Below are 144179 nucleotides of genomic sequence, written 5' to 3'. Positions count from 1 at the left end.
CCTGTCTAATCCTGAGAAGAAAAAAAATATCTTCTCCATTTTTTTCAAGTGTAAATTTTAAACCACACCTAAACTTTATTTTTCCAAGAAAAAGTTTCCTCATTTTCCAGCCAGCCCTATGGAACACTACGGTATCAAAAAAAAAAAAATAAACCAAAAATAGAAAGTCATATATGTATTCAGTACATTATTTTATAAGCAGATATCAATTTGGTATGTAGATCCAGCTACAGACCATACGATTAAACTCCTGTCTCACCATGCTGATGACCACCTAAACTTCTGGAGAAAAAAGAGCTTAAGAAGTCTTAAAAGTTTGCTAGAAAGGCTCTTTGTGGTACAGGCCACAAAAAGGAACACCAAGAATTGTTTTGATTTTCCAATTGGATTTCTGTGGCATCTATCTTTGTATATGCATATATATGAAAGCTTAGGAAGCATTCTCAAAAGGTTAACACTTGAGAGATCTAGGTTTCCATTCTGAGCTGTTTTGCTCACTGGTTTCCTTATTGTGAATCGGGATGCTGGTGTTTATCACATCGCACACACACAAAGGGTATGATATAAATATGTGTTTATGATTACAAGTTTCTTACATAAAGCAAGTACACAAATACAAGATAGTTACTGTCATCTTAACCATATTAGGCCAAAGATACATTTCATCTACCATAATCACAAAACTAGTGATTGCTATGAGTTTGACAAAGCATATGTGCACTGATTTCATGGCTTTACTTGAGTGTTTTATACCATAACAGAGAGAAAAAATAGGTCTTTTTAAAAACCAAGAAAAGCAGTTCTGCCCAAAAAACTTTGGCTAGAAAATAGATATAATAACAAATTAGCATAGTCTAAAACTCAAATATAAGGCTTTACACCACCAGACAAGACTTCCGAGACTGAATTTGTGGCCTGCCGTGTCAGAGGACACAGAGTAGGATTCAGTTGGCCATTAAGGGGCCCCCCACTTGTTCAACATATCCTTGGGGGCCTATGGGGTCTAGAGAAGACCTATTCCTTTCTGAAGCTGAAGGTGGACATGAGACAACTTACCCAACAGAATCTCAAATGGCAGTAAACATTCACGTTTGTGGCATTAGGCCATACTTGCCTTTGGAGCCTTTACTCTCAGTTCTCTGCTTTAGCCTCTTAATCCTTATTTCACCCATAAAACCACAAATGATGTATTTCTTGATTTCCTGTTAAAGACAGGACCTTACTGTCACAGCTACCAAAGGGAAGAGGAGAGGAGAAGGGAAAGCTGGCAGGATAGAAAGAAGGAAAGGTACAACAGAGCTTAGAAAACCTCCGTTGACCCCCAGGGTTATCTCCCACTTCTTCCAGATTGCACTGAGCACTCCCAACTATGCTCACCTGAGCCTAGTTCTCAACAGTTGTAGGGAGCAGAACAGAAGAGAGTTCATGTGCAAGTATAGGCGCAAACACGAAAGGAAAGAAGTCATTTGTCTCAGAGTCAGAATAGCCCTTGATAACATTGAGTACAACTATGTTGCACCAGTAGTGCAACAAATATAATAGCAAAAATATCAGATACTTCTCATTTACCAGAACCTAACGATTTAATAAAACAATAGAAAAATAACAGTGGCCCCTGCAAATCTATGTATTCATTATGGATTAATGAAAGTTTAATAATAGATTTGCTGAATTAAACTCAACCATCAAGTGCCAAAGCCTATCCTGGCCTGGCCAGGGTTGTCAGCTTTACTTGGTCTTCTATTTTCTTTGGCACAAATTGCTGTTTCCTTCACTTCTATCTGGAATTACTTTGCACATGAGGAGCTACAAATGGAACTCAGCAAAATAAATCAATTAGATGGCAGCATAAAAATAAATCTTTGTCATCTTAATATTTAATTAGATTTGCAACTTAACATGTGAAGCTACGTAAGAATCATTACCTTGCAGTGATCAGGGGCAGGTCATCAGTAGGTAATTAGTTGCACTGTTTGCATCAAGGATTCTGGTTTTTATGCTCCTGGAGTACAAGTATCAATAGCATTAACGCTTCAGAGATTCATTCTCAAGACTTCAGGTATTTTTTTTCAAAATAGATATGTAAAGTAAACACAATAATTTTCTAGAGTTGTTCATTTATTTCATCATGAGTGACTACAAATAAGGTAAGTCTTCAGAGTTCAGTGCAAAAATACCTCAGCTTGTTCTGGAGCCATCCATGAATACGGCCACATCTGGCTCATTCAACATCCCAGCTAGTGCCACTGTGCACAGTTCAGGATTAACATAGCCCTCGTTCTTCCAGACCCTGCCTCATGTCTATCCACAACACTGTGCTGTACTGAATGGAAATACAATTATGTTCACACTACCCTTGATGTTCTCTTAACCTCATTCTCATTGCATTACTCTGGGTAAGTACCCACAAACTGAACAATAAAAAATTTAAAATCGTAAAATCATAGAAACATTTAGGAAAACACCCTTAAGATCATCAAGTCCAACCATTAACCTATCACTGCCAACTCCACCACTAGACCATGTCCCTAAACGCCACATCTACACATCTTTTAAATACCTCCAGGGAAGGTCACTCAACCACTTCCCTGGGCAGCCTATTCCAATTCATGATAATCCTTTCCATGAAGAAATTTTTTCTAATATTCAATCTAAACCTCTCCTAGCACAACTTTAGCCCATTTCCTTTCATCTTGTTACTTGGGAGAAGAGACCAACCCCCACCTCGCTACAAGCTCCTTTCAGGTAGCTGTAGAGAGCGATAAGGTCTCCCCTCAGCCTCCTTTTCTCCAGACAAATCCAGTTCCCTGAGCCACTCGTCATAGGACTTGTGCTCTAGACCCTTAATCAGCTTTGTTGCTCTTCTTTGGGCACCTTAATGTCTTTCTTGTAGTGAGGGGCCCAAAACCACAGTATTCAAAGCGCAGCCTCACCAGTGCTGAGTACAGGGGGACAATCACTTCCCTAGTCCTGCTGGCCACACTATTCCTGATACAGGCCAGGATACTGTTGGCCTTCTTGGCCACACGGGCACACTGCTAGCTCATATTCAGCTAGCCGTAGACCAATACCCCCAGGTCCTCTTCCACCTAGGCAGCTTTCCAGCCACTCTTCCCCAGGCCTGTAGCACTGCATGGGGTTGTTGTGACCCAAGTGCAGGCCCTGGCACTCGGCCTTGTTGAACCTCATGTTGGCCTCAACCCATTGATCCAGCCTGTCCAGATCCCTCTGTAGAGCCTTCCTTCCCTCAAGCAGGTTGACACTCTGACCCAACTTGGTGTTGTCTGCAAACTTACTGAGGGTGCACTGGATCCCCTCATCCAGATCATCGATAAAGATTGGCCCAGAACTGGCCCAATACTGAGCCCTGGGAAACGACACTTGTGACCAGCTACCAACTGCATTTAACTCCATTCAGCACCACTCGTTGGGCTTGGCTGTCTAGACAGTTTTTTACCCAGCAAAGAGTACACCCATCCAAGCCATGAGCAGCCAGTTTCTCCAGGAAAATGCTGTGGGAAACAGTGTCAAAGGCTTTACTAAAGTCCAGGCAAACAACATCCACAGCCTTTCCCTCACCCACTAAGCAGGTCACCTTGTCATAGAAGGAGAGGGGTTGGATTTGTATTTTCTGTTCTTCATCAAATGACAGGTTCTAGCCTCTCCAGCTTCATACAGTCACTGTACTCATTTTTCAGGTAACACAATTGTGCATTATATTCATTGTATCCACATTCACACACTCTTTGATGTAGTATCTCAGGATCCAAAATTACACAGGCGTACCAGCAAATAGGCCGCAACTTGAATCTAAATACCTAAATGCAGCCACATAGCAAGGGACATGAAATCACACTCTGACAGCCCCCTTGTCCTTAAGAATAAGGCATTTAGGCCTTGAACAGATACTGGATTTTACTCACCTGAGGTGTATACAGTACCTCAAAGTAGCAAGCCAAGTATTTCAAGAATTTATTCCACTCAGTAGGGCAGGACAAATTTAAGCCTAATAAAGTCAACAAACACAAAACTGAGTCTTTTGCCTAGTTAGTTCTTTTCTGAACTAACATTCAGTGTTCCCTCACAAGACTTCTAACAAAGGGATGACTTAACAAACAGCAATACTGAAAAGGATAAAATTCAAAGCTGTCACAAATAAGCCAATTACTATAAAATATCACACAACAAGCTAATGTTATGCACAAATAAATAAGGAATCACCTTCAGTCCACAAGCATGCTCATCAGAAAACGCGCAACAGCCATGTTACGGGCGAGTTCAAATGAAGGTTTACATCTGTCCTGTAAAACCATGTTCTTTAGTACCATCCAAATGCATGAACCACAAAAAGACTGATGTAATTGCAGTGATGCTACATCCAAATTTTATTTCCTCCTAGGAGACCTTTATCTGTTACTGATGATCTGTTGAGAAAATGTGCCATTGCCAGCATGATAGTTTTATCAGAGGGAAGGACACAAAGGGACATGCAATACTGCAGAGCCTTCCATTAAGTGATAAGAAAATAACAGAAGTTTCAAGGATTTTCTGAGAAGGATGAACAAATGGGAATTCTGATGCAAACACTATGTGAATTGACAAATGCACTAGACAGAAATGTCCTCAGCTCACCCCTCGTCATATTAGGTACTCTGGTTTGACAAGTAAGAAAGTCTGCTGGAGAAACAGCTGGACTGTTCTTACTGCATCTGAGTCTCGCTTCTTTATCATAAGACTCAGACACCAGGTTCAGTTACCACAGTTCAGTGAAACAGTGCCTCAGCTGAGCCACAGGAACGGGCCGGGAACAACTTTCAAACTCTATCTGGTAACAGCTAAAATGCGTGCACTAGAACATCTTTCATCAGCTAAAATGTGTGCACTTGAACACCTTTCATCACAGTTTGAGAGCATTTTTCACTTTGCATTTGCAGTGGGCTAGGAGCACTCCCCAAAATGGTTGTCATCATTCAGCTGATGCATTATGCAAGCAACAGTAACTCCATCCATCTTGATCCCTGGAAGCTCTAGGACACGGACTACCAGTCAACCGTTTGCAAAAACCCCAGCAAACTATAATTACTGAACTTGAAGGATATAGGAAAAGAAGGGGAAAACAGAGGAAAGCTCAATGTGTGTCTAAAGCAAGCATAGGACAAGCAAAAAAAAAAGTGTCTTCAGACCACTTAGCTCTTGTACAGCAACACCCCAAGGTGATTCCCACTTCCACATCTCAGATTAAGTGTGCCAAACTAGCGGCAATACCTTTGAGCTTTGAGTACAGAAAGGTGCTTGCTCTAAAGAGAAAACAGAGTTAAGAGATTAGAGAGAGTGGGGAGAACCAAGTCTTCTAGTGCTCACTCCCAGTCCCATCAGTGACCTGCTGCGCAATCTTTGCTCACACTTGGGAAAAATTGAGAAATAATACAAATTGCATGTCTGTAAGTGGTGTGAGTCAGCCTATTTGCAGCTGGATAAACCCCAAATCATACCATCAGTTATACGATGCTGGAATTTGTGATGATTTAACCGGGGGGAGAGGGCAAAAGAGGGCCAAGATCTGGTCCCAGTGAAGCCATTAGGACAAGATTTTAATCCTGAATCTTGTGAAAGACAAATAGATTCTACACTGAAAGAGCAGAAGGGAGGGTATGATTAAAAAAACAACGCACCAACAAAAACTAAACCAAAACAAAAACAAACAAACAAACAAAAAAAACCCAAAACAAAATGTCACAGAAATGGTATTTAGTGTTAAATTAATCTTCGTTTATTAGCTGACCTCTAAGATATTTGGGTGTTGTAGGCTGCATAACTTCTTTCATTTTGTATAAGGCACCTGTCATTTTGACCTAGTGCTTGCAATTCAGCAGTTTCCCTCATTTTTAAGGCAGAAACACTGATAAATACAAATATTTGTTTTCCTTTGAAAATAAGTACTGAAAAGCTGGTGTAAAGAAGACATCACTTTTTGAAAATTCTCAAAATTTTTCCCAGAACACGAATCTTCTTAATATAAATGGTTTCAATCAACTCTGCTTTCAATCATTCAACCATTTCCAGAGGCAAAAATTACCGCACTTCACATCAAGTTCAGTTGGCTCCCTGGCTGCAGCAGAAGTGCCACTCTCTGAGCATATCAAAAACCCAAACTGTCTGAAATGAATAACAACAACAAAGAACAGTTGTTAGTTCATTGTTTATTGGGGGTTTTTCTCTTTCAAAGGTGAGGAGGGGAGGGATTCAGAAAGCATCCTGGGCATCACAAGGGATCATTATGGGAGTAGAAAGAACATACTAATGCAGAAGTGATGCTGTTCCCATAGCTATGCTCCCTCCATCCCTAGAGTGTTTTCCCCCATCTTTTCTCCCTACCACCACCCTACATCTCTTCCAGCCTCCTCGAGAAGGTGTGCTCATGGGGTGGGAAGCTGTGTGGGTAGAACTATCAGGAGGGGAATGGGCACAGAGCACCAGCAGGTTCAGCTGACTGAAGTACAGCAATAGGGAGCCAGGAAGCAGGCTGCATCTGTGCACACAGGTGGCCGGGTGATGGCCTGTCTCTCTCCAAGGAAGCTGGCAAAAGGAAGGAAATGATCCTGGATGAGCCTCAGTGGCTACAAAGATAATGATGTTTGAGGAGGTGGAGGCACAAAAGCTTCAAAGTGATAACCACAGGTTTATTTTTGGCTTCCCTTTTAACTGCTCTGTTCCTGTCTACAACTCTGTTGCTCATCCTCCTCCCTTCTGCTGAAGCATAAAATAGGGGACATATCTTTACTGAGACATGGTGTGGCTACTCAGCTTCCAAACCAAATCACAAGGCAGATGAACCTCAGATCTGTTTGTTCCCTTTGACACAGATGCCTTTTAACCTACTAGTGTTTTATTAAAAAAAGCGTAGAAGGGCATATTGAGCATGGAAGGATCCTGTGCTTGAAATTCACACCTCAGGTTATTTCACTGCATGGAAAAAATACGACTTAGGAAGGAAAGGGAGTGAACTGTTTGCAAGTAGTTGGAATTTAAATGCAGAATTAAGAGAAGTGATAGTATTTACAACTAACCAGAGCACATGAAGCAAACCAGTCTGCAGTACTTTTCACGTCTTCCATCACATTAGCCTAAGATCTTTTGATTTTTAGCTCTGCCTCCAACTCAAGGTCATAACCATTTACATCCAGACAAGTTTGATGTCTCTGTTTTTGCTAAGATTTTTACTAAGTTGTTAAATTTCCCTGCAGGATTTGTGACAATTAAGTACAAATTTTCAACAAGGTCCTAGTTCAGACATCACTGCCGTAACAAGTAAGATGTCTGCACGTCCAAAAGGCCCCTTTAGAACTTCTGGCTATTAAAATCACTGGCTACAGAGGTATTCTTACAACTCAACAACACTAACTACAACAGTTCTGCAGAATATTCTTTGACACATTCCTACCATAATAAGTATTATAAATATGGCATTTATGCTTCCTGGCATTGTCTTCTAAAGCATATCACAATTAGTCCAGAGTTTCTGCATTACAAACACCAGAACACTGAAATTTCTTAGCTGCCAAGAATGGAGACTGAGATGGACAACAGCAAAATAGAGAATAAAAAGAAAAATACTTGGCCCAGAGGTAAAGTTAAAGTAAGTCTTTTGTGCATTAGATACATGATTTGAATGAAACAAAAAAAGAGCCCTTAGACAGGATTATAATGGTCTTGGTGTACTAAACATTGGTCCTTCTAGGGAGACTGTCCTCTAATCACTATGCATGTAGGCACAAACTGTAAATGCTTCAATAATGAACTAAGAAATTAACTGAGAAAATCCTTCATCTGATGTTTCTTTCTTTTTCACCATTGTTTTCTTACAAGTTTACAATCTTTTCTTACAAGATTATAACGTTGCTAGTATTTTGCTGTAATGAATGTCATTAAAATGCTGGTTTGAAACCATTTAGCTGTACTATCACCATCTTGCAATTATTCTGCTTAATCCTTACTATGTTAACTAACCACAGCTGTTTCCCTTGGCTCTTCAGTGATTCCTTCTGAACTTGTGTTCCTCTTTGGAGGAGCTGAACCCTTCCTGGAAGACAGTGCAGAATTTCCATTTATCATGTTTCTCTCCAAGAAACTGTAGCTGTTGATAAGTATCAGAGAACTTGACTGCTTTCGAACACCACATGTTTCTGCTCTCTGCTCTGAAATGGTGTGTTTTTCTAAACCAAAACTTTGTTTCATCAAGGATAATTTCAATTCAAAACCATGATCTAAGCTAACAAAGATCGCACTGCAAAGATAAGTATTCTATACCTTCTCATAGCATCTTTGAGGTCAGGATCTCAGACCTTAGAACATTTAAGCTTACTTAAACCTGCCCCTTCTATGAGGGAAACAACATCTTAAAGCTGAAGTGAAGAGAGAAAACATTTATTGTTCAGGGGATACCTGCAGCTTGAAAGGAAACTCAGTAAGACTGACAATTCTGAAAAAAATCTCTTTTTAAATGTGTATTCCTGAACTTGCAGTATTTAGCAAGACACTTTCATTCCCAAGGCAATCCTTTGTTTTGATCAAACACGCTGGTTTCAGCTCAGGAACAGTCAATGTTTCTTAAGAAAAGGAATTATTAAGAATTATTTAAAGAAATGCATCACTAGCACTCTCACTTGTTTGCCTCACTCTTTGGTTGATTAGAGGTAGAAAAGGGGTTCTTCAGACTGAAAACGGAAAAAACAGATAAAAACATATTAAAGAATTACTTGCAGTCACCCACATCAATAGCCCAGTGGCTTTTTTCCCACATCACCTTAGACTCTCAACATGCGTATAAATTTATATAACCCCACAAAAAGGTATATAAATTACAGGTGAAGTAATTTTTTAACTCAGCAGCTTAAGCTAAGCATTAATGAGCCTTATCCTCACCTGCAGTTAAGTCTCTCATTAGCTATCTCCAAGGAAATAGAAGTACTCGGTTTATTGTGAATTGTTGGTGATACTTGTTATCAAATTGATTGAAGGGAGTTGGGCGCTGATGAACTCATCCCAGAATGGCAAAAGAACAAAAATTATATCGTTCTTTCCCTTTAAATAAAAGTCAATTAGAAGAAGAAAACAAAATATCTATATCATCGATTTGAGAAAGGGAGAAGAGCATGAAGTATAAGCTAGTGTTATTCTCACTTGTCATGGCAGAAATGATTACTAAAGCACAGTGATTTTATTTTTCTAGAGCTAGAATACAGTGGGAACACAAGTCTCAATGATTTACAATAGGGCATATATTCTTAAATTTTGACTGAAAATCCATCATTCAGTTCATAAGCACTGGCAGAAAACGGGATAAAGGCAACATATGCTCATAAAACAGTATCGTGACACACTAGTATATTTTCCAAAGGACGTAGGAAATTGCACTAAATAAAGTATATCTTGGCTTTCGTCAGTTATGAATCTTAACAGTCACGCATGGAGAAATACAGTTCAGTGAAATTGTCGTAGATTACATCGACTCGTTCAAGCAGACACGGGAAAACAGAACATATATCTGTTTGTTTATAAGGCCTAAAGTTATCACCCAGAAAATAGGAAGGAACTATTTCCTGGTAATCAGCACAGGACTCGATTGCTTCAGCTGACAGCTGCAGGTGGCATTAGAGAGTTTAGGAACTGAGGTAAAGGTGTGGTTCTTCAGTGTGGATTTTTATTAGACTAAAACTAGTGTAAAGGGATGTCAGATCTTTAGTGCAAACAGCAGTTGCAGCTGCTGTCTGCATACGTGATTAACCAGGCTGTTAAATGAATCTGCAGTTTGAAAAGAGCTCTCGGAAAATCCTGTCTCTGATGAAAGATTAAGATAAGGTGATGCCTTGACACTAGAGTAAAAGACTGTGTGCGGAGTCAGCTGGCCATACCTACTCGGTTTTACTAGGGGAAATCTGGGCTAACTTCACAGAGTTTTGTAAAGTCACACTGGCAAAACCAAGAGCCACTGGCTGCCGACCTATGAGATAGAGGGCACGTGTTAAGAAGGGAAGCAATCTATTATTTTTATCAATCCCTGGCAACCGCAAACCATGGGCTTCAACTGATAACAAAGACTAGCTTAAAATTACACTTCAACAATAGAAACAAATAGTAAATAGTGAGAATTCTCTCTCCTTTGCCAATGTTAATGATGGATTTGGTTTTTATCTACAGGTAATGATACTGTGGTGGGGGTTCACTGAGGAAGTAATTTTCAGCTTTCTCTAATCCAAATGCTTCTTAAAGATTGGTTCTCAAAATGGTTCTCAAGGCCTCTGTCTCTTGAGGATCTCTCAGCAGGTATTTCTTTATGTACCAGGTCTCAGGTCTTTACTGCTCCTGGAAAAGTAATTTGCAGTTCTGTGATGAGTAGCCCCAAAATTGTATTATTTTATATATAATTAAGTCTAATCAGTAGGTCTCACTTGATACAAAACCTGAAGTTCTGTCTTTTGTCTGTGTACCTGCACAGTGCCTGGAGGCCTTAGGACAAAAACATTTGTTTGAAGTTGTCTTCAGTATTTGAAGTATCTGTCAATAGATGTTGAAACATTTTTTTCATTGCTTTTTCCTGTGCAAGCATGAAGAACATTCAAATAAACCCAGACCTGGAAATTCAAAACAAACAAAACCAGACAGTTTTTACACATAATGTGTAAGTTATGAAACTCCTTGACACAGGATAGTGACTGCTAAAATTGTATATAGATTTAAGGAGACACTGACAAGTACATCGAAAAGAATTACATGGGGGAGATGGGTATTAAACACACAGAAATCATTTCTACTTCAGGAAGTTCCTGTGACACAAACAATTGTTAGTTGGGACTTTTCTCAGAGCAATTGTGATTGTATGATTCTTCTAACCTTATCTTCTTTCCTAGGCATTTGCTTCAGGTCGTTGTTCAAAGTGAGAGTGATCTAATACAGCCTCTCTTCTGTGATGCTCATTGGTTTGTTTTCACATGCAAAGTATAAAATGGGCTTTAAAACAACAAATACTGGAACAGATGCTTATGTCATGGCCTGGTTCCTCCCCCTCCCTAAGACTTATCAGTTCTGTAGATCATCCGAGATACCCTCTAAGCCCAACTGCTTTTCAGTTTCTAGGCTTTTCTTTCCTTAGAAGGAGCTAAGTGGGAGGTCAAGCCCTGGTTCTGCCTTGGTTGTCTATAAATGTTTACCAAGATATGGCTTATCTCTGACTATTCTTCTCTTCTTGTTTGCTTTTCTTACGGCCCAGTGTTTAACTAAACAAATAGCCCAACAGTCATCCCAACGGTCATGTCAACATAATGTATTCATTAACTATTTTAGCAGCTCCTCATCCATCACTGTGGATACTAGAGCTTGACCTGGACGTGGAAGCCATTGTCTTTAAGGACAAGCATCTGTTTGATTTAATGTTCATTCAACTGAGTTAGCTTGAAGTGGTGATAAGCACAGCTGGGCTTATTTAAATGTGGAAGAATATAATGTAAAACACACTTCAAATACATAGATTCAGGTCTTCATTTTTAACAAGAAGGGTAATTAACTACTGAAACAGGCTAACAAAGGAAGTAAGGGATTGTCTGTTTCCTGGAAACTTTATGCCAAGGTAGATGGGTATAGTTTACTCAAATATGTTATTCAGCGAGATCCAAGTGTGACTTGGAGGAAAGGGATGAAGGGGGTAAGAAAATCGAAGCTTTGTATCATACTGCAGGTGATGTTAGAATGATCCTTTCTGGCCTATGAAAGTCACCCTGATTTGAAAGCCATGTTCTAGTGGAGCATTCATCCCTCTAGTGATTCCACGTTAAACACGATGACTTGGATCCTTCATAACACTTGTTAAATCTCCCATCAGATTACATAAATTAGTAAAACCAAATGTGAAATAAGAGGGAAGATATGATTGCCTTTCTGTAGATTTCCATTTTACTTTTACTTTTCTCCTTCACAGTTCTTTTTATCTCCTGTTAAATAACTGATCTGATAATGGATTAATCATTTACAAAGTAGTGTCTGGTCCACCTTTTATACATAACTCCAAAGATTTTTCTTTTTCAGCTGCTATAATGATGTTTTAAAATATTTTCCAGTGATTTGACATTTACTTGCCCTGAAGATCTTAATTCAAACACTTCAGTGTTTATGCATTTTCAAGCACCAGCTGTAACCACACTTGATCTCAGAAACAATACATCTTATTATAAATGTATTTTTCACAACAAAATCCCCCTTCATTACCTGTCAAGTTTAATAAAATAACTGCAATGCTGGAGATAATTCCTCCTGTAATGACAGGAGGTTTCCAACTGTTTATATTTTCCCTGCATTGGGGAGTTGTCTGTAATTGCTGTTGTCAAATGCAGTTTTGAAACACGATGAAAAGCCACATTTTCTTATTTTTACTGTAAGCAATTTTGCAGCTGCAACACTCTTCAATACTTGCTCTTTAACTTTTGCATGAGGAGGCAGATCATCCTCCCTCGGCAAAGGGAGTGCTCCAGGTAAAGCAGAACTAGAACTAACACTGCAGTGGGTTGGTGGGGTGCAGGGCGACAGCTCCATATCCCAGGGGCTGGTGTCATCCAGGCACCCAGGACTCAGGGAAAGAGGCAAGACACGTGCCAACTCACAGAAAAAATGTGAAGAGTAAGAGATAAAAATCACAGGGGGTAAAAAAACTTTTATCTCTAGTTTCAAACAGGGAAGCACTTTGTCTTTTCTTACCCTCTTTGCTTACCTTTTCCTTCCCACGTGCGTTTCAAATACAACTTACATCCATAAGGTGCATGGAAGATCGTACAACTCGGCAATTCTTTGCCTGGTGGATGAATTAATCTCAAAGGATTGCCTGTATACCAGTTTGCAGAATTAATAGCTCAGCTGCAGGAAAACAGGAGCAGCGTGTTTTACAATAGGAGGAAGCTTGTTACTGAACAGAGAATAAAATATTTTTCTACTCCCTCTGTAAACTGCTGAGGTCAAGTCAAAGACTTCAGTCCTTGCTACTGTCATGGCAGAACCTTTTATAAACTCTGAATTCACCTTCAAATACAGGTGACTACTTTTGGTTGGATTGTCTTAACTGGATTTTTTATGCAAAAACAAAACAACTACCTCCACGCCTCTCTTTCCTGCCTTATAGCAGAACATCACACATAGACCGCAAATATTCTCAGGTAACTTTCGCCTTTAAGTCACAATGTGTATACTCCATCTCAAAATGTATAACCCCCTCGAGAAGAAGTAACAGATCACAATAACTATTTTATATCCCAGAATTTCAGAAGTCGAATCTTTGCTGGCGATAGTACGTAAGTAGACAGAAGGTGCTGTAGGCTTCCCTCATGCTCCACCTTTACAACAGATCAGATTTAGCACATAGCTACTTCAGTCTCTGAACCTGCAGGACTGAGCCAGAATCCATTTGGCGTTTTTCACATTCAGACTTTTCCTACTGTTTAGCCATCAGACAGCAAAACTAGTATGATTCAGAGTTTTCCTGGTCAATGGTAAAGAAGTTTTAATATGCTACTCAACCCCTTCCAACCTACCTCTGCATGAAATGCAGAGAAAATGGCACCATACACAGTAATAAATGGTGCATAATGGAAATAAAGGCATAAATTAGGTTTTAATAGCAGGTTATGAGATTTAATAATATATCACTAAAATTAAAGATTATTTTTCCTTTTGAAGAGAAGGGTTACTTGTATGGTTACAGTTCTAGAAACCAAAAAGGAAATAAAATTCAGACACTTATCAAAGCACGGTATCCAAAGGAATCCCAACCTAAAGATTATTTTCTTACTTTCCTCTGTTAAATATACCATATATTTTTCTAAAACAAAGAAAATACAAATATTCCACAGTCTCCATAGCTGAAAATACTTAATTAGAGTAGGCTTTGAAGTGCAATCTAATTCAATGGCAGATATTGCAAAACATTCATATATTGAAAAAGATATTTATACCTATGCTATAATGTTGTACAGCTAATAAATGTGGTTTATTTCTGTATTTTATTAAATCTTAAACATTATATTTAATACCTCATGTATAAATTTATTGTGTTTATTTTCTTATATAAGACACATTTGGTATTATATATTTATTATAAAACATATTTATATTGTATTAAATTCATTATTATCAGTATACTTAAATTCATATTCTTTATGAAACCAAAGTAATGGCAAAACTATCAAGGATAAAACGTACAATAGAATAAATTGCCACAACACATTTGGAAGGAAATCATGTGAAAACTTTTATCAAGAGCAGTGCATAGTGTGGGTGGACAAAGGAATCCAGATCTGACAGAGAGGAAGAAAATACCCGGGGCCAGATGCTCAGCCGGGGTAAACCAGCAGAGCTGCATTGAAGGAATGGACCCACCACAGACTGTGTTGCCTCACAGGTTGTGTAAGGTAGGCATCAGATTAAGTAGGGCCAACTAAGCGTCAGGCAAATTAAATAAATTACCACAAAGATGCATGAAGGATAAGCAATAGAAGAGTAAAGGTGAAGAACAAAATGGAGGTTGGTGAGGAAGAGGAAGAGAGAAAATCACCTAGGGAGAATGAAGAAGGGTTGAGTAATTAACTCAATAAAAAGGGGGAAAACATGTCATGGGAAGCACGAGGACAGACATACAGGAGAGCAACATGGAGGGAGTCGCATGCTCGGAGATGTGGTATGCCATCCAGGTCCACTAAACTCAGCTGAATTTGGAGCCTGTTCAGCATCGAGCAGGAATCTTCAGCATTTTCAAGTATAATATAACTGTCAGAGAAATGGAAAGAGTAACTAGAGATAGACCTGGAGAGACTAGGCCAAAGAGATTAAATAATAAAGACGCAAACAAAGTACAGTGGGAAAGAGGGGAGAAAGAGACAACAGGTTGACAAGAACAAAAGAAAATTACAGCTAGGGAAATGATAACCAGAAAGCACAAAGTGGGAGGGTGGGGGGAGTCTGCAGATATAGATAAATATATATAATTTTGTGGTGAAAATTGAAAAAAAAAAGGGGAATATAAGGAAACAAGCTACACAGAATAGGACAGAAAACCAGTGTGAAGCAAAGTGCTGGTGAGTAAAAAAAGGAAATGTATAAAGATGGGTGGAGGCCTGGAGGAAAGCCCAGTTGGTCAGGAGCTGCAAAAGAAGAGAACGAGAATGGAAATTTAAAGAAGAGTTAGCACAATAAAGACGTAAGACTACAGAGAGAAGCATGGGACAGATCAGTGAAAATATTTATTTCCTTCAGAGATGAAGCTGTGCTGTGTAGATTTATCAGTCTGAAAATATTTTTTGGGAAAAGCATTTTTCCTCTGTACAGCCAAGAGGGGAACAGCTTGGCACAGCAAGAGAAGTGGAGCAGCGCTGTCAAACTGGCCATTCATCCATACACTTAACAGCAACAACCATTTTCTGACCACCAGCTCCTTGTCAGCCTTCTCTCTCCTTGTGAGCCTGACCTATATTTTTTAACCCCACTGCAATAAATTCAATCCTGACCAAAGCTCGTAGGCATGTGCATTGACATGCTGTGGTTTGATTTGTTTGCTGGAAAGGCAGCGTTTCGGATCTGTTGGCTCAAACAGCGCTCTCCATCGAAGTGAGCAACTCCCCCTTTTGTGCCATGGCTGGTTCCCCTCTCACACCGGCCAGTGGAGACTGGGATGAGGTGATCCTCAACTGGTGTGTCACCAGAGCTTCAGTGCCACTGGCTGCGGGGGACACGCACACCAGAGTCACCAGGCACAGCGTCTGCAGGCTGTGGAAACACAAAGCCCCCCGCCAGAAACGCAGCCTCCTGCGGAGGGTAACGCAGCCCTGTTGTGCTGACGCCAATCTCTCAGGGTGTCCCAGCACCGGCACGAGTCAGCCACGGCCACAGTCCCTCAGGGGTGTCCCTGCCCTGATATGGGTGACCCATAGCCATAGTCCCTCAGAGGTACCCCTCAGCAGCACCAATCCTGTTTCCTAAATACATCTGCTGAGAGGCCCCATGGGCTCCTCCAACTGCCCAAAGTTCTGATGCACACCGAGGTGCTCCTGCTGGTGCCAGAGCCATTGGAAAGTGGCTGTGGCCAGCACAGGGTGGTCCATGGCCTCCTCCTGCACCCGTAGCCCCCGCAGCCTCCTACTGCCCACACCCAGCTACTTGTGGCCAGCACAACCCCGGTCAAATGGCTGAATTGAAGAGCAAAAGAAAAATCGCACTTTTCTCAAGGGAGGGGTCAAGCAAAGCGACACAAGTCAGGGCAGTCTCAGGAGCCAGCGCTCCCCGTTCTCCCATGGTCGCCCAGCTCCTGCTGTGTTTCCAGAGGGACTCTCCATAGCCTGTGCTCCAAGTCCCCTGAGAAGCTCAGGCTCATTCAGCGATCCCAGCTGACGCCCCATGGCCTCAGGAGAGGTTGCTATGAGGACTTGTTAATGTTTTCTGACAATCTCGAAACCTCAAAATTAGTTACATATTATTAGTATTTATTCTTGAACTAGGACAGAAACTATTTTGTCATGGGTGATGTACAATACTCCGAAGCTGCCAGCGTCACACATGATGTCAACTTCTTGGCAAGAGGGAAGAGTTTCGAAGTAGACTCTGAAATGACAATTTTTATTTTAATAATTCATCACAGTTTTATTCATGGTCAAGAATGCCTTTTTTAAATGATGACATTGTTGGGATAATTAAAACAACGTAAAATAAGTGGGATGAATAAATGTGTTTTTCTAATGAAAATCAGCATTGAACAAGGAGTATTCTTTTGTGACTGGGTTTTTGCATACAGCACGGGTGTTTATAGCAGTACAGATGGGTTGTGATTCGACCTTAATTTAAGTTTCTGGCTGGATTGTACTCTGTATCAACGGGAATTATAATTTTAATACCAGTCCTGTATTTAATTCCAAAACTGTTGGAGTTGTGTATTTGTTTACATATTTTGCTCCAAGATAAAATCTCAATGACAGTAAATAAACAGTGCCATGAAATCGCTATTTATTTGTCAGTACTAACAGAATTTGTTTGGACTGAACTGATTTTTCCAAAAGGGTTTTTAAGGGGTTTGTGGGTTGGTTTTATTTTGTTTTCTGTTGGGGTTTTTTGCAAGCATTTTAACTTTATTACCGTGTCGCTGAAAATGCTGTCTTTGCACTGAATACTGCTCTCTCTTGTTGTGCCCATCTGCATAATAGACTTTTAGTTAGCAAATACGCTTTGAAAGTAAGGGTTCCAAGTACTGATACTTGCTTATAATCTTACCTTTTGGGGAAATATTCATGGGGCAGGGCATCCTGTGGAAATTTTCTTTTCTCCTTCTGGAAAACACACCAGTTTAATAGTTATACTCTACTATTTTTTTCTGCTATTTTTATAGCCTGATTATCGCATATAGATACCTTATGGGGATATATACCAGGAAGAAGGAAAACCTGCTTTACCTGTAACGACATTACTGGTACAAGGACAATTGGGTATGACTGAGCTATGGAAGCTGGAAATAAGTTTAGGTTAGAAATTTTAACCATTGGAGAACTGAGGTTCTGCTCTAGCTTTGCAATGGACAATGGGGGGGGGGCGAAAACCAAACTTATTTTAAGACACAGACTGACAGACAAGTTTGACAAGCAGAAGAGGTGTCTTGGAGGAGGAGGAGGCATGACTTTACATGATGGATGAAACGGGTTTTTTCCATGGTAGTAGTTTACAATTTAAAGCACAACATGCTGTAAAAAGGGCGAGGACTGTTCTTAGTATGAACTAGGAGGGTCTATCTTCAAGCCCTTTGACCTTTGATCTCCACACTGAAACGAGGACTTGGAGATGACCTTGAAATAGACATTTTAAAAGCACTGGTTCAAAAACTTGTGAAAAGGAGGGGGAAACAGAGATGTTTCAGGGAAGACATGAAATGCAAGTTAAAAAACTGGAAAAGCAGCAAAAAGTATGTGATAAAATGGTACCTTCTTAGTGATAAAACCTGCTGTTAACTGTGTCCACTTTGCAGTTTGTCTTAGGTGAGGACGGGAAACATTTGTTGAAATTCTCGTACTAAGGATAAGCAGGGGGACCTGCTCTGAAACTGGGGGTCTCCTTATAGAACTCCAAATCCAGAAGACCAAAAAGACCAGGCTTTTCGCAAATCAGCTGTGGCACAAAGCTGAGAGGAGGCTTCTCAGATACCTTGCAAAGCAGGAGAAATATAGTCAAGTTTTTAGGATGCATTTTTTATTCCAGAAAGTGAAGTAAGCAACTAATAGGATGCTCTTTTACACTTGGTAGAAGTGCATACCAACCATTAAATGGTGAGCATGAATTAGCAATTATAGCAAGACTAAACAATAACAAAGAAGGTTAACATTTCTCAGGAAAAGAGGAAAAGAAAACACAAACATGGGCATTTAAGGAAGCATATTTCAGTAACTTCATAGTGTATGTTATATTTTCCCTGGAAATTAACATAGGAAAAAGAGGAGTTCAAAAAGCTGACAATTTCTTAAACAGTCTATGCTAAGGATATCAACTATTGCAATGAGGAAGAAGAAAGAAAATGCATCAAAATCTCTCTAGGCAGATTAAAAGCTCTCAAAATACTGGGAAGCATCCGAATAAGGCCAAACTACTACCAGTGCTAACTAATAGCTTAAGGATATAGGCCCAATTCACAGAATAAAACGTCTCTTGTTCTTGTTAGTTATGTCAAAGGTTATCAGACAATAGTGTTGGCTGAAATATGAAGCAGAGACTACTCATTCATCATCCTCTGTTGCGCTGCTTCTGTTATAGGTCTGGAGAAAAGTTTTTCAGAAATCATACCTCCTTATCCTCCTTACATACACTGCCTCAGCCAGACTCCAGAGACTAAAGGAAAAATAAAAATTATCACATATAAAACCTCCCTGTTTCAAACATGGCTGTCAAGGTTCACGTTCAAACAGAGGTACTACCATTCACAAAACTGTCTAGTGTTTTCTTAAAGCTACTTGAGCAGACAGTGTGGAGTCATTGCCACTTGAGAAAATTATGCAAATGTCTTACCCAAACACTGCTGACCATAAACCATGTACTTGTACTGAGCTCCTTTCGATGAAGCACAGTGACTACACTTCATCAGCAAAAATTCAAGTGTAGGCATGTAAACCCCGTAAACATTCGGCATGGCTGGGCTAGAAAGGAAAATTCCACCATTTGCACTCATCTGAAATTTAGCTGTCTCCCATGTAGCACAAAGAAGAACTAGACAGTTGCTAAAATAATACATGTAGGTACTTACTGGTCTTTTCTCCAGCTTGAGGAAGGAGTCAGCTATTGTTCCCAAATAGCTGACTAGATTTTTATTATTTTTTTTAAATCTATCCTGTGTTCAATATTTCACAGAAGTGAAAAGTCTTAGTGTACAAACTACAGAAATAAGCATTTGCGCTTCTGCTGAGCTTTCCACCTGGTGATGTTTTGGAACAGTGGCAGCCTGATTGAAAAACTATTACCAAGTATTTTAAAATACTTCTTCAGAAGTTTCATTGAACGTAATCAGGCTACTTCCATTAATAAGCTCAGTGAAAAAGAGATTTACAACTGGTACCCAGTAAATTACCTGGCAAAGGTTCAATCTCACTTTGAGATTGTCTGAATAGGCACCTCAAAAGATAGAACAGAAAATGTTAGTGCAACTATAAAAGAAAGAAAAGTTTCCACAAATTCTGGAAAGCGAAACCTGCTTTTGGATAAATCTCCAATCCACCAGACTGATCACTGCCACACCGTGCTCTCTCAGATACGCCCATTGAATGCAATCAGTTTAAGGAATTTTATATGTGAAAATGACCTGTTTCCCAACATTTCCTGTGTACATTTCTCTCACATGAGCCACATTATATGGAATAATATGGACATCAACTGTGGGCCTGATTCAGAGGTCCTAACTGCCCACAGTTTTACTGAGTTAGGTGGGAGGTGGGAGATACAAGTTCTCAGTAGCCTTGAGAATTAGACTGATACGTTCTCACAGGCAGTCACAAAAAGACCATTGTGTTACGGATGAAGTATTTATGATATTAAATGTATCTCTGTCATTTAAGGTCTGGAGAACTGGCATTCTCTTTTGCAGATTACTGCATGAAACTTTCAGTTATATTTATAAGTAATGGAAATTGGAGCACAAAGTGTTGAAGATAGGTAAAGTTAGAAATATGCATGTATTTTCCTCATGGAAAGATAGGAAATACCAAAAGTATCTGTCATATCAATTACAACTAATGCCAAGCTGCTATTATTACCAAGAACCATGCTTCAGAGCATATAAAGCTTGATAAATTCCTTGCTTTCTTAAGCTCAGCAAGCAATTCCTTTAAATTAAACTGTTTTGGCAGGCAGAGTACAAAGCACTGTAAATACAATTTGTGGCAGCACTGCTATAACATGCAACATTAAAATAGATAATTATATCATGAAAAAATAGGTTTTGTCCCTTACCTTCTCTTAAAGGGACACCAATCCCCTCCCAGTTTCCCTATTCCTATACCCAAAGCTGAGACTCCACAAGCTCTGGTAAAATGCTTAAAATAACACAGCATACTGGGTATGTTTTTCCCATTTGTGACACTAGTTATTAACACAACACCGTCGTAACATTACCGTATTACTGTGTTACTGAATATATCTCATTTACTTTTGTTAAGCACCTTCAGACTGCCAAATACCCAGCACTATAGAAGTACAACATATAATCGCAACACAGTAACATTAGACAATGTCAGCCTCCTGCTCCAAAATCCAGTTCTGTGGTTGAATGTCAACAAGATGCAACATTACAGAAAGTGCCCACAGCCAGCAGGAGCCTGGGGAACGGCAGGTTATAGGGCAAACAGCCCAGATTAGAACCCGTCCTGTACAAACAAACACAAGATGAAGGACTGCAGTGTAGCAGAACAAAACTACTTTTGAGGCAAGGTCCTGTGGTGAGATTAATTATAATACATGCAAAAACACAAAATTTGTTAATACCTAATAAATCACTAATGGAGGTAAGCAGGGAAATTACTTACTGCTATCTTGAATTAGCATTTTAAACTGTGGCTGAAATATCTCATTAAACAGAATAATTATTGAATGAGCCAATGAACCACGTAATAATAATGTTTTTTTCCTTGCATGTTGAAGCCCCAACAAAGAGGTGTTCAGATAAGCTCTCACACACAGTAAGCAAAAGTCTCTGCCATTCGTCAGCAGACTACAGCCTGCGATTGCTTCTCTCCCTCAACAGTGTTGCACACATTGCAGTGTAGCACAGTCAGGTGTGGATTTATTTAAAAAACAAACAAACAAACAACGAACAAACAAAGCATAAACCTTAAGGTTATCAGCCTGCTAACGTAACTTACCATTTCAGGCCCTCTTTCTGAGTCTCCATTGCTATCTTCCCCATCCCTTTTCTCTCCTGTAACATCATGGTGCTGAAGCCCATCAGTGTGAAGTGTTCGCCTGAAGCCTGCACTTCAGAACTAATTCTTGCTTTTACCACCCGTCTTATGGAGAAAGCTCTCTTGGTGTTCTTTTATGCAAGATAATCTTCTGTAAGACCAAAAGACCTTTTACAGTTTGGAAGACCAAGGATAGGTTTCCAGTCTTTCTCCAAGACAGTTAGTCAGAGAAGAGGAGATATCTCCAGGCTTTAAACAATAATACCTCTTTACTTAATGATGTATGAAGGAAACTCCATCGTTGATCTGCCTGCCGTCTTGTCTCTATTGCCCCTGCTCTGAAGACATTGTCTTTGGGCTGCCTTGAGAATTTCAAACATAAACTTATAACACTGGCTTTAAAATGGTGACCGTCCTTTTTTCTTCCCGTGTCTTTAAAAGCAAGGTATGAAAATGCCTTTCTTCATAAATGCATCTTCAAGCCATTCTCTAAACAAATATAAGCACAAGATAGAAGCTTTTTCCTGATTCCAGGTCTCAATATGTAGGCATTAGCCAAAGCTTCCCTGGACTGACAACTGATAAAACCATCGGCAATACAGTCTCTGTAAACACCCAGGTACCCTCTCATTCCAACTTAGACAGAGATGTTAGGGGCTGGTTGGACATCTACGTGTGCAACCAGCTTGAGGGATTTCTGACTTTAAGACCTGCCACTTCTTGTGTTGGGTTCGAAGCTTGGTTTGCTTCTCCTCCCACATGTCATACAAGGCTGGTGGATTACAATGAACTTCGTTCAATTGCTGCTGGACGTCCACCTCCGCGTGCTGCTATGGATGTGGAACTGCAGTCTCAGATTATGTTGATGGTGTTGCTGTTCTGCCAGCCATTTTGGGGAATGTTGGCATCTTTTCCTCTGCACAAAAGGATCCTGAGAATTTCTTGTAACACGCAAGAATGGGCAGAACTCTTATCCAATATGATATTCCAAAGAAAATTGACTAAGCACAGTTATTTTTACCTTTTTTCAACATATATATTCATAAAAGAGAAATCTGTTATCTTTTTATTTGCTGGAGCTTCCTTGTATCGCGGTTACAATTTGCTGTTAACAACAGAAAAATGAAGTCAGCTATAGCTTTTTGGTTCTCTTTCAAATCCAAAGAATAAAAAATTTATGATGCTGTTCTGGATTCAGTCCTAAACATACATTCTTGGACTTGTTTTAAAAGAATTCTTTATTCCAAAAATAACTCCATATTCCAAAATTTTTGATTCAGTACGTGCTGCCCATATTAAAAGCTTAAACAGCTTTTAGAAGCTTAAGCTCTGCATATATCCTTTGTTTCAGAAAGGTATTGTGCAGCTTTCATTGTTTCTGTAACAAATAGGTTGATTAAAACAAAACTTTCCAAGGCAAAATCCTAAAATATGATTCATGGCATAACGAGTTTAAAATCAAATTCAGATCCTACGTAAGTAGATGCACCGCTAAAATTTTTGTAACAATGACTCATACCAGATCTGAATCTGAATCTGGCTCTTTGTTAGAAACTGATATCTTGATACCTCCATTACTGCAACATCAGCCAATTTTGTTTCCTCTGTAACTTTTAGTAGCTTCTGCCTCTGTGTTTTAGTGCTGTCTAAGATTCAGCACAATGGAAGGGTGCACAACTTCGTAAGGCATCAGATTTGGACAAAGAGCATCTGGCCTCATCTGGTACAGACTTCCTGTGAGATCTTTGTCTCTGGAGCTATTTCTATTAAAAGATCCGAAAATTTAAGCCATAGGTCCTTCTACTTTTACTGCCTCTGGCTCCGCAGCACAATCCAGACCTCTAGTTTGGTGTTTAGGCTTGTGACAAGGTGCCTGGGGAGAGTTACGCAGTTCAGAACATATGCTTTCACAGTACCTTTCTGAACAGCCGTCCAACTTAAACATCTGTATTAGGAAGCTGGCTTCACCATGCATTCAAAAAAGACAGATATTCCTGCATAGCGTTTCCCTCCACTGCTTTCAGTTAAGAAGTTGAAGTGAGATAGAAGAAATACATCCTGTGAAGTGGCAATCCAAAAGCCTCTCTCCACCCACAGAAAAGCCACCCAGAACTGGACTAGAAGAAATGGTGATGGAGCTTCTCTGGACACTTTCTTCGTTGGTTCACTTGGGCTCTAGAGCCTGGAATTCGCTCCCCCTTACCAAACCTGTTACACACTTAAATATATTCTTTCCAAGAGGTCAGCATTTGCTAACTGCTGGCTTTTAAACATAGCTGTCATAGGAGATTGTATGGCAGGTCCTGTTCTCCATAAAGTTGATGAGTGACAGGCAGTCTCGTCACTCCACCTGTTCAAACTACCTTTGGTCAAAGGAAATGCCTCCGATTTCTGCAAAGATGGATATGTTTTGTGCTGATAAAGAGGGAGCCTGACTCCACGACCTACTGCATAGGGCACAAAGGGGGAGTTTTCCTCTCTACTTCTGAGTTTTACAAACTTCAATACAAAGTTGGGGAGAAGGACTTCATTTTCTGTAAGGTGAATGCCTCAGCCACCAGGTGGCTCCTCACACCTCGTCTGGCCCCACGAATGCTCTATTTTCTGCTGCGCAGGGAAACACAGGCACCACCTGCTAAAACACTTGAAATTAAATAATCTTTCTGAAACTAGCCCTAAACTAGCCCTAAACGAGCAATTTTCAGGATGACAACCGTTGCTCAACAGCTAAAGCTTTTTGTCCAGTCCAAATGCAATAGCATTCACCTTCTGATCTGATGATCAGCTAACAAGAAACACTAAATACATTAATGTATATTCTCAAGTCCCTACATTCATGATGTTACCAACGTTATCAAATACTACTATAGTGCTATCAAAGTAAATAAGGACAGACAGCAGCAAATGCCCTCAGAAGTTGTGGCTGCCCCATCCCTGGAGGTGTTCAAGGCCAGGCTGGATGGGGCTTTGAGCAGCCTGGTCTAGTGGGAGGTGTCCCTGCCCATGGCAGGGGAGCTGGAATGAGATGATCTTTAAGGTCCCTTCCAACCTGAACCATTCTATGATTCTATGAAATGATGTTCCATGTACAAAGAGTGAAGGGGAACACATCCCCACACAAAATATGCCGGTGACACAAGCAGTCTGACCCATTCCCTCTCCATGTGCTCCCCTGTTCTGCCTGAAAAGCCATTTTCTTTAGAGAAGCTGTTTGTTTGGTTCTTTAGCTGTAGCCAGGCGTGTGAAGAACCTCTCCTTCACTCCCTTCCAGGATGCTGGTGAGGACTATACCTCCCTTTAGGGGAGGTTTTAGCAGGATTTAGACAATGCCTTCAGTTCTACAAAGGATCTCAAAAATTGCACATAACAAAGCACTGAGTATGAACCATAAAGGACAATTATCATTGTGTTAATTTGAAATAAATCAACCAGATTTTCACCATTTTAGCTTTAGAGATTGATTTTATACATATAGATAATATAGTAATATACATCATTGTCAATTAGCCATTTTTAGCAAAGAAATATGGAAGGGATAAATAGGAACATTATATAGAATACATATAAAGGAGATTAATATATATTTTAAAAGAATATTAGTATTGATTTATACTATTATACATTAGTTTACACAGTACACTTTTATACAATTATTTATGAGTATTTTAAACTGTAGTAAAAATAAATGCTGATGTAAAGCTAAGATGGAAATAGCTAGGACTTCAACTCTGCAAATTCCAACAGATATTTCCCACAACACTAAGCTTATCCACAGCTTAACTATTTTATGGTGCAACATTTTTAACTTCACATTAAATAAAGCACCATGATTGTAACTTCGAAGGAAAAACAGAAATAAAAATGCTACTGAAGTACTGTATGAGTGAGTTAACAGTATTGCAAGAACTCTGGCTTCTGGAATTTCCTGAGTTTTGAGTGCCTGACTTTTTGACTTGGTACTGCACCAAAATTAAAAATTTCTTTTTAAAGAAAGGAAGGAGGGGAAAAAACATATTTTGTTTGGGATTTTTCTACACGCTCCTGAGTTCCTTAGCACATCTTATAAATTGCCTAAGCACCACCTTACACCTCTTTGTTTAACATCAGCTAAACAGAGAGATAAACTTAATAAGGAGACCTCCATGAAGAATGATCTGTCACATGCCTTATTGCAGAGCACGGAGTGCCCCAGTTACCTAGATCCACTACTTTTTACCTACTTTCTGCCTACTGCTGCCTCTAATCCTCACGAATTAGAGCATGCCAATCTGCTCTCTAAACCTTAGTAGCTCCTTGCTCTCATAAAATTAAGACTTAGTTAAGAAATGCCTTTAAAAAGGTCATACACAAAAGCGGACATATGGCTGTGTGAATCTGGACAAGATATTTATACTTGCCGTGCTTACCTTCCCATTCACTCTTACTCTTCTTGTCTGTTTGGACACAAGCTTTTCACAGCAGGGTCTCTCTGATTAACACTAACAATCAAAGCCTCCTCAAAGCTGGTCCACAGACCATAGGTGTCATAATCTCCTGAAACTCAAGCTTTACCAGCTGTCTATCTGATCCTAGCCGCTCAGCTGACCTTAGAAATACTGAGAGGAAGCGCGTGCAAGCCTCAGTGGTGTTGCCTCTTCCTCTGCTTTGCTTAAAAGAAGCTCCAATGCAGACTGTAACAGCGCAAGACACACACACATGCACACACACACACAAAAGAAAAGCTTATGGCCAAACGCTGGTCAGGGCACACTATTTGGTCTCATTAATGAGAACATCAGTGCGAACACAGCTTACCTCCTTGCCATGCACCTTACAGAAAGGAGTCCCAGCAGAAGCCCTTTTTTTTTTTTTTTTGTTATGGATTAATTGAAAACACAAAACCTGCTTGCCCTCCGTCTTTAAATGGGTTTTTAACATTATTAAATGGCTTCTGTCGAGCCTCATGCATATACAACTCAGACAATCAAAGAAAACTATCATTGTAACTGCTGTTTCCAGGTGCAAGACAATCTGTTGAACACCTTCTAAACTGAAATACCAGAGGCTTCTCTCCTTGAACAGCATCAGGCTCCTTACAGCAATACCGTGTGATCCTCAAGTGTGCTTTGTTTTACTGACACAGAAGACAAAAACCAGTCTAGAAAGTGGTCTTAGAATCAATGTTTATTGTGCAGGTCCCACATACAAAGATATGATATGAAATATATTTGATGTGTGATATGAGAGCAAATAGTAAATGAAAAACAGAAGATTCCTTGTGTTTCCAATCTAAACAGTGTCCAGAGGCACCAGAGCAAAGAAAATAAGCCAGGTTGAAAAGAAACTTTACAAGCACCACACAAAAGCTATCCTGCACAAAGAGCCATACACAGCATATGTGCTTCTAAATCTCATCCTATTTTGAGGAATTTAATCATGGATAAGCCTTTTGCTGCCACCTGTACAGAAAGTGATGTGGCACAGAGTACTTCAGGGCAGTGAAAATAAGTAGGTTATCACATAGTTGAACCAACAGACATGAATTAAACTAGGGATCCAAACTTTCCCGCAGTAAAAGTTTTATCCATGTTCATTCCTGCAGATGACAAGTTTAATTGCTTGTCAGTGACATTCGTTTTAATGTCAAATATTACTTCAACTTTGCCCTCTTATTTATCCAGCGTAGAAACTATACACAGGCATAAATGATAGGGACCAGAGAACCAACCCGTGGCAGACTAAATCAGTCGTTTCAAGAGCTCTTGAGACACTGCTAGTCTGATGAGGATGCTCACATTCAACTTACACCGAGATCACAAACGTTTTGTTTGTTAAAACTAGTGTTTTCCTGAACATCTCAAGGCATGCCAAAGTGTAGCCCTGGAGGACCACTGACATCTGGTGGTCATTTCAGTCCTTCCCAACACTACCTGCAGCTCCTGGCAGGCAACGAGCACTAGCTGAAGTGCAGAGACCAGTGAGGCTTGGGAGGAACGAAAAGTGCTTCATCAATAATTGGCACACAGGGCTGATAGTGCAACTAAACTGGCACGTCTCTGGGAAAATAAGTGTTCTTATCTAGAACTAACACATTTAAAAAAAAAAAAAGAAGGAAAAAGTAAAATATTAATTAATTTAAAAGACAGCTAAGTCATATATATTGAAATTTACCATGACTTGACCAGATTATATTTTACAGATGGCCTGTCAGAAATACATGCCAGGGATGCATTAAGTTACAGGCCTTACTCTATGTTTATTAACTTAGTGGAATTTATTGGCTACAAGTAAATGCAGATGAACTGCAATATACAAACAACAAACTCAGTTAAAGCTGCCAACACATTAATAGTATTGTTGGATTAAACTTACTCTAGAGATAATAAAGCTTTTCTAAATAGAGCACATTTAATTCAACAAGTTCTTGAGAACAACTGGGTCATGAAATAGAATTACATAAAAACGTCTTTTTGACAAATAAAAAAAGCATTGTTTCCTAGGTAAGATGTTTCTTATTACTGAAAAGGAGCAATGAGATTTAGGTCTTCTTTTGCTAGACGACTATCACAATATTAAGTTATAAGCAGGAGTATTCAACAATTTTATCCATTTTGGTATCTGCTACACGGTGAGACTGCCAAGACAAAACCAGCCTCAGCTCTCTGCACCAAACTTGAGAGCGGATCTTCTTGGTGCTCACAGCAATTGGGCAGAGACCACAGCCACCAGCACTGGATCTAAAATGTACTTAGGCCTGATTGAACTGGTTGTTGATAGGCAAACATTTAAAGCTATGTTTCGCTTGTTGTCTACAGCTTGTAAACAAAATTCTGAGGCTTTCAGACATTCATGAAGAATACAAAAATGTTTCTAAACTGTCACGAGAGTTTTCAGCCCTTCCCGAGTACTTCCTTGCTGCAAAATCATTCAAAGTCTACGTTCAGGTAAATGTGCATTTCTCATTGAAACAGGAGCCCAGTTCAAACCTAATAAAACTCTTTGCTGAGTAGTGGGAAGTCATCAAGGTGTTTTTCTATACCTTTCCTACAAGCTACAAGAGTCCAGCTTTGCAAAAAAATCTGCAGTACAAATGACCTGTCCCCAAACTGACCTATATTTTTCACCTACCACCAATATGACACCTCTCCACAAGTGAACAAATTGCTAAATTACTCTTTCACCTTCAATCTAGGCTACCCGACCAGATTGAAAGATAGTGAAAGTATTTTAAATTACTTCTACAAAATGCATTGTTGTGCATACATTTTCCCCTTGGCTGTGGCACATTGTGGGCAAACGTTTAACAGAGGCACATGCAATTGCTAACATAGCCAAGCAGCGTGCAAAACATCGCCAGCGCTGAGAGTGGAAACAAGGGTACACGGGACACTAATATGGAGACAACGGTATCAAGCCACCCCAATGAAAGCAGGAAATGTGCACCAAAATAGTTTGGTTTGACTTGGCCAGGGCTTGTGCCTGAGCTGGGTACCTGGCTGGGCCAAAGGCTACCCAAAAGGCTCACAAAAGACAAGTGTCAGGTCTTTCACTCCCATTTGTATTTCAGCAGAAGTCTAGCTCTGGAGAATTTCACTCACGTGGCCCATATATCACTGATGTTCATACGTGTTTCAGGTCTCTTCATGTATTACGGCATGAACGTACAGTGACAGAAGTGGCACCACAAGACTACTTTCTAACACATTCCTAGAGGTCGAACTGCAAATCCGTAGGCATTAATCAGTACAGAGACACTCACTCCTGTACACCACGGGCATAGAGCCTATGTTCCTTTTAAATCCTACTCTGAGCATTTAAAATAAGTGCTATTTTCAATATTTCAACACTGCTGACTTCTGCACAGTAATGCATTTCACCCACAGTGAAGAGCTATCACATTGCTGCACATCTATTAAATAAAAGCATTATAAGTAGGTCAGCTACTGGGTAAAGGAGACAATAACCACTTTTTAACAAAGCATTATCACAGCCCTTATAGCTCCTCGTCTGAAAACAAAGTCTCTTCTTTCCTTTGTTGTCCCCCCAACATATTGTTTTTCACAAATATCTCGGCATTGCCAATCCAATTATAGAACAGCAGGAGACAATTACTGTGTGATAATGTTCTAATTCACAGACATAACCTTTCTTCTACTTTTATATTTTACGGAGGATATTTTCCAGGGGGGTAGAATTGCCCTCCACTCACCACCAGGGACAGACGGCTCTAAAAAAAGTTGTGCCTGGTTCTAATTGATAAAATCACGTTGGCAAACCTCTTACGAAGACACATGAAAGCAAGATAACCCATTCCCGCCAGCACGCTGACCAGCAGGGTGGTGCCAAGAACCCTGGGTGCCCTCTTCTTGGCCACGCGGAACGCCGTTGGCAGAACGGCCGAGATTAATATATTGTTGACATGTCCTAAAACTTTGTAAAATGCTTTTCTCTTCAGGACACGCTCATAATAGGCTTCCAAGTTGGGCCGCTTTCCGTTTCCCCAGTTTCTTCTTGCTAATCCCAGAAACTTCAGGCGATGTAATGTGACGGCAAGTGATACATCTGCCAGACTGAAGAAATCGCCACAGAGCCAAGGCTGATTTTCATCTTCTAAGCAGAGATAAAACATAAAGAATTAGGAGCTAACAGAATACAAGCATGCGTAGAAGCCTCCATGGACTAATATTTAATTTAGTGCTATTTCAAAATGTGGTCTATTAATAAACACCACCGACACTTCAGCTAAGATATGACTTTAATCAATGAACAGTTTACCCTGTCCTTTCTCCGCACGATATTGTAAAGTCTTAGGCTCAGCAGCCTGGCCTACATTTGTTAAGGAAAAAAAGAGCCACGTTTCAGGTCCATCGATTAAAATTCACAGTAAACACTTATTTTCCTCAACTACATATCTCAAATCTGGATAAAATTAAACAGTAGTGGAAAGGAGGAAGGCAGCTTAGCTTTTACTGAAAAGCTACCACTTGCCTGAAGAATTTAGCGTCTTGCCTGGGTCACTCAGCTCTATGGCATTCATTCAAGAACTGCTAATTTGCTGGAGAATTTCAAGTCAAAAAGAAAGGGCTGAGGTGACTGACCTGCAGCAAACACACCAGCTCAGCAAGACAACAGCTTGTCTACCCATCTTTCCTTTGTGCCTGCTAGACCCCAAAGCATGGGGTTTTTACACTGAGAAATTTGAGAAGTGATGGATATTTACCCTGCCCACCACTAGTCAGGAGCACAGATGGAGACCCCAGGTCCCCTCTCCAGTGAAAGGGAAGAGGTGAATCTTCCCGGGATGGCTGAGAGTAGGCACTGCCAGGCAGCATCACACCTCTAACTTCAGTGACCTGAACCACCACCACCAACTGAAAGGGCTGACCTGTACTGACTACACCAAAAGCTTTTGAAACCCAGGATATGAAATTTGTTAGTTAGCACAGCTGCCAGCATGAGTACTCTGCTGAGATCTCAAACAGGACTATGCAGTTCACTCCTCATTTGCAACCTTTTGCAAATGTTCTTCCCGCACAAGAGGCACACAAAACCGCTGGCGTGAACGTTCAGCAGGACCTCTGTGGAAACAGAGAAATTCTGAAATGTCCTTTTCAACTCATTTGCCACCAGAGGAAAGCAATAGTTTGGCACACCGCTGGTTCCAGTCCATTTTGACAGTTACGCGGGTCTGGTAGAAAGGCCTCTGCAGAGAACGAGCGTATCCTATGTTGCTGAAAGGATACATGGGGATTCATCCAGTGCATTAAGATGATGGAAAGAAAGACTTGTGTGAAAGAAAGATGCCTGCTGTGGCAGCAGCAGCAAGTGAATGAGGAATCTGAGCAGTAGCAAGAGAAGCAGAAGCTCAAAGGTTGACCAGCACCTGCAGGAGCATTGGTCACAAACCTCAAAAATGTGAATACCTCAGACAAAATTCCAAGAGGCATGCAATAGTCCCAAGTTTTATGAAATCCTGTGATCCTGGTGGTTTTCATAAGCTCATCAATATTGTACCAGTTGACTCCTTGAAAAGGCTATTTAGCAGAGAAAGCAAAGGGGCTGCTAGAAATGGTGACAGGCTTAGTTTGCTGAACAAAATCCTACCACCCTTTGTGAGTTAAAACATTTTCTGTGACTCTTTCATTGTTGAGTCAGTAGAAAATTTAATCTAGATCTTCAATTGCTGGTTCAAATCTACTGTCTTGATAGTAACTGGTAATTACTACAATAGCTATTTATAGAGCCAAATGCAGAGTTATTGATCTGAGCAGACTGATGCTTCATGCATTGACTGATGCTTCATGCAGCTCCCAGTGAAGTCAGAGGAAGGATTCCTATTAGCACTACCGCGAGTTGGACCAGCCTCTGAATAAGCATAAGACTAATCCCATTTAAACAAAATTCAACTTTCATTTCAGTGGATGGCAGATCAACACTACTGCTTTCCAAGAGGGTGGGGGAGGGAGGTTTCTTAACGATTAGAGCACTTACCCAGATTGCTAATTCTGCATATACCACAAATATCAGCATAGTATTTAAGCAAGATTGTAATAAATCTGTGCTAAACATTAAGGTCATGATCATTATAGTGATCTCAGGCCTTCAACTACAACATCGAGAATAACATTCTGTAGTTTTTTCTTACTTTGTTGATAAAATACTGCAGAATTGTGCAGCTAATTATACTCACTATGCTTAAAATGCGAGTATAGTGCTCTCAAAAGACAGTGAGAACTCACTGAGAGCAGTAGTAAAGTAAACTAGTATTCAAAACAGTATTGATCCCTTCTGTGATGTTAGATCAGTATATGCTAAAAGTATCAATTAGGATACATTAAATCCAGTCCTATAATGGTGCTATCAATAAGTTTACTCACTCTCCCCAAACATAATCAACAGGATTTAGCAAGATTAATTCCTTACCTGGCGTCTCCTCATTTCGCCGCTGCAGTTCAGTCTCAACCTGGTCCAAAACTTTTTCCAGTTCATCCAATATTTTCTTTAGGTATTTTATATTATCATGATCCAGCAGCTTAGACTAAATATACATACAGGTTAGTGTTTTAATCATTGCACAGAGATTATATCAAAGAAACTTCTACTTAGATACTACAGGGCTTACTCATGAAATGTGGTTATTTTCACCACATAGTCAGCTGGATACCATTTGGACACTGGCGACTATTCAGATAACAAAAGTAAAACATTAGAGATGCTAGATTTCGAGGTTTGCCTCACCCTGCAGGGTGCTCAACATCCCAACACCAACACTGCTGCGTACTTACCTTTGAAGTCAGTGGGACCAGTCCAATACTCCAGCACACATTTGAAGTGTGTAGCTGATATGGGGGACAGACTGCTTCGTGCCTTGCAGGGTTAAACCACTGCATGACATTACTGGTAATGACAGGTGAAACAAATGTTTACATCATGACAGACAAAATCTGACACTAACAAGCTCATAATAAAGACAGGGGGGAATACAAAGGGTTTTCTTACTTTAAGGCGCTTCTGTTTTGCTATATAGGCATCCTGAAGGTCTGGATTTTCTTCCGCAAGTTTTTTCAACTCTGATTCTGTGTTACTTATTTGGCCTGATAAAAAAAAAAAAAAAAAGGAATGACGTTAGATATCCAAGCATACCCGTAATGCAATCCACAGGAACTGATCAATAAATTGTGCACAAATATCACACCAAAGAAATGGAAAGCGGTACTTCAATGAAGCATCACCACCAAGTTGGGATTCAAAAACAACATGTTTTGGAAAACTTAACTGCTGTGTAAAGTGACCCCACCACACTTTCTGCTCATCTGTTTGCAATGAACTCTATAAAGAGGTGATCTCACAGGCAAGAACGAGGAATTCTTGTTAACATTTTTCTCTTATTCAGATAAAACCATTTTGCTGCCAAAAATGGTGCTGAATCCATGAAATTCTACTGCAAATACGTTAGGTCTCTGATGTTTTTGTAGCTCAGTTCCTGGGTTCCTAACACGCTTTTCATGCTGTGAAAGTGCAGATAGGCCCATACTGAGATTTTCTGTAGGTCGCTGTAGGTCACATGCATAATTCCACAGCAAAAGCCTAAATACCACTGAATATGGAACCAAGGTGTTTTCTGTTAGCTAAAATGTGACACCAAAGTCTGTGATCCCTTTTGGAAATGTTCATTACAGACTATAGGGATGTTCTAGAAAAACATTCATTACGTGACTTAAAGAAGGAATGATGTGAAAAATTTAAGATAGTTTTAGTGATTTCTACTACATGTGTATAGCCTTTTCTCTCCTTCAAAATGCGGCTTTGCTTGAAAATGCCATTCATACAGACCTAGAATACCAAAAGACAGTGAATAATAAGTTATTTTCTAAAATAAATATTTCTAGTAATAAACCGAGAACAAAATAATAATTATAGGGCATGAATCACCTCTCAACTCTACTTGATAATTAAGTTAAGTTCCAATTAAGTCTTATAAATTAAAGTGATAAAAAATTCTTGCTAGAGAATAATGAACTCACTGTTTTATATATTCTTTGTTTCAACCTGACATGACTGTGGAAGCCATCTTTCAACATAGCATATGAAGAAATTGAAGGATGTAATCACACAATTAAAATCTTATATATGCAATTAATTACTTAATTGGATTTGGTATGCATAAACATAATACATAACTGGCTGGTGGTTTATTATATCTAGCACTTTGAAAAACATCAGCTTTTCAAAGCTGAAAACTAAACCACCCAGGAGAAGTTAGAACAAGCAAAAGAATTGTTTAGGAACATCCATGAGCTATTCAAAAAATGCATCCAATCAAGAAAGCAGGCGATGCTTTTAAGTATAAAAAGATAAGAAAACATCCCAATTTAGACAAGTAGCAATTTTAGCTCTACCAATATGAATGTGTGCATGTAAACTGACAACAATTAATACCAACTATAAGCCAGAGGGGAAGAACGCATCCAGTCAGCAGAACACAAGGCAATGTTGTAAAGCAAACCATAATAAAAGCACTGACTGTTACCACGTGGAAACAGAAGAACTATCAATAATGCCTACGAGTAAAGTACAATTATTCAATAAAAAGTTATCATCCACATTTGGGGGAAAAAAACCCAAACAACCAGATTGTACAATGATATAAGATAATAATTCATGTTATTTCAGTAAAAAAAAAAGAATGCTTATTCCTCTTACTGAAATTACCCATTCTAAATCTCTCCAGATACTTTTTATAGAGAATTTATTTTTAAATAGCCATTGATCATTAGACCAGCAACACTGACTTCTAAATACTTTGCAATGCCCAAGAAGTTTCCAGCAGACAGAAAGAAAACTAATTCTGTGTTGATGTTTTATAAAGGGTAACTCATGCAACTGTAAGGAAAACTAACTGCCTGACTTCACTTCTGACAAAGTTAACGGCGTGGCTCATGAGAGAACTGACTTGCCAAAAATTCTGAGGAGGAGAATAACACAGTTAGTTTGTTGGAAATAGAACTTCTCAAACTAAGACAGTATCATCTTTTATGATATTATGAATCTGGCAATAGTATAGTTGTATTACGTCTCAAAGTCTCTGCAGTATTTGACTGTTCTACGGAGCATTCTAAAATACACCCAAAAACATCAACACAATATAAAGCACTGACATTGACAAAAAGTATCAGAGATCTCAGAACATAACTGTAAACAGGGAATCGTCGTCCATCTGTGTTCTTGGGATTTGATCCTTGTCCTAGAACTATTTATTCATAATACTTAGAAAGAAACATAAAAGCACTTATTAAAATTTGCCATGGTACAAAGACTAGAAGACCAAATCAGGAAAAAACATGGCACTGATACCCAGGGGTCCAGACTGGTTGATAAACTAGGCCTAAGCAACCAATTGATGTTTTAACACAGTCCAACGTGCAAATATAAATTGAAGCAAAAGATATAGTCCAGAAAAGATACAGGCCACAATTCTTGGAGAGAGGGCTGTAAGTTTGGAAGCAGTTCTGGAAAGCTAGACTGAGGTCATGACCCACGACCGACTGAACAAGGATTCCCAGTACAGTTCTGTGGCTGAATGTAATGCTGGAGTCCTTGAACATACATACAGTAAAAAAAAAAAAAGCCAAGAATAAAGAATTAAATATTTATCTCCCTATCTGGTACCAAGGTGAACAGAGTCTGCTGTCCAGTTCTGGCATCCAAACCTGGGGCGGGGGGGCGAAGGAAAAAAAAAAAAAAAATTATTTGCCAAGGATTTTTCTGAGTATCACTGAATGTTGTTTGAACTAGGTATTTCTTGTAAACTACTGGATTTGAAACAGGAGTTCAGTTCAGGAGGTTCTCTGTTATAATGGGGACTGGGCAACACAATCTACAGTTATTTCCTCTGCCCTTAACATATTTTTTCATGGGAAACTGGTACGTATATAAAAGTCCATGAGGCAAAATATTGATCACAAGGAAGTCAGAGGATATTTCACCATTGATTCTACCAGATCACTGGTTAATCCTTTGTTGTGATTTGATAACGTTGTGTTATTTACACCCAGGATTTTGTTTAAATGGTAATTTAACGACTTCCATCGGTCAGATGAACCCAAGCTACGTGACTTCTTCATACATTTATTTTTTTCTCCCTACCCCTGGCACCAAGTTGATGCTAGTACATTCCTCAGACTAAAAGGGCTGAATGATTCTCTTGTAATATGTTAGATAAACAGACTCTGTTTCGTTAAGGCTCATCTGCATTTGCACCATTTTGAGAGGAAAGCAATTGCTTTCATTTAATAGTTAAACTTACTACAAGTTTACAATCACAAAAAAATGGGTCTTCAGTCTGGTGGTTTGCTGTGAGCAATAATGGTGCTATTCCCTAGAAATTGCTTTATAAGCATAAACAGCAAGATCAGAAATTAAAATATTCGCAGCTGTCACAGCTGCCATTTTCTGTTACGCGCAAGAAGCACATTTTCAATCATTAGGAAAATTAATTCCACAGGCACCTCCAGAATGACACTTCCTCTTTCCCGTTTTCAAATCATAACAGACTACAAAATCAATGAAAAGCATACACACAAACGATCAGGGACTGCAACTAAAATTGGAAATCGGTGCTCAATATATTCTGCTTAAGGGGCACTGAAGACACAAGATGAATGCAACGCAATATCTTATTAACTGACAGGCATTCGGAGCTACACCAGTACATACTACGAATCCTGCTGGTGGCATAGGCTGGAATCATGGAGTCCACTGTTAACTCAGGGTGCAGGATGCAGCCATGTGTGTAGGCATCCATAGGCAAGGAGTCTAAAAGCTCTCTATAGTGTTGCACCCTCAGGTAATACATGCTCCCTTCTTCTGGCATTAATCTCGGTACTCCCTCTGCAATACAAAGTTAAAAAACACAGTCAAGAAAAGAAGAACCATGTAATTGATCCGGAGCAGTATTTCCAAAGTTACTTTGGTTATGTCCAGCTGGCACAGCTGGCGCAGCCACAGCTAAGAAAGTTTTGCTATTTCCCACTGGAACTCAACAGCTCAGCAAAACGTGTATGTACATACTGCATTTTAAAATGATTGAATAATTCCAGTTCCTATGCAGCAACCCATGTAAACAAGGCTTTAAGAGGCCTTCAAATCAGAGAAGCGGATTCTGCATCTCTTGTGTACTTCTAGGGGTACTTCATGGCACACAACCCTTTAGACCCCTCGCAGCTGAGGCTGCAATCAGCCGTTAGGGCTGAAACATTACTACAGCTGTAATGCTGTAAAACTTACAGTACAGGAATCCTAAAACAGCTGAAACATTACTACAGCTGTAATGCTGTAAAACTTACAGTACGGGAATCCTACTCAAAGCATGGTGAGAAGTATTCCTGCACACCACTGAGTTTTACCCTGCCCTCCATCTGCTTGGGCCCTGACTCTTCATTTGACGAACATGCCAGCGTTGAATACATACTATGTTCCTCTAACAGTGAGGTTTTCTCCATGGCTTAGAGATCATAGCACTAAACCCCTGACATATAAGACGCTGCCTCTTCACACCTAAAAAAAATGTAACTCAAAAATTGAGGCAATCTACCTTCCGGCAATACAGACACAAGGAATTATAAAAGTCTGCATGGGATCACTTCTGAGTTTTTTCTTCCCACTTTTTTTTCCTCTTCACTCCATTTTGGCTCCAAAAACAATTAACTCGTTCCACTTCCTTCCCCCAGCCCCTGAGATTATTCTAGAATTAAGGAGTAATGTGCGTCTTTCTTTTTTTCTCCCCGAGGGGCAGGAGCTGCCTGACAGCAGCAGAAGTTGTGCTGCTCTCTCTTCAACACATGATTTTTCGTGCCAGGCTCCCCACAGGGTTAGCAACAGCCCAGCGCTGCCATTGCTGACTTCTCCATCCTTCCTGAAGGAGGAAGGAGGACAGCGGTGGGGTGTTACCTACAGCTGCTAGTAAAGGTGCTGGAAGGCCTTCAGTTCATTTTAAAAGAGCATGTTTTTACCCCATACCACCAACTATTAGGAGAGCCTGTTTATATTTGAGATTATAAATGTTTTCTGGTCCTGAACGAAGAAACACGCAGCAATACGGAGCTGACCCCAACACTGCTGCACGCTATGGGTATGCGGGGAAGGATTTCAGGCCAAAACACCGACAGGATTACCATCTACAAACGTTGCTTCAAGGTAATCGATAATCTGCGTTGCCTCACAGATGATGTTTTCCCCGTGGATCAGGACCGGTACCTCCCCGGAGGAATTCAAGCGCATGAACCAGGGCTCGTTGTGCTCGCTCAGCGGCAGGTTTACATCGTGCTCTTCACACGCCAGGGCTTTTTCAGCTATTGCCAGGCGCACCTGCAATGGCATCATCGGGGTCACCCCAGGAGAACCATTCCACGGACATCTCTCTCTCCCCGGTGCGTGGAGCCCGCCCCGGCTGCCGGCCCCCGGCCCGGCCCTGCCGCGGCTGCTTCCCCCTGCCCAGGCCGGCCGGCAGCGCGGGAGGGGGCGATCCGGGGCCTGCGGGCCGCCTCCCCCTGCCGCCCCACCCCCAAAACCCTCACCTTCTGCGAGGAGAAGGACTGGGTCCAGTGGTACAGCACCAGCGGCGCCATCCCCGCCACGGCCCGGCGCGATGCGCTGCGCTGCGCCGGGCGGGGCAGTCAGGCTGCGCGGGCGCGCAACCGCGGCCGTGCCCGTGCCCGCGGCGGCCCTGCTCTTGGAAATGAAAAGGAGGAGATGCCCGGGCTGGGGGGAGGGAGAGGAGGACGGATACCCTCTCTTGTTCCCCCGCAGTGCTCGGAGGATGGCCCTTCCGAAAGGGAAACCGCCTACAGCATCCCCCGAGGGAAGCGCAGAAAGATGGATGCGCAGGTAAAAAGGTCACATGGCAGGATTTCCCCCCCCTTCCCCTCCCCCCCCTTTTTTTTTTCCTTAAACAAGTACTTCCACAATGAATTTCAGGGACACTGGCATCATGCTTTTGGGGAAAAAGAGTGATAAATGTTGATATGAGTGATAAACATCCTGAGACATCCTGAATTGGACCCTGTGAGCAGAAATACTCCATTGCCACATGCGCTTCACTTGTAGCAAGAAAATACGTAAAGCTGCAGAATAATACACATTTCTTTTTGCCTCCAGATGTATTCTTTCAATCCCAAGATACAAGGCTTCTCAATTATTATTTTTTTTATGGACAAAATTAGAAAAAATGAGCAATTTTGCAGGTTTTGGTTTGTTTTGGTTTTGTTTTTTTTTGTATGTGGAGTAGGGTCCTGAAAAGCATCTGATAACACACACTGGCTTCCATCATCAGAAAATGCTTCCACTGGAGATAGTTCAGAAGATGCAGTTGCTGATAATACATGCCTTATTCATTAGACAATATCTACCTGTCTGCTGCATCAGGGAGATGAGCAAACTAAAAACCGTGGTGAGATTACAGAGTCCAGAATATTCTCTTCACCCTGCGTGCTCGATCTGCAATAAAGGCGACTACTTCAGGTGAACCTGATAACCCACTCCGACATGCAACTTCTATATACCAGATGAATCCCACCAAAATTCTGAAGACCTGAACCCAGTACGTCAAGAGCTACAACCCAACAACAAGTATATTTGATTTTAAGAGAAATTTTGACTAATGTTAAGCAAGGGAATGGATTTAAATCACTGAAAGAGACAAGGGAATGGACAAATCTTCCAAATCAAAAGGGAAAAAACAAAGAGCCTTTCCAGCCCTGCACTGTTCATGTGAGCGGGCACAAGGGCAGCCCCATGCCTTCCCCAGAGACTACTCCCAGCTCAAGTCACAGACTGAAATAACCTCTTCAGGCATGATGAGAGGCTTCTCACAAATCCCAGCTGGTAGTAGTCAGTGTGTTACTGACAGTTAATCCTACATTTTGGGGAATTTAATCTAATTGTAATTCTTTGAAAAGTTGAAGAATGTGTTTAGAATTGATAACAAGAATGCAGTCCATGGAATGAGATAAATACATTACGACTGGACTTACTTCCCTCCAAGATTTATGTCTAAGGTAAGAGGGCTGGAATACCCTCTCATGCGCAAGGGCTTTAACCTATGGCTCGCTGACACTCGGGTATTCTCTCCTGGGTTGCTCTACAGTTCCTCACAGCTAGATCTTACAATATCTCAAGGCAAAGAACTGACCATTGGATACCTCAGACATTATTTTTTTTTTAACTTACCTGCAGTAGACACTGTTTCAAGATTTGGGGTCTTTTCTTCATTTTGCCTTTGAATCAAAATGTCATTTTGTGAGATACCAGACAGACCACTGCTCCATTTCAGCTCTCCTGTTCAACTAATTAATTTAATATCAAACATGGACTTCTGAGTTTGAATTATGTTTTATTACCTGTTTTAGATGCCTAGAAAGGCAATGAAAGGTATCTATCTTTTAACACAATAAAGAAAAAAGGACCAGTGAGAACAGTATTTCCTATTCCAGACCTTTTCAATAGCAAAACAGCTGTAATCATACTCCAGTCTTCCTTCTGCCTTTAATCTTGCCATCACTATTGCTATGAAATACCACCAGTATGGCCATGTTTACCACCCTGGTTTGCCGGACCACCGTTCAGCTGCGGCTGGCCCCCCCTCCGCGATCCCGGCCGGCAGCTGTTCCCACCAGTGACCACACGAGGCCTCCCTTTTCCGAAAATACGAGTCAAAGTACCTTCTCCCTCCAGAGATGCTGAAGAAGAAAAGGGGCGAAGCCTTTGTCTTCAGGACGAGCACCTATCCATCCACCTATGTTTGCTCCCAAGCCCCTCCAGCTTCTCGTAAACGAAGAAAAGCAATCAAAAGGGACCGGTTATGAAAAAGCTCACAGCATCCTGGAAAACCTTATTCCACATGCGTTTACACAAAGTTTTACCCAACTGAAATGAATGTTAGTCTCCATAAAGGTACTTTTTAATGTGTAAATGTCATGAATACAAAATCATCACAAAGCAAAAAGCCACACAACTGCACGTCTGACCACCATCCTGGGACATTAGTGTTGCAAGCAGACCACTAGCACTGTGGGATACATCACTTTTCTTAATCACAGAATACCAGAATGATAGGGGTTGGAAGGGACCTCTGGAGACCATCGAGTCCAACCCCCCTGCCAGAGCAGGGTCACCTACAGCAGGCTGCACAGGAACGCGTCCAGGCGGGTTTTGAATGTCTCCAGAGACGGAGACTCCACCACCTCTCTGGGCAGCCTGTAAAGCAGTTCCTCCTCGTGTTTAGATGGAATGTTCACGTTTGTGCCCATTACCTCTTGTCCTGTCACAGGGCACCACTGAAAAGAGCCTGGTCCTGTCCTCCTGACACCCACCCTTTAAGTATTTATAAGCATTGATAAGATCCCCCCTCAGTCGTCTTTTTTCCAGGCTAAAAAGACCAAAGTCCCTCAGCCTCTCTTCATAAGGAGATAAGTTCTTGTCCCCTACTGATATTCTTGCCCTGTTTCTCTATATGGCCTCCCTTGGGCCTTTTTTAGCATTCCATACATGTTTACCAAAAATATATATATATGTACACCCCTCTACAATTTTTTTTATGCACACATTTTTTACATCATGGAAAGAAAATAACATTTACAGGTATTACCAATAGATAAACAGTACCAAAATGAACTTAATAAGCTGATGTATAAATTCAGTCAAAGATCTGGAAATTGGTATTCTGGTTGTTTTCTTCCTTACTTCACCGCTCATTCCATGGTACTGTCAGGAAACATTTAGGCCAGATGTGTCATAGAAGTTATTGTTGCCAGTAAAAAAATGACAATTTCTTTCTTATCAGATCAACTTTTTGTGCATATTGAAAACCAAGTTTGATTAGATTACAAGGGAAAAATAAATCTTTTGCTTTTTTCTATGCAGTTAGAGCTGTTATAGATGAAAATTAGCTGGATTCTGTGTATGCATCATTAACAGACGCATTGGTTCAGTTCCAAGTGCAGAACTGGCCTAATTGACAGTGGTGCAGGGGTTAACACTGCTGGGGAAAGTCAGACAGGTTCTATTCCAGACCTTCTGTTATCAATAGTTATTGGCTAAATTCCAGTTGCAGACGCTGCACTACTGGTGATGACATGAGTCAGAAAAACCCACAGCATTGAATTCAGACACACAGGTGAGATTTAATACTGACACAAGAACTGTCTTTAATATGACTGATGAATTAGATATGCAGCTCTTAAGAAACAGTGAGAGCAAAGTTATATCTTGACAGTCACAGTTGAGACAATCTATGCCTTAATTTAACTGTATATAAAACCATGGAGGGATGCCAGCCTAAGTAATTCTAGATCGCTGATGCATATTCTCAAGAAATATAATTACTGAGTTACCATTTGACATCCAACAAAATCCACCTATTAATAGAACTTATTTAGTCACTTTCAAAGTTACTTAACATATCATACTGGCTTTTCTTCAGGGACCTCATCACAAAATTCTGCCTAAGTTTTTCCTAAATACCATAGTCCAACCTGTTCCATGCAGAAGGAGTTTCATATGTCAATACTTCAGGAATACTGTTTAATAATTATTTTTTCTATATAAAATTATTCTAAGTAGTTTTATAGTAAGCCTATTTCAAAATAATAGTGATTGCATACATTTCTAGTTCTTGAGATATCAGAAAAATATTCATTGTTCTAATGCTATATAAACTTCAACAGTTTTGATGACTGGAATAAATTTTCCTGAAATATCAGGCTTTTTAATCAAGCATGGAAATACTTTTAATATATTTACATAAGGTGCAAAAAAGGCAATTTCTTAGCTATAAATAAACCTTAAAATCTAGGTATTATCGTTACGGCTTTATCCAGTTTATCACTCCTCAAGCTTTTATACAAATAGCACCTTCAAATTACAAAATCTAACATATCAGCCAAATTCAAAAGATCTAAAACATTTTTTTGTGTACTTGCCCATGTTTGTTGTCTCTGTGCATATGTGTAATACGCTGGCTATGGAACTTGATCATTACTGAGCTATCATGAACAATTCTCTACCATCCCATGCTCATCTTTCCTCACATTATCAAATATGTAACTCACACCAGTAAAAAGTCTATTTAAAAGTTCTCCTGTGCTATGTACCTCTGTGCGCAACATCCAGGTGTTGATTTTTATACTGGTTTTAATCTAAAAGTGATGACATTTGTTGAGCAAAGATTGCCATCAGGTTATATGCTTGCACAGCAATGTCTAGCACGTTGGGTTTGACTCCCCATTAAAATTCACATATTACCACAGCACAAGAAATGAATGTAAAAAATAATATATTCTACCTATTGCCTGTGGCCAAAAACAGCATGCAACTTTGAGCTAGTAAAACAGATTATTTATATCCTGAAGATCCAGTAACTGGGATGACAACCAAGCACAGAAAGCCTTAAGGGAATCTAAGGGGTTAAATACAATTTTGTAGAATGTCCTTTGAAGTCTCATGCATTATTTCCTTTAACTGGAAAATAATTTAAAAATATCTTTCCTGAAAAATTATATAAACCAGATTCTTTTCATCCCTGAAACAAGCCCAAAGTTTAAACATTTTCAAAAATTTCTAAAAATCTTAGTTACATGTTTTATTGAAAATGTTGTGAAAACTTTTATAAGTTTTGTAATTTTTGTATTTTAAATGAGTTTAAACTAAACATTTGATCTATTTTCAACCAACTGCTCACAAAAATAGTTTTAAAATACTTGAAATGGTTATTTTGTACTTCCAAACATTTTCATTGACAAGTGAAAAAAATAGGTGCCACTGAGGAAGAGCCATTACTTTTAACAATATTAATCATTAAGACAACACAAAAACATAGTTCTCATTTAAACAAGGAAATTTGCATTTCTTCAGCCTTAATTCTGCTGTTTGCTCATCACCTTTGTGCAAACCTGGACTAAAAACCAAACAGTAACAGGCAAAATGTTTCAATTAGCCTCCTTGAAATCTCACTTCGTGAGACAGTCAGACATCCATGTTAGATAGAAGTCCAAAAAAAAGTGCTTTCAAAAGCTTGGGTCACCCCCTGTGTCAGAGCATGCTGCACCAGCACAGCAACGCAGAGGAAGGCTGTTCTGCTCCAAGCAAGAGCAACCCTGCGCCATCATCTGTGGGCTTCACACCACCATCAGGGCCGGCTGGGTAACCCAGCTCATGATTGCTTGTGGAGGAACAGGGGCCGTAAGCATGGGTGGAATATTTTCTTCTACCGAGTAACATTTTTTTTTTCCCCCCAATCTAAATCCCATAAATTATGCACCAGTATATCAGTGTCTTTTCAAATTATAGTACGGCAGAAACAAAAAGGAAACTGTAGTGGTCAATTATGATATATCAATGTACTGTATTTACTGCATTTTGAAAGCTGGAGAAATTTTCATTAAGTTCCACTTCTCACTACATCTGTATCAGACAACCGGAATTTTTATTCCTGCTGTTTCCCAGTGGAGGGCCCTCCACATGCATGACTTCCAGCACCAGCTCTCATTTCTGCGCTTGACGAAGGACGTCTCAGAGTTCCCATTACACAACTTCCACTCTCCCCGGCCAGACATCAGGATACTATTTGGTTAGTCCTTCTGGCAGATTTAAATTTCTTCTCCTGGTTCTCTTTAACGAAACTGCTACTCTGTATTTGTTTGATAATTGCCCTTTGAGTTTTTCAGTCCCTTGGCAAGTGTTGATGAAAAAGAAGAAGAATCGGACTGTTAGTTGATACCAATTAGTAAGCCTCAGACTTGAGTCCTGATCCAAACTGATTCCCCCTTAATTTAAATTATTCTTTTAGTCTGTAGATAAGTCTTACTTCTTGAACATAGTTTAAGTGTTTGAGAGTTTAGTAATCAATATTCCTGTTTTAGGTGTATGGAGTAGCAAGAGACAGTCAGCTCTCTTGCTTTGTAGACAAAGGTATTTTGTGGCACCCAGGTATTTCCAGTGAAGTTAACTCCAACGTGAGTAATGATAATTTAAGAAATTGGGATTCTTTGACTTGATTGTTATAAACTATCTATGCCACTCAAAACCTTAAATTCTCAATGCTTGAAATGAAAGAGCAGCAGAATGTAAAACAGCTGGACAAATTAATTATCGAATAGCACATGAACACAATATTCACTTAACTCCTCTTATAAGCAAGACCTTCATTTATGAAAGTATAAATAGGATAAGATACAGTTTTGGGCAGCAATAGATCTGGGCACTGAATCGCTGTCTATGTTCTTTTGGCACTAACTGAAACACGCTGGCATGATTTTTTCTCAACTGCATAACGTCACTCACAAATAGAGAACAAATACCAGAGCTCCTGCTCTGAAAACACACTCCCCCCGTCACAATTAGCTCAATGAGATTTTCTTAAGAAAAATAGTAGTAGTATATTAGCGCCAGCTGAAGGCAGTAATACTTGCTATTTAGCATTTACCAAGTTATCTGGCAAAAAAAAATAATTAAAAAACAGGCGATCCAGAGAAAGGGATGAATTTAAATCCCGTGTGTGTAACTGATACAAATGAAAGTATGAAGTTGTCTCCATGCCCTGTGCAAGTGCAGGGGGGAAGCGAGTGCAGCAGGCGATGGTATGTGTCTGAAATAACAAACCCTTTCCACTAACACCCTGGCTAATGCAGCGGCTGGGGAGGCAAAGCCAGAGGAGAGAAGCTGCAGAAGCTGAAGCGAGCTTTGCAAATTTTACAGAGACGTATAAACTGGTGGGCGGGGGCGGGGGGAGGCAGGGGGGAGGTGGTGGAGGAAGACGCAATGCCTCAGTTCGATTCCTGTAGTATGCTATCCAGTCCAGTGGCCAGAACACACAGGCAGAATTTGACTTGTGTGTCACAGTCCTTACAGAAAAATACAAATGTTAAAAAGACAGAGAAGCTGTATTAATAGAAGAGTCAATATGAACAGAGTTTAGGGACAAGGAAGTAAGAACATCCTTTTGGCCCAAAGGGGATAATCTATCTTTTCAAGATGAAGAATTTAACAGGGTTTTTTTCTTGACCTTGAATAATTAAAATTTTCCCTCTAACATGCTAGATAGGCCACTGCCACAGACCTTCAGGGCAATCTTTCTTTATTTCAATACATTGCACAAAGTAAGAAATAACTGGAAAAAGTTTTTAATCTCAGCCTCTTTCTGACTTCATTTTATAATACATTTTAATTCCAATTTTGACATTGTGTACGAGCTAAGAAGGCTGAACAAAGAGATCTTTTTCAGTCCACCTTTCCTCCTCTACAAAAAAGCTTCACGCTCTAGTGGTTCTAAGGAACCACTAAGGTTCACTGGAAAACACAATCAAGTTAACATGAAAAGGGAGTCTAACAAGAACACGGTTCATATCTTGGAGCAGTGTTTTAATACTGTGATTAAATTTGTATTCCCCCCGCCTAACTCCCTGGCTTTTGATCCCCTTTCCTCCCGTTTTCTTGCTGTCAGCTTCTTCACTGCTGGCAGAAGATCCTCCGAACTGCAGCTGCATCTGTAAATGTTTCATCAAAGGCCCTGAACGTCTGGTAACCAGCAGACCCGGTGGGTGCTACAAATGCGATCTGGGTCTATCTCGGGGAAGAACAGCATGACCATATTTACTGCCGATGCTATTCTGGGGGCTGTATGACGTGCTTCTCCCCTCTGGCTGAGCAACGCTCGCCCGTTCATCTTTCAACACTCACTCCAAGCATGACAGGATGAAATAAAGCAAAATTTACTGGTAGCAAGCTTACTTGCATATCGAAGACTTCCATTTTAACAACTTCATCATACACACACATATGCTTATTTCAATAATCGCGTTAACCATTCTGTAGCCTAGGTAGATTAGACACTTAAGTTACATTTTTAAAAAATCAAACCATAAGAAGATAAAGAAAAGTATTACTATATAAAATAATTCAAATTAGTATGGAGGCACAAGCCTATTTGCCCCCGTAAATCAATTCTTGACTCAGGTTGACGGCAACACAGTAGCTCCAGCTCTGCACAACACCTCCAAACGCGGACAGCAGCCGTGTCTCCCAAATACTGTGAAAATAGTGGGGGTGGGGGGGATACTGAATTTCTTGAAGCAGTCACGCACATAGGATCACCTCTCCCGAAATCAGGCAAGTAGCTTAGGGATACAAACCGAAACTCACTCAGTAGCCAGCAAAATGAGCCAGGCACTTCCAGTGATTGATTAAACTCAACCTAGCACAAGAGCTGTACTACGCTTTGTAATACAGAGGACAAAAAAACCCACAACACTTCAGATTAAAATTACATGTACACTCTTCACACTTCAAATGTTATCATTTTGCCCATATTATTATATTAAAAAAAAAACAAAAAACGTCTAGGAACTTGCCACTGACACCATATGGCACAGAAAAGATCACAATTTTTTTCTTCTTTTAAGCCTGTACAAATAAATTTTCATCACTAAAAGTGGAGAATCACAAAGTTGCATAGTGCCCCATTCATTCACTTTCTGGATACTGAAATTTTGGGTAGGAAAATCCTGATATCATAAATTTTCAAAAATGGTTGACATTTTTAAATGTTTAACTGGGCTCAATTTTACAAATACATTGAGCAACCAGCTGTTAAACATCAAATCTCATTAAGAATTTCATTAGTTAGAGAGAAACTGCAGTCTCAAACTTACACAAAACCATATGCCTTTATACATAAAAACAAAACTGCAATGGCCTGCTTCTAACTTTAGCATGCCGTATCACAAAACTGCAGTCCTCCAGCTCGATTACATTTTTTGTTTTCATGGCAGAACCTCATATAAGCAAAAATACCACACAGTTAACCGTGAGTGAATTAACAAAAATTTTGCAATGTTGTCACGTGAAACAAGCGAATTTCAAAATTAATTTTACTTCTCAATTCAGCTGAAATAAACATCGTACCTAACATGCCCAAATATTATGTAGGTTAATGACATTGCCAAATTTTAAAATAAATACACTAAACCACAAACTAAGGTGATCTCTACCATGGATTTCATAGCACAGCTGGTTTTAGGCATACCTACAAGTGAAAGATTTAATGATAAATATATGCCTAACTGAATACAGTTAATTATTCTATCAGTCAATTACACTTATTATGCATTCACACATAATAGAACATTATATAATTATTTTTCGAATACACTGTATTATCAGGAAGATATACATTCCAGGATTAGAGCAGACTTTGTCAGAGAAGGGATCTTTTTATATTCTATATGAAACTTAGATTAAATTTATCCGCTACATGCTGAATACACAGTACAGTTGGGTTACAAAAACTCAAATAATGGCTACTTGTTCATAAAGGACCTATTGCAACAAGACCACAAACTTCTACATAGAAGAATTTTGTTTACTATGATAACTGCAGTTACTAAAGGATGATGCTTTGATAAAGAACATTAGGAAACCTGTTTTAGACTCCACACATAGGATGAGGTGTTTTCTCCTTAAAAAGAAAAGTTACTTTTAAACAAAACTGAGGCTCAAAACCCTCACAATTCCAGTTTGTCCCGTACTTGCAAAAAGCACATAACATATTCACATGAAGAGCTGCAAATGTGAATTCAGGTAACTTCACCAAAAGAAGAACATAAAACCTGTACTGCACCTGCAGAATACGGAGAGCACCATACTAAACTCTGCTTTGGTGGTTATGTCTTCCAAAGAGCAGAAGCTTAATCTTTAAGCTGAAATTTCAGTGTACAAATAGAGAACCATTTAGCAGCAACGCAATATTGCTTTAAGTGTATTTGCTAAGAAAGACAGTTTTCAAGATGTAAAAGGTGCTAATAGTGTAACCCACGTGGTGAACAGGTTTCTTCATCATACCAGATCATCATGACATTATATTATCATCATTTTAAAAAGCCAACAGAATAGAAGCAAAGCAAGAATAAATGAAATCTCACACCAGCTGGGAGTTATAATTCATCGGTTAGGCTGATTATGATGCGCTAACCCTTACTATATTTTTTCATGTAAAATTAAGCATCAAAATCTGTTTAGCTGTTTAACTTGCATGTTAGCTCTGGTGAGGCCAATTTTTTCCCCCAGGACAAATATTCCTGGATAAACACAAGAAACTTATCAATTGTGTGCATTTATCAACTCGGGCATAACAAACATCTGTTTGCCTTTTACTGTTTTATCAAAAATCAGTTAGAGTAAGCCATATTATCCTCACCAAAGTTTAAGCAGATTGAGGGAGTGGCTTTCTATTAAAGGCCTTTGCAGTGCAGTCCGCTTAGCCTCATGGCAGTGTCCTCTAAAGCTCAATTCCTTTATTGAGGACCACCGTGCATAAAAATATCCATATTACATTCATCAACAAAGAGCAAAAAGCTCATCTTTTGCACCTCTGGTAGCATTTGCCTTGTTTTCTCCATCATCATATAAAGAAACCCAAATAAACAAACAAACAAAAAAAACGCCCCAAAAAAACAAAAACCCAAACAAAACCCACCAAGGTTGTACCGGTAACTCGTATTTAGAATGACAATGATTTTCAACCCATTTCACAAATGGATTCACTCAGAAGAACAGATTTTTACATAAAGTTAATAACTGTCCAGGGTATAAGAAGCACCAACATCACTTCATCGGTGAAATGCAACAGCTGTTTTGTTCTGCTCCAGCATGGCATCACCAGAGTACATGCTAATAGCTGTGGCCACCAACATTTCTTTTAAAATTAGAAATATCATATCTAATTGCTGTTTTAACCTTTAAAGAAAAAAAAAAGGCATTTCAATTTTTATATGAAGAAAAAACAAACCCCATGTTAAGACAGAATTAGGTATGAATGCAGACAGACATACGTCCTCGTCCCTATGTCTGATAAAATCTGCCAGATAAAATCAAGGCAGATTACAAGGAACCGCAAGGTCCAGAAAGCAGCTGGAGAACTGCAGCCCCTATGAAAGTTGGGATGGGTGCCTTCTCAAGGTGCCCTCACCGTTGCAGCGGTGGCCTGGAGTGACCCGCAGAGCTCTGGTCTCCTCCACCAGAGTCATGCTGCAGGAGACGGAAACTGCAGAGCTGGGTCGGTCTGTCTGATGAAGAAATTCTCTTTACCAAGACCTCTGCGAAGGTCTGTAATCACTGGTGGTGAAATTGCTAACTAATGAAGGAGGGTTTTCAATGAATCTAAAGCATGACACAAAGCCTAGTTCTCCGGGAAGATGTAAGTGGCTCTCAATAGAGGTACTCAGAAAAATAGCAGCTGAGTAAGGCTGATGAACTTTTTTTCCTACAGTATTAAAGCAACATGTATGATTATTAGCTAATTTACATGAAAATTACCAGCAGAATTAAGATCTTGAAGGTATGACATTCCTACGATTTAAAATAAAGCAAAGCCACAAAATACACATCCAGGCAGGAGAGAGAGAGATGCTTTGCCCATCACTAAGAAGACATGAAACAATCCCAATTCTTATCTGACATGAGAGCTAATTCAAATGCTAATTTCAAAGAACAGGAAAAGCTTCAGTCAGGCCATGGACCTCCTCAAGCACCTGTAGGACACAACATCACAGGACTCGAGCGCTTTGGGGTGCTGCTGTTAGTTCTTCAAAGCGCAGAACAGGGTGAAGATGGGGGACTTCAACAATCGAAGGACCCACTGGGAAGGTGCTGCAGGGCAATTACAGTACCATGTTACAGGGAAAACCTTTTTTTTACCCAGCAGATGAGTGACTACATCAAATCTGGAATATCTCTTCCTTTTAACCAATGGGGGTAAACCAACAGAGAATGCAAGACTGCGGGCAACTTGAGTGAAAGATTATGGGAAAATATTAATTGTAATTCCCAGGAAAAAGAGAATGGAATTAAAAGCAAAAGAGGTGAACTGTAGAGCTGCGAGCTTTTCTGGATGCTTTCAATTGCGTTAGGACAATTGTTTGTATAGATGGTCTACAAACAGAGCAAACAATTCAGCTTTAAGAGCAAAATAAAAATAAATCTTTTTGCTGGATTATTTTTGAGGTGGATTGGTTCCCTGATCCAAATCACGGCTCACTGAAGAAACAGTTGTGCTGGCAGCACAGAGGGCTGGGTGCATGAGAATATCTCAAGCCAGTGTCAGCCAAGACTGTCTTGTAAAAACCACGACCTTAGGTTTTCGCTCTACTAGGCTTTATTTTATTGTAAACTCCAAAAGAGCAATCTGTTTTCTTAAAGAAATAATGTGAAGGGCATAACCACAAACTACCCCGATGTGAAGGGTAAATAAGATATCACAAGACAAACTTGACTAAATTGAGAGCTCTTCAACAATCCTGAAACACCAGAAGGAAGTATATGCAAGTAGAAAGTAGGTCAAATTACTAAAGGAAGAATACTAAGGAAGAGTGCAAGTATGTAGGGGCAAAATCAGAAAGGCCAAATTACAGAGTGAGACCTGGTTGGGAACAAACAGAAGAGGAAACAAGGCAGCCCCATAGCAGGAGGAGGGAGAAGGGAAGGGCTGTGCCACTGCTCTGCAGGGAGGGAAAGCTTTCAGAATCACACCTGACAAACCCCAAAATGTTAAATGGCTTTTTGTTTCAGCCTTCATTAAGAGATATTATGTATTTTGACTTCAGCAAAGCTGCTGACGTTCATTAAAGGTGATCTAGGCAAAACTGTGGTAAGAGAGTACACATTGTTTACAGCTACTAAGAAATGGTTATTAAGTCCCAAGCCTGAAGGATGTATCAAATGCTAAATCTGAACCAAAGCCTTTAACATTCAATGTCTTCATTAATAACTTTGATCTTGGAAGAGTTTGGTTATTGCATGTGCAAATGTGCAAACTATTAGAAACGAGGGAGGAACTGAAATCTGGGATTAAAATTCAAAATGAATTTAACCCGGGGTAGTAATCTTAAGGGGAAAAAAAAGTGCGTAAGTGAATACCTGCTGAGTGAAACTCAACTTCATTAATACAAAGTGGGAAGCAACTAGTTAAACAATATTCTGTGGGAAAGGATTAGGATAACAGCAAATCCCACACTGAAGACGAGTTGTTACACATCATCTTCTTGTTGGGGCGGGAAAAGAATCATCACACTGCTGATTCCTGGCACCAGTGTAAGAGAATAGTGTCATCCGGGAGTCACACAGAATTAGGCTACAATATTAGCCAAATGGCACAATATTAGCCAAATAATGCATTTTGTTTTCAAAACCAGACTTTAACAAATACCTAGCATAATTGGAGAAAGTCCAGACAACAGCAACAGCAACAGCCAGGAGGTGTAGGAGGAAATAATGAAAGATCCCGCCTGCTTCGGCTGAAGAAAAGGGCTAAAGTAAGACGTGACGAGCCGTCTTCAAACACTTATGAGTTTGCTGCAAAGAGGAAGGCAATAAACCATTTCTGTCTTCCCTGAGGAGGCAAAACTTGAGCTGCAGGAGTCGCAGGATTAAGATCACCATTTAGGAAAAACTGGCTAGGGATAAATCTGATTTTGTAGATAGTTTCCACCTATATCATTTGGTAATTCAGGGTAATTATTATAATGTTACGCTTCTCTTCAAATCAAGCATTATAAAATTGAACACATTGGAAGTTAATTTTTTTAAAGTGAATTAAGGTATAGTGATGCAGTCATTTTTAAAAAAGAAAACAAAAACAACAACAACAACAAAAAACCACTACATGTTGACAATACCCAGAAACAATATTTCCTATTTTTTCCATAATTTCAGAGGTGCTTTTAATCCTGATACTATTGCGTACCATCATTATAAGGTAACCTAAAATCTTTATATATTAAAAAAAAATATATAAAATCATTCCAATACACTGTACCTCACTTGTATGGAGAGTTCTGTCACTGTTAAAATCACTTCAGAAACAAAGAAGATCAACATAAATGCTGCATTTCTTTTTTTAAAAAAAAAATAAACTGCATTTTTATTTAAAAATCTAATTCATTGCTTATAACGATGCTGAAAATAGAAGTCCGGGTACAGAACATACTCATCTTGTTTTCAAGTTAGAAAAGGATCTGTATTTTTGTTTTTATAAGCTTTATCAGCACTTTTGCAAGGAAAATAATAACTGTATTCACTGAGTAAGCATAATATCTCTGGAATGAAATATACTATCTTATTGGCCAGGTCCCAGCTTCAAGTGGAAGGTAGAACTGACACTTACCCATGCAGCTAGGAGAGTAGTTGCATACCATAATGTTTCTCAAATATTATAGCAAATTTTTTGCAAAAAATTCTGTAGAATTACTGTTCCAGTATTCACAGTAACTTACGTGAATTTACAGTATAGTAAGAAAAAGTGGTAGCTTCCTGTCCTAGAAGTCAGACAACATAATTTGTGTTTAAGTTATACAGGACTATATTTATAAATGTTAATTTAGGCAAAATTGGCATAAATGTTGCGGCCATTGTTGATATGGAACCAGGAAGACCTAGCTGCCTTTGACATTTCTACACTGTGGCTTTCGTACTACCTTTACTCCTCTATTTCTGCCTCCCACGCAGCCGTGCTGTGTGTGAACTCATCCAATACAACGTGTGCAGCTCACCAGTTAAGCATCCTGCCTCTGTTCTGCAAAGCACTTGAGAACATTCTTCGGAGCTTTGCTTTATTTGAGGACAGATATCTTGCAGATGTTTAATTTAAAGCTCATGTGCAGTCCCACTGAAGTAAATGGGATTACTAAAGTACTTAAAGTAATTCCCTGCTGAATCAGGCTTTTAAGGGTAAGAATAAGTGTGCCTAATTTTTATTCATGCATCAGATATCTATAGACTAATAGTTTAAACTCAGCAGTTTTGTATCTAGTTAATATTAAATCTCTGGAGTTTAATATCTCCACCTGCTGCATCTACCATCCCTGCACCAAGAACCTTTTACAATATAACGCTGCAGGACAGTTTTTGCACACGTCAGGCACTCATGTTTTGCATACATGTTAGTGCTGTGATGACTTACACTGCAACACAACCGTTTTGCGAATATACCACAAAAATAGCGTTTTTTTGAAAATTATAAATAAACTGCACCTGGACCTTGTATTTTCTGAATGTTACATATATCAAAGACTTCAGAAAAGAACTGTTGTAAGGCAGATAAAATAGTGGAACAATTACATTTATTTTGGACACAACAGGTAAACTCGTTCATCTACCTGCAACTGCTTACTTCCTGCACAAGATGGAGTTTTAGAACTATTTTCAACTTGATACTGGGTGTAAGTGTCTAAGGACAAAAAATCTATGGATCTAAGGTATTTAACAAATAAGTGCTACACACTGCATAGGATCATTACCTACAGCCTGGCCAGAAGCAAACACAAAGTGGCATGAACTAAAGTTGAGACTCATCAATGCAAAACCTGTCACAAGAAAAATATAAATCTACAACTTCATCAGCAATGAGACACTCGTGAATTCTTACATCATCAAGACCTGCCTGAGTGATGTTAAGAGTTCTCTGCAAAGCACTTCTGTCCTCACATCTATCAAAATTTATCCCCAGCTGAAAATATAATAAGAGAACGCTGGCAGTGATGAATTCATCTTGCCATCAAGCATCAACTTCATTTAAATTGATTACTTCATCTAAATGAATACACCTGGAAATACAAACCACATGCAAAATTACCATTCATTTTAATGTCATTTGCAGGTCACTAAAAAAAGACCCACTGACACACCTGTGATAACAGAAGAAAATTTATATGATTCCTTCCAAAAATTTTCATTTTTCACCTCTGGCCCATCCAATCTCGTTGGTTCATCTGATCAAATAGTAAACCTATAAAATTTAAATCAAGGGGGTAAAACAACAGACTAACAGGCAGATGCTTATTTCATTCATGCAATGGTACATCTTCTAGGGTACAGATGTAAGAACTTAAGGCGGCCCCAATTAATTATAGCTTTGGGATATGATTACAGACATCAGACCAACAGCTTTAGGGATAAACAATTTATCTCTACATAACAGCACAGTAACATATATAGATCAGTAGTGCAATTACCCAGGTCATTACAACAGCAAATCCAGTTATTTGGTAGTACAACTATTCAGGTGGAAATGACAGCAAATCCAGTAATTCACCAATACTCAGCTAGACGTAAACCCGGGCACGCAAGGACTTGCACAACCGTGGTTATCAGGCAGGCCTGCAGGAAGCTGGGCACGGCTGCTTCTTCAGAGGAGCGGCTCTGACCCACGGAAGGGCTGGGGGAATCCCACACTTGCTCATCGGACCCATCCCTCCCATTGCTGAGTCGCGGAAGCACTGTCTGGACTTGCTAACGAGTCATCCCACCCCACCTCTGCTCCTTCGGTCCTGTCCCTGGTGTGCACGGGGCGCAGAAGTATCGTGTAAGGCAATACTGGCCTTACACCTCCGTTGTGTGCACAGGACATGGAAACACCGTGTAAGCCAATACTGGCCTCACAACAGATAAACCCAATGCTCAGCAGCTCCAGTCCAACCACGACAACTCAGGTACTCCATAAAAATCTGCTCACAGAACAACACACAATTATAAACAGGGGACCTCAATTCCTAGTTTGATTGTATACTAATAGCAGCTGTAGGCACGCTGACTTCCAACAGGTAGTTCCCCACACCTATTTCACTCTTCTTAAATTCTGTTAAAACGTGATGGGGCTTTTCATCTTGTGCCAGTGGAAAGAAAACATGAAAGAGAGACAGAGAGAGTGAAAATAGTGAATTCCTCAAAGGACACGTGCCGTCACCACTATGGTTTCCAATCTTTTTCTTGCCTAAGAAATGCAAGATACATAGGGCATAAAACCTGATGACCTGTTGGAGTGAGTCCAGAGGAGGGCCATGAAGATGATCAGAGGGCTGGAGCACCTCTCCTGTGAAGACAGGCTGAGAGAGTTGGGGTTGTTCAGCCTGGAGAAGAGAAGGCTCCAGGGACAACCTTAGAGTGGCCTTCCAGTACCTAAAGGGGGCCTACAGGAAAGATGGGGAGGGACTCTTTATCAGGGAGTGTAGTGATAGGACAATGGGCAATGGTTTTAAACCGAAAGAGGGTAGATTTAGGTTAGATATTAGGAAGAAATTATTTCCTGTGTGGTTGGTGAGACGCTGGCACACGTTGCCCAGAGAACTGGGGAAGTGTTCCCTGGGGAAGTGGGGAAGAAGTCCCTGGAAGTGCTCAAGGATAGGTTGGATGGGGTTTTGAGCAACCTGATCTAGTGGAAGGTGTCCCTGCCCGTGGCAGGGGGGTTGGAACTAGATGACCTTTAAGGTCACTTCCAACCCAAACCATTCTATGATCCTATGAGCTCAAGAAATACTCAAGAGGATCCTGGACTGTGTCTTCTTCAGCAATCCCATCAACTGTAACCTTTTCAGACTTCTCCATTCTCAATAACAGCTTTCCACAAAATCTCACACTGCAGTGAAGGTCTCAGTCCTTAACTTCAGCACGCTATATAGCCTTATCCAAAGATACGTGAAAGACTGCATAATGTCTGTGCTACAGAAACAACATTCTTGTCTGGTTTTCTACACTTCAAAATTATGGAATTAAATTCCCGGGGCAGAAAGGGACATCAGAAGCTTTCCCATCTTCTTATGGACAAGGCACAAGTCTTGTCTTTTTCTGTATGTATGTGTCCAAAGGTGCGCGCAGTCTTCTACCTACACATATTCAAGCAGAACTAGAAATCCCAAAGCCCTTCACTGGGACAGAAACAAGCCTTCATAGCACGCACTTCCTCTGATGAGAGAGGAGACAACAGGAGCATGTATCGGTTATAGCGCTCAACTCCCTCCTGGAAAGAGCAGAGATACTTTGGCACTGAACTGTGTGAGCGTGGCATAAAAATGTACACAGAGCAGTGTCCTGTGAAACACAAAGCTTGAAAATTTATCCAAGTTAAATGGGTACGTTTAATATGTGCCATATTTTAATTTCATTCAGGTTTAAGTCAAAACTGCTTATAACTGGGATGAATTTGGCATAAATTTCTGAATTTTAACTGTTTCAACTTCTGATGGCTTGTGTTCAAATCTTTCATTTGCAATTAAGTTTCTGCTTTTACTCACTGCTACTAACACAGCCATTGCTATTTCCCCATTTTTCCAAATCATCTGTGTCCAGATAGTATCATTCCCCATGATTAATAAGTGTGATTCATGCTTTTAACAAAATGCCCATTGAAGAGGAAGATTTTCTTTCAGATTTTCTTCCAGTCCTGGTCTATAACTGCAAAAGAACAAAAAAGCTAAGATGCCCTGTGACAACAGCTTTCAATCCCTTCCCCACTATTCTCTCTGCAATTTCTACGCTTCCAGTGTTTCTCCTGTCATTTGCCTTTATATTTTTATCTGATTATCAAATATCTGGCAAAGGAGCGCTTGGCAGGACTTAGAGCCATTCAGCCACCCAAGGGCCATGGGGCTAAAGGCATAAAAAGAGATTCCTTATGAAGTTCCCAGCAGCACTGTCCTTAGAAGGCCTCGGCACCGCTCCTGTTCCCTCCGCCCCGTGTTTCTCCACGCGTGGAACGGCTGGTTTGCCCCTTGGGGAAGGCGGGCTTTGTACGTGGTTTGGGAAAAGGGACAAAGCACAACTCGGCTGTGCTCTACCGCAGCTACTTCAGCCTAAAACTTGCCTTAGAGCTTAGAGAAAGTAAAAAAAAAAAAAAAAAAGAAAAAAAAGTGAAATTAAAAGTGACGGGTACCACTCGGAAGCGCGCTCTCCTTTTCCCTACTTGTTGCCGGCGCTGGCAGGTGCAGCAGCCACCCTTCCGGCAACCCGGGGCGGGCACACGGAGCCCTCCCCCTCGGTGGGGACACCCGCCTGCTCCGGGGGGAGAGGTCCGTCCGTCCGTCCGCCCGCCCCCGCCACGCCCACGGCCGCGGCCGCAGCCCCCCGCCAGCCCGCGGGGCGCGCACCTGCCCGCCGGCGGCGGGGAGGGGGAGGTGGGTGGGCGGTGGCCCGGGCCGGGGGCGGTGCCGGTGCCGGGCGGGGGGCGGAGGGGCGGGCAGGGAGGAGCGGGGGGCGGGCGCCGTTTGCTGCCGCCGCCGGGCTGCGGCTGGGCTGGGCGCGGGCGGGCGGCCGGCGGAGCGCTCGCAGTCGCGGGGAGCGGTCGGTCGGTCGGCGGGCGGGAAGGCAAGGGAAAGGAAAGGAAGGCAGGGCAAGAAGGGAAGGCGGGCGGGTAGGCGGCGGCGGCGCCGCGCTCGCCCCGCTGCCCTGGATGACGGGCGGCCGGTTCGACTTCGACGATGGCGGCACCTACTGCGGCGGCTGGGAGGACGGCAAAGCCCACGGGCACGGCATCTGCACCGGGCCCAAGGGGCAGGGCGAGTACGCCGGCTCCTGGTCCCACGGCTTCGAGGTGGCGGGCGGCTACACCTGGCCCAGCGGCAACACCTACCTGGGCTACTGGGCGCAGGGCAAGCGCCACGGGCTGGGCGTGGAGACGAAGGGCAGGTGGATGTACCGCGGCGAGTGGTCCCACGGCTTCAAGGGGCGCTACGGGGTGCGACAGAGCCTCAGCACGCCGGCCCGCTACGAGGGCACCTGGAGCAACGGGCTGCAGGACGGATACGGCGTCGAGACCTACGGGGACGGAGGTGGGCGCCGGCGGGGGGCGCCCCGCGCGCGGCGGGTGGGGTGGGCGCGCCTGCGTGGGCGCGCTCGCCGCGGGCAGGGCCCTTCCCTCAGCCACCGCCCCCCCCCCCCCCAAAATGTGCCCTCACCCCGGCACCGCCCGTTCGCCCCTCAGCGGGGCCGGGGGCTCCCCGCCTTCCCCCGCCCGGCTTCGGGAGCCCTTCCTGGCTGGGGGGCGCCTTCCTCAGCAGTCGGCCTGGCCGCCCCGGAGGCCCCCACACACGCACACCCCTGCTCTGGCGGTCGGGTAGCGCTACAGGTGCCGGGCCGCCCTTCCCGCCCCGCTCCCTGACGAGCCGCCCGGCCCCGGCCCAGCGGGACGCGGGTTGGGCTCCGGAGCGGGGCGGTGCTGCCGGGCTGGTCGCTTTCTCCTGGCTAGCTGGTAGAAATCCGCATTACGGCTGCCTGCGGACAGCTTCCCTCCTGTCTCTGCCGAGGCGGCCGCTGGGCTCCCCCCCACCCCCCGCGCCCCGCTCGCGGTAACGATAAAGCGGGGCCGGCAGTGCTCGCCTCGGAGGGGGAGCGGGCGGGCCAGCTCGCCGCCCCCCATCCCCCCAGCTCCCCTCGCACCGTTTTGCTGGTAAAACAGCGAGAACTTAATAAGCCAGCCCTTGTGTCCTGTTACTTCGCTCGCAGGGGTGGCTTTATTCGCTCCACACGCTCGGCTTGTAAACAGGAGGGTGGAGGTAACGAAGCGGGCGGGCAGCTCGCGTGAAATCAATGGAACTCGGGTCCACCCTCGTGTCATAACTCAATAGATCATTAAAACGCGGCATATTTTTAAGCACACTGCTCTAAAGCACAAGCTGTGTTGCGAAGTGACAAGAGGCCTGCCTCTCGCACGCTTCGTCACGAAAAAAAAAAAAAAGGGTTTCTAGGGCTGAACTCCCTGCCGGTATGTGCACGGAGAGGACTGGGCGCTCTGCCCTTGCCTTTGAGGCGGGAGCCGTCAAGAAGTCGAGGTTCACTAAGGTCACAGAGGGCTGGAGCTTCTTTGAGTGGTCGGTTATGGTTATTGCACCGCTGTCATTTCATGTGCTGCACAAAAAAAAAAAAACCCCACACCCGGTATTTTTGAATTCATCTTTTGCTGCTGTAATGTCACCCGCATCAGTGGAAGCGCCACCTGCAACTTCTGTGCAACTCTTCAACTTGGCTTCTTCCACCGTAACAGGAAAAATCGGGCGCAGTTTTAGGACTAGCCAATTGTTGGGTTGTTTCTTTTTTACAGAAATGCTGCTTGCCTCAGCTTTGAGCAACGCGCTTAGGTAACACACAAGATACAGAATTTACCAAAATCAGAGGTAATGTTCACACGATGCAACTAAAGGAGAAACCCATGTATCAGATCTCTTGCTTGATTCTTCAGGGAATTTTGGTCAGAGATTTGTGGTCAAACTTTAAGAACCATGTCAGAGAATAGGTATTTTTGTAGTAAGCAGAAGAAGAGACTACAGCTGGAAAGGGGAAAAAAAAAGACCCTCGAAATACAAAATGTAGTGAGTTGGGTAAGATACATTTCCTTCAGAAAATGAAATGTGCTGTGGTTTTTGTACCTTGAACTCTTTTAATCCCCTTATTTATATATATTTGTAGTTCTCTGAAAATTGTTTCCTGGTGTGGAAAGTTCTGATGCTCAAAGTCAGCCAAGATATGTGTTTGGGGATTTAGAAAAAAAACAACAAACCAAAACCACCACCACCACCCCCCCCACCACCCCCCAAAAAAAAAAATCAGAATTTTAGTTTCACTTTCACCACAGAATAGACTTTCCAATTGTTATTATATTTGTTTTGGCTAGTAAATTACAAACTTACTAAATTAGAATTTTAATTTCCAGAAAAGTAAATGGCCATTTCAGTAAATCTTCTAGAAGTGATTTTTCTCAAGCTAAAATTCCTTTTATCTTTTTCTTTAGGCTTCTTGTGGAATTTTTAAAATCTCTATAATGTTGATAATTGGAGGTAAATTCTCTAAATATGTAGACATAGACCTCACAGGAAATTCTTTGTCCGAAACAGCAGACGAAGCGTGCGGTTTACACTGTGAGATTTTTAGTCCTGTTGGCTGAAATCTGTTACCATGGCCCCAGTCTTTTACGTGTTGCAGTTCATAGGAGCAGAGTGTGAAGTCCCATTGATTTTAATGAAAGTACTCATGAATGAAGCAAAGCAACACATCATAGATGTTTGCAAATGTGGTTTTTTTTGTTTTCGTGCTCTGAGAACAATAGCCGTATTTGTACACCAGAAGAATGTCTGAAATGTTTTTAAAAGGAAACCAGATTTACATATATGTCTTTTAACATACTGTGAAATATTTGCAGGAAAGCTCTTCCTTTATTATCACCTGAGAATACCAGCGTAGGGAAATAACTGTTTAGACTATGCCAACTGCCAATTAGTTTTCAAACTCAATAAAATCCAGGCCTCTTTGCTGCTATTTTTTTTTTTCTTAGCTCAGTATGTTGTTTTAAAATGCCTTGGTGGTATTAGGAGGTGTAGTTGAGGGAGGGAAAAGGAACATAAGCATTGACAGTGTTCCTCAGTGTTTCTGCACACAACACTTTGCACGGCATGAGTAATATATGTCATGCTGTGTTTAAATGCTTAAAATTGTCACTCAGTCAAATCTCTGGGGAAAACACTGGGAATTACAAACCATGATCCTCCATTCATCTCATGTGCTTATGCTGGGCCTTCAAGTGGCCTGTCAGGTTGTTTCCTACAGCCATCTGGACTTTTGTGTCTCCCTTAAACTCCCTAGATTTTGTTGAATCTGGGTGAATCCGCCAGCCTGCCAGAGCATTTCTTATGGAGTGACTGAGGCCTAATTTGAAACTTCAGTATGTGTAAATTAGCAGTTTTACGGTCCTGCCAACAATAGGAATAACAGGCATCTCCCTGTAAGGTGGTGTGTTGTCGTTCCACAGAGATCAGTTGGTGGCAAATGCATCCTAAGCAAAGATCATTAGTACGTATGTTCCTTGATTTCTAAGTAGTCTTCTTTCTAGATGTATGCTTATCTAACATTTGAGTCTGAAAAGCATGCAAAAATCTTGATGTAACAATGAATTTGTTAAACCACAGAAGATGTAAGTAAAGGGTAAGAGCAAGTCACATAGTTAATTAGGTCCTTGGCCTCTCAGCTTTTCCACACAGTGTAGTTTTAAATTTTAGCCACAAGTAAGCAATGACATTTACAGCTGTAAGACATACCGAGGGTTTTCTCGGAGGGGTGGCACAAGGTAACTCTAAGGAGACATGTTAGGAAATTATACCTTACAGCAACTTGCCAACACAAACAAAAAAAATGTACTTTCTAATAGTTCTCAGGCTCAAAATGCAAACACCTTTTCAAGGGAGCCAATTAAACACCAGATGGATGTTCAGTAGAAGTCATGGCTGAATGTTTCTTCAGTTACAAAGGATACCAAGCCTAGCTTTTCGAAAATTAATGCTGAACGATGTTATTGTTTTATGGTTAAATACAGTTTTAAATTAGGTTGGAAATTACATTGTTAATTAAAATTTTAACAGTTGACCCTTACTGGTACTGCTTTGAACAGTCAATTATAGTATAAGGTGAAATGGGTAAAGGCATGTTGATATATCATTCATATTTATATCTATAGAGAGAGATACATAAATATTGCATTTATTTGTATCTTCATATATGGAAAAAGCTGTTTTATCATGTCTTCTGTCATATGCTGTGGTATTTAATTATATTGCAATCCAAATTTACAATTTCTTTTGTTGGAAGAAGGTGATACAGTTAGTGTCTGATATCATCAGTCGAATTACTGTACAAGTCTCTTGTACCTGCGTTCTGGACACTGCCCTCCATATGCCATTAAAATATTTTTCCTTTAAAATGTAAGTTGAAAAATCAAGGAAAATGAGACAGCTTTCTAGAACTAGTATCAGAAGCCTTTCCCTTGATGGATTTGTAACGATAGAAGAGATAGTTGTTACCTACAGGACTGCACGAAATTCTGACAATATCTTTGTTACTTTCTAAGGACCAATTCAATATGAGTCTTCCGTTTTCTCGTTGACTGTTTTCTTTTTAGAAGAAGCTGGCGTTGATTTTGTTTCCCCAGTGGAAAGAAAAATCGGGCAAGTAAATAGCAGCACATCAGTTTTCCTTCTTTTAATGCCCTTATGGGCTACAGCGACCACTTCCACTTCTTTCTACAAAGTAGTGAAAAGTAAAGTCCTAAATGAATTGAGCATTATTGAGCTTTACATGTTTATTAATTAAAAGAAAATATTAGTAAGGAAAAATGCTGACCTTTTGTACTTTTATAAAATTCCATACTGAAATTAGTTGATTCTGCTTTGAGCCTGACACTCGATTAGCAACATGGAGAGCCATAATTATGAGTTGCTGCTCTAATGTAATACTGTGGTATAAACAAAATTAGAATTAGATTTATTATTTTTAAATGAAATTAACTAGTGCAAAATGTTAGATTGTTGTATGTAGCAGTTAAGTATATGTAGCCAGATTCTTAGCTCCAGCGTATCATTATGATACTAGGGGGATCCCAGATATAATTACGGACAAAATGTAGTCATTTATGCTCATAAAATATTAATATATTTCTGGGAAATGTCTGTTTAATAAAAAAATTACAACGTGGCAGTATTTTTGCAGTATTTACAGAATATGTCATACCAGTGTTTTGTGCTCCGGTTTCTATTTGTTCTTCTCCATATGCTGAGTTTTTTTAAAATAATCATGTTTCTAGATTCAGCGCCCTTACAACCAGTGCAGCGGTAGGTATCCAGGATACAGAGAATGAGAAAGAAACTAAGAAAGTTGTTTGTTTGTGTCAGCAGCCATCTGTTAAAACAAAAACCTTCCACTTGGTAGAATTTTCTACCAACACAAAATAGTTATGTCATGGAACCTATCTAGAATTATGTAATAAAGCGCACTTGGCAAATTTAATTGCATGTTAACGTTGAAATATAACTTAGCAGAGAGGTAATACAGTAAAGCAGTAATTGATAGATAATTGACATGTGCATGACCAAAATAGTATGCTTGTACAAAGGAGATCGAATCTCAGACCAAGTGAAGCTTTGAGCTACATCTGCAACTGCATGTCTTTCACAAATATTCTCACAAAAATTTAGTCAATCACTGAATTTGACATTTGATATTTAGTTCTCTGAAGAATGTCTTTTAATAGGTGCTCCAGTTAAAGCAGATCAAAATCAGATATTTTAAAGATTGCTTATTCATCCTTCTGTAAGAATATTCAGACTCAAAATAGCTTTTTTTTTTTTTAAAAAAAAAAAGCAGTACTAGGTGGGCGAGAGACTTCATTTTGAGGAGCTTAAAGCAGCTAAATGGGAATTAGAGTGAAATGATCTTAGAAAGCAAATTATGTTGTATTTGCCAGTTGTGGGGTTCCTGGCACCTTCCTTTGGAACATCTGGTACAAATGGCTTTCAGAGATGAGACACTGGAGTATATATCTCACCAAAGTGAAAATGCTGTTTGAGAATACAAGAAAAAAATTGTTTGCAGCAGTAATCTGATAATGCTGGGTTTTGTCTCAGATGCCACTTTCCATGTACTCTGTTACATGGATATCCATGACTTCTCATATCAAATGCCATGTTGCTCTTTCTTATATTGCTGTTTTTTTAAAAATTACAAAACCAGTTACGATTGCAACAATGAAATATATTTATGATGGAATGGTGTGCAATATTCTGGTTTTTACTGCCTTCTCTGTCTTAAATACTGCAGAACAAATGAAAGGCAAAAAATGTGCTAAACAACTCATGTTTCTGATCTTGCTGTCACAGTGTAATGCAGGATGTAGTGCCGTGTTTACAATACTGGGGATACCAAAAAATGTTGATATCAAGAGTTCATAAAGAGTAAGATATAATGAGGTTTTGTTCTTCTATTCAAATACATGGAAAAACTTTTAAAATATTTAATTTTACAGTAGAGGTTTCTAACACTGTATCCAAAGCCCCATCTGAAGACATGACAATTTAGTGGGTTGTCAAATATGTCCTGACAAGGAGGGGTCTGTAGTCACCTTAAACCTGGGATAACAGGACATTTACTTCTTTCTCTGAGCAGCTGGAGGCAAGAGCCATGAGCATCCTGTTCCCTCCCTTCCCTCCATCCCTATCTCCCTCCCAAGCTGACGCCATGTAGTGTGGCTCTGCTTCTGCCAACCACCTCCCCATCTGACCACCTTAAAAAAAAATGTTGAGGGAGTCCTGCTTTAGAAACTTCTGAGATTTTTTTTCCATGGACAGATCCATTAAAAAAAAAATGTTTATGATTATAGCTACTGTGTCTTAGTTGCCAAAATAAATTACTTCAGCTGGGGAAGTGAAGGCTTTGTTAAGAGGAAAAATAATCTATGAGAAAAACAAATAACAAAAGTAGTTTATCTACTGTGTCATGTGCTGTGATTTTTCTGCATTTCTCCTTACGCTAAAGGCAGAGCTGACAGCATAGTATTGCCTGTAGCATACTGGATATAGAGTGCTAGGTCTTCTACAGCTTCCTAAATTTAATTTATCCTTATTACTTTAAAAGGTACATACCAGGGGCAATGGACAGGAGGGATGCGACATGGATATGGTGTACGTCAGAGTGTACCGTATGGCATGGCAACTGTGATCCGTTCACCCCTCCGAACATCTCTAGCTTCACTTCGAAGTGAGCAGAGCAACGGCACTGTTCTGCATGATGTCACTTCAGACAGTCCGGCTGGAACAAGAGGAGGTTTTGTGCTCAATTTTCACAGTGATCCAGAAGCGATGGGCATTAAGAAAAAAGGAGGCTTATTCAGAAGAGGATCCCTTCTTGGTAGTATAAAACTTAGAAAATCTGAATCTAGGTCATCGATATCTAGCAAACGGAGCTCTGTCAGGAGTGATGCTGCTATGAGCAGAATTAGTTCTAGTGATGCCAACTCTACAATTAGTTTTGGAGACGGTGACTGTGATTATTCCCCCATGGAAGACCATGTTGATGCCACCACTACAGAAACCTATATGGGTGAATGGAAGAACGATAAGCGCAGTGGTTTTGGTATTAGTGAGCGTTCAAATGGTATGAAATATGAAGGAGAATGGCTAAATAACAGGAGGCATGGATATGGATGTACCATGTTTCCAGATGGCACCAAAGAAGAGGGAAAATACAAAAATAATGTTTTGGTCCGTGGAATAAGAAAGCAACTTATACCAATACGAAACACAAAAACTAGAGAAAAGGTGGATAGAGCAATAGAGGGTGCACAGCGAGCAGCTGCCATGGCGAGAACCAAAGTGGAAATTGCGACTTCAAGGTATGTTATCGCAAAATATATTTGTTCGTCACAGAATTTTCAGAAACAAAAGATGTGATACAATATGTGAGCTCTTATTGTTGACAAAAGACTAAAAAGTGAAGGGTGTAAATGTCTTCAGTGAGTACTTGCTCACCTTTCAGTTTCACGTGCGTAACTCCATTGACTTTAGTGGCATTATACATATGAAACTTAGAACTTCAACTAATTTGTGTAAAGATGTTCATATATCTTCCATAATATACTGTGAAAATAAATCTCTCATACTTTTCTGCTTTCACGCAAGAGCTGCTGCATTATGCCTTTAAACCTGTTTGGAAAATAAAATTGTTGAGGAGACATAGAGAATGATTTGGGGGATGTGAGATGCAGATTGAATATCTTCCCGTAATAAGCATAACTGGGGCATGCTTGTGTTGATGATTTTTGGGGTAGCATCTGAGACTCACTGAAGTTGCCCATTTGACATTGAGCATTTTAAGATGCATCTGTTTATCTGAGAGACTGTGGCATGAACAGTGTAGGAATAACGGCTGAGGCTCTTGTGCTTAGAGGCTGTTGATTCGGTTGCCAGGACAGTATCTGCCGAAAAAGTTCTGTATGGGGCCTCTTTCGTTTTGGAGCATGCTTCTGCAGTCTGAATTTGTCTGGATCTTAACGACAACCACTTCAAATAGTGGTGGTTGTCCTCTCCCCACCCCCCTGTCAAGTGTTTGAGATGAGAGAAGTGTACGGGTATTAGTAGAGGGTAAAAAATGTAACTTTCTCCTTGAACTCCTAACCAACAACCAAGAAAATTTATCTGAAATGGAATCATTGCAAATTAAATCATTATAGACAGTTTTAATAGGTTTTACTATTAAGTCTGAGAGCTCTTTAAAAAGCTATTTAATTTTTAATGCCTTCCAATAAGTTTCTGTGGCAGTTTCTCTGTTGTTGGTTTTAGTTTGTTTCCTCAGGCAGGCTTTTCTTGAAATATGCTGTGGACCAAAAAAAGAGCCCAGAAATGTGCATGAAAGAAAATCTTTATGCTATTTTAGAAAGAAGATGTCACATTACACTTAGAGCTGAACAGCTGATTCCTGATTTAGTGTGGTCAGTATTGTGCGCTCAGTTACTAGGCTTTTTGTGACAGTCATAAAGAATATAGGAAAAACAAAAAACTGCATAAGTGGGAAAGCTTGAATATATTGATGGCTTATAGCGAAAAGTAGTTGAGACACAAACATGAAGAATTTAGTGTAATGTTAAAAAACCTTTCTGACCACTGGTCACCTTAGTAACTAGAGGGTAGCATATACTCAATTACTTCTATAAATAAGCGTAAGGCATTATACGACAGCATACCATATTAGCAAAGCAGATCAGTAATAGCTAACTTTAAGAAATTACTGGATCCTGTTCTTGTTCTGTCAGTACACAATAAGCCCTAGTTCTAAAAAAAATGAGGTGATGGGATGTGGGGATAGGGGGAGTCACCACTTTGAGTCCATGTAAAGCTATTAAAAAGCTGTAGTCTGAGACCATTAGGTTGCAAGGCACAATGTATGCGTTTCCTCTTTAAGAAGGGATATGTCCCTGAATTGTTTTGTTTGCTGTTCCTCCCTTCAGTTTTAGGTGAAGGACAGAGTTCAAATTGCTTCTTTTGGAAGAATCCATAAAAACAATGTTTATTTCTTGAAAAGGTGTTTTTGAAAGTGCAACAACAGAAGGCATCAGTTGTAGTGCAGCTGTGACCGTGGGCTGTTCCTTCGGTGTTTCAGCTGAGAATCTCTCTGGAACAGCCTCGTGGCTACCAGTGTGGATAGCAAGATTGCAGATTCAGGTTTCCTCTCTTTAGTAGCCTTTGTGCTAACTGTATTGCCACTGAGTCTAAGGCAAAGAGACCTCACGTCTTGTCAGGCAACATCAGGCATAAAGATTACATTAACTTCACTTATGAGTGCTTGTTGGACTCGCCTAGTAAGGATGATACAACCCTTCCCATCTCTCAAGTTTTCAGAACGGCCGTTAGTGTCAACCAGTAGGAGCAAGGTCATGGCATTATGTGAACGAAGGGACTGTCATACTGGCAGAGTCAGTAGCCCTGACTGTCTTAAGAACCAGATTATCTGAGCATAGAAGAGTATTGAGGAAGAAACTTCTGCTAAAGTTGCTAAATTCTAGGCTGACCAGATTGGTATGGTTTCAGGGTGAAAGAACTTGCCTTTGTTCCAGTGAAACTGGAGGACCAATATTGTTTTGTGACTACTTTTTTACCCAACTGATACATTAATAATATATTAATCCTTCAGACAGTAGCATTCCTGCAGTGTCTTAGATGAATGTGAGGATGGTGGTCTTGTCTGTTTCCTAATGATTACTACTGCGCAAAAAAGTCCAGGAGGGGTGCCTTTCTTCATTTTTGTAATGTGTAATACAAAGGTAGTTCTGCCCACGTGGCACAACCTCACAGCACACTGCCCTGGAAAACCTTCTGTGCTTCAGACCTGGCAGATGTCACCAGCAATGCCCGCTTACTGTAGATTTCCATTTCACTAGTGGAAGAACTCTCTAGACAGACCTTTTCTCACCCCCAAAACCACTGAATGTCCAGGTTTCCATTTCAAAGAGCTAGAAACCCTGACTCCAAGCCTCATACCTTCCTTTTCAATGCAGTTTTGAGTTGTATGCTCTTCTTCCTGTATTGTTTATTCCCAAAACGTTTGCTCAGCCAAATGAGACCAGACCATGCTCCTTCTTCATAGCTCCCTGCTGGTCATGACAGATTTGGCTGGTAGTTTGACCTGTGACAGATGTCCACGCAGTCGTCAACAAGACCAACCACTGTTCTGCTTGATATTCCTGATGTCTTTTTGTGTCTAAAAGGCCTCCTTAATAATCTGTGTAGTCTTCCTTTATCTAAAATGGCAGTCTGGTGTACAAAGAAAAATCTAAAAGTTGGGGTAAATGGTGCTTCTCTGAACTTGAATTTACATTGGCTCTCCTGACTCAGCCTTTGGGTTTTTGAAGCATTTGTACTGAGGTGTGTTAGATATACTAGCAGCATTTCTCAAAAGATAAGATCACAAAACCGTGTGATGCATAGAAAGCTGCTGTATCAGGGAAATAGTTACCAGCCTCTGCTACACGGATTTGTATCCAAAACAGATTATAAATTAGCAATGAATAAAAATGCTTTTAAAATGATAGCACAGCTTAACAGTCTTGATTGTGTATTATAGTTATACTAGCTATATTTAAGACAAAATATTAAGGTGTAAATCTAAAAAAATCTCAGAATTTGAGGAATTTCAGAAGTATGTTCAATATTTTCTCCTTTTAAAATATCAAAAGGCTTTTTTTTTTTTTTTAAAGTCATTATTATAGGCAGTAATTAGTTCAAATTCACCTTTAACCCATTTGTGCTAAAAGCAGTCAGGTTTATTCCATGTGCCTTTTTTGGGTCTTGGTGTCTAAAAGGAAAAGCTGTCTTCCAGAAATTTTTAATAAATTCTTTTCTATGTTATTTCAAGCACATATGAAGTGCTTCAAACGCTGGAAGGTGTACATTTGGAAGAGCCCTTTGGAAGATGTTAAAAAGCCCCAGATGTCCACTCAGCCAAGAGTCAAACAGAAACTTGTTTTGAGGATGTCAAATAATTCTCGCTGTGGGGATTTTGAACTTTCCACTGCTGTCAGGTGTCTGATTCAAAGGAGATATCCCTCTGCAGTTCGATATGAACTGGAATTATAGTAGATCACTTCTTTCCTAGTAAGAAAATAAGTTGTCATTAGAGGAGCTATTTAGTGTATTATATTAGCTTTGCCTTCATTAATGCTTAAGATAGTACACACATTTTTGGAATTAACGTTCAGAGTTTGAACATAAACCTACCTTCTAATACTCAGTATCACTGGCTGTTTTAAAATGTATCAGTCCTGTAAGTAAACACAAATGATGTTTGTTCACATACAACTCTTTATCTACCAGATTCTTTCTAGAAAAGTCAATATTATGGGTTCAGAATTGAACTCTCAGAGACAGGTGCTCTTTGGTTGTTTGGGTTTTTTCTCTCTTCAGATTTTTTCTAGCTAATGCTCAACTAGAAATTCTTCTTTATGTGTTGACTCTCCCAGGAAAAAACTTTTCAGGGACACAGAGGGACAAGATAAAAGTACAGTAAGAGTAAGAAATATCAATCAGAAGATAGTGTGTGGAGGTAAAGGGAGAAAGAAATCAAAAGAAAAAATGTTTCCTTGTTGATATTTTCCTTACACTCCGTTGATCTTTCAGGTCGTGAAACAGGCAGGTTAAAGAACTGCATCTCCTTTTTTAGTCTCTTTTCCACAGAAACTAAATACTTTTAATTATTCCGAAGTTGTGACTGAGTTTTAGGTAAGATGTACTGTCATAATATGCTGTGAGAACTTTTGACCACCTTAAAAGCGATACTGTAATGGGTTTTCATTACATGAGTACCTGAGGTTTGGTGAAGGATAATAGTGCCTTTGTGTGAGGCACTGCACAAACAAATTACCCCGTCTAGAGACCTTGCCGCCCAGGGGAAGGGCAGTGCCCAACAAACAGAAAGAAACTGGCAAAAGGACCCCAGATCAAGATAACAGTAAAACTAATAACTTGCAAGTAATAACATAGAGCTGTTCCTCCTTGTTAATTAGCTGCCTGTTCAGCTAGCAGTGACTAGTGAGGCTCTAGTCAGGAAGACCTTTTAAGGGGGATTAACTGGTGTCTTTTCTGCAGCGATTTCTTTTTCAGCGTAGCTTTTTTAGACAGCTCAATTTTATTTTTAACGTGTTTGTGTCCGAGTCCACAGATGCTATGGCTTCGTTTCAGCCTTTATTTTTTTTTAATAGCAACTGCTAAAACTCTGGTTAGGATCCTGTGTTGTGAGCAGCCCACTTTGTTCTGTGTGGCTGCGAAAGAGCCTCCAGCTGGTGGAGGGGCCGCAGGAGGATGGACTGGGTAGTGGAGACCCAGTAGAACAATTTGGATTTTCTTTGTGAGTGTGCCTGCTGCTACAGCCTGGGATTTCCTGGATCCCTGCTCTCCCTTGCTGTCACAGTGGCCTCCTGGAGCCAGTCGCTGGCTTGTGTAGTGTTCAACGCTGAGGATGGTGTAGAGGGCTCTGATTTACCCTGCGGCCTGGGCGCTTTGTGTTGACATCAAGTCACTGGGCAACACCTTCTGAATGGCGTGGCTCAGTTGTCCACCCCAGAGCACTAGTGTTCACAGTACAGCAGTTCTATAAGAAACCAGTGCTTATACTTTTCATAACTTTAATTCAGAGTAAGTTTCAGTATGCTGTGCTGCCTGCGGTGGATTTATGTGAAGTGTGTGGAACCATCAGCGCTGAAGGTTTCAGTAGCCAACTCCTTTGTTGCCTTCATTGCCTTGTGTGACCAGTGCTCTTGGCTTGACCTGAACAAACTGTGATTTCTAGGCAGATGGAATTATATGCATGTGGGAGTATAGTTTGTGTCCACACTAGATGGCAGCTGCCAATCATTCCAAATGGCGCTGAATTATGTGCAGCACACACAGCTTTCCATGCTGGATTTAGCTGACTCTACCAATCTCACTTTACTCAAGAAACTAAACTGGACACTCGCAAGACTAGTGCCTCACACGTCTTTGAGATGCTTTACTTATTATAGCTGAAATATGAACATTGTGTTTAGGAATAGGATCCAACAAATACCAAAGGTATTTATATAAGACTGCTCGCTTTAGTACAAAGGGCTGCCTTAGGTTCAAAACAAAATCAGTTTTAAGCATTTTACTGGGTAGCCTATTTGAAGACAACGAATAAAGTGCTGTGCTAAAACTTAAAAATAAGTCTTCAGCTGCTGTGGATAGTAATTTTAATGTTAATTCTGCATTCTTTAGAGGAAACCATATGTTCCTTGAATCCTGTGGGAGTTGTACCACTAACTTCAGTGGGGCACATTTTCACTCAGATTTCACAAACAACTCGTCGGTAAAAGAATATAGTCTTGGACTGTTCCTCTGTTATTTGCTGGGGAATGAATAATACATCTGTTTGAAATACACAAATTGTATAAACATCACTAGACAGATTTGATTTCTTTTCTTAGTATTTAATGCAGCAAGATTACATGGCTGAAAATATGCAAAATTGCTCCTGTACTATCCCTCAGCTGGAAATTTAAGAAAGCCACAAGTATTTAACTTTTTGATCAAATTACCTATATCAAATACACCTACCTACAGCTGTATGTCTGAATAGGGTTATATGTTTTTTTTAAAAGGCAGTTCTGGAGTATAGCCAATCTTTGTGTTTGTATTAGACATAGAATTGTTACCCCAGAGTTGGTTTTCTAACCTGTTTAAAATCAGGAGATTGCTAATGTAAGATTGAAAATATTCTCTCCTTTCAAAACGTAAATGAACCAATACTTCACCACTGCTTTTAAAATAACCGTGTAAGAAAGCCTTTTTTTAATATACAAACCTTCTTGAAATATTTCTTTGTTAACATGAGTAAGGATTTCTTGCCCAGTTTCCAGAATGCTTAATTTAGGAGCTGAAAGAATGTTTACAGTGGCAGCCCAGCAGATGTATATGAATGTTTGGTTTTGGTTTTTTTTAATGATACTGAGATACACAAGCAAAAGACTAATTATTTTTTTTTTATCAAAGAAGATGAGCTGTTATGCAGATTAGTTATGCCTTAGGTTTTACGCGGCATCTCAGTTTTGATCTGTATTACAACAGTTTTTCAAAAGATAAGCCGCAAACATCGTCTGTCTCTACTGACTTTCAGCAGAGTTTCTGTGGTGGAAATAAATCACCATTTAAAAACAAAATCTGGATTGTTTGTACTGGTTAGTCACATGTGAACTGCAGTGTAAAGCCATTAGACTTACATTATTGATAGCTATAAAACTATTTTCAAAATCAAAAAGATATTTTATATTTCTACTGTATTTAGTACAACTACATACATATGACTAGTAGTACTAGTCAGAGCTTGAGTGATTTACGTGATGTTTTGCTCAAAGACTAAGCCAATAGACTAAGCCAAACCTTCCCAGCTTCTTTCTTCAAAGAAATAAGAAAACATGCTGTCATCTAACTGTAGCGTTGATCAGTATTCTACAGAGTAGGATGTTTTTCAGTGAACAACTGTAGCAGAAAAATAGTAATTTAAATAGTTTAGATAATGCCCCCTACGTTGATCTAATTCTATATTTCCCAAATAATAAATGGTTAATTTTCTGTGGTTCAATGAGTAATACTGTTTGTTTGAATACTAACTGATCAGTGATACATATTATGACTTCTGTTCTTTTTCTCTGGCAATTAATACATTTTTCTGCTTCATATGTCTAATAGTCATTGGTACATATTTTTATACACTGACTTGCTTTCTTTTGCCTACCTCGTTATGATTTTCCTCTTTTGTTACTGCTGTATTCGTACTTTGTTATGTTTTCTGCCTCCTCGTTCTTCTACAGCTCTCTGCTGTCATTGTCTGGGGAGGCAGATGTGCAGTCTCTTTGTGGCTAGTGTACAGGAGTAAGTTTCTCCTTATGAGTTTGTCTCCCCTCAAGCCCAATTGATTATTCTTATTGTCCTCTTTAGATGTTTTCCTAATGCTGCTATATAGATGTAGTCTGTGAGGAGATTATTCCTGAGGTCACCTCAAAGCCACTTACTTTATGTATGAAGTTAGGGTTGTTCTGCCTTGCGTATCACTCTTACGCTTAAATTGAACCTTATTTGCCATTTAAGAGTGACCAGTGAGTTTTGTGCAGCCCTTCTTTTCAGTTTTCCAGTAGACTTCTCTTCTGTAACACTGACATTCACAAGTTCTGCCACTTTTTTTCCCCACACCTTACCCCCAACATTTATGAACGTCATGGGTTCTCAGCCCTGAGCCCTGTGGATATCCAGTGGTGAACCTTCTCGGTTGAGAAAAACAATCAGTTAATCTATCCCATTATATTCCATTTCTGAACTAATTTTTTAGTCACTTAAGCGTTTCTTCTCTTGTTTTAATCCTAATTTCCATCACATAATTTCCAAAGAATTTCTGGTGAGGAATGCTACACTTTGGTCCTACTACATTAAAAGCAGATATTGATGGGAAAAGATGGTATTACTGGTTTGTACTTGAAAACCAGAAATTTCCTTATTAACATCTGGCTAACATGAAATCAGTTAAATGCGAGTTCTCAGCTTTTTTGTTTTAGGAGTTTAAGAAGGCATATATTTCTCTAACCACTCAGAATCTGGTAGGCTGTTGTTAAGGCTTGTTTAGTTACCTTACTGCTATAATGCAGCATCTCCACTTTGTGCTTGCCTCACTTTACTGCCATGCATAATGTGAGGGAAAGGTCATTTTTCTGCTGCTGCTTTTATGTTGCTTTCTGGTGTTGGGGTGAGTTATTTCAAAGATCTTTCGTTCTCTGAGTTTTTAGACCCCTTCATAAATAGTTGTGTTGGATTATGTCAGTCTTAGAACTACACATAAGGACTTAAAATCCAAATGTGGAAACAAGCAAGACTCAAAGGTTTTCACTGTTGAGGTGGTCTTTTGGCAGATGGGGACATGCACCATAGCCCTGATTTGCTCTTATTTGGAACTAAGGCTTCATACCTGTTAATGGTTAGAAACTTGACTTCCATAGGAAAAAGAAATAACACCAAGAAATCTTATAACTAAGCTGAAGTGACTTCATAGGAACTGTCTCTGCGTGTGTATTCAGCCCAAGTTCACTTTTTAAGCTTTGTCACTTACAGGAATTTATGATGTCAATTGTATAAGCATCTTGGGAATATCTTGAAGACAAAAAACATATTGCCAAGCAGTAAGATATAAAATGTATTTCAGGAATAATAAGGGAACAAAAAGTTTAGAGTGTGAGTCAACAGATGCCAGTTGTCAAAACACTTTGTGCAGATGCAGTGGTCAAACACCTTAAACGTTTCGGAATCTTTTTGTCTGCTGTCTGGAGTCATGCTTTTCCCTTAACATATCTTGACCAATTTCAGTTTTACTAAAAATCTAGTAATTATGCACATTCTGTAATATTCATAAATGTATTACCATTCATAGGATTGTTTTGTGCTTCAGAGAACAGTATGTTTCTGGAAATTACAGACTAGCAACAAAGGTGGGAATGGCCTTTATCAGTTCTACACATATTAATAGAGTAGATAAGCTGGTGACCTTTTCTGATACTCAAAAATGTTTGACTTGTATGGATCTGTTGAAGTAACAGTTGATAGTTTCTGGTGAAGAGGCTTTCCCTTTCTTCTCATGGTGGCTATATTCCTCCTGCCAAACCAATTCATGTTGGGAGGTTTAGTGTTGCCAGGCATTCAGAGTTTCTTAACGGTGCAATGTACAAGTAGGAATATTGATTACTTTTTTTTTTATATATTCTCAATTGATAATGACTTATCAGGAAAAAAAAAAATCATACTGGATGTTTTACAATGCCAAGCGATGTTTGTTAGGGTATGCCATATCAGTGAAGAATCTGTTTTTTTCTAATGCAGAGTTTATAACTATTTCAGAAATAGGTTTTGTTTAAAGACTGAAATAGGACAAATAAAAAATAAGTGTATATTTTGTATACTCAAAATTCAGATCACCTGCAAAAAAATCTAGTCATATTACTTTTTCATAATTGAACTTTATAAAAAATATAATTTGCTATACTACTACTTGTTATGAAGAAAAGACACTGAGCATTTTCACGTCAAAGTCTGTATCTGCGGCATGCACAGATGCAATGCATTTCTGATGGAAAAACTGCTTCGTGGAGCTCCTGGGATGAACCTTTGTTAGCAGAAGGATTAGAAAAGTGGATAGCATTTAGCTTTTAGCTTTGCTGGGTCTGTGAATGGAGAGAGCAATTAGTAAAAATTGTAGTTCTGAATAAGTTCACAAAGGGGTTTGTGCTAAATTTGATTCGGTGTTTTCTTCAAATTTTAGTTGATCAGACTATGCTCTAAATGGCTTTTAACAGTTCACTTGCAAGTTCAGACTTTCAGATGTAATGGCTGTTTTATTTAAATTCATCTGCTCCTTGCACTTAGGATGATTAAAAAGCTATAAAAGTGGTCTTGAGGTCTAATAATCTTTAAGTTGGGTGTTAACTGCTGACAGATAGAGTCCCTGCATAACATGATGAACTTTGTGTATGGGCCTCAGTGGTGAGTGGACAACATGAAAGAGCTGATGGCTCTTTCAAGGAGCTTGGGATGCAGTACAGATAAGTAAGCTATCAGAAATATCTGACACTTTGTTATACACCTAGATTTTTGCTGTTTCCAGCAAGGATGAAGCCAGGCTGGAATCCTTCCAATATAGAACACTGTTAAATTTTGAACCAGAAAAGCTGGATTGTGTCCTGGTGTTTGAGTAGGGTTTGTACAAGCGTTGGTCTGGCAACACCTGCAACACCTTCCATTTATTTGCTGTTTCACAGTGTATTTAATCAGCTGTTTCTAATAATGCAGGCATTTTTCATTGACAGTTCAAAGGACATCCTGAATGAGTCTCCATAGGCCAGCCTGAGAAAAGTCAGCTTAAACTATCTTCAGAAACCTTGCTTTCTTTTTTAAGGTCCCTGACAATTAAAGGAATTCTGTTCTGCTTTCAGTGTATCTAATTGGTACTTAAAAAGATACTTTCCTCTGAAAAAGAGAATGAATTTGCCTTGAACTTGCCTGCACATGAAAATGCGTATTCGAGTGGATGTATAACCTAGCGCTGCTTAATCCAGTCAAGAAAATAGTTCTGGTTTTGCATAGAAATTCACTTTGCAGAATTATGGTGACAGTTTCCTCTTGGATTATCTGCTTTTATACACTCACTGTCCCACTTAAAACCGTTCGATATCATCTGTCTGACTCTGAAACTGTTTATTTTCTTTTCCTTAGTAAAACTAACTCACATCTTTGAGATGTTGTGATCTTTTCCTCTGTTTTTTTGACACTGAATTGTCTCATTTTGCAAGTAAAAGTTTCAAGGGAGATGGAAATTGAACTTGCTTAGGTGCAAGTCAGCTGAGGAGACAAGCATTTTGTACGCAACTTTGACATTTCCACCTATTAATAAGGGAAACTTTAAAGTACCTTTTAAGAGGTACCCTTAGGAAACTTTAAAGAGCAAACAGTTAAGTCCACTGTATTTTGCTTCAGATCACAGTAAGGAGTGTTTTAATTCAAGTTACTTTTTTCAAGAATATTTACTGTTCAGAAAAATATTTTTGATGTGCTTTGCCCTTCGTATTCCCATGCTTACAGTTTTGTTCCTTAGAAGATGAATATGAAGTAGAATATAAGGGGAAATGAATAGCAAGGTTCTGTTAATATCACCAATAGTAAGCATTGTAAACCCACCTTTTCTTAGTTTTCATAGTCATATTTTTCTGTGAAAGATTTTAAATATAATATCAAGGATTTATTAGTTAATGTAATAAGCATTTAACAGTAATGCAGCAACAGGGTAGTAAAAAGGAGCTGGGAGAAAAAAATGGAAGTCTTTAATTTTAGAGCTGTTATAAAATTGTATTAGTGTCACTTTATGGTTGCTTTGCTGTCTGTTCTCTAAAAAGTACTGGTTTTTTTTCAGGAAAAAGTAGAAGTTGCTACAGGATTCCCATGTAGCATAAACTTCGTATGCCACTCAGAAATTGCCTAGACATTTAATTACCTTTTTGCTTGATTATCTTGAGGTATCATCAGCTTGTTTTGCATCACGAAATTGCTATTTGAAGCATTTTTGTGAAAGTTCCTTCTTTGTTTTAGCTTTTCTGTTCAATTTTTTATGTATAAGTGTCACCTATTCCCAGTCACTGTTAAGCCTTGCTTAGGAGCGGATACCATTAAGAATGATTTCGGGTACGTTTTTTATTTTCTAGAAAATGTAAATTCCTTGTCAATATCCCCATGTTTTTGACCCTGTTATTGCTATCAGCGTAATGCATTTTCTTCTCTTGGAAAGAAATGCATTAGATGGATTAGCAAAGCACTAAAAATATCTTTGCTTAACCACCAAATTATATAACCATCCGATTTCTGTTGGCTGCTGGTCTCATGCTGCGGTGCATTTCAGAAATCTGCATTTTACAGCACATCAAGTGAAGGCAGGTTTTGGTTTACATCAGATCTCCTTTCGGAGTTTCAAATATATCTCTTTTTTTTTTAATATATATATCATTTTTCATTCAAAAGGCTAGAAGTGGGATTTACTGAAAGCCTCTGATAACTATTGTCACTTCAAAATTTGAAAATGCTGCTGCTTTTATACGATATATACCTTTTTTTTTTTTGGTCACCCAGGGGCGGTATGTCTGATGTTTTCTTTAGGTTTGTGGTTTGTTTTGGCGGGGGGTATCTTTTAATGAATAGTAATTTAGATCAGATTCACTGCTGAGGGCCATGGTACTCTGAAATAACATGAGTCATTTTTCTAGAAAGCTCTTTACTTATGCAAGGGAAGATTTGGTCACAATGACCAGCTGTAGAGCTTTTTTCTGCAGTTCCTGTCTCATTTGAAATAAAGGATTTTCTAGAGTTAAATCTATTCCAGAGACCTCTGTAAGGCAAGACCAAGAGTAAAATTGTTTATCTTCCCTTAGATTAATTAAATCTTTGTCATTTCAAGGTTTTTTCTTCAAATTTATCTTAAAGATATGAAGTGATTTATCTCTCAGTACACTATTCCAGTACTTGACCACATAAATAGGACGAGTAGTAAGTTTATGCTGTAACTTAAAGAATTCTCTTTGCATTGGTGAATGAAGGAAAAAAAGAGGCTCAGTTTAAACGCGTGGATAGTTGACTGAAATGCTCATCAAAAATGTTTGTGATGAGATAACTTTGTAGTCTGCTGGCTTTTTTTTTTATATTTCTTTGCAGCAAAAAGCTCATGTTGTATTGCAATGGAACTGTTGCCTGCGATAGGGCTGTAAGATTTTGTTCTTTGTGAATGTGACAAGACAAGTCCACTTGTATCCTAAGGTCAACCAAGTGTCACCTTAGTCTGCAGTTACATCCTTTCCTGCTGTTTGTTTTTCTATTGTGTAGCTGTAGTGAAAAAAGAAAAAAAAACCTGAATGCATGAAAAAAGGAAATGATGCCATCAGAGCAATCCCTTTGCATGCAAGCGAAAAGAATCTACATATAATCAGCTGGCTAAAGGGCATGAGAACATCCTGAGAGGTAATTGGGCACCTTTTGTTGAAATACTCTGATATATCCCATTAACTTGTTCAGTGTTGCTCAGAAACAATGCCCATAGACAGAGGCACAATACCAGGCCTTTTTCCCTTTATTCAGTGCCAAAAAATGCAGTTATCGTAGTATACAGCATCATCTTACAGCTAGTATTGTTTCCGTACTGTTTCTGGAGGAGTACGTACACAAAGGGTTCAGACTTTCTTCGGCAAGCTTTTTTGTGCTTTCACCCATGATGTTCTTTACAAGTGAGTGGGAGAAGCCTATGCCTTTTTCAGAACCTTCTCACAGTTCATCTGAGACTCCTCTCAGAGTCATGTGTCTTGTAGAGTACGAGTAGAGAGCTGAAGCTGCTGCTATTTGTTTCTGATTGCACAACATACTATTGCTCTTCTATTTGCTCTCACTCCATTCTGGAATATTTGTCTCCACATGTTCCATCTCATCTTTTAAGTTGTATGGACTCTGGGGCCTGTTCATCATCTGTGTTTTAAATGACTGAAATAGTGGAACCTGGTCTACTTGTCATCTTGCAAATATTAGCAAAATATATGCACTAATAATAACAGGAGAAATGAGAAGATGATTTCCTGTGTGGCTTTTTTAGAGCTCTGCTGTTTTGTTTAAATCCAAGAATATAGTCTTCAAAAGCACTGTGCTGGTGAGAATAAAAAAACTTTTTTTTTCCTCTTTCTCTTTTCCTTGTGACTTACCAGGAAAGAAATCACAGGCTTCTAGTCTTCAAGTCTCTATTTTCTTCTCAAAAGGAAATAGCTAGTCTCTGCCCATGGATGTTGGGGTGTTTGCAATTGCTACTAGCCACTACAGTGAATAGTATCAAGGCGTTATGGCTGTCTCTTTTGCCTTTCTGCTGCTGAAATATGGCTTAATATTTATGGCAAAGGAAATAGTCACAGGTTTTTATAATTTTTAAAAAAACTTAGGTAAGAGGATTATGTTGAACCTAGTGAATAAAGCAGTGAGTTCAAGCATGAGCATTTTAAAGCGGAAGACCTACGTTCTTCAATAGCAAGAACAAGAAAAGATTGGCATGATTCAGATTCTGGTATTTCTAAGTGAAAGCATGAAACTGGGGATCCTTGTCATTCACAGGAGGGTATTAATATTGGTATGAGAAAATTCTTTTCTTATTAAATTGATCTAAAAATTACTGTCAAAATTGAATTTTGTGGAATTTTAATACGAAAAGACTCAAATGCTTCCATATTATAATTTGAAATAACCTGCCCCTTCGTGATCCTGAAGGACACCTTAAAGTGTACTTTATTAATCCTAGAGGTCAATTATCGAAAAATGATAATGAGGTTATGGTAGCAATGTGAGATGTTTGTTCTGCTGCTTTCTATTTTACCTTTCATCCTGAAGGAATGAGCTGACTTTACATGCTCTGATCAGCAACTCATCATTGCTATTGTTACTTGGCTAATTCTGAGGTGAAGAGAAGCTAGAAAGAATAAAAATATTGTCAAGAGTTTTTAAAAAATTCACCTTATTATTAAAATACTTCCTGTGATGTTACTCTCTTTAGGAGCAGACAAAACATCACTTTCTAAAGTTTTAATCAAAGAACAGATAAATGGCTTATAGTCCGTTTACCATGTAGCTTTGGAGAATAAAAGTATGAGCTGAACCTGGCAGGTTTTTAATTTATTCTTCGCATAATCCATTGGTGAAATACTATATGTTGGCCATGCTGACACCAGCAGCAAAACTCCCACTCTTTCCAGCAATAGCAGGACACCACTGATCGAACAGTATTCTTTGAGTTGCATGTTTTGTGGGAGTCATAGGTAGTTCAAAGGCCAAAGCTGAGGTACTAGAAGTTCCCAGCTGGACCATAAGGGATAATCAAGTACAGAGACAGCTCAGTTACCACTGAAGGAAACCTTTGTGTTCTCAGGATGCTGTCTTAGGTGTCCACTCTTCATTACTCCCAGGAAAACTAAAATTAGGGGCTTATTTTATGAATTCCAAAGGAACTAACAGAACTTCTTAGTAGTTTCCCTTTGCAAACAATGAAGCTTCTGTAATGAATCTATATGTCACATTCCATCTGCTGTTACTCATGCTAAATGCTATGCCATTCTACACACTGTCCCAAAAAACTGTGAGATTTGAGTATGGTAAGCTCAATATGAGTAAGGGTGACAGACAGAATATGTTCCAGAAAGATAGGTCAGCTCAGTTACCTGGGATATCCATATTTCTGGAAATCAGGCCAGGGGTTTTGTTTAAGTGAGGATACAGTTTTGTGTTTTATTGCTCTATTTGAGAATCTGGTTGCTGGATTTACATACGTGTGAGAAAAATTCTTAACAGATTACATGGGTTTGCAATGGAAATAGCTGATTATACAGGTTGCTGCTTCTTACTTGTTTTTGCAGTGCAGCTGCTTTTGTATTGTAAAGATCCTCAGTGCACTAGTTAACCAGATAAAAGCATCTTATCAAGCATGATTTGTTTTCCTTGGCTTTGCTTCTTCGACGCGTGTTTCTGGAATGTCATCTAGCTCACAGTGCCGAACTTCCCTGGGTAGGTGCATGTACCACTTACCCAGTGGCAGGGGATGCTAGGTGGCTTATTGCATGTGCTATACGACAGAGGCTTCCAGGGAAAAGAGGGTGCTGGAGCCATTCAGACAGCTGGCTCCCAGCTGTGCTTTTTCCCAAAGGATCTCTAGGAGCAGGCATGGAATGCACTGTGAAATTCTGGTAGTGGCAGCCAGGCAGCCTTGTGATAGAGGCAGCAGCTCTGGGAAAGACAATGATCAGGAATGGGCTGCTGCTACTTCCCGAATAATTCAGTCAGCAACCTGCCTGTGTGCTGCTCTTCCCCGGGTGTTCCTCCAGCCAAGAGCCAGCCCTGGGTTTGGTGAAGTGGCCTGGTGAGCTGCATACGTCCTCAGGCTGGACATGAGTCCAATGGATCTGGTGTGCAGCAGAACTTGGTTATGTGAGCTTACTTTCCAAGTATGCCACAAACTTCAGTGTGACCTTTCAGCAAATTAGTTATGGTGAGGCACCGTGTTAGAGGTGCCATGAGTGCTCTGAAAGGTTTGTATGACAGAGAGCAGGGGCATGCAGTGAGCGTACAAGCTCAGGTTCTGTCCGAGGCTGTGACCCTGTCACACTTTCACTGTATTGTGGAAAACCAGCCTTAATTCTCATGGTTCTTCCCAGCTGAGCTAACTAGCTCAGGCCCAGGACTATGCTGATACAGCTGCACAGCTTCCAGCTCTGGAGCAGACTTGTGCAGTGTTTCATTGTATGTTGTGTACATTCTTCAGTCAAGCTTGTGCATGGTCTCTCCACGTGTACAAATTACTGCCTGATCAGGCTGGTCTGCTCTAAGGATGAAATCTGATGAATACTGGCATACATCTGCAGCAGTGAAGGCCATACAGCCTCTACTAAAAAAAGTAGGACATGAACCGAGTGTTTTAGCTAACATGATTAATGGCATTGTGCAATACAGGGTGTGTTTTAACAGAATATATTATCATAGTTCCAAAGGAAGCTAAATATGTGACATTCAGTGGATCTTCTGTATTGAAGAGCTGACCTTTTGGCAGTAGCTGTGAAATAATATACAGCAGAATCTTGTTAATTCATGCTAATGACTTAAGACACCCATCGCGGATTACTTGATTTTACAACTTAGCGAGTAAGTGAAACATGATGACAAAACTTCAGAGATGCACACTTTAACAGTATGTACTCTGCTAATTTATCTTCATAGGAGCAGTTTAGTTGCAAATATATTTGCAATATAGAAGTTAATGGACAGTAGTATCATTAATGAAAGCAATAATGATTTCCTGAAATGACTTCAGTAAAGCAGCCTGTTACTAAATATCTTCAAAGAAACAGGACGAATCTACTAGTTATGAGACTGTGAGATCAATGAAGTGGTTCTGAAGGTAATAGATGGTTTTTTAGCATTAGTAAAAATGATCTCTTCTCATATGTGTCATATCGTAGAAAAAATGTAGCTAAAGGTACTTGGGAAAGGAGTTATCATGAATAGCACAGTAATAGTATGCAAGTACGTATGTAGGTAAAAAGTGCATGAAAAGTCTTATTTTCAGGTTGAATTACATCTGAGCATACTGCTAACTTATGCTTATTCTTAAAATAGTAATTCCCAAACTACAGGGTCTTTGAACATCTTCTCATATGTTCCAGTAAATTCCTTAAGTCTTCAAAATGGAGAGTAAATAACTCCGTTATGAAGTAGTCTGCAATTTTTTCATGACCAATTTTTTTTCGTTTACATTGTGTTTCCACAATGCAGTTTAAGAATGCATTTTAGTTACTAAGAATGCGGTTTAGTTACTGGCAGTGTGTTTTTAAGTGAGCAAATAAGACTTTTTCAGGTCGCCTTAGAAAATGACACTGAGCCATTTAATATTTGTTATGCTTTTAGTAAAAGAGGGTGCTGAAGCCTCTCTGTGTTGGAAACATCATACGCACTTGTTACTGAGCATTGGTGTGTCAGCAGAGAAGCCTGACTAAATAAGGCAATGCATGAGTAGAGCTTATCAGCATTTGACAGGAATATAGTCCACTAACAGCTGATACAGTAGCCCATCCTTTCTGGGCTATCACCGGCTCTCTACGCTGCACACAGATGTATGTTTATTGTCTGCTCGGTGGCTGATTGCGCTCAAAACTCAGCCCTCCACCTTTTCAGTTAGTTGGTGCCAGAAGTCATACAAGTGAGCTGAAACCCCTGGAAAGCCAAATGTATTTCTGTTTGTATTTATGTAAAAATGTTTGTGGAGTCATCAGCTTCCAAAGTTCAGGGAAGATGTGTATCGTCCCTTCTGTTTCTTCTCACACCAAATAGTCTAGAGTGAGTGAATATTGTTTGGTAACATATATAAAAAATAGGAAACTTCATACATGTGGGTGCCCTTATGGTATTGCTGTGCACTAAAATAATGCTTGTAAAAAGTATCTATAACATTATGTAAGCGAGTCCTGACTGATTTTGCCTTCCTTGCTCTGAGGGACTGATACCACTCAAATGAGTAGCTAAGCTCCCAGTGACCTGCCTGGGAATAGTATTACATCTTGCATGTTTGTAGGTGCTTTTAAAAAACCCGAGAGTAAAATACCCCTAACATTGTTTCAGTATCAGTTTTCCTGTTAAACTGAGTTTGATTGTCAGATTTTGTCCCTGTGTTGTGCAAGAGTTTGGTATTTGAAGATTTGATTAATAAAGTTATTAGGCCAATAAATAATCTTGAAGATCTAATGGCACCAGCCCTGCTACAGAATGTCCCAAACAGTCAGACTGGTGATCTGCAAACATGTTTTGATATTGGGAATGAATGTAAATGTCTGTGCATGCATGGCTTTTTTAAAGGGATTTCTGAAAAATATCAGACATTAAATTCTTATCATTCCTTCCCAAAGCTGGTTGTTTTCAAAGTGTCTTTTCATCATACCCAATGCAGTGCTAAAAAAAAAAACAACCACAAAACAAACAAACAAAAAACAAACCAGAAAAACCAAACGAAAACCAACTACAAACCCTGCAATTTTAATTAAGAGATCCATCTTCTTCGATTCAGTAGCCTGGCTTAAATGTCCTAATGTGAATTCAGAATTCAGTAACATTGTTGTATGCAATATGTATTTAACAGAGACTGCCTTTCTGTCCTCTGAATCCATCTGTGATAGTGGTAGTGAGGGAATAAGGAGTTGATTGGGGTGCTTGCCATTAGAGCACGTGTGAAGGGTTCGCAGTAGATGCACAGTGTAATGGACTGTTTACCGTGTGTGTGTTGCAGCTCTTGAACGGGGCTTTATATCTAACTGCCCTCCAAAGCAAGAGCGCTTTTATAGAGCGAAGAGGGTCACTTTCAGGCTGCCTTTTTGACACTTTTCTGCTCTGCCCAAAATACTGTGTTAGTTTTCTAGAATGTGCCTGCAAACTCCCAGTGTTGAACTGGACGCAATCCCATACACCTGTGTGATCAGTGTGGAAAGCGAAGTGATGTGTCCATAGAGATACAGAAGCTGTATATCCCTGAAGTTAGGTGCAGTGACTATGCAGAAAAGCATGATAAAGCCATTATAATTCTTTAGTCATTCAGGGATGCTTTAGTTTGAGGAATTTCATTAATAAATTTTATCTTTTTAAATGCAGAAAATAGACTTTGAAAACATTTTAATTGTTGTAACCCTATTAATTATGCAGACTTAAAATTTCACATTTTCTGTTTATTTTAAAGATATTGTCTTTATAAATATTTTATCACGTTTTCCCACTGCACAAATTTACTGTCTTTGTAATGAAGGCTGTCTCACTTTAAAAAAAAAAACAAAACAAAACCAAAAAAACCAAAACAAAACAAAAAAAGGTTGAAGCAGTTCAGGGCTCTGCAAAACATGCGTTGTAGCAGCTGAATATCTATTTGGCAAGCTATATTATTATATTTTATATTATTATATATTATCATGGAAACGAAACTTTAATCAATAGTACTTGAACTTTAAAGAATAACGCATTCAGTAGCTGTAATTGCAAAAAGAAAATGAGACAACATGATTAGCTTTTGTAGAAGTTTGGTTAATCCTGTCTACACTGAAGTTTAAGAAAAGCATTATCTTGGGTTAGAGGCTGTACCTAGTTAATAATTTTTATCCTGTGTCAACTTCCAGTGCATTTTGTGGCAGATGTGTTTGGCATACATCAGGAACTGACAGAGAAAGAGCTAACTTTAGTGTGTTTTAGAGATGTATTCACACTAGTTTTGTATTCAACAGTAACTGAAAAATAAATGTTTCTGAGAAGGAAGTTTAGTCATATGAGATGATCTATCTGACCCCACCCACACTATTGTATTTTCTTTTTAATAATCACTTCAGAGTTAAATATAAATGTTTTGACTAAAAAGCCAAACAAGTATATTTGAAAATATCTAAGAATGACTTAATTTTCAAAAAAACCCCAACTGTCAGTTCCTCTGCTGGGAAAATTAGAATTTGAACGTTATTGGCAGAGTATGATACCCATAATAATATGAAAAAATAGCAGTTATTAATCATGGGAAGACATTTTTATGCTGAGATGAAACACCTAACTTTGCTGTAATGGGGCTGTATTTTCAGAATCTCATTAAAGTTTATTCTGCACTTTTATGCAGTTCATGCTTCTAATGACTTATAATTTCAAACTTTTCTTAGGTGATTTTAACATTACTGTTCATTAGCTGTGATTTATCTTTCAGATCATACTATATGTTAATGAAGTGAAGTCCCGCCTGTGTGGTAGTTCACCTATTCAGAATTTGCCTCATCGGGTTCCAATGTTTACTGCTCATCCTGCAACTCCAGAAGCAGAGAGTCTGCGATGTGCAGATGTGACTTCATCTTAAAATGAACTAATTTGAAAGCTTTCATGCTGAAATCTATTAAAAAAAATAGATTTTTACTTCCAAAACTGTAGTTTATATTCCTTTATCTTTTTGCATAGAACAAATAAAAGAAATTCGATGGGGAAAAAAATCTCTTTCAATACATTTTACCACCTGTTCAAGCATATTATTGTCTCTGATGAAACTTTTAAGCTTTTGGTGGATGCAGTTTTCAGGTTGTAAACACAAATTCTGCTTTGGGGCACAGAAGCGTTTCTTAAAGGTGCCCAAGTGCTACTTTTTGTAACTAAGCCTGAGACCTGGAAGTGGAATATTCTGCTTGTATATATTGCAAACTGCGTCTTGTTGTAAATGAGAGGGACAGGTCCTGAGTGTATAACCTGTGTAATAAAGAGGCCACGGACTGGGTTTGTGTAAATCTGTACTTTTCTGAAGATGAAATTACTTCAGGTGTATGGTGACTGGTGACTTCTCATTTTCTGTTTCTGGTAATGCTGAATCCCGTTGCTTTTGTGATAAAAAGCATAAACTTCTATAAATAATTGGCTTCCTTGGAGTAGTTTATGTTGAGGGATGAATCTTCTGGTATTTTCCTTAAGGGAAGATTAAGAAACTTGGGTAGTTCTTTCAAATGTATACAGTAGAGGTATTCTCTATGAAGAACTTATTCCTCCTAAGAGAAAGAGCAGTATTCTTCTTTGCTGTGAAAAGTATGTGAGGTTTGTAGGGGTTGTCTATAGTGTGCTAATACGGAGGGATACTTTTTCTCTCCTGTGCTCAAGTTACAATATACTAAGCAAATATTTATTAACAGACCTTTCAGAGGCAGTGCAATGTCAGCAACTGCACTTGACACATCCTGGGTAACTAGGAAGCGAAGTTGCTTCCTGCCCCTCTTGCAAATACCACCTTAGTTGCCTCATTGCATATATACACAGTACATTCCCTCTTTGCATCCATCCCCACCGAATAAGCCACAATTAACAATGGTGAAGTTTCTAATGAGCAGGAGCATTAGATGCATAATCTGCTCCTCGGCTCTGATTCTTTCCCTATGTTTCTGAGCCATTTTTTTAGTGATTAAACAGCTGTGGCACTATCTAGTAATTACGCTTGTGCTGGGCTTTGCTAAGTGTATGACAAATTATTGTAGGGGGTTTTGCTGCTCTGTCCTGGCATTTCACACAAACACAACAGTTTCTAATTATTTCTTTTCCGTGTTTAATCCAGTGCCTTTCTGTAAGATAACATTTCCGAGGGTGACGTTTCCTTTATGGAGCCTTATTTCCTCACCTGACCGTTGTCGTCCCTTCTAGCCTTGGTGGGTGGTGGTTGGCTATTTTGCTAGTTCTCTTCATTGTAGAGGTTTTAAATAACCAAGGGAACTGGGGAGATGCTTACGCTATCCTAAATTTGTTCACTTCAAGAGATTTGTTGCATTGTCATTCTGTGTTTCTGTCACTATTTCTGTTAGCTTATTTGTAGACCCTGGTAAGATGGGTACTGAGATGTGCACCTGTTCCTCTAATCTTTCTCCTCTTTTGCATCTTGTCCTTTCATGAAAATGCAGGGTGAGAAGGGGTGAGGGAAAGAAGATCTGCCACAGGAATTTCTCTTTCGGGGTTGTATTTCACTTTCAAGTTTTTACCTTTGTCGCTGTAAGATCATGTGCCGAAGTCTTGGCGATGCGAACGCTAGAAGTTGTTAAGAATATACTCAGGAGCGGGGGTGACCATTCAGCTTATCTGCAGCTGGCTCCTCGGTGTCCTTGAACAAGAGGGCTTGGGAGTAGGCTGGATGGATTGTCTTGCTGACAGCAGCCCACTCCTGACTCCCCAAGGGTTCTCAAACACAGCTGAGAGTGGGTAGGGATTTACTGGGTGGAAATAATGCAGACGGGAAACATCAGACTGGACGAGCGTGTGCGTTGGCGCACCAACTACCTCTGTGTCCAGTGGAGTGAGGGGCCACCACTGCCAAGCGCCTTGGTGACACAGTCCCTGCCCTGCCATGGTGTGGCATTTAGGCACCATTGCCCTGTGGCAGAGTTTGGTCACTTAGCAGCAGTAGGACAGCAGGAAAAGAATTTTTCTCTGCCTTTCCATTCTCCATCTTCCTGAGTATTGAGAGATGGGCAGCATCTTGTTGCCAGGCAGGAAGGAGCAGGGTCTACATAGGTAGAAGAGGCCCTGTTGTGGTCTTAGGCCATGTGCAGAGCTTCTGCTGTGCCTCCACTCATCTGCCTAAGAAAAAACGGGCTTCAAGCATAGCTAATGTGGCTGTGTTCATTCTGGAAGATCTCAACCGCTATGCTGCAGCCATATCTATATCTATAGTGTTCTGGATATCTGAGTGCCATGGCAGATAATGACTTATTTGCATGCAGTTTTCGTGTGACAGCCTGAGCACCGTTGATCCCTTTCCCCCTGGGGCGCTTTCATGAGGCCGGGGCTACTGACACTCATGAGTGCTTTATGTTGTCGCTTTTCTGTAGTGTTTTTTTGTAGTGCTTTGTTTAGCTTTTGGAAGTGATTAAACCCTTTGTACATGCAAATCCTCTTTATGTTTCTGTCATAGTACTGCTTTTTCTTTAGGCACTTTGATCAGCCAGACTAGTCTGGCACCTCCTCCTTGTAGGGAGATTTCTTTAAGAACTCCTTTACCGTTTTTGCTGTAGTTTGGTGCATCATTTTGAGCTGTCTCCAGAGTAATTAACCGTTTCTGCACTGATTTGCATCTTCTTGGAGCTGAATTTTGAGTTGTACTCTCTGTGTATCATAGGTAATGTTAAAAGATTATTTTTTGGGGGCTTGTTTTGGATCATTTTTAGGTATAACTATCATGGATGACCTTCTGTCAAAATCTCTGCCGTTCTGCACACTTCCTCTGAAATCTCTCTTATGCTGGCGATTTACCTAAAGTCGTTCATTCTATTGCAGCACCATATTTTAAGCGCAGTGTTGGGAATGGTACTTTCACTGCTCTTCATTTAGTCACATGTCCTAGATACAGTTACATGGTGCAGTAAAAATTCACTGGGAAAAAAGCTTAAGTGATTTCATATAATTGTTCGTACCCTGAAATGTTGCTTTGTGTAGATCCTGCATATTTCCGTTGCAGTGTTAGATTTTGGGTTTTTTTTACTTGTTTTGTTTGTTCATTTGTTTTTTCCCAAAATATGTACATGGATATAAACTCAAGTCACATTCCCCTCTTTCTTCCTTTCTTTTTGGACCACCTATTTTTATAATCCTGGCAGCAGAGTGGCCCACCTTCGACCAAAAATGCGGTCTCTGATCTCCATGAAAGAACTCGTAAGTCATTCTCCTGGTATGTAGGTATTACAGATTCAAACTGGGAGCAGGCACCCACAATTCAGATCTCACACTTCCCAGTTCAGTGTCCTAATTACCAAGAGACACACAGGACATGCGATACTGCAAATTCTGCCTTTGGCAATGTTTTCTGAATACTGACCATAAGCCACTCATCCGTATTTAAATGCATGAATTTAAAGCTTAAATTCTTGAAAAAATTTCTGACCTGAAACTCATTATCACAGAGTCACTTACGTCCAGATGAGAGGATGTATTTTGAATACGTCTCTTGAGCATTTCCTTTAGGCCAGTTCAAGATTCCTGGTGTTTAACATACTGCCCAGTACCTAATCTGTATGTCAGACTCTCTCCCATTCACTGTGAGGTGATCTAAGCGTTATTTCTGAGCATTAGGATTTTTACTCCTCATATCTAAACAGAGCATTGCTGAGCTTCATAATGCTTTGCTGCTGATCCCTATGTAGTGTAAAATGCGAGCAGTTTAAACGTCCCTATTTTACCAAGGCACTTTGAGGATAAAGTGTACATTCTGAGAGATGGGGTGAAAATACCCAGGTAAAATAATGAGCGGGTGGGTGAGCTTAGTGCCTGCCTCAAAGGCTGAGTGCCCAAACCAGTTAATGGAGACTCCAGTGTCATCCAGTTTACTTCAGTGGCTGCTGATCAGTGAGTTACTCGCTGTGCTCCTTTCATCTTAATGTATCTGAACAGTCTGGACAATACTGAAAATGATTGATGTAAACTTTAAGGTGATGCAAGTTACAGATGTTGAGGTGTTCTTGTGTGCATGGTGTGTGGGGGGGGGGGTGGTGGGCAGGAAGCAGACACAGGAAAAACAGTTTTAAGCGTATTTTAGTTATACACCCCTTTTCTATGACACGGGACAAATAACTCCAAAGAAGATTAGGAAAGCACACTTAAATCATATTTTTAAATTAGCCAAAGCAGTACTAGATAATGTTGTATTGGTACATATGTAATCTTTGATTTCTTTTAATCAAAATATTTATTTTAAAATAAGTTGATAATATCATTTAGGTTTTCTTTTAATACATGAATTAGGTTGCTGAAAACAAGCAATTTATATTTTTGATTCATTACCACTTCACTGGGATATTTTATTCCTCAACGAGACAAGGTTTTCCATGGTAGCTTATGCTACTAAGGAGGATCTTTAATTAAAATCATCATTATTTTCTTTTACTGGTGCTGGATTTCTTGTCATTGCCAATAGAACTAACATATAATGCTGAATGAATGCTGTAGTACTAATACAATTTTTTTTTCACTGCATATTTTGCTGAAAGAATGAAATACGTAGCTGAACTTGAGAATTTTGAACAAATACTGTTTACATGTGCAAGTAGGAAAAGATGATGCACCCTTCCCCCTTCATTGTTAAGTGGTAAATTGTTGCTATGGTGATCGTTCTTTCCATCTCATCAGCTATAACCTGGTTTTCCACATCAACTGAATAGCTGCAAGCAAAGCATGATCTTTATTAATTTTTTTTTTTAATATCAGTTAATATTGTTTTGCTACATAGTTATTGTCTGGGGACTTAATGTCAACATCAAGGTGCAATGAATGTAAGCAGGATAGTTCTAATTTTATAAATCTGTGCACTCATTAAAACTATCTTCATGTAACTGCCAAGAACTTCAAGTGGATTTCTTAAAGGAAGCTTATTTTTGGTGTGTACAGTTGATTTCTTTTTTTTTTGTCGTAAATATGTGAAAAACTTGGTAAATCTCTGAATAAGGTCTCAGCTAAGCAATTTATTGTTTGTAAGCTACAGTGATGAAAGCAAGACAGTTGGTAGTAAAATTTCACACGAGAGCTTTTGTTTTCTTGTAGGGTAAATTGGTCTGCATGGTTCAAATGCAGAGATGCCTCTGCTGTGGTGAGAGTCAGCCAGGTGTCCTGGTATAGAGCCACCAAAGGGCAAAACAGATTAATATGGTCTAGATGTGGTCCTATATATATACACAACAGATTTGTGTCAGGACAAACTGCAGAATGAGTGGGTGGGCCATCAAAATAATGCCGTGAAGCAAGAGATATATCCTCTCTCAGCACCACCACGAGGTTTTTCAGGAAAGAGGCCAGATGTTACGGCAAGCCTTGGAGCCATAGGTGGCACACTGTGCTGTAGCACGAAAAACGTGAATTTTTAAATAACCTCTTTGAACTTAAATGGATGCTTTTAAAAAGCAATATTTGTCTAAACTCGCTTATGTATTGTTCATTACAGGCAGTCTTTCCTTTTCATGTAAGATTTGAAGCATTTATAAATGTAACCATACCAAGTTGTGTCCTGTATTGCTAGACAGCATATGAGCAGCTCTTTGTGTTTCGGATTTTACTCATACTCCAGTATATTTAATTACTATTTTTTTTGTGGGTGACTTTTTCCCCTACATTTCATCTGCATTACTTGTGCCCGTTTTAAATTATGTGTCATGATTAATACAGGAGCAAGAGCATATCTGTCTCAAATGAAATTTTCTATTTATTGCCTGTTCTATGGTCCAGAAGAGGAGCTGCACAATAAAGAAGTGTTCTCAAAGGCAGTACTCAAGTCTAACATTTCATGTAAAAACATTGTAATTATCATATATGAAAATGTAAATAAGAATCGTGGTTTCTTTGTTAGTAGTCTTTTTGGGTTCTGTATACGAAACAGTATGGTTCATGTCTCAAAATATCGTGCTGCCATAGGCGGACTTCCCGTTAGATGTTCCTGACCTATATTTGCAGGGAGGGATGTTTTGCTAAATAATGTCAAAGATCATCTCTCAGAAGAGCAGTCCCTTAAAGGATATGGTGAGAGTTATAGTACAAACATAAGTGCACTACTTATGGAGACAAACTAGCAATTGGATTGATATTTCAAGTAAGAAGGATATACTTGCACAATTTAAGTCTAGAGAAAGGTATCTTGAATTACTGAATTGCTTCGATCTTTTGGAAGTACTTACTGCATGACTACCAAAGGATTAGGGTTGGCCAAAACACAGTTCACTAAGTAGCCGGACAGAAACTACTTCATGAAAGTGAGGAATGCTGTATTTCCTTCTAACAGCAGAGGATGAGAGAAGTGTTACTGAGAAAGCATGTTGTAAAGTTGCCCAAGCGAAAACAGCCACTACAGTGTTCTTGTGGTGTCTGTTTGCTTTGCCTAACTTCATCAGGTATGGTGTTCTAGTTTGCAGATCTGGTCATCTTTGCTTCATGAGCTATCTCTTTGCTGTATTTCCCATCGCCAAATCTGTGTGATGGTACAAACTGCGCACCTGCAAAAGAACATTCCAAACCATGAAGTCCACACACGTATTGCGCAATCACACAAATAGACCACAGAAAGACTTTGTTGTCATGTACTGATCCTTTTTTGTTGGGGGAGGGATGCAAACAATTCCAGCGTTTGGAGCAGAAACTGAAAGAGAAGCAGCTGCTCCATGTTTTGTTTTCGCATTATCCTAACTCTAGCATTTCCTACAAAACCAGAAATAATTCCTTACTGAACAGGAACAGAGTGACCCAAGGCTCAGCAGCCCCCACTGCCAAAAAAAATAGCTGAATAGTCTTTATACCAAGCTTTTTACTTACTCAACCTTCTCACTTCCTTAATTCTTTCCTGAAGCCTGTAGTTTCAAGTACGTTTTTAGCCTGCTGTACCAGTGAACCAGTATCAGGGATTGGGTACGTGGGACAAGGACTGATCCGAGTGCAGGAATGACTGGCTGAGAGTTAGGGGAAGGGAAGGCGGCTCCTTTCAGCTGTGCTCTTCCTCAGATTTAAACATATGTGAAAGTATAGCCTGGCTTTGCCTGGATGTTTTGTCCCTTAAAGGGGATCTGATGTGTTCCTTTGTTGTATGAGTGTAATCGGGAATTTGATGACCTGGAAAAAATGTATTCAGGCAAAATGCCAGCCAGAGAAGAGAATCCTCTGAACAGTAGGACTGTGCACATGGGATCTAGTATTTCTTTCTGTATTATTTCCCTTTTTAGTAACTGGGGGGATATGGGACGTGTGGATGATACTTCAGTTGCTGCTGTTTCTGAAACCATGCACACATTTACATAGTACAAAAAATGGTTCGCTAAAAGATAAACATAAAATCAAACCAAAACCACATTTGCCACATAAAAGGGCAAAGATAACTGTTCTTCATTCCACTTGAATGTGTGAAAGTGTGCACAGGTTGCCTCTTTAATCTTACTAAATTCTACTTGTTTTCTGTAGCCAATATTCTGTTTACTTTACCATCCATTAATTCAAATAGCTAGTTCTAAATTCTCCTGTATGTAGTGGTAAATAGACTTTGTGTGGCTATTACATGTAAAAAATAATAATTCTGCAATGATAAACAAGTTCCATATTCGAATTTATTGTTTGTGAAAAAAAGTAGAAATTTTAAAAAATTTACAGTTTCGATCATCTTAAGTAAGAACGTGTTGGCAAGGAGACAGTGTTCTTTCATTGCGACTCATATAATGAAAGACAGTTGGTGCCTGCCGGAGACTATCTGTTGCTATAGATTGAAACATATAGCATCAAAACCAGTTTAACCTAGAAGTGATAGATAGCACTTAAAAAAAGAACGCCAAAACAAAACAAAACCCCCAAAACCTCTTTCCCTCTGGATTCCTCTGGACCTGGTCAAGAATTGCAATTCTGTCTTCCACCTGAAGTGTCAAGGATGCAGCGTTTTGTCTGAGTGAATGACATTCCATCCCTGAATTCAGGGACTATGCTTAATGCTTTTCTCGCGTTCATAATTCACAAGGAAAAAGAACAAAAATTACCCATATCAAAGATCATATGGGCACCAAGGAATTTTCTACGCTGCATTGTTTGTTTTTTTAAATTTATTGGTAAAATTTATCTGAAGATAGATTTTTCCTATTTGTAATTTTTATTTTCTTCACCTGGGCTCAATTTCTCTGCAGATACTATTGAATACTTTCATTTCTTCTGTCTTTCCACTGTGTAGCAGATAGCTGCTGTTACAGCTTAATTGCTGCTGAGGGTATTTTAGTTTCCTTTTAACATTTCTGTTCTCTGACATAAGCCTGCTGCTGTTAGGAGGCAACACCATTGTTCGGGAACTTGCTTAAACAACGTGTGCTTTGTTCCTTTTAAGCACTCTGAAAAAATGTCATCTGAAGGATAACAGAGAGAAAAACTGTCAGACCTTTCATAAATATTTTCATCTGAGACTAGTGACACTGCTTCCGTGTCACACAGCCTTTCATCCCAGGAAATTATGAAACATGATTTGCTCCATCCACAAAGAATTATAAAAGGGAAAGAAAAATAAAAGTTTTAATTTAAAAAAATATTATGATTTATAGTAAGTAAATCAACAGACAACACTAATGTACAGATTGTTCTCCTTAGCTAAATTGCATTTTAGCTGTGTAAAATTTTCTATATATAAAATATTCTAGATTAACTATTCAAAATTCTCTCATGCGCTTTTAGGATGACAGTGCCTTTTCCTACTGTGGTTTGAAAGTGAATTGAATTTTGCTATATTGGGAAAGGTACTTGATGCATAAGGCAGTTGGCTTCATGGATTTACTCCAAACTAACTGGTGTATTTTACATGTAAACTAAATCTTATTCTGGAATCATTTTCATGTGTAGGAGAAGAGACCACTGAAGAGAATAGATGGAAAGCATTAGTACTGTAGTTACTATGAAGAACATTGGACTGTAGAAGGGTTTAGAGATACTGTGTTGATTTACTTTAAAGGACATTAAGAGAAAGTAGGTATAACCTACAAAGAATTCTTTTGAGAAATTTTAGTTGTGATGTTGTCAGTACTAAGAGACAAGTAGTGAAGTTTGCATTGGTTATTAGACATTCTGCCATATTAATTAACCCAAATAACAGATCTTTTTTTTCTTTAGTTTACTTCAAGGACAGATAGATACAAAACAACTCTTTTTAAAAAAAAAATAATAATAATAATAAAAGGTTACTTAAAGTTTCTGAATTCCAAACTTCACATTGTCAAAATTTTTAAAGCTTGTGTTAGATGTAATTCATATGCTTTAATGCAGAAATGTTGTAGGAGGAAAAGTAATTTGCTGGAGGTGGACTCTTCTTTGCTTAATTATCCCATCTCCAACAGGGCTAAATTCAGCTCTGACATACACTGGCAAAAATCTCATTCACACAGAAGCAACGTTCAATTGCAGCACTGCAGTACATCATGCTCCAGTCTCGCCAGATGGCATTTCTGCTTCAGGTGTGTGTCACTCCAGGTGTGTATACGCTTCAGGCAGGTTAGACTAGGGAGCTGTTTTGTTTTTAATAACAGCATGCTTTCTGGACCTACACCTGCCTTAGCCTTTACACGCTTCCGTCTAGGATAGCATGGTATGAGATGTATAAGGCTTCCATGTAGAAGGATAGCATAGGAGGGACTTCCTTATTTCCCTCTCACTGTCAGTGAGAGAATGGGGTGGGTATTGAAAATACTTGTTCTGAGCTCAGACATTTCTGAAACCTCCTAGAATATCCAGAATTATGTGTCTGTCCTGATCTAGTATTCTGGATGCCCCTGCCCAGAGATTCCCAAACTGAGCAGCTAAGAATCTTCATGCTTTAAATTTAGTCCATCTTGCAACTAACATACTCTTCCCTGCACAAGATTAAAAAGGCAGTGATTCATTTGCCAGGAAAACTACACATTCGGATATTTCATGTGCCTGCCCGTATCTGCTGGAATGCACAATATGTGAGATTCATGACTGAAACTCTGTATTCTGCAGCAGCTCGTGGCCTCATCAAACCTTGAAGTAAGCTCCAGCATTTCTATTGTAAGCAATTAGTGTCCATTAAGTACACCACTGAGCAGGCTAATGCCCAACTGCCATAGCAAAATGTCACAGAATAATAGAGAGTTAGCAACATACTGATGCTCTTACAGCCCGCTGAGATAAAAATTTCAGAATGACAGCACCACTTACGATCCCAACATGGACGTCAGTAGCCATAGTTACCCCAGTATGAGTCTCAATATTGATCCCAGTTACAGATAATGAGATAGAGCCACTTGATCGGGTCTGTCACTGGTTTTGAGATAGCAGCTAGCCCAAATACAAATTGTAGTACCAAGTGCACTTTGTATCTATACAGTGTTCCTGGAAGAGGTTTGGTTCTCTAGACTCTGCCCTCCTCGCTGAACAGGGCACTGTTCCCCCATGCTCAGAGTTCTACCCAACACCAGCCTGCTTGGCATCTTATGAGAGTGTCTTGTGAGTGATACTTGGGATGAGAGCTGGCAATTCAACTGTCCTCCAGTCAACTGCTATCACGCTTTTTTCAGGCACTGTCTTTTAGATACTGGTCTGCACCAATGAGAGACAAGAGTCTTCTTCCTGTCATGACCTGAGGCTTTACCATTGAGGAGTGTGTATGTGGAAGGATTGGGTAGCATGGTGCATAATTAATGTGTCTGGAGACTCAAAAGACTGAGGCACATGTGGATGGTTTGTTAACATCTGGGAAATCATGTTATGTCAGCTTCCTATTCGTGCAGGATCATCTTCTACATTAATGAGTGACTGCTAAATTCAATGAAAACACTGTAGTGGACACCAGCCAAAGAATGATGTAACTAATTTATAGAGAAAGGCAAGAAAAAGAGCTTGAGTATATTTACAGTGACTCCAGTTGAGCCTCCGAAGTGTCACTAGTTGTCAAGCAAAAGCACGCTTAAGGACAAAGATCCCAAACGACTTGACCATACTGCGAGGAAACTCTGCCTCAGCTTTGCTAAAGCTGTTTGGCTGACTGCCAGGCCTTGCTGGCAAGGAATCATTTTTTTCATATAGGGTGGGGTGGCACCTTGTTCTCATGACAGCAAAGAGCTCAATTTTAGTGAAACAAAAGGGTCCACTGTTTGCCAAGTAGCTTTGCAGGAAGAAATGGACACATTGGGTATCCTGACAATTTATGGCCTGGTGTGTAGCTTCAACTGCTCTGGGGGAAATGGGACCTTTTTAGAGCTCATCGAAAACTCATAGAACTGACCAAAAGAACAGGGACCTCTTACCCTGGGCAGTGGGGGACTGACACATCTGCTCTCTGACACAGGCGGCCAAAAGAATTGTCCCAGCATCGCAGAGAGTCTTATGAAAAATGCTTCTGAGATGCTGCCATGGGCGTCAGCCTTCCTTTGACAATATCCTTGCTTTTGAGACAACCCAATAGACTTAGCAAGAGCTCCTAAAAGCTTTTTTTTTATATTTCTACCCATTCTGTGGAATTCCACCTTGATTGTCAGGTAGAAATCTAGTTTCCATGTTGACCTTTCGAAAAGGGGCCATTTTGTATCCTATTTTCTCAGCAACAATTTGAATACTCAAAACAGTACTTTGCTACTAGACAGTTCAGCCATTCAAGAAAAAGAGTAAATTGTAAGACTTTATAACTGGACTCACGTGCACAAGAGTTAGAAAAAGAAACTGCCAAAAGCACATTTCAAGTTATGTTGAAGGAGCTCCCCAGAAATCCTTGCAAACTAGCCCATTACAGTACTTTAGCAAGTCTTCTTTTCAGCGCTGTACTTCATAGCAGAAGTTTTCTTTATCTCAGCGGGCCTTTCACCGCGCATCTGTCTCACAGAGAGTGAAAATGTTATTTATTTAATAGGATTCCAGAGTAAGTCTCTACTTGTTATCAAGTGACTTCTCCTTTCAAATGAGAAATCATATTCCATATACATCCACTTGCTGCCAGAGCATGCTTGAGCCAAAGCAGCAAGACTGCATTTTATTAAATACTGTCAGCTAAGCATAACACAAACTCCCTGCCCTGTTGCATGACATACACTTCATCAACACATATAGCTGAAAATGTATCATTTGTTGAGGGAAAGATTTTGTTATTATTTTGCTAATTACAGAAAATGGGATAATCTTTGAATTACCTTGCACTGATCATCTTGAATTATCAAATTCTTCAAGGAAGCATGTGTTTACTTTCCCTGCTCTTCCAGTGACTCTTCAAGAATGTCCTCCCATTCTTCCTTTAAGCTCCCAGCAATGTAAGCTTCAGCAGAAGAACTGAAGCAAGTCTGAGCCCTTCCCTGTTGCTGACCTTCAGGTTTTCCCACGGGATTCATAAAATAAGGTACATATTCAGGTGAAGGTGGATCTGCACAGACTCTAAGAAGGATCGTCTTATCTTCACATACAACCTGACAAGATAAATCAAGATAAATTGTTGTTGGGGTTGTTTGGCCTAGAGAAGAGAATTCTCCAGCAAGACCTTATAGTGTCCTTCCAGTACCTAAAGGGGGCCTACAGGAAAGATGGGGAGGGACTTCTCATCAGGCAGTGTAGTTATAGGATGAGGAGTAACAGTTTTAAACTGAGAGAGGGGAGATTTAGATTAGATATTAGGAAAAAATTCTTTACTGTGAGGGTGATGAGATGCTGGAACAGGATACCCTAAGAAGTTAGGGATGCCCCCCTGGAAGTGTTTGAGGCCAGGCTGGATGGGGTTTTGAGCAACCTGATCTAGTGGAAGGTGTCCCTGCCCATGCCAGGGGGCTTGGAACTAGATGATCTTTTAAGATCCCTTCCAACCCAAACCATTCTGTGGTTCTAAGATAATTCATCCAGCTCACAGCCTTGTTCCAGGACACTGGCTTTCCCAGGGTTTATCAGCCCTTTCCCTGCCATGATGCATGCCCTTGACACGGTGAGGCTCCTTTAATGTCCTCAAGAAAAATTGCAGGCAAAAATATTTTTCCGTCTTTTGCTGGTGTTGAGACCCATGGAGTTACCACTGGCTGCCAGCGGTACATGAATTGCTGTGGCAGCAGCAGTTACTCCTGTAGTGTTATTTATTGAAGACATGAAGAGTGCAGAACTTAGTTGGATATGTATAAAGTAATGCCCAGCGCTTCTGGAAAGCAATTCCATGTGTGTGCAGCACCGTCATTCAGTGCAGGCAGAGCAGATCCAGTGCTTCTGGCAAGCTGCGGTAATCCTGCTTTGCGAAAGGGAGAGGATTCAGCATGTGGCCCTTTTCCAATACTTGTAAGAGATCTGCAATTTAGGAAGGTAACTTATTTAAGATACTTTACTGGGAGAGTAATTTTTGAGGCTCAGGAATTGCCTAATAGGGCAGCAGGTCTCAAGATCAGGCCTTAGAAGGAGCAGCTTTTTGGTGGGAGGGGGAGGGCACAGTATTGCCTAATAGGAGATTGTTGTCTACCAGCTGCTCCAGTGTCACAGTCGTGAGGGTCACTAAAACCCATCAACCTTTAGATAGATCTGGAACGTCTGTAAGTCTGTGTTTGTGTGAAGAGAGGACAACAATATATTAGGATTGATTATTTTGGGACTTCCTCCTTCATGGCACGCAGTAGTATTTACATTAAAATTCTGCTATTAGTGACTCAGAAAATACTTGCTTTCTAGAATAGGCTGGGGGAGAATGTCAGAGCTCCAGCCAAGGACTGTAGTAAGGAAAAGAAAGGAGCAAATAGACCTTGACTAGCTCTGTTCAGAGGGTCTCAAAACACTAGGCTTGATGAGTTTGCAGTAAGTTGTTACTCTCACAAGTGGTTACTGCTAAATATGTAAGATTACAACCATGAATCATCAGCCTTCCCATGCAGATCTGCATGACTTCAGCTGAACAAAGCAGCCAAGGACTGCTCTAAGCAGGAATAAATGGGCTTCTGTGAACTCTCTTTCAGCAGTCTCTGGATGCCACAAAAGGCTTTTGGGCATGTAGGCAAGATCATCAGCCCTACGGGAACCAGCAGAGAGCAACCTTCCTGGTTTTTCAAATTTTCTGGTAGCTGACAGGACATGCTGGTTGTTTATTCAAATTGTGTGTCATTGACAGCATTGCAGGTAGCTACAGAGGGTAAGTATATACATATGTATTTTGGGGCAGGGTATGTATATGAGAGAAAATTATTTTAAAGCTGTTAACTGTGTTTGTCATAAACCCAGCTTTTGCATTTCCTTCATGCTGGAGACAACAAAACCTGTGACATAGCTGTCACCTGCTCTATGTCTGAAACGATCTGACAATATTTTCAATCTGCAGTGCTCTTCAGTTAAGAGGAATTACATGTTTACAGATGGAAGGATCATCAGTGTCTTCCCTTTGCTTGTTTATGCTGTTCAGTCTCTTGATGTGTAATGTATAATACGAGCAGCTTGATTCATATCTGCCAGCCTGGAGAAAAGTCAAATCATATACAACCATCCCTACACTCGAGCACTTGTCTTTTGTGGAGAGCCTAGGCCTTTTGCTAATTAAGCTGTTCAGATATAACATATCAGTGTTTTCTGTTATTCAAGTATTTCTGTGAATTTTTTTAACAGTTATCTTTAAACATGTCAGGGAATTTGTAACAGCTGAAAATGGAAGAACTAATCCCAGAATGCTTTGCTAGACATTTTCCTATCAATACTATTTTTCTAGACATCTGGCACCTGATCGGGGAACAGAAATGAACCATGCAAAGAGAGATAAGCCCAATTCTGTTTTGGCTGTCAGACTGCTAAGGACCCAAAGAATAAATTCAAACACATACAGCTAATGCCTTTAAAAGGATGAAAATACTACAGTTTTGTTTCCCCACTAGATTTTAATGCCCAAAGATATTAAAAGGACTGTGAAAAAACCCCTAATACTGCCATGGATTATTTGAATTTGTGTCAATATGTTTATTATTTAACTAACTTATTACAAGCTTAATTACACCACATTCTTTTTTTAGTCATAAATGCATAAATTGCACTATTACATCTTATAAAGAATTATTTTATTTGCCATTATGTGCTAGATATTTTTTCAAGCCTCCCCGAATCTATTTTAAATTAAAACTGTATTCCATGGCCAATGTATCCTTTTGTTCTCATTGTTATGAAGATCTCAATTCCATGCTACTACTACTGTCATTATTACTATTATTATTATTATTTATTATTAAATGGCAGAAATAAATGCATGTGCACTACAGCTTTTGGAAGAGAGAAAGGCAAATAAGCACCAAGCCACTAAGCCTGTAGTTGTGACTTCTTTTCGTAGTATATTTTCCTCCATCAAGCACAGTAATGAAGTCTTTGGATTCAGATACTAGAACTATAATCTAATAAGTTACAGACTGCCAAAGTCACTTAGGAAAAGCATGAAGCATACTCCTAGAAGTTTTTATGTTTGGGGAGTTTATCTTACATTTTTTGAAGGCAGCAAAAGCCACAAAACTTTACATGTATTTTCACATTTTTCCTGTAAATTCCTGTAATGTCATTTTCCTGCAACCAGTGTATTGCAAGTTTTGTATTTTATGGTGTAAAGAGACATCAGATACTGTTTTTATATTATATATTTTGATCTACAAATGCTTCGGTATTCTTTGCTAAAGTATCTGTGGACTTTCCCCTAAAATTTAAAAAAACCTTATCCTTAAAAAAACACATCAACTCAGTGTAAAGGAGAGATTAATAAATACAGATGTTATCAAGGATGACGTTTGACATAGTTTTCCTGAATAAGTTTACTGATTAATAGAGCTTCCAAAAGTTTTCTAAGTAGAATTATTCTAACAAAAATTGAAAAACCTAATGTTTTCTAAAAATTGACATTTGATTTTGTATTTTTTGATTTTTTAATTATTTTTTACAAGTAATTGAAAGTGGTAAAAATCACTAGAACACTGGAAAACATTAAGATAACGTTTTAAGTTGAAAAACCAGTCCATTTTGATACAAAAATAATTCCTAGTCTCTTCCTATAAGTTGTTCTTATTTCTCATCTAGCTGTACCCCTGGGATGGTGATTTGTTGTTGCTTTCTTACACGCAGAGTCTAGAATAGCTGCCAGGTACTGTTTCTGATGATAGCAGTTATCATAGCTACTGCTTTATTTCATTTGTCCCAGGTAGAGAACAGTTTTAAAAAAAAAATGTGTGGAAGGGGGGAAGTTCAGTGCACTAAACATACCTCGGAAATTCTCTAAGCAAGTGATCAGAATGGTCCGTGTGTTCCTGTTTCCTTGAACAGGCTCACCTTCTCTGTGTAGAATCCGTATTACATGGGGTTCTTTTTCCTTGAAGCTCATATTTTATGATGAAGGGAAGAGAAACATATTTATCTCCTTTTTTTTTTTTCTTCACTTAACTCAGGAGCAGCTGAAGCTCGAGTGTGCATCTATTTTTTTTATGCTTCCAGCTAGATTCAGAAGCTCTCTTCAGTCAACCAATATAATTGGCTTTGCTGATCGGAAGCAACAAATTGTTTGCAGTTATTCCTTTACCCCTTTCCAAAAAACCTCCTGTCTGCAGGAATTAACATTATGGGGCCAAGGAACTAGAAGAAAATATAGCTCACTAAGGAGACTTGGTAATAAAATAGGATAGCATATAGTATAGTCTATAAAGTAGGATAGGATATAGTCTGTCCTATAAAGTAGGATAGGCAAATGCACATCAAGATTTATAGTTTTCTCTAGGTGTACTTGGCACATTGTGACATGAAAAGATACTGGCAGTGAATCACCATTGGCAAAAATGGGGAAAAATCTCTATGAGCATAGTATACAGAAGTGTATTTTGCCTGAAGTGTAAGTTTCCCCACAGGAAAACTTGCTTTCTGCTTGAAATGATGCTGCTTATCTTGCTGAAATTGAAGACTTTGCCATCTTCCAAGATTTCTGTGCCAATGCTACGGTCAAGTACAATCAATATGAAAGCAAAACTTCATTCATTCAAGCTCCTGACAGAATGATGGATAAAATTGAATACATTGCATGAAGAGCCAGCTCCATGATTCAGGGGCAGATTATCTGGCATATACATAAATAATGCCAGGCTCCTGGGACACCTTAGGTTAGGGAGAGTACTATGTAAATACAACTTCTCTAGGGAGGCTTAACAGGAATTTAAAAGCACTTTTTTTAAATTCAGACATCTGCATGTAAGTCTTTTTCCAAACAGGTGAGCAGGCTATGGAAACTGAACTATTTATCTCAATTTTTAAAAGTGAATTTTCAGAAATACCTTCTTTTGGGGATGCTGTCTTTCATTCCCTAAAATCTTTCTGAAGTGCTGAGTACACATGTGACTAGTGGAAGTTACAGAAACACGTGCCTTGGCACCCCTGAGTTGCTGAGCGGTTCTGGTTTTATTGATGTGGACCATAGAGGTCTAAAGGAGAGCATAACAGGTCCTGAATTTTGGCATAAGAAGGCGGCTGATTCCTCAACAAGCACATAGATTGGTGTTTGCCATCAAACTATTCAGATATTTGTAGGCCCAGCAGAGTTTATTCATGCTGACCACTGCAGGAGTCTAACATCCACACAGTTCAGAGGATCAAACTGTAAATAGTTCAAATTTCTTATTTTTAATGGAGTAAGACGGGTGCCTCCAATGAGATGATCAGAGCACTTATGTCAGATGTCTGAAATACCTAATGTAAACAGTCCCTAACTCATCTAATCTCACTTCCTGTAAACAGAAGACCATGTCATTTTTTTCTCAGAAAATGGATTAAAGAGGACTTTTAGTACACTGCCTAATATTGTTTTAAAGACTTAGAAAGTTCCATCCTTTTCCCTGTAAAATTTCAAGGTTGACTGTGCCCAAATTCAGCTTCTAATCAGTGGGCAATCAGTTATGTCTTTATCTGAAATGCTTGTCTTCCCCATTTTCTACTGTCAGATATCCATCTGTCAAGTAAGTGGCTTCTCAGTGTTTCTTCAATAATGACTAGATATGAGGCTTGAGAAGCTTAAGTTAAAAAGCTTGTTTTTTTAGAACCTCAGTTATTCTGTGGTCCTGACGTTTCTTTTTCCTTCTTGAGACGTAGATGAGCCGGGCGTTGTTCCAATAGTGGTTTTGTGGATCCTGGATTACGTAGTACAGCAGGAACAAATTCCTGTTTATACTTTATTTTCATCCTTACGTGTATAAAGATTACATGAACCTTCCTTTTGCCGCAGTGTGTGGGGCTAGCCAGCGTGATCTCGTGATCCTTATATGCTACTTTCCGTGACAGTCTCATACTGTGGCTCGATTTTCTGTTTCCCAGTGTTCTGCTTCAGTACAGTTAAATTCAATGGGGTTTGGAGTTGTTATCATTGAACTTCAGGTTACAGTAAACCGTCCTTTTGGGGGGGGGGGTTTTGGAATCCAGAAGTTGTGTAATCTGCCAACTCTACCATAGTATGTTTTAGCTTGTATTGAGACATTATAAAAGTAAAATATTAAACAACTCTGGAGCAAAACCCAATTCCTATGGTAAAATTCACGTCAACCCTTTTCTTTCATGTCTTCTGCATTAATCTTCGGGATGTGCCAGAGAGTTAGCTTTTAATCCATTTTGATGTGCCTTATTCATTCCATGTAATTTATGCTGTTGTTTAATTACGTTGCCATAGGGTACAAAATCAGAAACCTTGAAAACAATCCAAGTATGTTAAATCAAGGCAACCTAGATAAGGTACAGGACTCGTAATCTTCACATGTGTATGAAGTGTTTGGCAAAATCACTGTCTAGAGCCTAAAGTCTGGCACTATATACTATTAGCCTGTAAATCTTTATGGATGTAGACCCAGTTTATTTATGGTGTTATTTATGCCCAAGACTGACATCTGGCTAACCAGTCATCACCCCCAGGTTATTTTTTCAAGCACTGAAATCGGGTTGGCTGTTTGCCAATTTTAAGGAATTTCCTTGCTTTTTCAGGAGTTGTTAACTAAAGGTTTAATCTTTTTTTCTGCTCTTCTAATGAGGTAGGACTGAAAAAACCTGAGAAATGGATTTAGGCTGGGAAGGAGTATTTTTCAGAAACAAAATTAGGTAAGGTGATACGGATCAATGTGCCAGCAGTGCGCACAAAATAGACCTGCTCATGCTTCACTACATGAGACTTTACTGGTAGTACCAAGGAGTCGAGTTCCTGAGTGAAGTTCCTGAGTGAACTGAAGTTCCCTTCAGTTCGTGAAGAAGGAGTGGCTAGTTGAAACTAAAATCCAGCAAAGCACAAAAGACATTGATCATGTAAAGCACTTTGAAGATTTTTTTTTAAATTCAGACTTCTCAATGGAGGACATATATCTCACCTGCTCAAGTCAATCTGTCGTTTAGGAGCACTTTAAGTTTCTCACTGATGTGAAGCTCTCATAGGCAGTGTGTATAAGTCAGTCTTTTTTCCTCTCTTTTTCTCTTGGGGACTCCCATTTTTTGCTGGTATTCTTTGATCTACCATCACTTCCGAGGTATATCACAGCTATGAGTCACTGAGAGTGGTGAAGCCAGGAGTTCTTAGGTAGCTCTACATAGTTGTGCACATATGTATTTTTAATCCTATCAGAGCAGAATACTGTTTTTCCTTCACTACTATCACTGGAAGAGGCTGAGGAGGATGACTAGCACACTTGATAAATGCCAGTCTCTCACTTGCAGTGTTAAAAAATTCATTACTAATGTATAACATCAAAAGAATATGGAAATAAAACAGGGACAAGGAGAAAATTAAACTGCCAAAGAATCATTCCTTAAAGTTTTCCTCTTCCTCTCTAGCTCCTCTTTTCCTGGAAATGCTACTGATCTCTGTAGCAATTTTATCAGAGCTTGGTTTTGCAGAATTGAACCTCCAACAGGTAGAAAGAAATGTAAAAGTGTTGGAAAATTTCATACCTGGAAAAAAACAACAAAATATTCTTTGCTTCCTAGACAAATCACTGAATTTTAGAATTTATGAAAGTGGGATTGTTTTTTAGAGAATTCCAATGTCAAAAAGGATGATATGGGTAGTAACCCACAACATATAATATTACTCAGCTGTCTTTAATTAAATATATCTCTGAGAACTTCACGTAGTTTACTGATTTTTTTTTTATAATATGGAAATCTGTTAATAAGTAACATTGTTAAGATTATTAATTTAGGATAATTTGATAGGAACCTAATTGTGTTTCATACTTTTGGCAAAAAGTTAATAGAGAAAATTATTTGTATCTTTTTAAGAAGTAGAAAGCAAGCTCCCGGAAAGCTTTATGCTACGTGTTTAATAGAAGCTGAAAAATGAAACAAAGTAGACATATGTTGCTTACATCTTTAGTTGACTCTTAATGAGGCAGCATTAAAAGTGCATTGAAGGATACCATGGAAATAAAAAATAATCTGGAGGGTAATGGACGGTTCTAAATGGGGTTTAAATTTAAATAAACGTTACATAATGCATCCCAGACACATGGCATTATATATAAGCATTGTTGCTGCAGAATGCTAGATAATTGTGTTTAAGCTCTTCAGCCCTCAGTACTCCTTGTTCGGGTCACTTTTCAGACATAAGGAGGTAGCAATCTGATTGTAGTATTGCTGGAAGGGGAGACTGCTTGTAAGAAGCCCCTGATGCTGTGCTTGCAATCTCTTGAGTGTAGGTAAGATGATGTATATGTTTACCTACCCAACCAAACACAGAAAATAAAGGTATCAGTAGGGGTATCAGTTGTCCCACAGTCTAGAAAGCTTAGGCTTCTTTGAAAATCAGACCCTCACATGAGTCCAAATAACATTTCTAACAATAGCGAGGTTATTCAGTTAGCTGCTGGTCCTCCAGCCCTTGCTCACTGACAACAGTGATTGGTAGCCACAGGGACTCCGTGTGTAGTCACCTCGTACCAACAACCTGCATGAGCTGTGGCTGTGGGCTCATTTTTAATGTAAGTATAGTTTGATACAACAGATCCGACTTCATTTTGTCCCGGTCTTGAGCACATTTACCAGCACTGTGGACTCATGAGTTAAGTGGTAGATTTTTTCCTCTAAATCCCTCTGTGCATTATTGCCTTCTTTGCTGCATAGGTTCTATTTTGTTGCTGAAACTTCAGATTGACCGTTCCTGGAGTATTGAAAGCCTACTGCAGTCTTTTTCTTGATTGTAGAAGAGGAAAGGAGACAATTTTTTTGAGTTTTCTCTTCCAAAAGTTCTCATAAAGATTTCTTGTCATGGCAAAAGATGTAGAGTTGTGAAAAACCCCCAATGCTCAAGTACATGGTGGTCATTCAAATGTGGGTCATTTTGACTTGGTATATCGTAGACGTAAATTTCCATGAATAATTACTGCTAATAAACAAAACTTCAAGACTTTACAGTGACAAAATTACTCCAGGAACAAAAGGTAAAGAAGGCTTTCCCAAATTGTGTAAAGTATAAATGGAGCAAATGGATTCTATTTCATTGGGGCTTCCCTGCTTTCATAGCTCTCCCCTCTAAACATTGTCATTCAAAACTAATGTATTTCTCCATAGTCTCTGATAATAACACTCTGACAGTGTGGGGGTCAGTGCAAGGCAGAATAAAACAAGTACAAACAAAATGTAGTGCCAAGCAGTGGTAGCTGTAAGCAGGTAATTTGGAAAACATACAGACAAATCAAGTATGGAAGCCAGAATAAAAAAAAAAAAAAGGAAATTAAATAGCAACAGAAAAATTATTTGAGTGTGACACTTCTAAGTGTGCAGAAAGTAAAAGAAATGTCTGAATATAAAGTTGCAAATTGAGATAATAAAGTGCACATTGGGTAAATTCGCCAGTAAACCTGAGCATCCAAATGCCATGGTGATAAATAGCAAATAATGCAAACAATGAAGAGCCTGTGTTCACAGGCGAGGCACAGTGCTCCTATTCTGTACAGAAGCACCGGCTCTGCCAGTTTCTCCTGTTCTTTTCACATTTGCTGTATGTCGTGGGTGATGCTTGCTGAAGAGGCCGTCAGGGAAGTGTCTCAGCATGGCCACGCGTTCCACACTTCAGTTTGGCTGGTCCAAGGCCTGCTCCGGAGCATCAGCACCCTTCTCGTGCCTTACCCTCCGGTGCCCATTTAGCGTCTCTTGCCGCATTGTCTCTCAGCGACGGTACAGCACTGAGAGGCTCTGCTCAAGTGTGTCGCTGAGACATGCCTTGGCAGCATTCGCGTCTGAACAGTCGCTCTCCTTCTGGTCTGCTGGAACTCCTGACTGTGAGTACAAAAGGGGCAGAATAGCAGGAAGTGCGAGTTTAAAAAAAAAAAAAAAAAAAGGTGTGGGATAAGGCAGCCAAGGAAAGCAGTGCTCATTTACCTTCTGTTCCATTGGCTTCTTCCTGCAGTGGCTTGCTTCTGCCCAGCTTCACGTGGCAAAGTTTCACTAGCTTGTTACTCATGTCACCATTTCATTCCTTCACTGCTTTGATGCTGTGTGTTTGGACAGGATGTGTGATTTGCTTCTTGGACATAACAATACAAAAATTTAACAGGCATCAATAAATAACTGTACTATCCTGGCGGTATGTTTTCCTGATGCTGGTCACTTAGTATATTAGCTTTTAAAATGTCTGTTTTAGTGGTGGCGATAGTGTTAGACTATTTTTACATGGCAATAGTCTGGTTGTTCTATCACCACAAAAGGATGATCAGTGTCTAGTTTATCTATGTGCAGACTACATTATTGTCTCACAAAACAGTGTCCCAGTGCTAGGATTGCTTCATTAAGTTTATGCTACATAGACATAATTATGTAAGAGCTAAGAATAGCTCATCTAATTGAAAATAATGATTATAGAGAAAGAATGGGTTTGATTACTGTTACTAAGCAAGCGCATACTGTACAACCATTCATGAACTGCATGGAACACATACGGGATTATACGGTGTATTTGTTTTGGTTAACAGTTTCTTTCCCCCAGCCTGAGTACACGTCAAAGGTGTTACTGCTTATTTGTTCATTATCTTTTTTTCTCAGAGACCCAGAGGGACCTGTGAGAAGGCAGCGTGAGCTGATATTTATCCAGCAAATTATGACAAGCTAAGCTTTGAAATAACATTCAACATTTATCCCCGCACACATTTTAGGGAGGATGTAACTTAAATAAATCTTCTCCAGGCACCACAGATGAAACTGTCTATGTGGGTTTTTTATGTCTGTGTTTATACTAGTACCCTATGGGATTAAACATCCTTTTAGAAATGCAAAGTCTGCCATACTGTTAATCTCTTGGTGCTCATTCTGGTTAATGCTAACATTTAATTCTTGCTTCATCTAAACTACATAGAACTCTTCTTTATTCCTGGAAAATAAAACTGAATTTTTACAGTGAAGTTGTTGAAAGTTTTTTATTTATTTGATTGCTGTTGATTAGTATCACCAGGCTCATGGGATAAAAGTTGCTGCTGCTGCTGCTGTCCTCTTTACTGATTTTTTTTTTATTTAAGTGTCAGTTTTCTACTAGAATGTTATGAGAGAAATCCTGAGATCATGAAATTTAATATATCTGGTTTAGAAATGTTATTAATATCTCTAGAGGCTCAAAAAACTCTGCCGGTTTGCCATGTTTAGCCTTCCTTCTGTTCTAACGAACCATTTCATAGCTCTAGGCTATGTGCTAGTGCTGTAGAGGCACAGAGAGATCACTGCCATCAGGAATTTTTAAACAGATGACTGTTTAAAAAACGAAGTGGGGAGGGAAGATGGGACAAACAGTGATGCAATCTTGCAGTAACACAAGTATCAGTTTACACAGTCTGGAATCAGAGGCACTTGCACAAGCTGTTCTTGAGGCTTTTTAAGAAATAGCTGAAGGAAAAAAGGGGAAGCAGAGGGCAGATTACTTTATGACAGTATTCCAAACTGTTGTGCAAACTTCAAAAAAGTTACCTTGTTTTGGATTTGAAATTCAGTGAGTTACAAGAATTTAAAACTCTTAAGTTCCAATTTACACAAATGCTTCTTGAAGCATCAAACACATTTTCCATCCCATTCATTTCCAACATGATCTGATTGTGGAAGACATTTTTCAGTTTTTTCACCCAACATACCTCAGTTTTGCCCTCCAAAACTTTTTACATGGCACCCATCACTGAGCATTAACTTTGAAATGTAATAGCATTCCACAGTCCCCTTGAACACTGTGTATCCTGGTCTCACAGACCCCTGCTTAGGAGTCAGTGTGGTGGCCCAGCCTGACCTTCTGTACACATTCTGGTAATGTGTATTAAAATTATAATCCCAGGTTTTGATCAGATACTAAATGTGGTAGGAGGATGAGCAGGAAAGAAGAACTGAGATTCTGAAATACTTTGATTTGCAGTTACTCACAGCAGGTGGGCATAAGAGTGCGCTATACAGGGTAGCGTACGGTAGCTGAGGACAGTAGTCTTTTGCTCTCACATTACTGATGCAACTCATAAAAGACTCCTCTGCATATAAACTGTTTTCTACTCTGTACAGAACTGCACATGCAAGAGCTAAAGCTGATGCTGCGGATCAGGCTGCTCAGGCTGCTCGCCAGGAATGTGATATTGCAAGAGCAGTTGCCAGAGAACTTTCACCAAATTTCTACCAACCAGGTAATTAGACATTGGGGATTTTGTGGATAGTTTGTTGGGTTTGGGGTTTTCTTTTAAATGAAAGGATTCTGTGTCGTTAAAAAGTTGATTTCATTTTGAATGTTGTCATTTATACAGAAACAATAGCCATGTGTAGGTAATGAAGAGTGTATATTGCTCAAGAAGAATTTGTTTTCATTTTTTAATCATTTGGTGACTATTGCTTTGTATAAAACCAGTTGAGTGTTGAAAAGGCAGTATCAAGTGTACAACTTTGCCTCAAATTGATAGCTTTCTTCAGGATGGTGTCAAAGACTTCAGAGAACTTAAATCAACAGAAATTTGGGTTATTTTTATAGTGTGTTTTTAGGGGAAAGGTCCTTATGTTTTTTACTGACCAAGGGAATTCTTGACAGTCTTGGTTAGCTCAGGCCTGAGTTCTGCAGAGTGCCTTACCATTCATAACCTGTGAGGGAGTCTTCCTATGTTATGGCTGCGGTGCTCTGTGGAACATTAATCCCTTACTCAGGATATCATAGAATCAAGTCTGTATCACTTGTATCAACATTGCAACCCATTTTCACCTGTCACGTGGTTTGGCAAGTTGCTGTAAAAGGAAGCAGAAAGTGGGTTTTGCTTTGTTTTTCTGATGTCTTTCCATGAGGTTAGTTTTTTTGTGTACTGCGCTTTAGCTTAAGATTGAATAGATAAAATGGAACTCCACTTGCCAATTTAGTGTATTTTCATAAGTCTGTCCTTTCTTTCACCTGTCACATGAGTTGAGTCATATGTTGTTATTACTTTTCAAGGACTTGCCTGCACTTGTATGCTAATATAGATTATAGCTCTGAGATTCATTTTCACTTACCTTCATCTTCTGCATATCCTTGTTTCAGCCACAAACCCCTTTATCCTTAAATGTACACTCCTATCATGGATGCAGGCTAGTATCATGACCTGCAAAATCAAACCACAACATTCTTCAACATTTTTCTAAGATAATTTCCTTCAATTTTTAGTATAAATGACCACTATCTATAACTTGTTACTAAATCATTACTGTCAGTTAGCCTAAAGAATGTGTTTTCTTCATTACTGATAACTATTTAGTAGTAGAGAGCAATCTGTGCATTTTGGGGTTGGATTGGTTGGGGTGCTCTTTTTTATTTATTTAGTGCAAAAGTCAAGGGCTTGTCACCTTGTGCAGGTTAGAATCTCCATTCCCCTTACCAGTCTTGCAACCTTTCTTTGTACTCATCCGGAGTTAAATTCATCTTTCTTGGACATGGCTGTCCAGAACTGTAGGTAAAGCTCAACAGAACTATTTCCAGCAGTAAGATTTTACTAACTTTAAAATGGTATCAATATATGCCTTTCACTGTTGGAAATGACCTCAATACAACCTCTCCTGTGGACTTACATTAGTGGCCAGTACTTACTCCTGTGATACCCAAGTCTTTTTCTTTTTTCATTATTTCATTCTTCCATCTACTGATGAACTCCCAATTTATAGCAGCAGTTAATCTTATCAGTCATTAGTTAAGAAGCTGTAATCTTAGCCATGCAAAGAGCTAATAACAGGGACCCTGTCAAAGGAAAGCTTGATAGAGAATAGAAGTAAGACGGAATTAAAGCAGTTGGAATGCAAGTATTTCAAAGCTGCCAAACCCTTGAAATAAAGAAATGGCTAGAGTACTCAAGAGAAAATGGAAATATCTCATGGTGTGAAATTTGACACCAAGAAATCCCCCAGATCAAGAATTTGCTAGGTGTCTTTTTTTACTTCCTGCTGCAGGATATGAAGTAGCATTGCTGACAAATTGGCTGAGATTTGGGGAGAGGAGGTGTGGGGTTCCTATTTTCCTTTCATTTAAAAGTTGTATTCCAATTACAGAAGGGAAGAGTTTGTATCCCTTCCCCAAATCCAGCTCTATGTGTGTACAGTTATGTAACAAAACATTTCTCAAAGTCTACTTATGCTGTTCTTTGGGTGGAAATACCTATCAGTTAGCTAGCTGCCTATCAAAAGATAAATACCTCTTTTGGAGTCTAAATTTTAAATGCCTTCATTATTTTCAAGATGACCAAATACAGCATATTTGTATACATTTGACAAAAATTGCTATTCCTGTTGCTTAAGTAACTTTAAGATGCCAAGTTGTTAACTAAATTCCAATTATCCCAAATAAGCTGCAGAAAAACACCAGATTCATACATCATTGTGATCCTTTCAAATACCATCATGTCACAGATGCTTTCCATCCTCAGTGTTCACGATACCTTTTTCAGATACATTCTGTCTGGTACCAGTTAACTCTGAGACTCACCTGTACACATACTTGTTTATTTAAGTACTTCCCAAGTGTCATACTGTGAGTTACTGGACAGTGTCAGCATTAGTTTTTGTCATTTATGGTAATAAAGTAGAGAAATATTTTTGAATATTTACATTCACTCACACAAACAGCAGTAAATATCTGCTTTTCAAATAGCATTTTTCTTATGTTTGAATGAAAACAAGGTAACCATTATTGCTTCCTAATAGCAGCGTCTCAGTTTTCTTCTCTTGCTTGAGCTTTTTAGGTTTACAGTACCTTTACAAGTTTCTGTTAGTGCTCCTAAAAGGTAATGATAAGTATTGTATCTCAATCTCTGAAAGTATAGTTAAGAGAAAGCTTTCCATTGTGCTAAATTGTCTTGAAAATAAGTTATTGTGGGAAAGTGTAATTTTTCTCTCATTGCTTGAACTGCTTAATACAGTAGGCGAGCATGCTGCCAGCAACAAATTAATGTCTGTATTACATCAACAAGTCTCTTGAAAGAACAGGGGCATAAAAATGCCTCTATGTAAACAACAGTTAAGTGTTTTTTTCGGTCTTAATGAGTGATCTCTGCATTACCTGTGGCCTAAGTCCATTTAAATATTTGAATTGGATAAAGCTCTTAAATTTCAGATTCTTAAAAAGCAACCTTCTGGGCCACATATCCTAGTATTACACGCAATTTATAATTACAGTGAATATTCATCACTCGTTGTACCGTGGCAGTTCTTACTTCCCAATTACTTTTTCTCGTGTTTAAATTTTATGTTCATTAAGACATTCATCAGAAGCTGCCAAGAGGTTCTAGCTTTGTAATGTAGTTTAAAAGGAGATTCAAAGGAGAACAAAGCGTTAGGAATCAAAGAAACATTCAGCGGGTAAGAATAATAATGTCAGTCTGAATCATGAATATTGAGTACCATAGAAATCTTCAGATTTAGGCTTTCCCAGTAATTGATTACCTTAATATTTACATATAAGGAAAGCAAGTATGATTGAAAATGTCCGTGACATAGTGTAAGGAGTTAAAAGGTTACAGGGAGCCGTTTTCTCTAAGTTTTTTCACACTAGTCTCAGGCAAGACCCTGCTTCTACTTTTGCTGTAGCAGAGATTTGGCTTGTGGTAAATAGCTATAAGGATATATATCTTTGCAGAGCCCTACCCACAAGGCTATACGTTTTGCAGATTTAACAAATGTCGCAGTCTTTATAGAGGCCTTTTTATCACTAAATAAAACAAATTTTGAGAAGTCCCAGCTCTGACCTGTTTGTTTCCTCCAGGCATCACTAAACTTGTAGATGTGTCAAAAGAGAGCGTACCAGGACAGGAAACAAATGAAACCCGAGTCACATCCTCATTCAAGGGAGTCATCCAGGGACAGTTGAGATCGTCTTTGCTTAGAGAAAAACAATAAATGCTGTTTTGTGTCTCCTTAAAACCTAGAGAAGGGAAAATGACTAATGGGAGTATCAAAAGTGTTAACAGAAAATAAAGGCTTTTGACACCCTGTAAAAAGGGGGAATATTGTTTGACTTACCTATTCATTCCAAATTCCACAGGACAGCATCTCTAGGATATAGTCTTGTAAACACACTATCAGGAGGTAAGCTAAAGTATGAACTTGCACAGACCGGACGGCTAAGCCATAACTGTCTGCGTGCATATATATCCTGCAGCAAATGGATGCTGCTCTTTCATTCAGTTTGAATGAATAACGTTTGATTAAATGAAAGAGGGGCACGACTACTTTGCTGCAGGGTAAGAGCAGTCTGGGCACTTTACCATGGAGCAATTAAGGTCTGGAAATTCAGATCTGAATTGTTTTATGGCAGATTATTTGTCAGGCCAGCCAGCTGCCAGGCGAACATACATGGCTCACCAGAACAATTCATCCAGCCTTTGACCTCCTAAACAAGGCGTGAGAGAAATCAAGGAGCAGTTTATCAATTAACGCTCTCTAGAAAGATGGATGGAATTTCTTTAGGTGAAGTATATGAGCAGGGAACAAAAATTTTCTAATGAAAAAAAATAAGAATTTGTTGGGGTTTACCAGTATTTTTTCCTGTAATGTTTGGTTACTGTTACAGCATCAGTACGAACATGCTGAACATCACTAGCTTCAGAAATAAGCATTTTAAGCTTATCATAAGGCAATTTCTAATGGCTTCTAATGCCTTAAAGAGCAACTCTGTTTTACATTCTCTTTTGACCAGTGGTGGATGTCTGTAGCCTCGGAAGAAAACACATCCTTCCCATCTTCCTCCTCCCTGCTATCTCCACCTCCTCCAGTTCACAAAATGCAAACTCCATATGGACAGGAAAGAGATTTCTGCCTGATGCTAATTAACTGGAATTTACTGGCTAAATGCATGTGGACCAGGCCTGATATTTTTATTTAAAAGGCCAATTACAATGAGCATTTTGCCTGATTGGAGTTGCCAGCCATGCCATCAGTTTGTACCTTAAAGCATGCGGAAGCTCACTAGTTAGTCATACAAGAGCCTGTTCATTTTCTGAAATTATTCGACATACGGCTTCATCATCCTCACACAACTGTTGCCGGGGTTCTTGCTATGGCATCTTTTCTCTACAATTTATTTCTTCTGTTCCCTTTCCGCACAGCTCTGGAGAAGCCAGAGCCTGTAGAAGTATCCAAAGGCACTCCTGTCCCACTGCCATATGCATGTTCTGCCTCATCCCACTCCACAGCGTTCCTGAACACATCTGGGACAAGAGAGCGTGCCTGAGAGAAGGCAAAGGAATGAGAGGTTGCAAAGGAGTAGTCTTAACTCTTTGGGATGCTTTCTCAGTCTCTCCAAGATACTTTTGAGTTCACATAATCAAATTATTTGCTTAGAAAAAAATGGGCATAATTGGTTTTGAGCAAATGAACTTCTAAAACTAATAACAGAGAACCAGTTTCCTGTAGAGAGATAAAGCTGTTACAATCACAGTAATTTTCACAGGCTTCCATTAAGTACTGAGCTAGTTAATTTGCATCTAGATACAATTTGTGGTTGCCTAGTAAAGGCTACGGGATCTGACTATGAAGCTAGCTAGCCAGTCAGGCAACTAACCTGGGCTAGCTTCAGTGCTGTGTTGCTATCTTGAAGTAGCTTCTTGAATTCCAGCCTAGGTATACCTTTTTGAGCTGCCACCATAGGAGTGTTAATTACAGGTATAATCTGAGATAAAGAGATCAGTGCTACCTTAGAGTTGTAATTGCCTCCTTTCTCCTGTTCAAAATTCTTCATTTGCCCCCAAACAGAACCACTCCTTCCAGGACACAGAGCCTGCCCACTGTTGGCCTGCTCCAGCAAATTTCTATATTGGTCTGTCACAGTGTCCATCAGCCAAGGACAAGATGAAGTAGGGTCTATCACATGGGAGTATTATCACAGTGTCAACATTTCCATTATAAATCCTATTTATAACTGCGTCATAAATATTTCTGCCATGTTGAAATTCAGCTAACAAGGTCTGTACTGTGAGAACTTTCCTGCTAATTTTCAGTAGAGTATGGTGATATATTTTGAAAGGATTTTATCATACTAGTGAAGGCTCAAAGTATGTTGAAAAAGGATAGTTTCTCATGTTACTCGTTTAAACATGTGATATGGGTTACATTAGCACATCTCTAGAGCTCTGCTCGTTAGAGGGCCTTGTACTACTTGACCATAAGCAGTTAACACTTTCTGTGAGCTTTTTTGTTGTTTTTATAGGAAATGGGGAACAAGAGATGTATTTCAGAGGGAAGGGTAGAAAATTAGAGAAAAATAATCTTTGCAGCTGCGTTCTACGTTTGTCAAGGCCAGAGAAATAAATAGCTAATATACACGGCATTTTATTCAAGGAAAGTCTGCAAGACCTAGGCTTACTTAGAGAGAGTGTAGAGGGAGATCTGAAAAAGAAAGATGTTATTCAGATTGTAGACCTGAGTAATGTAGGGTAATATAGTATTGTGCAGTGTGATGTGGAAGATCATCCTGAGAATTTGGAGGAGATGAAGGTTTCTACCTATTAGTCTTGCAACTGTTATTTACTCAGATCATAATCTGAACAGGAGTCAAATCTGGAACTAAAACACAACCAGCATGGAACTGGTAGTTGAACTTTTTTGTATGGTGAGATTAAATATGATGATTATAAAAAGAGAAGGTAGAAGGTCCAAGAACATAGTAATCTGAGATTATCTTCCTTGAAAGTATAGTTAAAAAGTGAAAGAAAAAGGAGGGGGAAATAAAAGAATGAATCACGGACGTTAACAGAGGAAAAGTGTTCCAGAAGAGGAGAATGGCCAGCTGTGTCAAAGGAGGATGAGAATAGAGTACTGATACCGAGATATGACTAAGAAATCAGTAGAGGCTCCTCAAAAAGGACCAGATGAAGAGCAGAAGGTATTTTGCCAGGGGCAATTGGTGAACTATGGAGAGTATGGGACAGATTTGGAGAAGAGGAGCAGTAAATGGATATTGCAAACATAGAATTTAGAAATGAAAACTTAGAGGTGAAGGGGGAGAAATGACACCCTGTGAGGTCAGAATGCTAAGTGGCGTGATGAGAGGTTTCTCTTAAAATACAAAAGATCAAGAATACATTGGGAAAGAAGCCAGAACAGGATGGAAGACTAAGCAGATCATGTGCCCTAGTTTTACCAGAATTAAATTGATCGTTGTATTTCTCTAGTTCTGGCATTTTCAGTGCAGCAGTCAGTTGTCTTAGCCCACTTCAGACTCTTAAGCTTCTAACTGATTCCATTGCTAGATATAAGAAACTAATTTTGCTAGAAGTGCAGTGCAGCTTAATGAATACAGCTGTGTTTTCATGAAATATTAGTTCTGAATATTGAAAAATACCGGATTATCCCTCTACCCTCCAAGAAAATTCATAAGCCCCTGTATTTTTAAAGCAGTAAATTTTAGGTCTCTTTGTTTTACTCCTGCTTTTACATCTTTCAAGTTCATAGTTTCAAGTGTTTTTTCTATAAACACAAGGTGATGAATCCCTTTGAATTATCTAGAGCTTAAGTAAAGCAGTAATGCATATATAAATCTGTGACTAGAATCATTAGAGTTAAAACTGTCTAGTTATTTCCATGTTACTTTGCCCATCTAAATCATTCCAATGTAATTTCAGTTGTTTGGTGACATATATATATTTCATGTCTTCCCAGTATTAAGCCTTATTGGCACATTCTCCACAAGTTTAAGAAGTGCTGACATCTAGAACCCAAGCCCTGGCTGCATATCCTAGGGTGTGCTTTTTTTTGTAGTGGAAGAACGGAAGGTGTTCAGCCAAAAACAGTGCAGGCACTGTTTCTCTGACAAACAAGGATTTTAAAAGAGCCAAAAGTTACAGAGCTTTGGCAAAAATTTCACTCGCTTATTATATTTACTAAAGAGCAAGATCATTGTATTGAAAAGCATCTGACAACTATGAATGATATTTTTCTCCTCCTCCTAAAGACTCTAAATCATCTCATTTTGTGGTTGTTTCAAGTTGCTTGTGGAAGTGGTTGCAGTTCTAATCTGAAGCTGTTTGATCCATATTGGCAGAGCAACTAACATAATTTCAGTAATTTCTAATATCTGTGTAAACTTGCATATGTGCACAGGAGCTTGAGGGTTGGTTTGTGTAAGAAATTTTGTTTAAAATTGTTCTCAGCATATGATACAAAATTCCACAAAGATAATCAAATGCAAAGAAGAAAAACCTACTGCTTCCTCCATACTTGTATGTGGCCCAAGAGGCAAAGTATCTGATACAACATTGGGCAGTCTGTTACCACTGGGAACTGGGATGCTTACATTAAAAGTTTTGATGTGGAATAGAAAGGCAAGCCCTGGACTGCTATGCAAGAGGATAGAATATACTAAGAGAACAATGAACAATAAATATTCAGAGCCATAAGTATTCTGGGTTTGATGTAAAGCATGACTGCCAAACTAGTTTCAGTTTTGATCCTGAACTTCATCAAATATAGTGCATTTTCCTGTTCAGCTAAAAGACATGACAGTTACTAAAGTATAATGTTTTCAAAAGTAGAATCAAATGTGTTTAGATAATTTTCCTGTCTGATTCCTATAGGAATACTGGAGGTTGTTGATGAGAATAAAAAAAAATAAACGGAAGTGAAAAAAAGAAGGGAGAGAAAAGGAGAAAAGTCTAATGAAATGATAAGGAATTTGATAGTCATCTCATTTGACTTCACTAATGGCTAGCCAAATATCATGGATGATGTGTTGTGTGTTTGTATAATATGGTGAACAGCATATTATTTAAATCAGCAGGTAATAGTGAAGTGGTATGTTGCAAACACAAGCCGCAACACAGAAAGTTCTCAGTAACGTTCCACATATAGCTGAAAGTGAGTGCTACCATTTGCAGCAGCGATCACTCACGAAACGCAAGCCAGTTCGCAGAATTATCAGACCTAGTATTTAAACTGGAGACAGAGCCTTGCTCCTCAGAAGTACTAGGAGAAGTCCTGAAGGGCTGACAGACTCAGCCAGTTGGGGATGAGATGTGAACCTGCTCCTGTTGAGGTCAGTTGCCAAACTCCCATGGAGCAGGATGATAGCCATGCACTTGAAATGCGATACAGCAGGAGAAGCAGCTAATACTCTGCCAGGCTGTGTATGCAGAAGAAGCACGTCATGGAGAAGAAGGGTAATGGTCCCTTCCCTGCATGATCCCAGTGACACCGAATCTGAAATATTGTGTATAGCTTTGGGCACCATCATATCAGAAAGATGTGGACATGCTGGGAGAAATGTAAAGTGTGGATTCCACTGGGTAAAGGCAGCTATTATGCCACATTAACAGTCTCTTTATATATATACACAATTTATCTTTTCAGAGAATATGCAGTTGTGATGGGAACAGAATTACAGCCTTTCACTTCTGCCCATCCTTCACGATAGATATAAAGAAGCTTAAAGAACACTACTGCTGCAGTTAACATTTGCTGAATTTTCCAGTGGATTTTTTTCTAGTTTTCAGAAAAATGTTCCCCTGATCAGAAGTTCATGTACCATTCTTAATAATAGCAGTAAAACATACAGTGACGGTAGGCTTCAGTCTCCCTCATGCCCCAGTGCAGCTCAGCCGAAGTAAAGTAGGTTCTAGATTTTCTGTGAAAAAGCTAAAAACTTACCTTCTCAGTTATCTCACATTAAGTCGCCTGCAGGCTCAGAAGCATTCAAGTAGATTATAGTATGTGTAGTTTTAGCCAGGAGCATTCACATGAAGTACAACGCGTGTACATTATCTAGCCTGGAAAAATGGGGCCTGTCCTATATACAGGAGCCATATGCAACGCCATAGAATCTTGTCAGATATTTTCTGAAATTCTGTCAGTGTTCATCAACAATGAATTAGGGTAAGTAAAGCAAGCCCTGATGAAGGTTGGTGGTCATGAGCAGTTTCTGTGCCCATAAGCTGATGTCCCAGTGAGGTGTTAGAGAGGGCAGCACAGCATTCATAGGTAGGATAAATCTGCTGCATTTTTGTCATGGTAATGAATCCAAAAGTATAAGGGCCTACATGCTGTAATCTACTATGCACATAAAATTACGAGGTTTGTGCCCTCTTTCGCAAATGTCACGGCTACTTTAGTCACCTACTAAGGCAGTCACAGAAATGGAGCAGAGATTGGATTTACAGTCAGAATAAATACGTTCTTCTTACTCAGTACTGACTACAGGTAGTTTTTGAGATTCATTAGTCTATTCTTTCCTGCCTTCAGATCTTTTGGTGTGTATATGCCTGCTCTATAATGATGCATTTGGAAACCTTCTGAGGAAGAAAATCTTACTTTTAGGGGTTCTTTTATCCTTAATGATTTTTTTACTTATTTATTGGAGAATACAAAAAAATGGAAAATACAAAAATACAGTTTATGTATTCTGTTCAGGTATGTTAATGGTAGGATGACTCAGATTAATTTCAGATTTGGAGGAACTGATAGGAAGGGAGAGAAGAGGCAGTCTGGTTTTCATACAGATAGGAATTACACTAACATCCCTGTTTTGTCGTCCTACTGCTAGACTCGCAACTTTGTGATGTGTCATATGATTGGGATTGTTTGGTGCAAGTGGATTTCTTTTCTTGTTGTCATTGCTGTTGCTAGCAGCTCAAGCCCGTGTGCTTGAGTCGGCCTTTTAATATTTTCAAGAAGTTTCTTGCAGCGCTGTGAGATAACATAATGCCATATATTTTGCAACAAACAACTGTGTGAAATGCAGAGAGACTAGCAGTAAAGTAGTTCACCGGCCACACCGATAGCTTTCTTGTGCTGTGCAAACATCAGAGCAGAGTAAACACAGAGGCATAAGAACTAGCCTTGGGTTTGGCCAAAGTGTATGCATGTCTCTGTATGTGTAGCTAGTAAATAACTCAGCACTCTTGATCTTTGTCTAGTCCATGACAGGAAGCATTTGATGTGTGTTTTGAGAAGGCCCCGTAGTTTTCATTGATGTCAAAACCAGGAAGGGAAGGTTGCGTTTAAGTTTGCATTAAAACCTGCTGGTATTCAGTGATGCTACCTTTTTAATGTTAGTCCTAGGTGGAAGATTTCTGTATTCTAACATTTACATTGCTGAATGATGATACAGCTTTTCAGGTTGTGGCAACAGTAGAATATCACATTATGTGCTATCTTTGTCTTATATTTTTAGGTCATGTTGGTAGTACATGGTTTGAAGGACAGCAGGCTGCCAGATCAAATCACGACAGTTCCATAAAATAAATACACGTAGGCATCATTCCCCATGACGTTCATGGATCTTGTGAGTGAGTAACTGTTGGCACATGCTAGTTTCAGTGTTGCCTCCAGTGCAGAAGGAGAAGAAACGCTACCAGGAGCTTAAGGAAGCAACAATGATAACAACAGATTGAGAAGGCTTAGAAGTCAAAGCTGGAGAAAATTTCAGCGAAGGGAAGCTATTTTCCAGGGGAGGATGAGGAGGAAATGAGGGTTTTAGAGTAAGAGAGAATAAGGAAAGATTACAAAGCATCCCAAAGGGTAAACATATTTTAGAGTATTTTTGGATTATGCAAAACATGCAGTCTTCTCCTTGTTTACCTTGTATTTTGCTTTCCTAGGCAGCCATGGTACTGCCATGCCAATGGTAGTAAGTCCAGAAAACAAAAAGACAGTATTGTAAGGCAGCCACATGGAAGTTAAAAATTGATCCAGGAAAGATTTTTGATTTGCCCCTTGCTAGGGAAGCTGCTTTACAAGCTTTTAAAATGTTGATTGTACCTCACCAAAATGCAGTTGCCATCAGGGGCTAAAAGTTAAAGCAGGCATCCAGATTTGGGTTTCTTTTAAATCTCACCAGATAGTGTCAACAATCCCTTCCATTTCAATTCTTCTTTCTCTTTTCTGGTGTGCTTTATTTTTAAACTTTAGGAAATGTGTGATTTTTTTATCAAGTACAGTTAAGGAGAGCTATTATTCCAGCTGGCATAACCAAGTTTAGATGCAGCCAAAACAGGGCAACAGGGCCTACATATGTCATTTTGAATTAAAGAATTATTAAATAACATATATATGCATCACTACGAGTAGGGCATTTCTTTTTAGGGAAATCTCACCTCCAACCTGGCAATCAAGTCAGGTGCCCATTTACTGTCTGGGGGCCAGAAATCTTACGTACCTTGCTGCACATGGACCCACCCATGAAGCAGCTGCACCATTCCACGTCCTATTGCTGGGTCACTATATCCCTCAGATGGATACTGCAGACGTCTGGGATGATAACCGCTGAAACTACCATATCTAAGTCAGGCAGAAATGATTGCTCAGAGCCCTATGCCTCTTTAAGCACCTTACCTTATATCCATCAATTTCTCCATGGCTGTAATCCTCACCCCTTAATTTCCAGCCCCATTCAGTCCCAGTTCAGTCTGCCAAGGTGGCAGCCAGGGCTGCCAAACATTACTAAAACCATAACCGTATCTCTGCTCCGCTGAGTTCTTCAACACATTTTACACATGACATTGCACAGCCTTCCATTCATTTAGGCTGAATTCCAGCCAGCAGCAGTGCAGTTAAAAGCTGGTTTGTTTTTTTTTTCCTGTTAACATTATAAGCTTCAGAAAAATAAGAATAAAACAGAGGAAGTACTAATGACATTAATTATAGTTCTTCCTCCGCTACACATCTCCACAATGAAGCAATAATAAAAAACCCCGTCTTCCTAAAATTTATTGAACATAGTTATTTGCAGTTTTGTAATGACTCATCAAATCACTTCTTTTAGCAGACTGATAAATTATTATTTTTATTTCCTTCACCTACAGTTACCATCCTGAATGCTGAGGAATTATTATAAAATGCATGTCCTATCCTGACAAATCCTAACGCTAGAGCATTTTGGATGCTCGCAGGAAAAAAGGATACTACAGTAATTGATCCTCTAATGGGTCGCCAGGCTTTCCAAGTTTTATTAATGTTCATCAGAGTAGCAAATAAATCTTATTATGAGAGCATAGGTACTGTTGCCAACAGTGATACGTTAGAAAACCATTGATCACATCAGAAGATAACAAACCGCGTGGTTTTCACTGACTTATTTCTCAAACAGTATATAGCAACCTGTAGTACCAACACAAAACTCTGTATTTTCCTTTTTTTAGTACAGCACATTTAAATACAAAAGACTTCAGCTTTTGCTTCAACGATATCATACCCTGGATTAGTACTAAGATTTAATGTACAGTAAGAAACTTACTCATCATTTACTATTTCCTTCTCCCGATCTTTGAATTCTGATTCAGTAGACAGTTCTCAGCTTCTCCAGGAAGATGGCATTTCTGAAGGAAGATGACAAACTTAAGGCCAAAGTGCTCTGTTGGCTTTGGATTACTCAGAAAACTTGCACTCCATTCCTAGTTTTGACAAAGGCTTCCTGTGCAACTTTAGGCTATCACTTTACTAAAGATTTAGCAAAGCTTTGAGCCTGACAGTGCTTTATTGACAGCTGACCGCCCCATTCAGAGAGATTATTCAGATGAAGCCTGCGCTTTGGGTCATGATTTCCCTTTGGTTTAGCTCCCTCATCTGTGAAATGGGCTATCGGTATAACCTTTTTGCTATCTTTTGTATTGTACTTAACTTTTCAGAGCAGGAATTCTGTCTTTTTTGTAGAAACATTCAGGAGTTTAGTAAAAAGGGACCTCTAATCTTGGCAGGTTTGCTTATAGACCGCAGTGGCCTGCTTGAGCAAATAGCTTTGATCTTGTCAGCATTACCCCACAGTCAGTCAGTAAACCTTGCAGCGAAGATTGAGAGTCTTTCTGCTAACAATGCATATGTGCAAACAAAATTAAGGAGTGAAGTATCTGCTTCATGGATGGAATTTATCTGTAAGTACAACATAAATTTTCTTGTAATCATGAAATTATAATGTCATTTTTTACCTGCGTTACTCTTTCTATTATTTGTTAACTCTTTATGTAGCAGTAAAGATAGTTATGTTACATCCCATACTGTGTACTCTAGTTTAAACGACAGAAATAAGCACGTGCTTACCTAATAATTACTTAAATAGGATCTTCTGTAAATATTATATTCTAGAGCCTGCATTAGGGGCATTGCAATCCTTTTTTGCTTTCCAAAGACATAAAATTGTAATATGAAATGCTTGTTTTTCATTAATTGTAAGAATCATAAGGCTGTGGGGCCAAAAAAGTGGAGGAAGTGTCATGAAGAAATTATAAGATGTTCATAAAATTATTGATAAGTTGGGGTTTTTTTCTTAAGGAGAAGCTGTCTCCATATTCTGTTTCCATATATTAAGATGGTGGTTTTGCCAAGTTTTTCATTTTCCTCTGAAAAACAGAGAGGACACGTCTGAAGAACAAAATCAGTCTCTACAGTAAAGAACACATCAACGCCTAGGTTTTAATTATGGTTTTGCAAGTTATGATGACCTAATTAAGCATAGTCTCATTGTTAATGCCAGGTAATTCCCAAATTAGCATTTTTGCACAGGGTATAATTACAGCTTAATTACATGCAAATAACTTTTAACTGATTTAAAGGTTGTGGCTAGGCCTTCACAAATTGGAGGGGGAGAAGGGGAAGGAGGATCCTCACCTCTTGTGCAGCAGCCAACCAGTTTACAACTGGGAGTACTGATCCGCCACAGGGACCGGAGGCACCGAGGTGACAAGGCTGATCGAGTCCTGTAGCCTGTGCTTACCTATAGGGTCTTACAGGAGCCTACTTCAGTCATGTAGAGTCCAGGGCTGCAGGACTAGGCATCCCCTGTCATAGTACGGTGAGAGGCTCTCATCTGTATTACAGAGTGTCTCAGGCTTAGCCCAGAGAAACCCACTCTCCCAGTTTTTTTTCCTTCTCATCCTCGTGGAGTTTCTCACAACATTCCCTCTAAGACGGAATGCACCTGGCACCGTGAAAATTTTTCCTGTGGAAATTGTTTGCTGATATCAACAGAATTCCCTGTCTTAAATAATTTTGGTTCAGAGAAAAGCTTTTAAACCTGAGCGCCCACTTCATACTTCCGTTTTACATGTGGACCAAATAAGATGTTATAACGTGTCCACAGTTGGACAGGAGTGCGTGGAAAGTTGCAAAGGAGTAGAACGCAGTGGATCAACTCTTAAAGAAAATACTGCTATACAGAACTAAAATGTGTTAGAATATAGTATATTTTAGTTTTCACAGTACTATTTTTAATTCAGTGTTCTGGTATATTTTAATTATGTAAATTACTAACTACTCTGTTACTTTATAGTATTAGAAAACTAGAGGAGTGTTCCTGTATTACTTAAGAATTCATTGTCCTGCAGTCGTGCCACAAAACATCAGATTTTTTTATTTGGTTGATGTGCCACTACAGAAATCCTTTTTGCCAGTTAAAAAAAGTATTAACTTAATTTTGAAAATGTAGAAATCATTATACTAAAATGGGGCAAAAGCTCATTAAATTGTGGAAATCAGATGTATGGCAGGTTCATCAGTTACGTATTGACTATGGAATTCAGAATTGCTCCTTGAAGGATCACCAGCCCTACTGCAAGGAGTCCTGGTGCCTTCAGCGCTTCCTGAGTCCCACCCTCATTCAGTCCCACCCTTTTCCCATATCCTCATCTTTCCTCTTTTGCAAAGAGGCCAAAATCTGTGAAACTGGCTGGATCGAATGGGCAGGAGTATGACCTGAAGCTCATATATATAAACATATATCTACGCCTTTTTCCTCACTATCCTAGGTACATTCTGCAATCCCTCTCAAACCTCATTTTTCATCTTGAGCTGATAAGGCACAAGATCTCTTCTTAGCCTTCTTGGGAAACACTGGCTGCATTTACAGTGCCCTGCAAGATGACATTTTCAGACACTGCTTGAGCCACAACCCTGAAACAGCGCCATGCTGCCAATGTGTATACCTCACTAGGCCACGGGGGAAAGCATGCGACTGTCACCTCCCTAAAAATGCTGTGGCAGAACCAGGCCACCCTTCTCTTCTCATTTACAGGGCTGGCCATGCTGTCACATCACTTACTGGAGCCCTTCCAGGAGGAAGGACACATTACACAAGAAACTCCACAAGAAATTCTGGATTTAGAACAACTATGAGTGTGTTTGCAACCAAACCAAAGCTCCCCTCACCCCACAGCCATCAATGAAATGTCGTTCAAGCAGACAGTATGAGGCTCTATGTGCATACATCACACACATACACACAGTCCTTTGGCTTTCAGAGGCTATTCCCCCCAAATACTGGCTAGCTCACACTTTAATGGTGCCATCCAGCTGCTGTGTGAACCAAAACCTCCCCATGGCTGACCTTCAGCCAGCAAAGGTGCCTCAATTTTGAACCGACAGTAGCAGGGCCAGCACACCACCATAAGAAAACACACGGGTTCACCCACAAAGAAAGTTTATTTGACATGGTTAGAAAACGTTTCTTGGTGCTGCTTTCCAGACCAGGTTCTCCGTAGGCACTCAGACATATCATGTCTAAGAATATATCTACTGGTTGCTTGAACTGCATACTAAAAGAGCAGAACTCTGTGTTTATTTCCCAGGCAGATAATCTCATTTTACCTTTGTCCCACCCTCAAATCCTATTCTCTTCCTCATTAGGATCAGGCAGCTGAGAAATCTTGTAGGATCAGATTTTAGTGACTCCCTTAGCCATGGTTCCTTTAAACTCATGCTGTAGAGTGTTATGCTGAAGAAAAAGCATAACACATCTGTTGCCCATGTCTGTAGTGTTAGTTAACGAAGGGGACAAGGTAAGTCCTGACGAGTATTCTTAGTCCTCAGAAGAGAGCGGGAACTGTGTTCTCGCTGCTTGGAGTCAGTGGTTCAGACAGGTGCATAATGTGATTGTACTGAATACAGTGAACAGACGTGAAGAAAGTCCTTGGACAGTCTCCAAAGCTAACTTCAGCACAGAGCCAAGAATTTGAGTGTTGGAAAGACCTGCCTGGCAAGACTGGAGGCAAGGGATGTATCTCTAATAGCCATATGGGATGTACTGGGGGGTGGGAGGGAGGGCTGCTGTGTTACGCTAAGGCAATTGCTGAACATCTGGTCAGACACCCTCAGATGTTACTTGGATGCAGATCTCTACAGCTTTCTCTGGTAGGGCTCAGTGTCACTTAGCATCAAATATTGCCAAGTACCCAGTAAAAATGTGGCATTGTTAGCCTGTTGACACTTAACTTTGGGAAGCTCCACTTAAGATGATATTTTTGTCTTGGTTTAGGTTTTTTGGTTTTCACTCTAACAGTCTTTTGTGGAGACATGGGCAGCCGAGACCTGGCTCCCTTCTTGTTTCAGAAATTCCAACACAGTTTGGAAGTCTCAGGAGGAGACAGAGTCCCTCTGGCCAGCCTTGGGAGGCCTTTAGTTGATTGCAGGAAACAGTGGAGAGGGGTGACATTTGTGAGGCCCAGATGTGTTCCTTGTGAAAGTGTCTTCAGTCCATTAAGTGCTGTCAGATATTAGTAAAAGTCATATCTTTCCGTATACCAGCCAGTGGAGAGCTCTCACGGGATGTGGATTTCCTGAATAGATGAGGAACAGATCAGGTGCCATTTGAGCAGCATTTTAAGGCTGAAGAGATTCCAGTTGGGATGCTTTCACCACGGCAGTCATAAGGAGCAAGCTAATGTGAATGCGGATGTGCCCATAATAAATAATCATTGCAATTTCACAGCTCCTTGGCTTGAGCTTAAAGGTTAGGCAGAGCTCTTTTAGCTATCCTTTTCTCTTTACACCCCTAATTATATCCCATGTGAAAATAGAAAAAAGCGCAAGTTCATGTGTGTTAAAAACCCTCAGCATTACCTTATGCATCTCAGCAAAGATGGAAGGAAATTCCGTACATGATGGAGGATTTTTGTGAATGGTGGTTGTAACTGTAACTTCACATATGGCAACTTTTAATTTGGATTGTGCTGCCTTTCCCTTTTACCAGGAAGATTATAAAAAGCTGTAAGACCCAAGCCTCTGGTCCTCTACCTCTGTGCAGGCTTAACTCCTCAAATCTTCCTCCTCAAACGTCATTTGAGAACAAATCCTGGCTTGTCTACGTCCAGCCTTCTTTCTCAACAGCTCCCTGCTTCCACGCCTGGTTTTCAGAGACGCCAAAAACGTTGTGATTTTCCTGCTCACAAGACATTGCATGCCGAGTAATTCTTCTCAGCAATGCTTACTTACCAGATGACTCAGTAACTTCCAAAAACTTCATGCTGCTCTTCCTTCCTCTCATCTTAGCGCTGTGTAGTGATGCATATGCTTCTGGCATCTGTAAAAACACTGTATCTGCCTAACACAGCTAGAGCCTCCTTTAAACTCAAAAGCAGAAAAATGTGTGCAGACATTCTTCTCCGGGCACAGACTTTCTCTGTGACATAAAACACAGATGAGCCTCACTTACAGAAGATAAAAAATAAAAGGAAAGTAGTGGTGCTAGCAAAGGGAGAAGCGGAGAAGCAGTTGCAATGTATTTGGCAGAAGCCGTTATTGAACATACAAAAAGATCAATGCAGTTCTTTGTTCACAGAGCTCCCCAGCTTCTGACTTCTTACGGGGCCTGAACCTGGAATCGGGGATGTGGCCTCTAGGAAGAAAAATAGAAAACACTGCCCACAATACAGACAGATTTACAGCAATTTTGTTTCTTCAACAGAGCGTTTGTTCAAGTCTTAGCATTGAACTGTTAAAACAGGCAAGCAACACCTGGAGCAAAGCATCTCAGCCAGCTTGTCTTTATGTAAACACCTGCACAGAAATGCTCCTTGATAAGTGAGTCCTAGTGGCAAATGTGCTCATGGGTGTTTAGGATTTGGGGGGAGGATATTCTTCATACTGGCTGCTCTGTAAGTATTTCCCTACTGAATGTGAGAAAATTGGTCTTCCTAGCTTCTAAGCAGAATTGTGTTACCTACTAGAGTGGTTAACCTGAGTCTTCATATGAAGTGATCAGATTAGGAAAACAAAGACAGTTTGAGAGAGTTCAAGGTGCATATATATGTATATAAGGCAAGCTAACATGCACACAAAGGGAAAAAAATGTGATTCAAACCCTATTTCCTGTAGGTTATAAGGGCAGAAGAGGTGTTTCATTCTGATGGTTAATTACTTCCATGTCAAACAGATACTATGATCGCGAGGGTAGAAGTTAAACAGATTAGGATAATTAAGCAGAACATACTCAAAACATGGGTCTCAGAAGAAGAATGATAGATAGGTAAGGTAAGTCAGTCTTCCGTCTCTTACGCTTCACGCAGAGACAATTTATGTCCTGTGATTGACCGTTTGCAAAGCTAAAGACATGAAGTGACTGAACCAAATTAGTAAGTAGTCCTAACAATTAGCAAAACGTACAGTAACTTCAACTACTGAGCGATTTAGAGTAAATCACTACAGATATCAGTGAATTTTTTATAACACCCACCCCTGCCAGCATTTTAGCAAGGCAATCCATCCCAATGCAATAGCTTTACTGTGAAGTTTTACTTTTATTTTATTCATAATATTGATATTACACTATTTTTCAGGTCCTGATTATATCAAACAAAAATTTCAAGAAGGAATGGAGGTGAAAGAAAAATCTGAAGAAAAAGTTCAGGAAAAACCACCTACCCCAAAAGAGTCACCTCACTTTTATCGAAAAGGTACTACACCCCCTCGAAGCCCAGAAGCAAGTCCAAGGCATAGTCCTCCTCTTTCTTCTGAGCCCTCTCCTTCAAAACAACTCAAAAGGCAAAGCTCCACTTCTGGGGCAAGACTCAGTCAAGAAAAAAAGCTCTTGGCCACTGGGAGTATAACACCCACAATTAACAAGCCTTTATATTCAAAAGCACCAATGAAGGAGGAGGTAGCTGTGAAACACCAGTCAAAGTTTTCAGCCCATCACAATCCCGTCAGCACAGAGAATGGGGAGCTGCATGATCACTACCATGGCTATTATGTAAAAATGAATCCAGCAGTGCTTCCACAGGAGCTCAGGGAAGAAGATGAATATGTCAACCCATCACCGTCAGCACTTGCACGGATACCACCCTCACAGAAGCCAAGTCCTGCTAGATCTGGGGGTAAGCCAGATGCCAAAGAAAACAAACCTGACACAAAAATTAAGAAACCAGAATTTGCTGCACCAAAGAACCCAGCTAATAACGAGTCACATTCAGCAGTGGAAAAAGAAGTAGAAAACAGCTCGGTGAGTACTGCAAGAAACCTTTTCACTTTCGCTGCCCTTTTGGCTCCTAGTGCTGAGCTTTGCAACCTAAAGACAGGCAAAGCTCACTTCTGTCAAATCTTCATCTGGATACAGTCTGCTAGCTGGAACCCACTGCACCAGAGTGGGGTGAGGAGCAAACATTCCAGTCCTTTATGGTATCCTTTTTGAAAACTGGGGAGGGATAGCTGATAACCAGATACTGACAGAAATTTGAAACGTGAATCCCTATTTCATACATAAATACAAAAGTGTGTTACTGTGTGTATGAGTGTGTGTATGTGTATATCTATCTGTGCATTTTGTGTGGGTGTGGGTACATACTTGCAGATATATGTGTATATATATCTTCCCCCCCACCCCCCAAAAAAAAAGAAACAGCGTTTATTGTACTTCAGTGGATAATTGAGCAGTTACACTCACTCTCTTCCCTAAAGGTCTACTTTTGACTACTGTTGGAGGCAGGATGCTGGCCTGTGGTTATGGCCCAGCCCATACGATGTCCCATTTTCATTTTCTTCTCAGTGTTGATTGTAGGCTCTGAAAACAGGCAACTTTTCATCAAAATACAAACTGTTTTAAAATGCATACTTCTAACAATGTTTGCATTTTACAGGGACGTGAAAAATTTGACTTTCTTTTTCATCAGGAAATGGAGAAGGAATTTAAAACTGTACATTCGGATCACTGTGAATCTGAATCTCATTATTATTTAGAAATAATAGAGGTATAAATAGTTATGCAGCAGAGGAAAGATGACTAATGGCATTTCTACTCCATGTTAGAAGATAAAAGCCAGGTTATTGAATTCAGAACCTCTGATGATGCTAAAATTATTTCTGGGCCAAGAGAAACTCAGGAAAATGTTAGTTGTATATCCTAAAGATAACCTCTAGCGAATTAAGAGGCCTAGATCATTGTGATACTGTTTCTTTTTTAATAAGCGTTGTTTCTCTGAATCATTTTTGCTACTCCAGTAGAAAAAGTGTCATTATTTATATGGGATAAACAGAATGCCCCATTTAATGAAATCCAGATAGCCTAGCACTGACGTCGGGCAAAACAGTTGAATAATTGGCACTAGACTTCATTAATAAAGAATTTAAAAATAAAGAGGTGTGAGAATTTCCAACCAACTTGCATTGTAAAAGATCTTGTCAGACAAGCTTGACATCTTCAGGTTTGACAGAGGCATCATATCCTCAGTCAAGAAGGTCATTTGATTTGCTTTTACACGGTTATTTATTCTGACAGGGAAGCCAGAGTAATGCAAAGGCTAAACGTCACATTAAAATAATTTTTTTTAAACTGAGTGATGGTTCCCAAAAAGTAATTGAAAAACATCAGCAATTATTCTGGTGAGGTTATTCTTGGATTAATTCTGATGCTCTATTTTATTAACATTCCTATTAATGACACGGAAGAGGACATAAAAGTGTTACTCATAAAGTTTACAGAAGACATAGAAACCAGAAAACTGATAAATAATGAAGACAACAGGTCACCAATGCAAACGGATCCAAATCACCTGATAAGAAAGATGCAAGTATAATTATCCATATGCAGCACAGCAAAATGTAAGATCATATATATTGAAAGATAGTTAATAGAGCCCGTCTGTGCAGGATCGGAACTGGAAAAAGCTGGTGGATCAGGAGCAAGAGAGGCAACTGAGCCTGAGCTCCCTCTCTGCTGCTGTTGTTCAGGGACGTTAATATAATCCTTAGATTTATCAACAGGAAAGATTAAGCAAGAGTACATGGGAGTCTGTTTTATCTGGTTTTGGCACTGGTGCAACCACTTCTGGAATAAAATACAGTGTCCATAAATCAGGGATTTAAAATGAAAAAAACCTTAAGGGAAAGCGCCACAAAGAGCTGCAAGAATGATTAAAATATATCTTACAATGAAATATTCAAGGCAAAGAAATCTGACACATTAAATACCTTTCTGTAAGTACACTTTATGAAATGGTTTCCCAGGCCAACAGGCAAATATATGAGAAAATCCAGCAGCTAGACAGATTTAGATAAAAGTCTTGTTTTAAGTTGCTTTTAATGAGATTAATTAAATGTAACATCAGTTTTCAGATGCTGAGTTTTCAGAGCCGTCACTGAATAGTTCGATAATGAGCATTTTGCCAAGATGATATCCTCTAGTTCAGCAGGAAGCTTATATTCTGTTTTGTGCGGATCAAAGTAGATGTTCACAGTGGTTTTGTAATCTGCAAATCTGTATTACAGCTGATATTAGCCTTTAACCTTTCAAATCTCACAGATACGACTCCTATGTAGGGTAAAACAAAGCTGTCAGGCTTGTAAATGTTGAATGAGCATGCACAGAATTTTAGTCTGAATTGGAATTTTTTGTTCGCCTCTGGTGAAGATAAGTGGCTAGAAATAGTCCTTGTTTTTCCTACGTTCCATCCAAACCAATTTATGGTTTGGAGCTGAGGGAGCCTTCACCTTAAGAAACCAAGTAGGGCACCTAAACAGCAGTTTTTTGACCTTCTAGAATCATCAGGATAAGAACCATGAACCTATAGCCTGTGATCAGGAAAGGTGGAAGAGTGATGAGATATTGTACATTAGCTGCTGTTTGTTTATTGATATTACAGGTCATCTGGGAACTGTCCCTCTGCTTCATTTGGAACACACTAATTGCACTATTCTTATTGTCAGCATTTTGATAAGGAAGGCAGGTAGAGTTTAGGAACTCATATTTAATATAACAGCATTTGAAGATATATATGTAGATGTATACGTTTTTTCCAAAGATGTCTTATATATGTGTCTATAAATTTGTCCTTATAGAATAAATTTCCTACATGCTTATTTCTTTAAAATGCTGAAATGAGTAAAAATCCTAAAACAATTAAAGCAGAAAGGAGTAGCCTACGGCCCTAGCAGAGTCGGGGAGAGACTTAAAGCGGAATGACTGTTAACACTGCCTGGAGACTCTTCTTTTTAATTTTCAGTATCGGCTTTCGAGTTCAGAACCAACAGTAGCCTGTTCCGCAGTGCTCCTGGACTGAGCTGAGTAGTGTGCTGGAGTTCCGCAGTGGCTAACCTAAGAGCTCGCGGTTTCTGAGGGGAAGCCAGATTAGCGTACTTCGCTCTATCCCAAACGCTTCTGAATGTTGAGAGACTTCAGAATTCTAGGCCTGCATTGGGGAATTACTTTTTTTTTAATCAGTAATTGCAATTGCTTTATAGTCATCCTGACAAATGGTTTTGTTGTGGTTTGAAAGGGAGTCTGACTTAGATCCTCCATAAAAATTTAAAAATATATTTGTGAAGAAATATAAGGAGAAAAGAAACTCTCACTCTTATGAAAAGAGAATGAGAAAACATTGTTTTGGGATACAAAATGAGTATAACATTTATTGAGCACGCCCATTAGTTTATCCGAAAGTGCTGTATATAATTGTGCCATGTTTTTTCCAGGTTTTTAGTGAGAAAGCCCTAAGAACATAGACACAGGACGCAGGATTTTCAGTTCTTCCTTTCATGTATTTAAATCAAAGCCATTTCTCACATCTGAATGAAACATAAACTTTAATTTGTATTCGGAACTTTAAACAACTTCATTTACAAGAGAAGTCTGCAGTAACTGTTCTAGTAATAAAATTTAGTTTAGTTTTTTGTTAATTTTAATTAAAATTTTAGTAATAAAATTCCTGTTTCATATTTTCTGTGAATCTGCTACATCCTTAAGAGTGGCACTGAGTATCTGTAAGTTACTTACAGGAACAGTATTGATTCTCTAGGTGTCCCTATTTTTGGCATAACACCTGAAAAATACCAGCACACTGCACATATGCCTGACGTGTGTTGCCCTTGGTCAGGTACAAGCCCAGGCACAAGTCTTCTACTACATCATTTTTTGGTTTTCTTGGTAAGGCTTTTTAAGCCACACAGAGCATTTAGTCTGGTTTTTACCTGCATCTAAAATCATTACATTTTGCTGAATGTTACCCAGTGTGCTTCTACTCTCATCTCTTTATTCACTTAACATCCAGTTAGTAAAGGATATAACTACCGTGATGTTAGAAAAAATAGATCAGTATTTGACTGATCCTAAAAAAACCTCTGAGCAAGAACTTTATGCTAAATTTAATGGACATTCCTAATGCAATGGGATTACGAGACCAGTCTTAATACTTCCTGGCACTACATTTTAGGAAAATAACTTTCTTCCCTCCACAAATGAAAACTAATCATATGGTTATATTTTTAACTACAGAAGTGTCTGACTTACTAGAAGCCGAAAGGGCAGTTTTAAGCAGGACTGGAGTTTTTCTACTACAGCTTCTTTAGTGCACCTGTTCTAGTCAATCTTGGACTGTTCAGACTAATTTTGGCTTTTGCTATTTTAAGCCCTTGCAGGACACTAAAGTCTTATTTATGGTATTTGTCTTAAAGCATTGAATGCGCATTTCATAGGTGCCTACAAAACAGGTAGTAGTTTATTGCATAATAACCACGTGCTCCACAAATACTGTTTGATCATTTCTTAGTATATCAGGAAATCATGCTTTGGGCTGAAAGTTGTAGTAATCAGAAGAGGAAACAAAATGTACATAGCAGGCCCAAGGAGATAGGATTTACTTCTTTGTATAAAACATAGACTCATTATCATAAACAGATAACACATTTTTCTTTGATCATCTTATAAAATCAGCAACCCAGTTCTTAAGGTGTCATTTTTTTCTGTCTTTGTAGATGAGATCTCTTGATTCAGACCGTAGCCCCTACGTTTTTTAGCCTAATTTATCTAATGTTATTGTGGTGAGATTGCTATACCTCACTTGACTGACGGGTGCATCAATAGAGAATCCCCTCCCCACCACCACGCTGAATTCTGTGAGACTGTGCACTAACGGTAACGAGTTGCTGTTTGAGCTGCAGTCCCAATGTGCCATTCAGGCAAAAGCTGTCTTGCAGCTATCAGGATGGTTTCAGGGTATATTTCAGGTAACAAATGAGTTCCTGGCTCCTGTAAAGTCCTCATAGGTCCAAATTTTTCTTCAGTTGTCGTAAATCAACTTGATTTCCATGTATGTTATTTTCAAATATGCAAAGCGTTAGACAGACAAATACCAGGGAATTTTAATGGTATGAGGCAATGATCTCCTTCACAGTTCCTTGCAGTTCCTGGTGCAGTATAACTTTAAAATCTTCATGTAGACCAGTCTTCATGTGGACCTGATTTTGGTCCACAAGAAGTCTGTATTAGAATCACAGAATGGTTTTGGTTGGAAGGGACTTCTACAGGCCCTCTAGTCCATCCCCCCTGCCATGGGCAGGGACATCTTTCACTTGTTGAGGTTGCTCAAAGCCCCATCCAACCTGACTTTCAGCACTTCCCATGATGGGGCATCCACAGGTTCTCAGGGCAACCTGTTCCAGTGTCTCACTGCCAGCAAGAAAGATGCTAAATCCGTATCTTAGTGGAAATTAATAGTGTAATCACATTTCCTGTTGAGAGATATGTAACATTAGCATGTAGGTACTATTCTTGTTTGTTGTGAGATTCTGGGATTTTTTTGCAAAAGAAGTCATTAAATGGAAGGTTCACTCTAAGGGTGTTGACAATGACATTCCAAGACAGCAAAACTGAGAGATTCTCAAAGTAGCTGTTGTTTCAAGTAAATCGTGTGTTACTGCGGAAGGTCTTCCGATATGGCTTTCTTGCATAAATCTCACAATTGCCAAATGCCTTTGGTGGGAATCCTGGTGGGAACTTGGATTTCCTTCGCAGTAGAAAAACACAGAAGTACCCAAGCTAGCACAGTTTTGACTGTGCCAGAAAGAGAAGGGAGAAATTAACCTTGAATTAAACACTGCTACAGTGAGGCTGCTTACAGTGCTGTGGTCAGAAGCATAACCATACCTGGAGTCACACTTTCCTTTTATGCCTCTTCTCTGTCACCAAGTGTCTCATATTCTTTGGCACGTAGAGTCTCACTTCCAGTAAGGAAGGAACATGGTTCCACTTCTGTTCTGTGGCCCGATGGTTAAAACATACCCCTGGTGAGTGGGAACTTGGTATTCAAAATCCCTTTGACTAAGGTGACCTTAAACCTAGTCTTCAATTTCCTAGTGAATATTTTAGACATTCTGCCATTAAGCAAAATGTGAATGTGTCTGCCAATACCGTTACCCCTATGGCAATGTTCGCCTTGCGTCCTGGTAGTCTCAGTCATTATTTGAACTTGAACAGTAAGTTCCCCAGCGCGTGAACAGATGCCTCTCAATAGATGGAAAGGGAAATTCATGGCCTGTATGGATAGCGGTGCTGATTGGGTTTAGACTCCCCAGAGATTTAAGGAGTCATTTATGTCATATCTAATGAATGATTTAAGGAGTCAATTATGTCATATCTAATGAAATATACACCTTCTTATGCAAGCCAGTGATCCTTCTGTAGCTCAGAAGATAGTTTTCTGCAGACATAACATATTTTGTGACTTATTCAAGAACTTCACAGTCCGCATCTGGCCTGCTGTCTTAACTACTGTGTAAACGTGTGTTCTGGTATAGAAAGTGTTTAAAGAGACTGTTTCAGGATGAGGGTGTGTGATATAATAATGACACAAGTACTATTCAATAGCTCCCCAGTTACACTGCTGCAGCAAATTAATAATAGCAAGTTCTTACACTTTAGCATTCCAGAAATTATATAGCTAACGTTAGCATTGTCATGAAACATAATGAACTTCTGCAAGGCGTGTCTCATGTAGAAAGTGAAAAAAAATTATGTCATATCTAATGAAATATACACCTTCTTATGCAAGCCAGTGATCCTTCTGTAGCTCAGAAGATAGTTTTCTGCAGAGATGTTTTGGCAGGTATTTTTGTGATTTAGGGAACTGTTCTCTGAGTGAAGAGTTTTTCTGTTTCTACTTACAGTAAACGTGCAACCTTAATATATAAGTATATACAAATCTCTGAAAATATATTGTAGTAAACCAAATAACGTTAAGAGAACAGAAGACTTGAGAATTTCCTTCTGTTCAGGACATTATTTTAAGTTGCTCATCAGAAAGCATCCATGTTCAAAAATATTTTTTTCCGGAACTGATGAAAAGAATTAAAGCTTTGTTCTCTGGCTTCAGAGAGAGACTAAAATTACATAATAATACTGTTTTCTAACCAAGTTTAGCTCTTGCGAGGAAGGGAAGGACTATTTTGACTTTTCATTTCTTCACTAAATAGGTCTATAAAATAAGGTTTTGTGACCACTAAGCGTCAGAGTAATTCAAAGCAAGTTTGTAGTTCTGCAGGTGTAAAATTGTTTTTAATCTGTAACGGAAACATTGCTAGGTTCGTTAGTGCAGTGGTAAGTACCATTTTTTTTCCCTTTGGTTGTCCAAGACAGGGAATTCTTTTCATACAGCACGTTGTCATGCAAAACCCTTTTTCTGTATTGAAATGGGTTGGAATCGGGGAAGGAACCTGCTGTAAGGATGAGGAGCGGTGCTCCAGCTTTTCTAAAGTAGTTCAAGTTCTTTGTTTAGCTTTATTTTAAGCTGATAAGTGGTTTTGTGTTGATGGGTTTGTTTTCATTTGGTTTTGATGGGTTTGTTTTCATTTGTTTATGCAGTCATATTTGTCAGATGGTTTAATCTCAGTGTGATTAAGAACGGTGTAATAATACACTCTCGCCTGTATTTATCCAGCTCATTTTCACGCCGATGATATTTAGCCCACCTGAGCGCGACGGGTAATGGCGATGTTTCAGGAGCAGAGTCTGTATCTTTAATATTCGGGTAATCTTTCAGAGCGAGGTCAAAACAGGTAGAAATAGCTAAAGTCGGGTCATGTTCATTGCTGTGCACTGTGACGAAGGTTGCATTAATTCTGATATCTTTATTTTATTTTCAGGGCCCTAACTCAGTCATGATCGCCCTGGTAATGCTGTTGAATATTGGTTTAGCCATTCTTTTTGTCCATTTTCTAACTTGATTGGAATTAGAAAAGGTAAGAAAGGTCTTGTTTTCCTATAAAAATCACCGTATCGGCCCCACCTCAAACGATAAAAGATTTAATTTCTTTGCATACTTTTAATGTTCCCTACTTTAATTTTAGCTATGCCTGAATGTGATTCAACATAGTTATTTAATAATGTAACTGTTTTGACCCTTCAGTGAAGTCATGACAACTAGTGGTGTTAGCCCACAGTTCTCTGCAGTTGTGTCATCAGCCTTTTAAATGGCACCTGTCATACTCAGACACAGGGAAGGAGGCTTGGAATTAGGATGGGACGCGAGAGAGATGAAACTTGGAAAATTCAGCCAGGGGCCCAGATCAGTTTCTCTGCTGATGGCTCGTGGCTTTGGGGTCCTCTGAAAGCTGAAGCAAGCAGCCATGTTGGAAAACAAACAAAATAATCTGCTGAAGCAGCCCCGCCAGTGAAGTGCGTTGGCTTCTCCATCTGTTCCAGCAGAGTGTGACTAAACTGGAAATGTACGGAGCTGCACTTTTTGTTGATGGAAGCTAACAGCTGCCTTACTATTTTACCGTCTGATGTTTTTAGTGGGGAGATGGGAAAACGACTGCCAGAGGAATGTGGTCAGAGGATTCTGTTGCTGTGGAAGTGATTCCAGCGTTCACTCCTATCTCATTAGAAGAAATAGTTAGCAGCATCAGTCACCAGTCTTATTCCATTACCTGCTGCTTTTAACATCTCCTGCAGTGTTCTGGGAGATCGAATTTCATTTGCCTGTGCATGATTCTGTTCATTCGTTGTTTATGAAATTTGATGTATAGCCGTAACATAGTGTCTAGTCCAGCCGGGAGAAAGCTACCGGTTCTGCCTAGCGGCAGAAGCGGAAAGCGAAATCTCTTTTTCTAATCCGAAGATAAAATTCTTAAATTCATTTTCCTAAGCCCAAAGAGCCATTTTGCTTTAAGGTTTAGTAAGTAATATACCAGGACTGCAAAATTTTAAGATGTTGGTATCTTCCTAAAAGTGCTCAAATGCTTAAGCCAACAGCAAGCAAAACTTTTCATAATAAAAGAATAACAATCTTAAGTTGGTATCAGCACATCCTAAACGGGAGGTGGAATATCAGGATAAGTCAAGAAAGATGAGGTACAGGGTTTGCATGTTGACTTTTTTTTTCTTTTTCTTTTTTCTTTTTTTTTTTTTTTTAATTCTGGTGCTGTGGTAATTGGTGATTTGAATTATTATGTTTCAACACTGAGGTATTTTGCCAGCAGTTAAAATAAAGTCTTGTCTGAGTGCACATTAATGCCAATGACAGTTAAGCTAGCTAATGCTCATAATAAATTATCAGAATTTTAAAATACTAGATTTGTGTTGAATACATTCAGGTAGAGCGTTTAGAAATGTTAAGTGATTGTTTATCGATTTGATGCCTTCAGTGTCTTTAAAGTCCATTTATAATTTTACCTCAGCATTTAAAAAGCCTCAAATTTTTTCATCTGGAAAGTTTGTCTTAAGTAGTTTCACAGCCCTTTGTTCGTATGATGTGATCATGTTTCTTTTTACGTGCCATTATACTGTAATTATTGTACCCTATATTAATCAAAAGCATGCTTTTTTACTGAAAATACGTGGTGTGATCATTTGGCAAGTAAATATTTTAATTTCAAGCTACAGAAAGCAAAGGGCTTTGTATTAGGGTTTATTTTATCTCTGTTAGAAAATCTTTCATACGATTATCCTTTTTGAACCTGTTTGTAAACTTTCTAAGTGTTTGCATGGTGTAATGGGCGACATTCTTGCAAAAGTACATTAGCTATCTTTTGATGCCGCATATTAAAGTACCGTAGGTGTGGACTGAATATTGTGCAGCGAAGCAGCTCCCAGCAGGGCAGTAACACCATGGTGTTTTTTACAGAAGTGTGTTGAGAATCCTGTGTTTTGACCAGTGTGGATAAAGAAGAAAGCAGAAAGAGAGCAAATGAAAATAAAAACGTGTATATTTATTTTTAAAAAGATAAAAAAAAAAAAAAAAAGTTTAAATTGTGTTTTAAATTTAGGAAAGTGATTTTTAAATAAGAACAAAATTTTAAAAGTTACTGCGTAAGCCTTGACATAATGGACGAAGTGTTCCATCCAACAGTGAAATCACCCCCTGTCTCCTTACGTGGAGAGGTAATTTTGTAACTGACGTATTTAATTCCTATTAAATGTTTATTTAAAATACTTTATGCTCTGGAAATAATGGGTAACAAAGCTTATGAAAATGTTTATAAATTTCAGTAAGCATGTTAGTACCATTTATAAATATGTATGATTTATAAGCTTTTTTAAAACAAAGCTCAAACAAATCGTTGGTATTTTTCTAAAATGTGCACAGCTGTATTTTACATGAAAGGCTATTTATAATTGGTTGTTATACTGTACACTACATTTTGGACAGCACAATGAAGCCTGCCAATGTACTTAATAATGTCATTTTGTCTATTTAAAGTTTCTTGCTGTCAAAGAATGAACTCTTTATCTATGAGTTTCTCTATTTATAATTCTTGACCCAAAATGTACAATGTACAGTTTTCACAACTGTATTTGCTCTAATAAAAATAAGTTGGTTATTAATAGAGTTTCAGTCTCATTTTTTCTGTTTGTGAATTACTTTGTTCACTCTTGGGAAACAGTTTTTTTAACAAATTCAGTAAACGAGGAGTGAAGCAGGAAAATGGGTGAAGTCCTGGGCCCTTTGAAATCATTGTGAGTTACTGCTTTCAATCAAATGATTCTGGGAAACAATTTAAAGGTTTTTTTTAAAAAAAAAAGCTTCCTTATGTGTCTTCCTTTATCTTCTGATACAGGATTTTTTTATCTTTATAAATTTAGTGTCTTAAATTATACTCCTACTACAAGGAAAGTTTAATCAATCTTGTTTTAATCAGTGAGTGACTGGTCCATTAACAGCTGGTCCTGGAAGTGAATCGACAGCTTTTTTAGACTTCCCGCTTTCTCAAGGTCTTCGTAAGTTCAAAATTAACATGAAGTTTGGGAACCAATGTTCTACACAGAGAAGATTCACCATTACAACTGTCTGAAAGCCACCACATTTGCTGCAGAAGTAAATCAGCCAAGAATTTTATTTTCTGTGATTCCTGTTCAGATTACTAGCCAACTGTCCTGAAATCCTAATGTTTAGTTGAAAAAGGGAGCAAGCGTTCCTAGTAATTCCTGTTGAATGAAAACATATTTTTAGGCAGTAATTGGTACTGTCTTATTCTTTAAAATAATTCTACCAGCATGAACCTTAATTTTAAGAATTTGTATTTTCTACGTGGTAACCCGCTCCCTAAAGAAAATTTTTGGCTGCTCAAGTAGAGAAACATGTGTTCTCAAGAAAAATAAATGAAAATAACTATAATGCCAGAAAATTTTAAAGTCAAGTTCACTGAGACAGCTCTTCTCTGACATTTTGTGTTACACGTTGTGTAACATGTTCAATAATGAAAGTAAATTTGACGTGAAATATTTTTTAAGTTCTGTGAATGTGATAACGTACATCGGGCATATATAAATCTTAACGGCAACAAGCAAAGGGTTTTCCCAGAAATATAACAAAAAAAATGTTTTCATAATCAGCTGAGAAATATGACAACTTTCCCTGCCCAGCGACGTTCGTAAATCCCCAAATTCAACATGTGCGTACAAACACAACATGTTTTTCTATGATGTCTGAAAGCAGATGGACATTTCTGCCCTGAGATCTTTTTACCAGTGGTTTATATCAGTTGTAAACTTACAAATGGGTTTACACGGGAATGCATCTGCTATGCCTAAGGGGAAAAAAAAAACCACATGGAGACACAATGCAACTTAATGCTCCAAGATTTGCTCTAGCACGGAAAATTTTACCCTGCTTAAGTGCAAGGAATTCTGCTCCCAGGCAAAGTAGTTTCTCCTGGCACAGCTGTGTGTTTGCCCACAGATGCCAGTAGACAGCGAGCTCTCCACTTGGAATTTGAGGTCTGGTTTCTTGGGCAACTCCGTTTATCTGTTAAAACAGTATGTATGGTGTACACAGAAAAACAGGAAATTAATGATGTTGAGGTGCCAAAGGCTGAAGAAAAAACTCATCTGTTATCATTGCTTTTTAGTGTATCTAGTCCTTTCTTTACTTAAAATATATATATAGTCCTCACCTTACTTTCCGATCAGAAAAGCAGTGAGGAACGCAAAGGATGCGGAATCTTTTCCATTTGTGTTCCAAAAGGAGGGATTCCGTTTGAAGGCAGAAATTTCCTGACACATGACTACGACTTGCCTTTCAGATACAGATGTACATTTAAAAAATCAGTAATACAACTGAGTGCTGACGTTAAAAGGAGTAAACGCTTCTTTACAAATGTTTGATTAAAAGTCTTGAAGTAGTTGTTAACTTTTAATGGCAGATTACATAGCTATTAAAAGCTCTATTAAGATGCAGTTACACAATATTAAAAGATTCTGACAGTAATGTAGATGCAATGACAAAAACCTGGAGAAATTCACTGCATGTTGAGCTACAGTAACATTCTTGGTTAGTTGTTATTAATAAAACATGGTTGTGAATTATATCGAAAGGGTTTTACTCATAGCTCATTTGAACCATTTAGTCAGGGGAGATTCTACATCCCATTCTCCTATGGAAATGTAATTCAGTAAACAAAGCAAATGAAGAGAAGGGAAATTAAATAAGCCTTTCAAATGAAGTAGTCTTCTCATTCTCTCATTTAATATTCACAGAAACAGGAAAAAACAGAAATTACGTTAAGTCTGAGCAAGAAGCTGTGCATGGCAGCGTGCTCTAGCTGAGCCATCTACAGTATCCATCTCTTGTTTTTCCTACTGGACACACAAGCTGCAAAATAA

At 39.4% G+C, this 144179-nt stretch overlaps 2 protein-coding genes across 6 annotated transcripts; one reads left to right on the top strand and one right to left on the bottom strand.

Annotated features, from left to right (window-relative positions):
• Nucleotides 1-26594: 26594 nt before the first annotated feature.
• GDAP1 (ganglioside induced differentiation associated protein 1) lies at nt 26595-38790 on the bottom strand. The gene is made up of 6 exons (XM_074577295.1): nt 38504-38790; nt 38102-38294; nt 36645-36818; nt 32928-33022; nt 32352-32466; nt 26595-30038 (listed from the first exon to the last, which is right to left on the bottom strand). Exons 1-6 carry the CDS (start codon nt 38552-38554, stop codon nt 29656-29658), a joined length of 1011 nt encoding a protein of 336 aa, XP_074433396.1. The 5' UTR covers nt 38555-38790; the 3' UTR covers nt 26595-29655.
• A 19202-nt stretch (nt 38791-57992) lies between these two features.
• Nucleotides 57993-141904, top strand: JPH1 (junctophilin 1). 5 transcript variants are annotated; one of them, XM_074577293.1, is made up of 6 exons: nt 57993-58570; nt 65190-65946; nt 111185-111303; nt 130651-131312; nt 139220-139315; nt 139483-141294. In XM_074577293.1, exons 1-5 carry the CDS (start codon nt 58192-58194, stop codon nt 139298-139300), a joined length of 1998 nt encoding a protein of 665 aa, XP_074433394.1. In that variant the 5' UTR covers nt 57993-58191; the 3' UTR covers nt 139301-139315; nt 139483-141294. The 5 variants fall into 5 exon arrangements, with proteins under 5 accessions (XP_074433394.1, XP_074433391.1, XP_074433392.1 ...); XM_074577290.1 differs by having other exon boundaries at nt 58018-58570; nt 141202-141904; XM_074577291.1 differs by having other exon boundaries at nt 58018-58570; nt 139872-141294.
• Nucleotides 141905-144179: the final 2275 nt, after the last annotated feature.

Source organism: Larus michahellis, chromosome 2 (assembly GCF_964199755.1).
Source record: "Larus michahellis chromosome 2, bLarMic1.1, whole genome shotgun sequence".
Lineage (NCBI taxonomy): Eukaryota > Metazoa > Chordata > Aves > Charadriiformes > Laridae > Larus > Larus michahellis.
Note: the sequence above shows the minus strand (reverse complement) of the source record. Positions and strands in the feature narration are given on the sequence as shown.

Excerpts from the sequence above, each read along its gene's own strand:
- GDAP1 (XM_074577295.1), bottom strand. The coding sequence starts at position 38,554 with ATGGCGCCGCTGGTGCTGTACCACTGGACCCAGTCCTTCTCCTCGCAG. Across the intron at positions 38,295-38,503 it reads AGTCCTTCTCCTCGCAGAAG|GTGCGCCTGGCAATAGCTGA; the intron begins GTGAGGGTTTTG and ends ATGCCATTGCAG. Across the intron at positions 30,039-32,351 it reads GCGAAATGAGGAGACGCCAG|AAGATGAAAATCAGCCTTGG; the intron begins GTAAGGAATTAA and ends ATCTCTGCTTAG.
- JPH1 (XM_074577290.1), top strand. The coding sequence starts at position 58,192 with ATGACGGGCGGCCGGTTCGACTTCGACGATGGCGGCACCTACTGCGGC. Across the intron at positions 58,571-65,189 it reads CGAGACCTACGGGGACGGAG|GTACATACCAGGGGCAATGG; the intron begins GTGGGCGCCGGC and ends TTACTTTAAAAG. Across the intron at positions 131,313-139,219 it reads AAGAAGTAGAAAACAGCTCG|GGCCCTAACTCAGTCATGAT; the intron begins GTGAGTACTGCA and ends TTTTATTTTCAG.